This window comes from Heloderma suspectum, chromosome 2 (assembly GCF_057233095.1).
Source record: "Heloderma suspectum isolate Gila_16-S chromosome 2, 16-S_ref, whole genome shotgun sequence".
NCBI classification, from domain to species: Eukaryota; Metazoa; Chordata; class Lepidosauria; order Squamata; family Helodermatidae; genus Heloderma; species Heloderma suspectum.
The window spans coordinates 403596467-403731356 of NC_139459.1; the positions used below are offsets into that span (position 1 = coordinate 403596467).

A 134890-nucleotide genomic window follows, 5' to 3' on the forward strand; every position below is an offset into this window, starting at 1 on the left:
CCATAAGCCTGAAGAGTGGCCAATGCAATGCCTTTTTTTAAGGGATCTAGGGAGAATCCAAGAAATGACCTGCCAGTTTAGCTTAATGTGGGTTCTTGGTGGAAAGTTTGAAGGAATCCAGGGAGAATCCAGGAAATGGCGAGCCGGTTAGCTTAATGTGCGTTGTGGGGAGATTGGTGGAAAGTTAAAGATAAAATTTTCAAGTCTATCAAATGACCAGCCCAGCAGCAAAAGAATCAAGGTGGCTTCTGCAGAGGTATGTTTTGTCCCATTGATCTTTGAGAGCGTCAAGACTCAGGTGAAGAGGGGGATCTGGTGGAGAGAGAAACAGAGTTCTGACAAAGTCCCTCCCTCACCAAAGGCTCCTAAGCAAATGTAGCAGTGCTGGAGTAAGAGGAGGCAAGTAACTGGTTAAAGAACAGAAAGCAAAGTGGAGGAATAAATGGTCCATTCCCCCAATGTAGGGATGCAAAGAGGGGCCTCCCGCAGGGATCTATATTCTTCAAAAATGATCTGCAATTCAGAGCGAGCATTGAGCTGGCCAAGTTTGTGGAGACAATCAAATTATGTAGAGTGGTCAAAAGAAAAAAAAAAGGATTGCAAGGAGCTCCAAACGGAGCTCTCCAAACTGGGAGTATGTGCATTAAAATGGCACATGCAATGTTAGTACAAAGTTGTGCGTATTGGGACAAAATCCTCACTTCACATATATGCTGATGGAGCAGAGATGGTGGCGCAGAGCTCAGTAAAATGTTGCTCTAAAGAATGGAGAGCAGAGAGTAGGAATAAATGAGGAAAAGGCAAAGTCCATGTTGGGGATCATGAGGAAATGAACCATCACAGTTCAGACTTGGAAGGGATCTTGGAGGCCATCTAGCTCAACAGCCTGCTCAATGCAGGATCTGCAAGGTAGGACACAAAAATAGTATCCCTGACAGGTGGCCGTCCAGCCCTGCTGAAATACCTCCAGGGAGGGAGACCCGCCACTTCCTGAGGCCACCCGTTCCACTTCCAAACAGCTTGTTCAATGAGGAAGCTTCTCCTAAGGCAGACTTCCCCAACCCAGTGCCCTCCAGCTGTTTTCGACTTCAATTCGCATCAGCCTCAACCAGCACAGAAAATGGTAGGAATGCTGAGAGTTGGAGTCCAAAGGACAGAGAGGGCCCCAGGTTGGTACGTTTCTCCTAATGTTTAGCCCAATTCTGCTTCCCTGCAACTTCCAACCATTGGTCCTGGTCCTCCCCTCAGGAGCAACAGAGACCAATCCTGCTCCATCTTCTGTAAGACAGCCTGTCAGATCTTTGAAGATGGCTCTCATGTCTCCTCTTTATCTGGCTACACATACCCAGCTCTTTCAACCCTTCTTCAGAGGATTTGGTTTCCAGACTAACATTTGCAGTCTTACTGGCAATCATAGGCGGGGGGTGGGGGGGAGAAGTGCTCTGCCCCCCTCGTCACAGCCTGGGCCTGATCACATGGGTTAAGAAAGAGAAGTGGATTTTCCTTCTGCACACCCACACGACAGCAGAGCAAATTGTCCTGTATCATGTTGCCACACTTCTCAAAATGAGCCAGCAGGCTGGGCGCTGAATGGAGTGATGATGCTCCCCTCCCCCCAAGGCAAAAGAGGGCAGGGTAGGGATGTACGAAATTGGCCTTACCTGGCTCCGCCGGGTTCCGCTGGGAGGGGGTGGCGCTCCGTCCCTCCCCCCGGAATCCTCGCCGGCCGGCTCCGCTCCGCGGGGATTCCACAGAGCCGCCGGCCGGCTCCACCAGCAGCGGGACATCCAGCCGCTGGCTAGCAGGGACGCAAATGGTGGCAGCCTTAGCCACCGCCGTTTGCGTCCGTGTAGTCAGCCGTGATAGGCTACGTAAATCTTTACGTAGCCTATCACGTCTGACTTTAAAAACAAAACGCGCGTATGCAAATGGTGGCGGCTACGGCCGCCGCCATTTGCATTCCTTATTTTGGCCCATCTTAGTCTACGTAAATATTTACGTAGACTAAGATGGGCCAGAATAAGGAACGCAAATGGTGGCGGCCGTAGCCACCGCCATTTGCGTACACACATTTTTGTTTTTGTTTTAAAGTCAGACGTGATTGGCTACGTAAAGATTTACGCAGCCTATCAAGTCGGTGGTTTTTTGTTTGTTTGTTTTAAACCTAGCCATGATAGGCTACGTAAATCTTTAAGACTGGAAATGGCGGCAGCGGCAGCCGGTCGAAAGACCAGCTGCCACAGCCACCGCTGCCAGAGCCGCCGCCGGAGCCGCCGCTGCCCGGAAGATCTGCCCCAGGCAAGTCTCATCCCAGGGGGGATCCACGGGGGGCGCGGGGGGGCAGGCCGTTCCGCCACGGAGTTCGGGGAGCCGAATGCACTGGCATTCGGCCTCACCAAGCTCCGTGGCGGAATTATCTGCCACCCCTAGGGCAGGGATTTCCCAGTTCCCAGCTCAGAGGGACAGTCCTGGGCCATTTGGGATGAGCGGAGCTCATGAAATTCGTAGAGAATGGAGCAACAGCAACTCTCCTCCAGCTCACAGGCAGAATGACTTACCCTTGAAGCCTGGTAGATGGAGGCTTGTCAAAAGGGGATGGTAGAAAGGTAACTCCTGTGGCATAGATGACCCCGGCAATGAGGAGGTCCCCCGGCCTGTAGTGGTTCAGTGGGGCCGATTCATCCCTTTCCAGAGTCAAGGGGCATCTGGCCTGGAGCATCCCATAGGCTGCCTGGGGCAGCAGCAGCAGCCAAAGCAGAATCATTCTGGGAACGCCTGGATGTAGAATGCGAGGAAGGCAAAGTCCTCGTGCAAGACGGAGGCCTCTCTGGCTTCCCCAGTACAGATGGAGCCCAGGCAGGCAGGGCTGAGCACACGCGTCCCACGCCGTCCTCCTCCCCTGCCCTAGACCCCACCCCAGCTCTCCAGGCATTTCTGTGCCAGTCCTTTTGTGCCTGGATGCAAGACCTCATCCGATGCTTATGTCAGAGGACCCAAAGGCGAGCTTTGGAGAAATCTCTAGAGGTCTGGCAGAGAAGAATAAATCACTATGATCTTGATAATTATATGTGGGAGAAGTGGCGTGAACTCTGAAACTTCCCGGACTCTCCGGTCAGCTGGAGAAAAACATGTTTGCGACAACTCACAGATGCAGCAGCACCACACTCTTGACATGGGCGGGGTGGTGGTGGTGGACAGGGGAGCTTGGCCTGACCTTTACCCACGAAACACCTTCAGATGAGCCAGGATCAAGACAGCCATTCAGGATCCAGGCTTTGCCATGTGCCGCCCTCCCCTTCCCAGAGGGACCTTCCTGGGCTGGCGCCCTCTCACCACGCCCAAACCCAGCACGCAGCTCCCGTCCTTGTCTGTGGCCAGGCAGGAGCAGCGGCCCCAGGCACAGGTGGGGAGGGGCCCAGGGAAGCCCTGCTGCTACCCTGGATCTGTCCAGGCCAGACGTGGGACATGCAGCACAGTGGGGATCGGAGGCCAGAAGGGGACTCTGGGGGCAGCGGGGCGAGAGGGGCCCGATGTAGCCCAGTTTGGGCCCCAAAGGGTCTGCTGGGGGTGTCTCTGGCATGCCGGAGGCAAGCTCAGCCAATGGGGAAAGGCGCTAGCGATGACCAGGCTGTTGCTGGGTGAAAGAGCCCCACAGAACCCAGGGGGGAAGAAAAAACGGGAACTCCCAGCCGGGGACTCCCAGGGGAGCCAAAGGCCTTTCGTCCGATCCCACCCAAAGCTGAGCAGGGGAGACTCCTCTCGCTTTTGAAGGCTACCAGACGGACACCCACCCACCCCACTGCTCCCTCTCTTGCCCATGTGTTGCACTCTGCGGAGGGGCTGCCCCACTCTGTGTTCTCGGCAGCACCTCGCACTGCAAAAACTAAAGGAGTGTAAACCACGGGAGAGCAATGAGCCCCTGCCCCGTGAATGCTCCTCTGCCCCCCCCCCCAAGGCACACGTGAGGCTTATGTGAGCCACCATTATCTGGGTTCCCAACTTGGGCTGTTTGGTGACTTTGTGAGGCTGCTTCCCAGCAGACCCACACAGAGAGACTCCCTCCCACAAGGCTCTATGCTTGGGCTACGGGTGTGGGGGGTCTTCCAGGGGGCTCCTTCCCCTGCTGACTCTTGTGGAGCCCTTGGCTATAGTCAGCATCGAGCCTTCTTGGTGCAATGGAGTCTGAATCCATCCGAAGTTAGCCAGAGGAAGGAGCCTGGAAGTGAACAGGATGAAGAGCCAAGTCTTGGGCATGGGGTGGGGGGTGGGGAGGGACCCTGCCTGCCAACCCCCTCATGGGGCCAAGAGAAGTGCAACCTAGTCATTGAGAGGGGTCCTTCTCCGCCCCCTGCCCCCGTCCCAGGCCATGTGGCCTGCTGGGCATCTCCTGGCTGCTCTTTCCAAAGATCCTCAGACTAAGAGGCCAACTGACTGGCTTCTCTCTGCTTAAAATGTGGCTTCCTCCCTGGAGCCCCACTCAGCTCAGCTGCAGCCCACCTAGCCTGGCAGGAGGAGGAATTGGGTGGGGGTCTTTAATCCCCCCCAACACAGAGAGAGAGAGCGAGAGAGAGAGCAAGAGCTTCCTCTGCCTTCCTTTGCAGCCAAAACCTCTCCTCTCAATCTGGACAAGCTGGGGGATCTTCTGCCTGGAGACTAATGCTGCTGCTGAATTCTGAATTCTCACTAATGCATCTCTGTGCCTGGGCAGAGCTGCATCTCCAGGACTTTGGAGAAATAACTGTTTACCCCGTCCCCCCTCCCATAAACAGACCAACACGTTTCCCTTCTGGAGTTGGAAGCAGATTTCCCTTCCCCCGTCCCCCTCCTTGTGGGGCAGCATCCATGGGGCCAGCTTTGGCTCTCCCAGTGATGATGGGACTGGAGGAAGGAAGGAGCCCCCAGGTAAGGGGAGGAGATGGGTGGAGGGAGGAGGAGTGTATCTAGGTCCTTAAAAGTTCTGGAGCACAGGCCCATAACCCAAATTTGCATGTAATTTTGAGAGAGAGAGAGAGAGAGAGAGAGAGAGAGAGAGAGAGTTAAAAAGCAGCACAGCAGAAAGCAAGAAGAAGCTCTGAATCCACTAAGGATGCAGTCAGTCTTAAGGTCAAATATTTCAGACAGACAGATAGACTAACAAGAGAGCATACACACACACACACACACAGTCACACACACACACACACACACTTGTTGTTTATTTGCTCAGTTGCTTCCAACTCTTCGTGACTGCATGGACCAGCCCATGCCAGAGCTTCCTGTCGGCCGTCGCCACCCCCAGCTCCCCCAAGGTCGAGTCCGTCACTTCCAGAATATCATCCCTCCATCTTGCCCTTGGTTGGCCCCTCTTCCTTTTGCCTTCCACTTTCCCTAGCATCAGCATCTTCTCCAGGGTGTCCTGTCTTCTCATGATGTGGCCAAAGGACTTCAGTTTTGCCTTTCATATCCTTCCCTCAAGTGAGCAGTCTGGCTTGATTTCCTGGAGGATGGACTGGTTTGATCTTCTGGCAGTCCAAGGCACTCTCAGAATTTTCCTCCAGCACCACAGTTCAAAAGCATCTATCTTCCTTCACTCAGCCTTCCTTATGGTCCAGCTCTCGCAGCCATAGGTTATTATGGGGAATACATACATACACACACACACACACACACACACACACCAAAACATTTCAGCTTCTGCCCTCATCAGTAGCTGTACTGTTAAATAGATACAGTGCATGGACTGCCCTAGTATCCACTCTGCTTCAGATGCCGCTTTGGATCATCCAAAGCAACCCTGATCTGCCTTGGACCGATTCGGGCCCCCTCCACTTCGACTCGGATCCGAATCCGAGCCGAGATTCGGATATCCGGATTGCCCGGTTTTGGTGTTTTCGCATTGACTTGCATGGGAAAACACAAATGGCCATAACATTTCCAGTTTTTAGGATACAGGCATGAAATCTGGAGACCTTTCCACACCCCTGGAGAGGGGGCCACCTGCAAAATGTCAGACTGTTTGGCCCAGCGGTTTTTGTGCTAGGTGGGAGTTAAAATCTGAGGTTTTCCACAGAAACTCTCAAAGCAAAGAGCTGTAACTTCTCCCTGATTCCACCCATGCATGCAACACCTCGGCCTCTTCCAGCCCCCCTTGAGGACATTGCACACCCCGAGCCCAGGCACACTGGCTTGTGTGTTGGGCGCAGGAGAAATTTGAGTTTTTCCAGGAAAACTCCCAAAGCAAGGAGCTGTAACTTCTCCCCACCTCAGCCCCCACCAACACCCCAACGATGCCTCAAATTGGGCTGGATTGCTTTGCCGTACAGTGGAGGGTTACTGGAATAATTAAGATAAATACTGTGTGTCATGCTTTTTCGACAATGCCTTGAAATTGGAACATATCGTGTTGGTGGAACAACAACCTAGCATGCACACACACATGGACACAGACACACAAGAGCTAGGGATGGCGGAGAATTCCGCCATGGACTCCAATGAGGCCAGATCCTTTAGAATCTGGCCCCCCAGAGTCCGTGGCGGAACAGACCCCCCACCTCCACCACCTGGCAAAGTTCACCGCGGACAGACCCTACCTGCTGCTGGCGGGGTCCGGGTCCGTCCGCTGAGTCTGCAGCTGCGTCCGCTGCCTGTCTGTGGACGCAAATGGTGTCCAGTGTAGGCTTTGCCGTGATAGGCTATGTAAATATTTACGTAGCCTATCACGAACACAGCAGGGACGCAAATGGCGTCCACTACGCCAGACGCCATTTGCGGACGCAGACTGGCAGCAGACGGAAGTCCAGCTGTGGATGGGCCTGGCCGGCAGCTCCGCAGACTTGCCGCAGAGTGGAGCCGGCCGGGGAGGATTCCAGAGGGCGGGATGCATCACCTCCCCCCCGCCACGGACACCCAGGCAGAATGGTGAGTGGGCTTTGTACACCCCTAACAAGAGCTAAAGAAAAGCAGAACTACCTAAGCAAATGACGGGTGTCTTTAATTTATTGTTTTATATTACATGTTCTTTTATGGAAGTCAGGATAACTTCAAGAAATACAGGGCGACAGCACAGGTGATTAGACAACAGCCAAATCACCCCCCCCCCTTTAACTCCTTCTTTAATTTCTGTTTTGGGAGGACAAACACAGAGAAGACATACGGTTCACTTCAGCCCCGGGGGGGGGGACAAACACTACACACATAAGCGGCTATCATATGCCTTTCTTTAAGAATTTAGAAAGAAAGAAAGAAAGAAAGAAAGAAAGAAAGAAAGAAAGAAAGAAAGAAAGAAAGAAAGAAAGAACTAAATGCTTGAACATGACTTAAAGCAGGCGGGGGGGACATGCCCAGAAGTCAATGTTTGCTTTTAAAAATTGAATTAAGACTGGGTTTGTAAAAATCTAAAAGAGGCAGATTTGACTAACCAAAATGACAAGGAAATAGAACGGAGAAAGCAGAAGGAGAGGTCGACTTTACACAACAAACACAGCCTTTTCCAGAGTCCAAAATCGAGAAAAACAAACAAACACAGGAATGGCAGGGGAGGGGGAGCGTTTGAAAAAATATGGAAAGGAGAGATGAATCTATTCAAATACAAATAACAAACGAGTCAGAGGCAGAAAGAAATAGGAGAAGGCGGCTGGAAGAGGTACTGAAAAGACACCATCCCCATGGGGACAGATGAACAAGGAGTGAGGGAAGGGAACACTCCCAGTACAACCAAGCGGTTCCCTTTTAATTTAAATTTTGAGGAAAGCCTAATAGTGATCGAAATGGAATAAATTGAAGGAGCAACTCCAGCAATCATCTACCCACACCAGTCCTCTCTCTCTCCCAAAGACACAGCTAGTGCAATGACCGAACGCAGCCTTTCGCCAATGTATATATACTCCCTTCCTCCACCGCTGTCTCTGATTGGAGACTGCTAGTGTCAGTTCTGGCTGAGGGTTCCTATTCGCCAAAGCACACTCCCTCCTCCTCCTCCTGCGCTCGCCTCCCCGCCTCCCCCAGGCTTCCCGCATCCGCTCGCCTTCCCCCCCCTCCCTCCCTCCCTCCTCCTCCTCGTCCTCTTCCTCATATTCCTCCATGTGAGCATTGAGAAGTTGATACATTTTGGAGACAGCCTGTCTGGGCTGCTCAGGTATTCAGTAGAGCCCCGAATATCTGAGGTGGAGGAGGCACTTCATGGGGCGGGGGGGGGGGCTTCACCCCAGGGCACCTCGGTACCGCTCTGACCTTCCTCGTATCGCGAGGCTTTTGCTCCGAAGCAGCCCATTTTGCCTTGTTATTCAGGCTTCGTAATGAGGCAGTGCACAGCCCTAATGGATACCACGAGTGGTAGTTTGGGATGTTTGGAGATTAAAGTTCCTTAGGAGAAAAAACAGAGGTAGGAGTAGGGATGGCGGAGAATTCCGCCACGTACTCCAATGAAAGTTTGCGTAGTCTATCGTGTGAATGAAAGCATGGACGGAAATGGCATCCAGGACGCCATTTGCAGCCCTAAAGACCTTAGTTTAAGGTAAATGCAGGCATGGCGGCTGTATCGCTGGCGCTTTGGAGCCGGCCGGTGGCTCCATGGAATCGTCGCAGAGCGGAGCTGGCCAGCGAGGATTCCAGGGGGAGGAACAGATTGCCTCCCTCCCGCCTGCGGACCCCCCCAGACTGGCAGGTGGGGGATTCGTATGTCCCTAGGTAGGAGTGGTATAATGCTTATGAATTATTAAGGCCATTGGGACTAAGACTTCTGAGTTTGTAGATCCAGAATTTTTCCCTTTTGTCAAGCATGTCAGTGTCTTTTGTGTAGGGATGTACGAAAGGCACTTACCTGGTCCCGCAACTTGCTTCACGGTGGGGGGGAGGCGCTTCGGTTCTCCCCCCGAAGTTCAGGCCGGCTCCCTGAAATTCAGGCCGGGGAGAAGCACCCCATCTCCCCGGCCGCGAAATAAAAAAGTGGGGGGGAAAAAAACACCGTGATAGGCTACGTAACGATTTATGTGGCCTATCACGGCTAGATTTCCAAAGTCAGCCGTGATAGGCTACGTAAATCGGTACGTAGCCTATCACGGGTGACTTTGAAAAAAAAAAGCGCGTACGCAAATGGCGGCGCCCATGGGCTCCGCCATTTGCGTTCCTTATTTGGTCCCGGTAGTCTACGTAAAGATTAACGTAGACTACGGCGAAAATAAGGGCAACGCTATTTGCATTGCCCTTATTTTCATCGTAGTCTATGTAAATCTTTACGTAAACTACCAGGACCAAATAAGGAACACAAATGTGCATACGTGCTTTTTTTTTTTTTTTTTCAAAGTCACCCGTGATAGGCTACGTACCGATTTACGTAGCCTATCACGGCTGACTTTGGAAATCTAGCCGTGATAGGCTACATAAATCATTATGTAAATCATTACTGCCACCAAGAGGGACATTCGAGGGAGGGAGGTCCCATCCCGGGGGGGGTGGGGGGGACGGAGAATTTCACCAACAATTTCGGGGGACCGAATGCATTGGCATTCGGCCTCCCGAGATTCGTGGAGAAATTCTCCGCCATCCTTACTTTTGTGTGCTCTGTTGGAAACAACAGTAAATCTGAGAGACGGTGTGCAGGTGAGTTGACATGTCTTACAAGAGGAGCAGCTGAAAGTGCTGGAGTGGCACAACTGCTGATGAGGATGGAAGCTGAAATGTTCAGTGATATAGATATAGATATATTCTCTTATTAGTCTTTCTTAAATATTTTACAAGACTGACTGCTTTCTATTCTGCTGCTTTACACACATCTCTCTCTCTCTCTCTCTCTCTCTCTCTCTCAACCGCATGCAATTTCGTGTTATGGGCCTGTACTCTGGAACTTTTAAGAACTTTTAAGCCCTTCCTCCCTCCAATCAGCTCCTCTCCTTACCTGCAGGTTCTTTCTTCCCCCACTTCCAGGGACAAAGGATGGACCCTCCAGCATTACAATCATCAAAGGAGGCCCCATGCCTGCTGCCCCACAAGGACAGGGGGCCTGTTTCCATGAGTGATTTACTCCGAACTGGCTGTGTGTAGAGGCTGTTAGGGATACATGACATCATGGCCATTTGCAGCCGCAGCAGCCCGGCCACGTCCGGAACTCCGGCTGCGGCTGGCCCTGGCCGGCGGCTCTGCGGAGCCACCGCGGAGCGGAGCCGGCCGGGGAGGATTCCAGGGGGAGGGACGGAGCGCCTCCCCCCCACTGTGGATTGCCTGGCATGGTGCCAGGTAAGACTTTCGTACATCCCTGGTCTTGTCTGCACTTCTGTTGTGGTGTACACCAACCCTCTGCATTTACTCCAGTATGTTAGCCCTGCCAGAAGTGTGCCTTTCACTGTGACCCTGGTCAAGGGGTGTTTCCTCAGTGTTTTCCCCATCTGTGTTTCCCTGATGTTTCTGCCATTTCCTGGCTGTCAACCAGAATTTTTTTTTAAAAAAAGTAAAGGATTAAACCTTTACTTTAAAAAAGTAAAGGATTAAACCTTTACACTTTTCCCCAGGAATACGCATAACCCCTTTGTCAGGATCTCACTTTCAATGTATAACTCTATCCCAAAATAACACTATCATGCATTTGCACTATTGCACGATAGCGCATTTCTTCAGGGGTTCTTGCTAACTCCTGTTGTAGTCAATGAGGCTTGTTCCTGAAAGTGCGCTATCATGCGTTTGTGCTACCGCATGTTTGTGCTATTGCACAATCGCACATTTATTCAGGGGTGCCTGCTAATGCAGAAGCCCAGTTTTTAGAGGGAAAGGAAAAAAAATTGGGTGGAATCGGGCATAGGTCCGGGAAGTCTATTCAGAACTAACTTTCATTGCTGTCAGTGAGGATTGTTCCCAAATTTACTGAGATTGCCATTAAGCCAAAAACACTAAATAGACCCAGGGTACATAATGTATTCATCTGGTGAAAGGCGTAGTAGATCCCGTAAAGGCTGTGAAGAGCTGTTTCCAAAGCTGCATGTCTCTGCTGTTTGGTTCAATGATTTTGGGGAGTAATTAATGCCAGCTTCAGTGCTTTGCATCATCGCCTAACCAGGGGGGCAAGATAAAGGGGAGTAGAGCCTGGAGGGGGGAGCCTCTCTTTTTGGTCAAGCAGCCCCTACCAGTCTGACGATGCTCACCTCCAATCCCCCCACCTCACCCAGAAGTATGTTTCTGTCTGAGACTTATAATGGTGCGGTGCAGTCCTTCATGGAGCCCTATGCGGAGCCATGCCGATTCCATGAAAAATCCGGGATTCCTCCATTTCCTTCACCCTTCCGTTGTCATGGAAACATGGCCCTGGAGAGAAAAAACTGCTTCCAGACCCAGAAGGGGGGGGAATGGTTTGTTAAAGGGGAGGGCACTCTATTTCTCCAAAGTCGTAGAATCATAGAATAGTACGGTTGGAAGGGGCCTATAATAGGGATGTATGAAACTCACTTATCTTTGCTCCGTTCCTCCCCGTGGAATCCTTCCTCGACAGGGGGGGAGGCGATCCAGTCCTCCCTCCCGGAATCCTTGACGGCCATTTCCACTCCGCGGCCAGGCCGCGGAGCAGCAGGCCAGGGCCATCCGCAGCCGGATTTCTGGCCGCGGACGGCCTGGTGTGGACGCAAATGGCAGCCACCATAGCGGCTGCCATTTGCATCCAGCTAGACAACCGTGATAGGCTACGTAAGAATTTATGTAACCTATCATGGCTAACGTCAACAAAAAACAAACAAACCAGCATACGCAAATGGTGGCGGCTACGGTGGCTGCCATTTGCGTTCCCTATTTTTCGCCGATTTATCTTACGTCAATATTTACATAAGATAAAACAGCGAAAAAAAGGGGGACGCAAATAGCATAGGGCGTGCAAAAGGAGGCAGAAGAAGCTCTGTGTGTGGGGGGGATGAATGAAAGAGCCCCCCAGTTCCTCCTCCTGCCAGGCTATGTGGACTGCAGCTGAGTGGGGCTCCAGGAGGAAGCCACATTTTAAGCAGGGAGTGGCCAGTCAGTTGGCCTCTTAGTCTGAGGATCTTTGGGAAAGAGCAGCCAGGAGATGCCCAGCAGGCCACATGGCCCGGGATGGGTGCAGAGGGAAGAGAGGGACCTCTCTCAATGACTAGTGTTGCAGAATTTTACCCTTCTGCCAGGCTTGGGCAGAGAACAGACACCGACATTTGTCTGAGCGGATGCTTATTACCAGAACACTGGCAGAGTTGCCAGTGTGGCCCCTCAGGACTGGACCCAGAATAACGGGCCACTTTGATTTTTATACAAACAAGTAAACAAGGCACATGACATAAGCTTGATGGATCTAGGAGTACCCCCAGACTACAGACCTGATCTTTCAGAGGGAGTGCAACCCCATCCATAACAGGCAATGAGCCTATCTCCCGGACCCGGGAACCACCCACCCACAGGGCTTCCGTCTTGCCAGGAGGCCCTCATCCAACCCATCACTGAGATTAGGCACTGATTCAGGACTTGCACAGCCTCTCCGGATTCAGATGTCACAGGGAGATAGAGCTGTGTGTCATCAGCATACTGATGGCATTTAGCTCCAAATCCCCTAATGACCGCTCCCAGTGGCTTCATATAGATGTTAAACAACATTGGGGACAGGATGGTACCCTGCGGCACCCCATAGCTCAATTGCCAAGGGGACAAGGAAAAGACACCCAATGTTACTTTCTGAAATCGGCCCCGTAGGTAGGACTGGGACCACTGTAGCACAGTGCCTGCAATACCCATCCCACAGAGTCTGTCCAGGAGGATATCATGGTCAATGTTATAAAAAGCCGATGAGAGATCGAGCAGAATTAACAGGGTTGCACTCCCCCTGTCCCTCTCTTGATGAAGGTCATCCATCAGGGCGACCAAGGCAGATTCAGTCCCATAACCAGAATGAAACCCAGACTGAAATGGGTCTAGATAATCAGCATCCTCCAAGAGAGCCTGCAATTGGTTCACCACAACAACCCTCTCAAATACCTTCCTTAGAAAAGAGGTACTTGCGACTGGGCGGTAGTTGTCTAATACCGTTGGGTCCAGGGTGGGCTTCTTCAGGAGTGGCTGCACTACAGCCTCCTTAAGGACAGCAGGAACCACCCCTTCCCATAGGGAAGCATTTATCACTTCCTGGACCCACCCAGTCATACCCTTTCAGCTAGCTGGAGGCTAGCCATTCTGTGTGTGAGCTGGAGGGGAGTTGCTGATGCTCCACTCGCTACCAGTTTCATGAGCACCACTCATCCCGAATGGTCCAGGACTGTCCCTCTTAGCTGGGCACTGGGAAATTGCCATCCTTTTTTTGCCATGGGGGGGGGTGGGGTGCATCATCCCTCCATTCAGCACCCAGCCTTCCGGTTCATTTTTAAAAGTGCAGTAACGTTGTTGTTGTTCAGTTGTTCAGTCGTATCCGACTCTTCGTGACCCCATGGACCATAGCACGCCAGGCCTTCCTGAACTGCGCTCTCTCCCGGAGCGTGCTCAAGTTCATATTCATTGCATCGGTGATGCTATCTAGCCATCTCATCCTCTGCCGTCCCCTTCTCCTTTTGCCTTCAATCTTTCCCAGCATCAGGGTCTTTTCCAGGGAGTTTTCTCTTCGCATTAGGTGGCCAAAATATTTGAGCTTCAGCTTCAGGATCTGTCCTTCCAATGAGCGGTCAGAGTTGATTTCCTTTAGCATTGACTGATTTGACCTCCTTGCAGTCCAGGGGACTCGTAAGAGTCTTCTCTAGCACCACTGTTCGAAAGCATCAATTCTTCTGCACTCAGCCTTCCTTATAGTCCAGTTCTCACAGCCATACATTACTACTGGGAAAACCATAGCTTTGATTATGCGGACCTTTGTCGGCAAGGTGACGTCTCTGCTTCTTACTATGCTGTCTAGGTTTGCCATTGCTTTCCTCCCAAGGAGAAAGCGTCTTTTAATTTCATGGCTACAGTCACCGTCTGCAGTGATCTTGGAGCCCAAGAAAATAAAATCTGTCATTGCTTCCATTTCTCCCCCTTCCATATGCCAGGAAGTGATGGGGCCAGATGCCATGATCTTCATTTTTTTAATGTTGAGTTTCAAACCAGCTTTTACACTCTCCACTTTCACCCTCAACAAGAGGCTCTTGAGATCCTCTTTGCTTTCTGCCATTAGGGTGGTATCATCTGCATATCTGAGGTTATTGATAATTCTCCCAGCAATCTTAATTCCGACCTCTGATTCATCCAACCCAGCATTTCTCATGATGTACTCTGCATATAAGTTAAATAAGCAGGGTGACAATATGCAGCCTTGTCGTTCTCCTTTCCCAATTTTGAACCAATCAGTTGTTCCATGTGTGGTTCTTACTGTTGCTTCTTGACCCTCATACAGGTTTCTCAGGGGACAGGTAAGGCGGTCTGGTACTCCCATCTCTTTCAGAATTTGCCACAGTTTGTTGTGATCCACACAATCAAAGGCTTTAGCGTAGTCAATGAAGCAGAGATAGATGTCATTTGTCATTTTAATGCATATTCTTCCAGTTTGGAGAGCTCCTTTTGGAGCTCTTCATAATCTATTTTTTTCTTTTAACCTCGCTACATAATTTCATGGTCTCTGCAAACCTGGCCAGCTCAATGCTCACTCTGAATTGCAGATCATTTATGAAGATTTTGAAAAGCAGTGGTCCCAATACAGATCTCTGGTTGGAGCCCCCTGCTTACATCCCTCCCTGGGAGAATTTACCATTTCTTCCCACTCTCTGCTTTCTGTTCTTTAACCAGTGAGAGACTTTGTCAAAACTCTATTTCTCTATCCACCAGATCACCCCTCTTCACCTGAGTCTTGACACTGTCAAAGAACTCTCAAAGATCAATGGGTGAAAACACACCCTTGCAGAAGCCACCTTGATTCTTCTTCTGCAGGGCTGGTCATTTGATAGGCTTGAAAATTTTACCTTTAACTTTCCACCAATCTACCCACAACTCACATTAAGCTTACTCGCTTGCCATTTCCTGGATTCTCCCTGGATTCCTTAAAACAAACAAACAAACAAAACTGCCATTACATTGGCCACTTTTCAGCCCTTCGGCCATTCTTAGGGCATGCTACATCTTTGTGTTGGAATATGTAGATATAACAATTTTCAACAATAAAAAATGGGAGTATTTGGGATTTTTAGCTTCTGCCTGTAGATGCTTCTGCTGCTGCATGTGTTTGCGAGAGGCGGTGGAGGGACTTCCCTTGATATGCAGTTTGAGATAACAACAGTGGACTACATTCCAGGGTTGTTGTGAGTGACACCACCTCAGCTTTTAACAGCACACAATACATTTTATGCCCAGTAACTATGAAGATGATAATTAAAACAGGGATAACATGAGGCTAAGGATAAAAAAAGCCTTGCAGATATTATGTGCTTTCAGTACCTTAAAGCACAAGATAAAAGCTAAGAATTGCAGAGCTGCAGTAAAATTAACCTCCCTGTGGGGCAATGTAGATGAATACTAATTCTTCTTCTTCTTCTTCTTCTTCTTCTTCTTCTTCTTCTTCTTCTTCTTCTTCTTCTTCTTCTTGATGTTGTTGTGTTGTTATCATAACACAGTGACTTCAGTATGTAGCCCACCACAGACATCTCAGGACAGAAATCTCAGAAGAGATGCAGAAGAGATGCAGATGCATTTGGAGGCCTCCCTGATTTCATTTTCCATCTCAAGATCACCCTGAGCATTCTGGCCTGGGGGATGATAGCATGTTCCTAGCACTAAATTAGTTTTGAAGCCCGGTACTGTCCCCAACAGCACTTCTGTGGATCCCTTTTAGGTTTTCTAATCTGCTTGATATTATGCCCTCTTTGATGTACAGAGCAACACCTCCCCCAATACACCCTTCCCTGTCCTTCCTGTAGAGTTTACATCCAGAGATGACCGTATCCCACTGGCTCTCTCCATTCTACCAGGTTTCCATAATGCCCACTATATCTGGGTTCTCCTTTACAACCAAGCACTCCAGCTCACCTGTTTTGGCTTGGAGGCTCCTAGCATTTGACCAGAAACACCTATGCATAGTGTCCCTGTCCAGATGCCTCTGGCGTGTGCATCTTCTGGCTGTGGCACTTCAGCCTCTTTCATCAGCTACCATGTTCCACCATATAGTCAGGGCCTCTCCCCGACTCCCTACATTTGGCCAATCAAAACATTTTCATCTTCAACCCCTTGGGATGATTTAACCTGAACTGGATGATTCCCAGCTCCTGTCGGCTTTCCCGCAGGATTTAGTTCAAAAGCTGCTCTGCCCCCCTTTTTATCTTTAGTTCCAGCCATCTGGTTCCCTTTTGGTTTGAGTCCATCCCTCTTGTACAAGCCCAGCTTCTCCCAAAAGATTCCCCAGGGCCTAACAAACCTGCACCCCTCCTCCCGGCACCACCGTCTCATCCATGTATTGAGACTCCTCAGCTTCGCCTGTCTAGCTGTGTGTGGAACAGGTAGCATTCCCGAGAAAGCCACCTTGATTGTTCTGGATTTCAACCTCCTACCTAGCAAAGTAAATTTGACTTCCAGGACCTCATAACTACATTTCCCCACATCGTTTGTACCAGCATGGAGCACAGCCACAACCCAGGCACTATCTACTATGATCTCTAGATGGCGCATGATGTCTAGATGTCTGCAACTTTCACACCAGGCAGGCAATATTATTATTATCATTATTATTATCAACATTATTATTATTATTAACATTTCTATGCTACCCCACAGCCAAAGCTCTCAGGGTGGTTTACAAAGTTTTAAACATTAAAAGTACAATATGCACAATTTGAAAATTTACTATGTGTTCTTCATGCCCATCACAGACCCAGCTGTCTATGTGTCTAATGATCGGATCTCCCCTCAAGCAGCCCTCCCCTCAGAGGTACATCCTTGGCATTAGAGGATGTCATTTGAGGAGTGGGTCCCTTATAAGGGATCATTTCCCTCTCCCTCAGAATGACATCCTCCTACCCCAAGACCTCCATTCTCCATGACAGCGGAGGAGTTGTAACCCAGGGATTTGGACACCACTATCGGGTCCCTGAAGCCCTCGTCCACCAGCCTCTCTGCCCCTCTTAGCTTCTCCAGGTCAGCAAACTTGTCTTCAAGGAGCTCCTTGAAGATAAGGTCAGCAACCTTGTCTTCAAGGAGCCCCCATTTGCAACCCTACGCCAGCCCATGATAGGCTACATATATATTTACGTAGCCTATCACAGCTAAAGCAGGGATGCAAATGGCAGCCACTACGTCATTTGCCTTCCCGCTTTAGCCGTGATAGGCTACGTAAATATTTACATAGCCTATCATGGACCAGCATAGGGACGCAAATGGCATCCCCTACACAGGACGCCATTTGCATCTGCAGCAGCCCAGCAGCGGCTGGCGTCCTGCTGTGGGTTGGCCCAGCCAGCAGCTTCACGGCCTGGCCATGGAGCAGAGCCAGTTGGGCAGGATTCCAGGGGGAATCATACACCCCTACTTTCGTACACCTCTACTTCCAACTCTAGTAAAAATCCAAGGTGGAGCATTGTAACTAGGGATGTCAGAGAATTCTGCCACGGATCTCGGGGAGGCCTAATGCCAGTGCATTCGGCCCCCTGAAATCGGTGGCGGAATGGCCTGCCACCCCCCCCGCCACCCCCCCGGGACGAGACTTACCTGGGGCGGATCTTCCGGGTGGCTCTGGCGGCAGCTCTGGCAGCAGCTCCAGCGGCGGTTCAGCGGTGGCGGCAGCTGCAGTGGCCGGTCTTCCGACCGGCTGCCGCCACCGCCATTTCCAGTTTAAAAAAAAAAAAAAAGACGTGATAGGCTAGGTAAATGTTTACATAGCCTATCACGTCTGACTTTAAAAAAAAAAGTGCGTACACAAATGGCGGCGGCTACAGCCGCCGCCATTTGCGTACGACGTTGTTGTTGTTTTTTAAGTCAGACGTGATAGGCTACGTAAACATTTATGTAGCCTATCACGGCTGACTGCAGAGACACAAACGGCGGCGGCTACAGCCGCCATTTGCGTCCCTGCTAGCCAGTGTCCAGATGTCCAGCTGCTGGCGGAGCCGGCCGACGGCTCTGCGGAATCCCTGCGGAGCGGAGCTGGCCGGCCAGGATTCCAGGGGGAGGGATGGAACGCCTCCCCCCACCATCAACATAATCCGTGAACAGGTAAGTGACTTTTGTACATCCCTAATTGTAACTAATTAATTTACTTACCGCACAGGGAAACCCTGGATGAGCAAGTGTGTTTTCAGGAGGCGTTTGAAAGATGCCACATTTTCTGCTTTCTGAACTTCTCGAGGGAGGGTTTTCCAGATGGTGGGTGCTGCTACATACATGCGGCACTCCATGCAACACATGGGACATCCCTAGCACCTCTGCTGGCTTTCTACTCTCATAACTTTTTAAAAAATTGCTATGATTGGGTTTGTTTACCTGGAAAACTAACTTGTTAATAGGAGAAGGTGTGGAATTTATGTATAGTTATTTCTTTGCAACTACTTGCTATGAGCAGGGAGGGAAGAGTCAACTGCCCTGGTCTCCTCACCCTGTTGCTAAACCCGCACAGGGGCTTAACTTGTGCTGATGCTTCGTCACATGTCTGTGATGCCTCATCCCTGGGGCGGCAACTCAGGTGAGGTCATGATAACAAGCACTTTCCCCATTCTCACTTTCTCACACACAGAGAAAAGGTTTGTTCAGTTATTTTCTTCCAGATTTAGAGGCTGCTTGGATACCACTCCCCTTAGAGCAGCCATCACCAACCTGGGGACTTCAATTGCCTTCAGCCGCAGCCAGCATGGCCAATGGTCAGGCATGCTGGGAGTTGTAATTCAAAACAACTGGAAGGCACCAGGGTGGGGGAGGCTGGCTAAGAGAAATGCCCCATCATTTAAGAAATCTTCCAAATCCATTGTCCTGTCGCAATTTCTTTCTTGGTTTCAAGGGTTGCACACTTGCCTAATTCCAGCACTGGGGTGGACATGTGTTCTGGGGTTTTGTTTTAAAATGGATCCTGGTTCTTGACCCTGGGAAAAGTTCTTCCCCCTTTCCCGGCTACCTCTACGCAAACTAAGCACTAAGTGGGGATTCGGTGTTGTGCTTCTGGTTTGGCTGTGGATCTGTGTTAGTATTTATTATTTTTATTTTATTTATTACATTTCTTAATCACCCATCTGGCCGGTCACCCAGTCACTCTGGGCAATGTACAATGGTACAATTTAAAACAGTAAAATTATACATTAAAACATTATTTAAAAATACCCTAACCCACCCCAAATGCCTGCCTGAATAACCAAGTTTTCAGTGCGTGGTGGAAGCTCATTAAAGAGGGGGCATGGTGGTATTCCCTAGGGAGGGAGTTCCACAGAGTGGGGCCAACACAGAGAAGGCTCTCTCCCTCATCCTCACCAGCCTAGCTGTCCTGGCTGATGGGACAGAGAGAAGTCCATCCAAGGCTGATCTTGTTGAGCGGCCTGTCTGGTGTTGCTGGAGGCGCTCCATAAGATATGGAGGACCTTTAAATATGGAGGACCTTTTGACCTTTAGAACTATGTAGGGTTTTAAAGGTCAAAACCAAAACCTTGAATTTCACCTGGAAAACAACTGGTAACCAGTGCAACTCCTTCAGCACCAGAGTGATGTGATCACACCAGTGGCTGCCTTAATCAGGCGAGCAGCCGCATTCTGCACCAGCTGCAGCTTCCGAACTGTCTTCAAGGGTAACCCCACGTAGAGTGCATTGCAGTAGTCTAGACAAGAGGAGACCAGGGTGTGTACTACTGATGGGAGCAGATGGTCAGGAAGGTAGTGGTGCAGCCGCCGTATCAGATGGAGGTGGTACAATGCTGTCCAGCTCAAAGCTGACACCTGAGCCTCCATGGACAGCTGGGAGTCTAAAATGACCCCCAGGCTGCGGACCTGGTCTTTCAAGGATAGCCATACCCCAGTCAATACCAGGTCAACATCCCCCAACCTCCTCTTGTCTCCCACCAAAAGTAGGGATGGCAGAGAATTTCTCCCCGAATCTTCGGGGGGCTGAGTGCCAACGCATTCGGCCCCCCGAAATCGGCGGTGAAATTCTCCGCCGCCACCCCGGCCCCCCTGGGATGGGACTTACCTTCGGCGAATGTCCCTCTGGGCGGCGGGTCCCGGCGGCGGTTCGGCAGTGGTTCGTCACAGGCGGGGGCGGCGGCCGGTATCTCGACTGGCTGCCGCCGCCGCCTAGGGGTGCACGAAAGTCACTTACCTGGTCTCGCAACTTGCTTCGCGGTGGGGGGGAGGCGCTTCGCTGCTCCCCCCGAAGCTCAGGCCGGGGGGGGAGGCTTCCCTCCTCGCCCGGCCGAAATTCAGGCCAGGGGGGAGGCTTCCCGCCTCGCCGGGCCGAAATTCAGAATAGCGTTGCCCTTATTTTCGCTGTAGTCTACGTAAATCTTTACATAGACTACAGCGACCAAATAAAGAATGCGAATGGCGGCTCCCTATGGAGGCCGCCATTAGCCGTACCCGCTTTTTTTTTTTAAGTCACCCGTGATAGGCTACGTGACGATTTACGTAGCCTATCACGGCTGACTTTGCAAATCTAGCCGTGATAGGCTACATTAATCGTCATGTAGCCTATCACGGGGGCGTTTATTTTTTTTTTACTTTTCTTGGAATGGCGGCGGCGGCAGCTGGTCGAAAGACCGGCTGCCGCCCCCACCCCTGTCGAAGCCCTGCTGAACCGCCGCTGCGACCCGCCACCGGGAGCGACATTCGGGAAAGGTAAGTCCCATCCCGGGGGGGTGCGGGGGGCAGGGGGGGTGTGGAGAATTTCTCCCCGAAACTACTTCGGGGGGCCGAATACGTTGGCACTCAGCCCCCCAAAGTTTCGGCGAGAAATTCTCTGACACCCCTACTTTTTTTTTTTCTAAAGTCACCCCTGATAGGCTACATGACGATTTACGTAGCCTATCATGGCTGACTTTGGAAATCTAGCCGTGATAGGCTACGTAAATTGTCACGTAGCCTATCACGGGGTCTTTTTCTTTTTTACTTTTTGTTTCGTGGCTGGGGAGACAGGGCGCTTCTCCCCGGCCTGAATTTCGGCCGGGCGAGGTGGGAAGCCTCCCCCCCTTGCCTGAACTGAGGGGGGAAAAGCGAAGCGCCTCCCCCCCACCGCGAAGCCAAGCTGCGAAAAGGTAAGTGACTTTCGTACATCCCTAGTAGCCTATCACGGGTTTTTTTGTTTTTGTTTTTTTTTACTTTTGTCTTTCGCGGCTGGGGAGACGGGGCACTTCTCCCCGGCCTGAATTTCGGCCGGGCGAGGCGAGGCGCCTCCCCCCCCCGGCCTGAATTTCGGGGGGAGAAGCAAAGCACCTCCCCCCCACCGCGAAGCAAACTGCGGGACCAGGTAAGTGACTTTCGTACATCCCTAACCAAAAGTACCTCAGTCTTGTCAGGGTTTAGTTTCATCTTATTCCTCCCCATCCAGCCACTCAGTGTCTCCAGACATTTGGACAGGGATTCCATGGCCAACCCTGGTGAAGATTTGAATGAGAGGTAGAGCTGTGTGTCATCCGCATATTGATGACACTGCACCCCAAACCTCATGATGATAGCCCCCAGCGGCCTCGCATAGATATTAAATAGCATCGGGGACAGGATGGAACCCTGTGGCACCCCACACGTGAGCGGCCACGGGTCCGACACCTCCTCTCCCAGTGCTACCCTCTGGTACCTGCTGGAGAGGAAGGACAGGAACCAGCACAATATGGTGTCTCCAATGCCCAACCCCTCCAGGCGGTCCAGGATACCATGGTCATTGGTATGAAAAGCCGCTGAGAGGTCGAGGAGAACAAGGAAGGAGCATTCACCCCTATCCAAAGCCCTCCTCATATCATCCACCAAGTCGACCAAGGCCATATCTGCCCCATGCCCAGGCCTGAAGCCCGATTGAAATGGATCTAGTATGAGGAAAGTTCTGGAAAAGTAACACAGAAACATTTGCCTCCAACAGGCTGTCAAGTAAATAAGCAACAACTGAATATTTTTGTTTCATTGCATACAGGATGACAATGTGACACTTTTTTATCAGGAAAGGAGACACAGAGTACTGGAAGATCCTGTCCTTCTTCTTGGCCACCCAGGAGATCAACCAGAATCCGAGGCTCTTAGCCAACATCACCCTGGGCTACGACATCCATGACAACTATTTCAATGCCAGACTGACTTCGGATGCCTGGCTAGACCTGCTCTCTCCTGGGCAGGGAAATGTTCCCACCTACAGCTGTGGAAGGCAGAATCACCCATTGGCTGTTCTCAAAGAGTCTGCCTCTGACATCTCCATCCAGATTTCAACCATGCTGGGCATCTACAAAATCCTGCAGGTGCAGTGGGGGGAGTTGTTTACAGGCTAACTCTACTTGGGCTTCTCTCCAAAGAAATCAAAATGTTCTCCAGAGAACATGAATGGGAGCTTACCCTGGCCATGGAAAGAGGTGAACTGGATCTACTGCAGGGTGCAAAGTGATAGGGCTCCCCTCCCCTCTTGGGCCTGAATGTGTATTGGGGGTACACTAGCAATATGTGAAATAAAAAACCCACACTCAAGGGAAAATCATGTAATTATGTGTGGTTTGTTCCTCATTCACGTTTGTAACTCAGAAAATAAGGGGGCAGTCATAGACACCAGTGGGGGGGGGGCAAACTACTTTGCAGCTGCCGGTCACCCCTTAAAGTCAAGTGTATTCTTACTCCGGGTTCTGTTTCTTGGCCACGTTCAATACTGCTGTGAAAGTGGGATGAACTGCTGGGAACTTGCTTCCCTTATGGACACTCAGGAGATGCTCGTTAGTTTAGGGCATCTTCATTTTTCACTGTTCTGTCATCATGCAGCCTGAATATTTTTTTCATCATAAAATTCTGACTATTCGTTCTACTGGTATGAAAAATGGCACAGATATTTCCAGTCAGTAAGTGTCATCTGAAGAAATGAAAAGTGGTTGTGAAGCAAAACAAACCACCCGTCTCTTCCTTTCTTTGCCAGGTCAGTTATGCGTTTCTTTCTCATGTTCTGAGTGATAAAGCTCACTTCCCTTTCTTCTACCGGATGGTCCCCAAAGAAGGAAGCCAGTACCCAGGGATTGCCAAACTGCTCCTGCATTTCAGATGGACATCGATTGGTCTTGTTGCTCCGGACACCGATAACGGAGAGAGATGCATGAGGGCCTTGAAACCAGAGCTCACCAGGAACGGTGTTTGTGTTGCTTTCACACAAAGCATCTCAGGACTGAATCCAATGAAGTGGGCTTCCCTCATCCTTCATTCCACAACTGGAGACAAGTCAACGTCTTTGTTTATTGTGCAGACACTAGATACTTCTTAATTGGACTAAATGTTATGCAACAGTATGTTCATTTCTTGGTGAAACCCATTGTAGGGAAAGTCTGGGTCACAACTGCTTTATGGGACTTCAGCTTGGCATTGAAATATAATCATCCTCCTCTCCAACATATCCTTGGTATATTTTCCTTCACTCTCCAGCAAACTAAAAGGTCAAAATATGATGGTTTTACACACTTTTTCTTTACTATCAAGCAGTTTATGGAGAATGGCTTTAGTTGTGCCTATTCAAAGTATGCATTGTCTGTGAAAGGCTGGAAAAGATGCAGAGAGAATGAGAAACTGGAGGCCCTGCCCCAAGAGGATGTGGCGAGAATCCTGGCTGCAGACAACCACATCATTTACAACTCTGTCCTGGCTGTAGCCCATGTCTTGGATGCTGCTTAGTTGTCCAGATCCAAGAGAATGGTGGTGGATGGTGGAGACAGGCTGGATGTTCAAAGGCTGCAGCCATGGCAGGTATTCCCTTTCCCATGTTCCACCATTGGAGTCAGCCATCTTGCTGTCCTTCCAGCCTCCTTGACTGGAATGCTATTTTGACACTTACCTGGCTCCACTGTTGCCCCTCCCTCCTTTTGTCCATGTGAGTGTCATGGGTGCAGTGCTGGATATATATCTGAAATGGTGTCTGGATATTAATGAATGGTTCATGTACTGATGGCATTTAACGGAAACGTACATTTCTGATTTTTCTGGTGACTTTTACAATAGCACCAAGCTTTCCCCAATTACGTTGTATTAAACATATCTTTTTCCACAATGGAAAATCTAGATTCTTTCCCAAACATATGGTGTAGTGGCAAAAGTGTTGGACTAGGAGCCGGGAGATCCGGGTTCTAGCCCTCACTCGGCCATAGAAGCTCACTGGGTGACTTTGGGCCAGTCACAGACTCTCAGCCCAACCCACCTCACAGGGTTGTTGTTGTGAGGATAAAATGGAGAGGAGGAGGATAATGTAAGCCGCCTTGCAAGAGGGAAAAAGGTGGGATATAAATGCAATAAATAAATAAATAAACCGATAATATTTCCAGCTCAATCCTGTGGGTGCCTACTCAAACCCAGGTCCTATTGAGTTCAATTGAAATTACTACCAGTTTTGTGCACATAGGATCTCAGCCTTAACTACCTAACAGAGGTCAGCCTCCCTTTGCCAATGGTAATACCAGGCCCAGATTGCTGAACTAATTTTTAAGTCTATAACTTTTTTAGCATTATTTACTACGTGTGTATACTGCCCAATAGCCAAAGCTGTCTGGGCAGTCTACAAAAGATTAAAACCTTAAAATAAAATAGAAAACATAATATACAAACCATTTACATAAAAAACAATAGGAAAACAATCAACAATAGAAATCTCAGGCCTGGTTTCTTATCATATGCTGTCAAATGCCTGGGAGTAGAGGAAAGTCTTAACCTGGCGCCAAAAGGATGACATTGTGGGCACTGGATAAACCTTACGGGGAAGTATGTTCCATAATGGAGGGGCCACCACTGAAAAGGCCCTCTCCCTCATTGCCATCCTCCAAACGCCCTCAGAGGAGGCACCTGGAGGAGGACCTCAGATGGCTATCAGAGTGTATGAGTAGGCTTCAGCTCTGCAAAGTGCTAAGCACAAATATAACATTCTGGGATGAAACTGGGTCCCTTGCAAATGTTAAGCAACACACCCAGTCACGAGTCTGGAACCAGCCCTGACCCATAGATGCTTCAAGCATGAAATGCTCAGAACTAAAAAAAAATCAAGTGTGGTTTCTTGTTTCTGCCATGCTGGAGATTTCTCTGCCATTCTAGCTTCACCCTTTCCTGAGAAGTTCCCAGTTTTACAATAATTCCATGGACAGAGTGTATTTGGACGAGAACGGGGAGCTGGCAGCCGCCTTTGACATCGTGAACTGGGTGAAGTTCCCCAATAAGTCTGTCGTTAAAGTGAAATTTGGGAGTATGGAAAGACGGGGATCCCCAGCAGGCCTCCAGTTCACCATTGATCAGGACGCCATTGTGTGGCCCCAGTGGTTCCACAAGGTGAGAAAAAAATTCCTTTAACTCCATGGTATTTACCTACTGTCTCTTAACCTCTGCTAAATGTAACAGCTTCCAGGTCAGCGTGGAAGTTTTAACTAGCAGCAGTTCTTCCAGATCTCAGAGGGTGTGTTATCATCTTATCATTGATGTAGACTGGGGCACTGTGCTGTCTCCACTCTCCACTGAGCTCTAATCGAATTATTTTCTCGATGGCTGGGTGAAGTCTGAGTGGAGTCTGGGTTGGGTCTGGGGAGAACACAAAGAGGGAAAGTAGCCCCCATTTTAACCCAGAGGACCTCATTGACCACAAGGGGAGTGACTTCTGAGGAGACAGTAGTGGGCTTGTTGTTGGAAAGAGAGCAAAACCCCCACCCCATTTTAATGCACAAGATCTCTATATGGAAGCTGTGAAGGAGTTACGTCCTAAGGCAATGGACTGAAGCCTCGAGATCGCGCTTAATCGCATTTCAAGAATCGAGGGCTTTGATATGTGACATGTCAACTGAGGGGCTTCTCTGTCATTTCTGTGGTCACTGAGAGGACAAGCCTCATTCAGCACAATGGGAGAAAACACCCCTTGCCTGGGGTCCTGGGCTGTGTTCTTGTGTTTATTTTGTATGATGTTTTAAAAGTTGGTCCCTCGACATTCTGCTCCAAAACATCGATGAAACGTCCGGAAAAGAGGGAGGGAAACGGTTGGGTCACTGAGGTCAGAGCGACACACCCACAAAGGCCGGGCTACACACCCCATGGGCAGGACTATCATACTGGACCCAGTGTGATTGTGGAAACAGGTCAGTAATGGAGCTGCAGTAAGCTGGAAAAGTCGGACTGCAAGCTGGAAAAGTCAGACTATAAGCAGTCTCAGAAGAAGCATTTTTTTCAGCGATAAAATGCAGGGCTGGTGCTGAATGGCCACGATGTCATGGAAACACAGAGACCTCACTGCACAGCCAGGTTGGCGTAAATCGCTGGTGGAAACACAGCCAGAGAGAGGGGAGCCTTTTCCCAGCTCTGCTTCCCAGCTGTGTGCCAGAAGGATTTCCTTCAAACTCAGGCTGCGGGTGACTTGAGACTTCTCTGTCCATTTGTATAACACCACCAGTCTGTATGGTGCTTTACGGACCACAAGCAGACATGTACCTTAAGATCTGAGACAAGAGTAAGAAGAGAGGAAGGGGAGGAGAAGGCCCGGGGGGAGGGGACTGGGAAGCTGCATGTGCTCAGGCTTAGATATGGGCTTCACATTCAATCCTGGAGACCCTGTTGGGCCCTTTCAACTGTGTCTGCCATTTCTGTAGCTAAATTGGCCCCAACACATTTTCCTTGATGGTCCTTGTTCTGTGCGTAGCCCCTGCCTCAGTCCAGGTGCGTGGAAAGCTGCCGCCCAGGATCCGTCAAGGTGGTTCAGGAAGGAAGGCCGGTTTGCTGCTATGACTGTGCTCCCTGCGTGGAAGGGACCATCTCCATCCAGGAAGGTGGGTGACTCCAGAGGAAAGTGCAGCCCCTGTGAAGGAGGGTAAAGATCCACCCAGACATGTTCTCTAATGCTTTTATTAAAGTCATTTCTAAACTTTGATCCTTTATTGCAATAGCCACAATGTATTTCATAAAGCGACTAATGAAAAATGACCTGGGAGGATGGACTGAGTGCTGGAGGGTGGGGAGGCAGAGGATGGGGCAGGGATCAGCACCCCCAGCCTGCATGTGTCTCCTGCACTTTACATCACATGCAAGTCTTCCATGGTTAATATTGTTATGTTCACCCCACCTCTCTGAGTGGGGAGTAATTGCAGGGATGGAGTGTTCTCCAAGGTTTGGTTTCCTTTGGAAGGAGGTCAGGGGAGGCTTAGTGGCATTTTGTAACATTTTCAGTCTGTTCACAAATGAACATCAGAATATAGGAAGAGCCATGCTGGGTCAGATCAAAGGCCCATCTAGTCCTGCACTCTATTCAGACAATGGCCAACAAAATACATCAATGAGAAACCAAGAAATACCCAGTACAATTACACCCTCCCACTCATGTTCCCCACAAATGATGTACATAGGCCCACTGCCTCTGGTACTGGAGGTAGCAGATAGCCATCGGGACTAGTAGCGATTGGTAGCCTTTTGCTCCAGGAATTTGTCTAACCTCCTTTTAAAGCCAGCCAAATTGGTGGCCATCACTACATCTTGCGAAAGTAAATTCCCATGTTTAACTCTTCGTTGTGTGAAGGAGCCCTTCCTTTTATCTGTCCTGAAACTCCCACCAATCAGCTTCACCGGATGATCCTGGTTGAGCTTAGGCTGAGCACAGGTGGAGGCTGGATGTGGGTGATGGGAACTGCAGTCCACTTTTTCCACATCAGATCTTGAGAGAGAGAGAGAGAGAGAGAGAGACATCCAGCACCACAAGATGCTTGCAGAGCCAAAGTTCAGCTCTCTGTGACACCATTCACATGACCCAACAATCTACGGTGGGTTGTCAGCATTGTTTGTCTCATGGTGGATTATCGTGATGTGCAAACCGGCCCTGTGTCCCCTCCTCTGTCTCAATCAAGCTCAGCTCTATTCTTTGCCTAAGCTGTGGGAGGGGGCGGAGAAGACAGGCAAGCTCTTTCCCACAAAATGGCTCTCCCGGGGGGGTCTCCCCTTCCAGAGGAATCACCAGAATCTTTGTTATTGTGGGCCACTGGCCTGTAATTTTTTTAGCAAAGGAGGGGATCCTTGGTAACTTTCTCAGGACTAAAAGGCATTGTCTCAGAATACTCCTGGATAGGGATGGCGGAGAATTTCTCCCCGAAACTTCGGGGGGCCGAGCTCCAACGTGTTCGGCCCCCCGAACAAGTTTCGGGGAGAAATTCTCCGCCCCCCCACCCCCCCCCCGGGACGGGACTTACCTTTGCCGAATGTCCCTCCCGGCGGCGGGTCCGGCCGGCGGTTTGGCGGGTGTTCGTCCAGGGCGGGAGCGGCAGCCGGTCTTTTGACCGGCTGCCGCCGCCGCCATTCCAATCAAAGAAAAAAAACAAAAACGCCCCCGTGATAGGCTACGTGACGATTAACGTAGCCTATCACAGCTGACTTTGCAGATCTAGCCGTGATAGCCTACGTTAATCGTCACATAGCCTATCACGGGGGCGTATATTTTTTTTAAAAAAAAACTTTTGAGTTCGCAGCTGGGTGAGGCGAGGCGCCTCCTCCCCGGCCTGAATTTTGGCCGGGCGAGGCAGGAAGCCTCCCCCTGGCCTGAATTTCGGCTGGGCAAGGCGGGAAGCCTCCCCCCCCGGCCTGAACTTCACGGGGGGAGCAGCGAAGCGCCTCCCCCCCACCGCAAAAAGCTTCAAGGACAGGTAAGTGAGTTTCGTCCACCCCTACTCCTGGATCCTCTCAAAAATGATTGTTACAGCAGAAGTGGGGAACTAAATTTTGTTGGGGGCTTCCCAGCCTGCCCTCCATGGCCTGAATGACATCAGGGAGAGGGCCAGGCCTCTGACATCACGTCATTTCCAGCCAACTTACCACATGGATGATCCACAAAGCACACAAAACACACTCGGTCAGGCCACACACCCCACAGTTATCTCCAATCACAGGTTTGAGGTAAAAGCAAGGAATCTTTCAGGTATCCAGTCCTCCCCCTGGAGGGAATCATGAAGGTTTCATGGGATGAATATGGAACATTTGCAAGCCAAATTAGGCCCACAGAAGGTCACGTTTAAATGAAACGTGCTTGAAACACCAAATGTCGGTTGTTAACATGGGAGAATGATGAGGCTCAGCAGGCCTGATGGTGCCCTGCATGACATTAATATCTCTTGCCAATCACACCAGAAAAATATATTTGATGGAATGTAAAAGAACAGAGATTGCTAAGGGTGTAAGGGAGATGTTTCTCTTTTTTTTCCAGATGCAGACCATTGCACCAAGTGTCCGGATGATCAGCATCCGAACAAGGACCGAGATGAATGTATCCCCAAGGATATCACCTTCCTGTCCTACGAAGAATATTTGGGTATTACCTTGGCTTCCTTTGCCCTATTCTTGTCCTTAACCACAGGCTTTGTGTTAGGAATCTTCATCAAATACCTGGACACTCCAGTAGTCAAAGCCAACAACCGGGACCTCTCCTACATTCTCCTCGTCTCCCTTCTGCTTTCCTTCTTGTCCTCCTTCCTCTTCATGGGTCGGCCAAGGAAAGCGACCTGCCTCCTTCGACATACAACCTTTAGCATCATCTTCTCAGTTGCCGTCTCTTCTCTCTTGGCGAAAACAGTCACTGTGGTGCTGGCATTCCTGGCCACAAAGCCAGGGAACAGGGTGAGGGGATGGCTGGGGAAGAGTTTGGCCAACTCCATTGTCCTTTCCTGTTCTGTTGTGCAAGTTGTCATCTGCTCCATCTGGCTTGGCATCTCTCCGCCATTCCCTGACACTGACATGCACTCCCAGCCTGGACAGATCATCCTGCAATGCAACGAAGGGTCTGTCGGCATGTTTTATGCTGCCCTTGGCTACATGGGCTTCCTGGCTGCCATCTGCTTCATGGTGGCTTTTCTAGCCAGAAAGCTGCCTGGGGCCTTCAATGAAGCCAAGCTGATCACCATCAGCATGCTGATCTTTTGCAGTGTTTGGATGTCCTTTGTGCCCACCTACCTGAGCACCAAGGGGAAATACATGGTGGCCGTGCAGGTCTTCTCCATCTCGGCCTCCAGTGCTGGGTTACTGGGCTGCATCTTTCTCCCCAAGTGCTACATTATTGTCTTAACGCCTGATTTGAATACAAAGGAGCATCTCATGCTGAAAACAAAAGAATAAATCTGATTCATATTGTTTCCAAATACACGAATAGTCTGTCATTTTTATAGCAGTGTGCAAGCTTCAGATTCAGATTTCTGAAGCATGGTGCCCATTTTGTGACCTCCACCATTTTCTGCAACCGCTAACACCACAGGGTTGATATTGCAGCCTTATGACGAGTCATCCTTTTGAAACTGAAACTAGGGGTGCACGAAAGCCACTTACCTGGTCTCGCAGCTTTTCGCGGTGGGGGGGAGGCGCTTCACTGCTCTCCCCCCGAAGTTCAGGCCGGGGGGGAGGCTTCCCACCTCGCCCGGCCGAAATTCAGGCCAGGGAGGAGGCGCCTCACCTCGCCCGGCCACAAAATAAAAAGTTAAAAAAAAAACGCCCCCGTGATAGGCTACGTGATGATTAACGTAGCCTATCACGGCTAGATCTGCAAAGTCAGCCGTGATAGGCTACGTAAATCGCCACGTAGCCTATCACGGGTGACTTTAAAAAAAAAAAAAGCGCGTACGCAAATGGCGGCCCCCATAGGGAGCCGCCATTCACGTTCCTTATTTGGTCACTGTAGTCTACATAAATGTTTACGTAGACTACGGCGAAAATAAGGGCAACGCAAATAGCGACCAAATAAGCGACCAAATAAGGAACGTGAATGGCGGCTCCCTATGGGGGCCGCCATTAGCCGTACGCGCTTTTTTTTTTTTTCAAAGTCACTCGTGATAGGCTACGTGACGATTTACGTAGCCTATAGCCTATCACGGCTGACTTTGCAAATCTAGCCGTGATAGGCTACATTAATCGTCACGTAGCCTATCACGGCGGTGTTTTTTTTTTTTTAGTTTTATTGGTATGGCGGCGGCGGCAGCCGGTCGAAAGATCGGCTGCCGCCCCCGCCCCTGACGAAGACCCGACGAACCGCCGCCGGGACCCGCCGCCGGGAGGGACATTCGGGAAAGGTAAGTCCCGTCCCGGGGGGGGTGGGGGGCAGAGAATTTCTCCCTGAAACTTCTTCGGGGGGCCGAACACGTTGGCACTCAGCCCCCCAATGTTTTGGGGAGAAATTCTCTGCCAACCCTAACTGAAACTTGCTAGCTTTACACAATCATCACTTTGAATTCCACTGCCCCAGACACATCCCACTTCATGCAAATGACCCCCAGGCCCTTCCCCTTTGTGCAAAAGATTCAAAAACGAAAATTGCAAAAGCACATGGCTTAGTCGCAGTTGTCCCGACACTGCCAAAAGACAGTTCTTTCCCTCCTTTTCCATTTCCCACTTCCTCTCCCCACTTCTCAGGGCAGGCAAGGGGGAGGGGGGATAGGAATGGAGGAGGCCCATTAGGGCTGTAGCCCAACTGTCTCTCCTTCAATCCCCCTCCCCCTTGTTCCCTTGGAGGAATAGTCCCCTCCCACCTTTGTTCCTCAGCATACTGCCTCTGAAATTGGAGGTAGCAAATAGCCATCGTGTTGTTGTTCAATCATTAAGTCGTATCTGACTCTTTGTGACCCCATGGACCATAGCACGCCAGGCCTTCCTGACCTCCGCTCTCTCCCGGAGCATGCTCAAGTTCATATTCATTGCATCGGTGATGTTATCTAGCCATCTCATCCTCTGCCGTCCCCTTCTCCTTTTGCCTTCAGTCTTTCCCAGCATCAGGGTCTTTTCCAGGGAGTTTTCTCTTTGCATTAGGTGGCCAAAATATTTGAGCTTCAGCTTCAGTATCTGTCCTTCCAATGAGTAGTCAGGGTTGATTTCCTTTAGGATGGACTGATTTGACCTCCTTGCAGTCCAGGGCATTCGTAAGAGTCTTCTCCAGCACCACAGTTCAAAAGCATCAATTCTTCGGTGCTCAGCCTTCCTTATAGTCCAGCTCTCACAGCCATACATTACTACTGGGAAAACCATAGCTTTGATTAGATGGACCTTTGTCGGCAAGGTGATGTCTCTGCTTCTTACTATGCTGTCTAGGTTTGCCATAGCTTTTCTCCCAAGGAGACAGGTAAGGTGGTCTGGTACCCCCATCTCTTTCAGAATTTGCCACAGTTTGTTGTGTTCCACACAATCAAAGGCTTTAGCATCATCAATGAAGCAGAAATAGACGTTTTTCTGGAATTCTCTTGCTTTCTCCATGATGCAACGAATGTTGGCGATTTGATCTCTAGTTCCTCTGCCTCTTCGGAACCCAGCTTGTACTTAGTTCTCAGTTCACATATGCAAGCCCCTTCACCGCAACAAGGCCGTGATCCATGAAGGGGAGCCATCGTGACTTGTAGTCATTGATAGCCTTCTCATCCATGATTAATCTAACCCCTTTTCACACTATATATTCCCATATTTTAGTGTATTTATTTAAAAGTTGTGTAAGTAGCCTTTTAGGGAAAACCTTCATCTCTAACTCTTTCTGTGTGTGTGTGTGTGTGTGTGTGTGTGTGTGTATGTATATATATATACACACACACACACATACATACACAGTATATGCATAATAAATAACCCCACACAATATAAGCAGCATAAAGCAGCAGCAGAAAAGCCCAACACCGCCAGGAGACATTACAGACCTTCGTCTACCCCAGCCTCGCAGCATCCCTGACTATTGGCCATGCTGGCTGGGGCTCATGGGAGTTGAAGTCCAAGTCATCTGGATGGCTGCAGTTGGGGAAGTCTGCTCTTCCCCAAAACAGATATGAAACTAGTAGAGAGACACAATGCCATCACTACATCCTGTGGTATTGAATTCCATAGTTTAACTCTGTGCTGTGTTAAGAAGTCCTTCCATTTATCTGTCCTGAATCAGCTTCATGGGATGACCCCAGTGGGTTCTAGTATTTTGAGGGAGGGATAAAAATGTCTCCCTATCCACATTCTCCACACCATGCATAATTTTGCACACCTCTATCATGTCTCCCCTGACCCTCCTTTTTTCCAAGCTAAACAATCCCAGCTGCTGTAACCTTCCCTCATAGGGAGATGCTCAGCGTCCCTGATGTTACGAAGTATGCTTTAATTTACATGGAGGTGCATCTCACATTGTTGTTGTTCAGTCGTTCAGTCGTGTCCGACTCTTCGTGACCCCATGGACCATAGCACACCAGGCCTTCCTGTCCTCCGCTCTCTCCCGGAGCATGCTCAAGTCCATATTCATTGCATCGGTGATGCTATCTAGCCATCTCATCCTCTGCCGTCCCCTTCTCCTTTGGCCTTCAGTCTTTCCCAGCATCAGGGTCTTTTCCAGGGAGTTTTCTCTTCGCATTAGGTGGCCAAAATATTGGAGCTTCAGCTTCATTATCTGTCCTTCCAATGAGCACTCAGGGTTGATTTCCTTGAGGATGGACTGATTTGACCTCCTTGCAGTCCAGGGGACTCGTAAGAGTCTTCTCCAGCACCACAGTTCGAAAGCATCAATTCTTCGGCGCTCAGCCTTCCTTATAGTCCAGCTCTCACAGCCATACATTACTACTGGGAAAACCATAGCTTTGATTAGACGGACCTTTGTCGGCAAGGTGATGTCTCTGCTTCTTACTATGCTGTCTAGGTTGGCCATAGCTTTCCTCCCAAGGAGCAAGCGTCTTTTAATTTCATGGCTACAGTCACCATCTGCGGTGATCTTGGAGCCCAAGAAAGTAAAATCTGTCACTGCTTCCATTTCTTCCCCTTCTATATGCCAGGAAGTGATAGGGCCAGATGCCATGATCTTCGTTTTTTTAATGTTGAGTTTCAAACCAGCTTTTGCACTCTCCTCTTTCACCCTCAACAAGAGGCTCTTGAGATCCTCTTCGCTTTCTGCCATTAGGGTGGTATCGTCTGCATATCGGAGGTTGTTGATAATTCTTCCAGCAATCTTAATTCCGACCTCTGATTCATCCAACCCGGCATTTCTCATGATGTACTCTGCATATAAGTTAAATAAGCAGGGTGACAATATGCAGCCTTGTCGTACTCCTTTCCCAATTTTGAACCAATCGGTTGTTCCATGTCTGGTTCTTACTGTTGCTTCTTGACCCTTGTACAGGTTTCTCAGGAGACAGGTAAGGTGGTCTGGTACTCCCATCACTTTAAGAATTTGCCAGAGTTTGTTGTGATCCACACAATCCAAGGCTTTAGCATAGTCAATGAAGCAGAAATAGACGTTTTTCTGGAATTCTCTTGCTTTCTCCATGATGCAGCGAATGTTGGCGATTTGATCTCTAGTTCCTCTGCCTCTTCGAAACCCGGCTTGTACTGCCGGTAGTTCTCGGTTCGCATACTGCTGAAGCCTAGCTTGTAGGATTTTGAGCATCACCTTGCTGGCATGTGAAATGAGCGCAATTGTGTGGTAGTCTGAACACTCTTTGGCGTTGCCCTTCTTTGGAATTGGAATGTAAACTGACCTTTTCCAGTCTTGTGGCCACTGTTGAGTGTTCCAGATTTGTTGGCATATTGAATGCAGCACTTTAACAGCATCATCTTTTAGGCTTTTAAATAGGTCAGCTGGAAGACTGTCATCTCCGCTAGCTTTGTTGTTACTAATGCTTCCTAAGGCCCACTTGACTTCACTCTCGAGGATGTTCGGCTCAAGTTCAGTGAGCGCACTATCATGGCTATCAGGGACATTCAGATCTTTCCTGTATAGTTCTACTGTGTATTCTTGCCACCTCTTCTGAATCTCATCTGCTTCTGTTAGGTCCCTGCCTTCTTTGTCCTTTATCATGCCCGTCTTTGCACAAAACGTTCCCTTGAGATCTCCGATTTTCTTGAAGAGATCTCTAGTCTTTCCCATTCTGTAGTTTTCCTCGATTTCTTTGCATTGTTCATTTAAGAAGGCCTTCTTGTCTCTCCTTGCCATTCTCTGGAACTCTGCATTCAGTTGGGTATATCTTCCCCTTTCTCCCTTGCTTTTTGCTTCCCTTCTTTCCTCAGCTACTTGTAAAGCCTCATCAGACAGCCACTTTGCTTTCTTGCATTTCTTTTTCTTTGGGATGGATTTCGTTGCTGCCTCCTGAACAATGTTACGGACCTCCACATACATATAAACTAAACACATACCAGAGGGATCTTTTTACGTTGAACTCTCGGTGCTTAGGAAAACCCGATACCCCTAAAAGCTGAGGGAGTCAGAGACCACAACAAGGTCTTTGAAAGCAATTCTTTGATTTATTAAAGAAGAATTTAAAATGAATTAAAATCACACATCAGTGGAATTCTGTATTAAGAATTCTGTAGTGTTAAATCTGTATTTTAAACTCCTGCACTGCTGCTAGGTTTTATTGTGGTTGTATTATTATATTGTGGTTTTAATGTTCTGTATATTTTAAATTGTTTTATTGTGTGTTGCTTGGATTTAATTTTTGTGAACCGCCCAGAGAGTTTTGGCTATTGGGCGGTATGGAAATGAAATAAATAAATAAATAAATTATTTATTTTATTAATTAGAGCTATACATACATTTCCCCTTCATGGATCACTGCCTTGTTGTGGCGAAGGGGCTTGCGTAACTCAGTGAAGCCATAAGCTATGCCGTGCAGTGCCATCCAAGATGGACAGGTCATGGCAGAGAGTTCTGACAAAATGTGGTCCACTCGAGAAGGAAATGGCAACCCACTCCAGGATTCTTGCCAAGAAAACCCCATGGCCCGTATCACAAGGCTAAAAGAGATGACGCCAGAAGATGAGCCCCTCAGGTCAGAAGGTGTCCAATATACTACTGGGGAAGAGCAGAGGGAATTTCCAAGTAGCGCCAGAAAGAGTGAAGCGGCTGGGCCAAAGCCGAAAGGACACTCAGCTGTGGATGTGTCTGGTGGTGAAAAGAAAGTCCGATGCTGTAAAGAACAATCTTGTTTAGGAACCTGGAATGTCAGATCAATGAATCAAAGTAAGCTGGAGGTGGTCAAACATGAGATAGAAAGATTGAATTAGGGATGTACGAAAGGGACTTACCTGGTCCCGCAGCCTTGCTTCTCCCCCTGAAGTTCAGGCCGGGGGGGAGGCGCCCCGCCTCACCTGGCCGAAATTCAGGCCGGGGAGAAGTGCCCCGTCTCCCCGGCCGCAAAAGACAAAGTGCGGGGGGGACCCGTGATAGGCTACATAACAATTAACAGATTTCCAAAGTCAGCCATGATAGGCTACGTTAATCGTTATGTAGCCTATCACGGGTGACTTTGGGGGGGGGGGAAGCGCATAAGCATAAGTGTTCCTTATTTGGTCCCGGGTAGTCTACGTAAATATTTAAGCTATTTGCATTGCCCTTATTTTCGCCGTGGTCTACGTAAGTCTTTACGTAGACTACCGGGAGCAAATAAGGAATGCAAATGGCGGCGCCCATGGGGCGCCACCATTTGCGTACGCGCTTTTATTTTATTTTTTTCAAATTCACCCGTGATAGGCTACGTAACGATTAACATAGCCTATCACGACTGACTTTGGAAATCTAGCCGTGATAGGCTACGTTAATCGTTACGTAGCCTATCACGGGGTTTGTTTTTTTACTGTATTTTGTAATGGCGGTGGCGGCAGCCGGTCAGAAGACCAGCGGCCGCCCCCGCCCCAACCCCTGCCGAAACGCCGCCAAAACGCCGTCGGGACCCGCCGCCGGGAGGGACATTCACCAAAGGTAAGTCCCATCGCGGGGGGGGGGGGGCGGAGAATTTCACCGCCACTTTCGGGGGGCCGAATGCGTTGGCATTCCCAGAGATTTGGGGAGAAATTCTCTGCCATCCCTAGATTGAACATCGACATCTTGGGAATCAGCGAACTGAAATGGACAGGCATGGGCGAATTTAATTCAGGTGACTATCATATCTACTACTGTGGGCAACAATCCGTTAGAAGAAATGGAGTTAAACTCATAGTCAACAAAAGGGTGGGAAAAGCAGTACTGGGGTATAATCTTAAAAATGATAGAATGATCTCAGTACGAATCCAAGGCAAACCATTCAACATCACAGTAATTCAAGTCTATGCCCCAACCACTGAGGCCGAAGAAGCTGAGGTTGATCGGTTCTATGAAGACCTACAACACCTTCTAGAACTAACACCAAAAAAAGATGTCCTCTTCATCATAGGGGATTGGAATGCTAAAGTAGGAAGTCAAGAAATCACCGGGATAACAGGCAGGCATGGCCTTGGTGTACAAAATGAAGCAGGACAAAAGCTAATAGAGTTTTGCCAAGAGAACACGCTGATCATAGCAAACACACTTTTCCAACAGCACAAGAGACGACTCTACACATGGACATCACCAGATGGACAATATCTATTTCAGATTGATTATGTCCTTTGCAGCCAAAGATGGAGAAGCTCTATACAGTCAGTCAAAACAAGACCTGGAGCTGACTGGGGCTCAGATCATGAGCTTCTTGTTGCAAAATTTTGGCTTAAATTGAAGAACGTAGGGAAAACCACTAAACCATTCAGGTATGACCTAAATCATATCCCTTATGAATATACAGTGGAGGTGAGGAATAGATTTCAGGGATTAGACCTGATAGACAGAGTGCCTGAGGAATTATGGATGGAGGTCCGTAACATTGTTCAGGAGGCAGCAACGAAATCCATCCCAAAGAGAACGAAATGCAAGAAAGCCAAGTGGCTATCTGATGAGGCTTGACAAGTAGCTGAGGAAAGAAGGGAAGCAAAAAGCAAGGGAGAAAGGGGAAGATCTATCCAACTGAATTCAGAGTTCCAGAGAATAGGAAGGAAAGACAAGAAGGCCTTCTTAAATGAACAATGCCAAGAAATCGAGGAAAACAACAGAATGGGAAAGACTAGAGATCGCTTCAAGAAAACTGGAGATCTCAAGGGAACGTTTTGTGCAAAGACAGGCATGATAAAGGAAAAAGAAGGCAGGGACCTAACAGAAGCAGATGAGATTAAGAAGAGGTGGCAAGAATACACAGAAGAACTATACAGGAAAGATCTGAATGTCCCTGATAGCCATGATAGTGCGGTCACTGAACTTGAGCTGGACAGCCTCGAGAGTGAAGTCAAGTGGGCCTTAGGAAGCATTAGTAACAAGAAAGCTAGTGGAGATGACAGTATTCCAGCTGAGCTATTTAAAATCCTAAAAGATGATGCTGTTAAAGTGCTGCATCCAATATGCCAACAAATTTGGAACACTCAGCAGTGGCCACAAGATTGGAAAAGGTCAGTTTACATTCCAATTCCAAAGAAGGGCAACGCCAAAGAGTGTTCAAACTACCGCACAATTGCGCTCATTTCACATGCCAGCAAGGTGATGCTCCAAATCCTACAAGCTAGGCTTCAGCAGTATGTGAACCGAGAACTACCGGCAGTACAAGCCGGGTTTCGAAGAGGCAGAGGTACTAGAGATCAAATCGCCAACTTTCGCTGGATCATGGAGAAAGCAAGAGAATTGCAGAAAAAGGTCTATTTCTGCTTCATTGACTACGCTAAAGCCTTGGATTGTGTGGATCACAACAAACTCTGGCAAATTCTTAAAGTGATGGGAGTACCAGACCACCTTACCTGTCTCCTGAGAAACCTGTATGAGGGTCAAGAAGCAACAGTAAGAACCAGACATGGAACAACCGAGTGGTTCAAAATTGGAAAAGAAGTACGACAAGGCTGCATATTGTCACCCTGCTTATTCAACTTATATGCAGAGTACATCATGAGAAATGCCGGGTTGGATGAATCACAGGTCAGAATTAAGATTGCTCGGAGAATTATCAACAACCTCCGATATGCAGACAAAACCACCCTAATGGCAGAAAGCGAAGAGGATCTCAAGAGCCTCTTGTTGAGGGTGAAAGAGGAGAGTGCAAAAGCTGGTTTGGAACTCAACATTAAAAAAACTAAGATCATGGCATTTGGCCCCATCACTTCCTGGCATATAGAAGGGGAAGAAATGGAAGCAGTGACAGATTTTACTTTCTTGGGCTCCAAGATCACCGCAGATGGTGACTGTAGCCATGAAATTAAAAGACGCTTGCTCCTTGGGAGGAAAGCTATGGCAAACCTGGACAACATAGTGAGAAGCAGAGACATCACCTTGCCGACAAAGGTCCGCATAATCGAAGCTATGGTTTTCCCAGTAGTAATGTATGGCTGTGAGAGCTGGACTATAAGGAAGGCTGAGCGCCGAAGAATTGATGCTTTTGAACTGTGGTGCTGGAGAAGACTCTTACGAGTCCCCTGGACTGCAAGGAGGTCAAATCAGTCCATCCTAAAGGAAATCAACCCTGAGTGCTCATTGGAAGGACAGATACTGAAGCTGAAGCTCAAATATTTTGGCCACCTAATGCGAAGAGAAAAATGTCTGGAAAAGACCCTGATGCTGGGAAAGACTGAAGGCAAAAGGAGAAGGGGACGGCAGAGGATGAGATGGCTAGATAGCATCACCGATGCAATGAATATGGACTTGAGCACGCTCCGGGAGAGAGCGCAGGACAGGAAGGCCTGGCGTGCTATGGTCCATGGGGTCACGAAGAGTCGGACACGACTGAACGACTGAACAACAACATACATACATTTGGGGAATCAGAATTATACTAACATTCAGATGGTTAAAGATAAACATATAAAGTCAATAGTGAAGTACACTGGGTTGCATAGAAAATTGTGTGTGGGGGGGTGTAGCTGATCATGGAGGGAGAAAGTGGGGGGAGAAGGAACTTTCAGCTGGGGATTATTTGAATGGGGGAGAAACCGACTCTTTTAGGGAGTTGTAAAAGTTTGGAGGAGGGGTGAGCAAAGGCGGGGGTTTGGGGAGAAAGTGAATGGAGGAACAGCTAAAGCCTAGGAGTTTTCTAGTTTGGTATTGGGTGGAATATTAGGAAAAGGGAGGAAAGGGGAGAAGGAGAATAGAAGATGATGCAAAGATTTACCTGTCCTTATTTGCTCACTTATGAGGTGATGGGAAGCTCTGTTGAGTTCCTTCTTGGGAAAGAAGGGGAGAAACAGGAGGAAAGGGGAGATTATTCTTCTGAGCAGAAAGGATGGAAGGAGACCTCTTTCCTTCTCTCCCTTTTTGCGTGTTCTATGAATTTGGGTTGCTTTATCCTTTTTCTCTCAGGATGTAATAATCAGAATAAAACAAAACAAGTCTTCCTTTCAAGATCACTCTTGGATGTTGGAAAATGGATTTTTAGGTGTCGGACATTAAGGGAAGAAAGCAGACAATGGAATTCGCTTTCTTTCCTGATGTGAGGAAAATATGATAGTTGATGGGCACATATTTCTGGCTTTCACAGGTCCAGGTGAGCAAGCTAGCCAGGGGGATTTTGGTGATGGTCTTAAACAAAGGTGACCAAGGCATGCTTGCTTATGCAATATTGGGTGTTCAGGGTCTTACAGCTTTAAAAGGCATTGAATTCTTTACTTTCTTTTTGGCTTAAACAAGAAGATTAGATATCAGCATAAAATATTTTCATGGTGGGGCTTCTGTAGTTGCTGTCCTGAGGCAAGATCTGAAATTTGCAAGTGTTAACACAGAGGAATTAAGGCAATCAGAGCACAGTGGCTGGCCAGAAAGTTTCTGCAAGAATTCTGCATCTCCTCTTGGGTTGTGCAAGGCCTCAATATCCTATGGGACCTGCTTTTCTGCCAAGACCAAAAAACCCTAGTCCCCATCAAGATACAGGCCACATCTTCCCAGATCAGAAGAATTTGGGGGTACTTCATGACACTGACCATTGGGAATGCTGGCTGGGGCTGACGGGAGCTGAAGCCCAACTCATCTGGACAGCCACAGTTGGGAACGTCTGTTCTTCCCCCAAAGGCCTCTGCAACACAAGAGTCTGGCCAGGAGGGAACAGACAGACCTTTGGGGTGGGGACTGGAGCCCTGCTGCAATGGCTGAAGAGACCCCTGTTGCCCCCTTAACCACCAACAGCTGGGGGAGGGGGAACTCAAGGAATTCCCAGAGACACAAGGGGGACTAAAGCAGCCAACCCAAGATCAACCATAGATGATCCCAAGTCAGAAAACCCATATTTTGTACAGAAAACAAGGCCTGAGTTGGAAAGAGCAGGAGGCCCTGTCTGTGCTGCTCCCTTTTCCCTGGGGAGGGCGGAAGACATGCCACTGCCCAGTCACAGCTGTGCCAAAGCCTGGGTTCCATCTCCATTGGCTTCGATGGGCAGCTCCGACTTCTGCCCCCAGGGAGTCTTAAGAGGCAAAGGTCTGCGGAACCTGGCAGTTCGCCCTGAGCGTGAGTCTGCCCTTGCAGTCCATGATCTCACCCCTGTAACTCGTGGCTGTGAACTGCCCACAGAGCTTCCGCTGTTGGGCGGTATATAGAAATGCAATAAGAAAGAAAGAAAGAAAGAAAGAAAGAAAGAAAGATATTAAACCTGTGGAGAGAGACATCCCTCCCACTGCCAGTTTGAGTAGACCTAATTTCATGTTGTTGTGATGATAATGGTGATGATGATATTGTATTTTTCCTCACACCATTTGGGTATAATGTGCCTTTAGGAAATAAGGGTGTAGAGATGTGAATGGCCTGACCTTTGTCCTCCTCTTGGAACTATGACCTCATTGATGTGAACATCTTATTCAAAAATTCATAAAAGCCGATTTACATTCTCTTAACTGAGGTGAAGGGAAAGGGGGCTATCACGACTGCATCACCCTTAACTCCGTCTTGGTGCTTCTCCCAACCGTTCTGCCACACCAGCAGCCAGAGCCAGCTAGGACCCCCTCCGGTCCCGCTCCCACAATCCCAGGGCAGGAAAGGAGAACAGGGCCACAGCAACACACCAGCTTCTTTCAGCAAATGTGTTTAGGATTGGGGCCTTTTCGTGCTTTAGAGTGCGGGGATGGTGGAGGAAAAAAATTTATAGTAAAGTTTCTTTCACTTCTTGATGATCATGAAAAAGATGGCAGCATCTGGGTGGTGCAAAGGAGAGGCAAGATGATGCCATGTTCAGCTACTGAAGCATTAATAGCAATGGTAAGAGTTGGTTTGTGCCAGGTTTTAGGATTGATCATACAATCCTATCCATGTTTACTCAGAAGTCAGTCCCACTACGTTCAATTGCCAACTGGGTTTCCTCACAGGTAATTCCAGCCTTAGCTGCCTTCCCATGGTCTCTGTAAATTTAATCTCAAAGAGAGGTATGTTAATTAAATAATTAATTATTTAGATTTATATCCACCCAACTGACAAATGCCACCAGGGCAATTTACAGTCATTTGGTGCATCTTATCTTTGTTCATGTATGTCCAGGGGTGCACAAGAAACCATACAATGCACTGATGGTCATTTTGCATGTTGGGTGGCCGGTTTTGAACTCCCAACTAAAGTCCTGCACCAGCAGCCAGAGGCAGCAAGAAGACCCCCTTATCCCACTCCCACAATTCCAGGGCAGGAAAGGAGAACAGGGCCACAGCAACACATCAGCTCCCTCAGCAAGGGTGTTTAGGGTTGGGGCCTTTTCATGCTTTACAATACAGGGGGTGGGGGGTGGAGGAATTGTATAGCAAAGTTTCTTTAACACCTTGGTGATCATGAAAAAGATGGAGGCAGATGGGTGGTGCCAACGAGAAGCAAGACCATGTCTTGTTCAGCTACTGAAGCATTAACGACCCTTGTAAGAGTCAGTTTGTGCCAGTCTGGGGGATTTCTCACATAATCCTATGCATGTTCACTCAGAAGTCAGTCCCACCCTGTTCAGTTGCCAACTGGGCTTTCTCCCTGGTAAGTGCTCATTGGACTGCAGCCTTAGCTGCCTTCCCAAGGTCTCTGTAAATTTAATATCAAAACCAGGTGTTTCAGTTGAATAATTTATTCCTTAGATTTATATCCACCCAACTGAGAAATGCCAACAGGGCCATTTACAGTCGTTTGGTGCATCTTATCTTTGGTCATGCGTGCACGTTGTGAACACCCACACAATGCACAGATGGTCATTTTGCACATTAGGGTGGCTTGTTCTGAACTATTTATAGCACATTTTAAAAATCATGCTTTTCCAACTATAACTACTCTTACCTGTAGCTGATTTATTATTCCACCTTTTCTCCAGGAGCTGAAGGTGGTGTACAAGATCCTTCCCCCACCCCATTTTTATCCTCACAATGATCCTGTGAGGTAGGTCAGGCTGGGATGCTGTGACTGGGCCAAGGTGACCCCGTGAGCTTCACAGGGAAGCTGGAATTTGGACCCGATATTGGAGTAGGACGTGATAGTGTGTGAATTGGGATGCGGGGGCACACAGAGCACAGGCCGGGGGGGGGCACAATTTTCTGGTTCGCCTCAGGCAGCAAAATGTCTTGACCCAGCCCTGCTTACAGGCTCCAGAAAGGGAGTTCTGGGCTGGACAGGGGAGAATGTTAGTCTCATCCATGGGGGTGGGCGGGACAAGGGTCTGGGGTTTGTCATACCAATGTGGAAAGACCCACTACTTCTCTTAGACTGGCAAGGAAATGAGGGCAGGGGAAAGGGAGCAGAGGAGGGGGCTCTGGGGAGTTCTGGGAACTGCAGAATCACTTTAACATAAGAACAGCCCTGCTGGATCAGACCATGGTCCCTCTAGCCCAGCATTCTCTTCACACAGTGCCGGATCAGCTGCCCCGGGAAACTCATAATCACGACCAAGTGCAAGAGCACCCTCCCGCCCATCTTCCCCAGCGACTGGTGTACATAGGCTCATTGCCTCTGATTTCTGGAGGTAGCACAGAGCCATCAAGACTAGTAGCCACTGATAGCCTTCTCCTCCAGGAGTTTGTCTAACCCCTTTAAAGGCCATCCAAATTAGTGGCCATCACTACATCCTGTGGTAGCCAATTCCATAGTTCAACTCTGTGCTGTGTCAAAGAGTCCTGCCTTTATCTGTCCGGAATCTCCCACCCATCAGCTTCATGGGGTGACCCCATTGGATTCTAGTAATAAGTGAGAGGGAGAAAAATATCTTTTGCCTTTGGGGGTCTGTGGGGGGTCTCAGGTTCTCCCCCCCCCACCAGCCTCAGGGAAGACTTGTTGGCAACCCCACTGGGATGGTGAGCGGCAAAATGGAGGGGCTCCTCTTCCAGCCCCTCTCGTTCCCCCCATTGGCTTCTTCCTTCCTCCAGTTCCAGTGACCAGGGCCATGTCTACACAAGGCATTTGTGTACTGGCCACTCACGGAAGTTTGCGGGTCCATTACATGATGCCATCAGCATCCAGGGCCCCTCCGGCGCTATCCTTGGCATAAGGTGGCACAATTTAAACCTCTTTTAAATAGTCTTTGAATAAACCATGGGGTGTACTGCTGTCCTTCAGCCCCTAGATGACACTGTTTTTCATCCAATGATATGGGGGCTGCTGAGAAAGGATGTTGGGTTATGTCTAATGAGACAATCATCAGCACCTCGTGGAAAGGGAAGTAAAATGCTCTGCAGGGCTCCCAGTTTTTCTTTAATGTAGAGGAGCCCCCAGGATGGCCCCATCGGAAGCACCACTAGAAGAACCAAAGCAGCCCCCACAGCTGCTGACCTACATGGACTGGGAGAGCGAACCACCTCTGTCCAGCCCCACCAGAGAAAATGTGGGGTCTATTTAGGGGGGGGGTGAGACGGGGGGGAGGGACAGTAGTATTTCCCTTAACTTCTAGAGTCCTGGGAGTGCCTGGGCCAGCAGAGGCACCAATGAGAATGCGTTGTTCAGCAGCGTCATCAGTCTCCAGGCAGGAGGGCCCCTGGCTTGTCCCTTTCGAGAAGGTCCTTTTTGTGCAGAAAACGAAGGTGGAAGAGAAAGGGGGGATGGGGGGTCCTTACAGGCTCTGGAGAGGGGGATCAGGGCGGGGTGGGGGGGGGAGTTGTCACCCTGTTAGTCTCAACCATTGTAGGGGGAGGGTCCTGCTCTGGGCTTTGTCAGAGCCCCTTGGAAAGCATCCTGACTCTGGACCCACCACTTTCCTTGGACTGGCAAGCCAATGAGGAAAGGGGCTGGGCTGAGGGGTTCTGGGGTCTGCAGCATCACTTTCCCACCTCCCTCCATTCCACCCTGAGCTCTTGAGCTACCCTGGATCCCTCTTGCCCTCTTTCTCTCCACAGGGACCACATTCCCAGTTGCACAGAGTAGACCTCCCCACCCAGCTCCATGGGATGGGCAGTCTAACCCTGAGACCTCCCCACTTTTTAGTCACACATGCAGCTCTCCGCAAAAAGTATTCTGTTTTTATTAGAATGTTTGTCTCAGTCCTAGGCCCATCGCTCTTCAACAGTACCAGAGGCAATAATCATAGCATCATAGAATAGTAGAGTTGGAAGGGGCCTACAAGACCATCAAGTCCAACCCTCTGCTCCATGCAGGAACCCAAGTCAGAGCATCCCCAACAGATGGCTGTCCAGCCTCATCTTGAATGCCTCCAGTGTGGGAGAGCCCACTACCTCCCTAGGTAATTGGTTCCATTTTATCCAATGGAAAAAATATATAATCCAATTTATCCTTTTGCTTTCATCATGAGATGCTCCTTTGCATTCAGATCTGGTCTCAAAATAATAATGTAGCACTTGGGGAGAAAGATGCAGCCCAGCAGCCCAGCACTGGAGGCCAAGATGGAGAAGACCTGCACGGCCACCATGTATTTCCCCTTGGTGCTCAGGTAGGTGGGTACAAAGGACATCCAAACGCTGCAGAAGACCAGCATGCTGAAGGTGATCAGCTTGGCTTCATTGAAGGCCCCAGGCAGCTTCCTGGCTAGGAAAGCCACCGTGAAGCAGATGGCAGCCAGGAAGCCCATGTAGCCAAGAGCACTATAGAACATGGTGACAGAACCTTCGTTGCATTGTAGGGTGATCTGTCCAGATTGGGAGTGCATGTCAGAATCTGGGAATGGGGGAGCGATTCCCAGCCAGATGGTGCAGATGACAACTTGGACACCGGAACAGGAAAGGACAATGGAGTTGGCCAAACTCTTCCCGAGACACCCCCTCACTCTGTTCCCTGGCTTTGTGGCCAGGAAGGCCAGCACCACAGTGATTGTTTTGGCCAAAAGAGAAGAGACAGCAACTGAGAAGATGATGCTGAAGGCCATTTGTTGCAGGAGGCAGGTCGCTTTCCTTGGCCGGCCAATGAAGAGGAAGGATGACAAGAAGGAAAGCAGGAGAGAGATGAGGAGAATGTAGGAGAGGTCGCGGTTGTTGGCTTTGACTACTGGAGTTTCTAGGAATATAATGAAGATTCCTAAAACAATGCCTGTGGTTATGGATAAAAATAGGGCAAAGAAAACCAGGATGATTCCCAAATATTCTTGATAGGACAGGAAGGTTGTAGCCTTGGGGATACATTGATCCCGGTCCTTGTTTGGATGCTGATCATCCGGACACTGGGTGCAATGGCCTGCATCTGGAAGAAAACAAAAGAAATATCTCCCTTGCACCCTTAGCAATCTCTGTTCCATCTTTTTTTTTTTTTCTTTTTCTGGTGTGATTGGCAGCACACATTAATGTCATGCAGGTGTGGCAAAATAGGCAGATCCTTCATATTTGCACCACCTTACTCCTGCTACGTGCTACCCAATTACAAAACTCAATAATTAGATTCCACCAAGAGAACCCTGGATTAAACTATGGGATCCCAAAGCCCAATGCAACTCAGTCTATTAGTACAAGAGTAATTAAAATGTTCTTATCTTTCAGGCTTCCCAAATGGGGAACAAAGTGCCAGACTATTAGTAAATGATGTTTGGTTCATTGGTACCCTTTACTGTTAAGAAAGGAATCCATAGAAGAGGTGCCAGATTTTGTACTTGGGGCACCAATCTCATACTAGATTGAGGATCTTCTCAGATCATAAATGGAAGAGATCTGTTGTGAGAATACATAATCATAAGACAGGATGGAGTCAAAGAAATAATTCTTGTGTCACAAACACACTTGTAACATGTCATGGAATTCTGGAATGTTCATATGTGTTGTTAGATTTATTTAACTTCATAAGTACTTTGAAATTCAAGATTATTATTCAACAAAAGGGATGTAAAGAATAGAAATGTACCCACTGGAATGTGCCTTAATGGAGCGTGCATTAACCAAGTAAAAACAACATGTTTTCATAGCCGCTAAGGAGGATATTCCCCTTCATGGATCACTGCCTTGTTGTGGCGAAGGGGCTTGCGTAACTCAGTGAAGCCATAAGCTATGCCATGCAGGGCCACCCAAGACGGACAGGTCATGGCAGAGAGTTCTGACAAAATGTGGTCCACTGGAGAAGGAAATGGCAACCCACTCCAGTATTCTTGCCAAGAAAACCCCATGGAACGTATCACAAGGCTAAAAGAGATGACGCCAGAAGATGAGCCCCTCAGGTTGGAAGGTATCCAGTATACTACTGGGGAAGAGCAGAGGGTATTTCCAAGTAGCGCCAGAAAGAGTGAAGCGGCTGGGCCAAAGCCGAAAGGACACTCAGCTGTGGATGTGTCTGGTGGTGAAAAGAAAATCCGATGCTGTAAAGAACAATCTTGTTTAGGAACCTGGAATGTAAGATCAATGAATCAAAGTAAGCTGGAGGTGGTCAAACATGAGATGGCAAGATTGAACATCGACATCTTGGGAATCAGCGAACTAAAATGGACAGGCATGGGTGAATTTAATTCAGGTGACCATCATATCTACTACTGTGGGCAAGAATCCCTTAGAAGAAATGGAGTAGCACTCATAGTCAACAAAAGGGTGGGAAAAGCAGTACTGGGGTACAATCTTAAAAACGATAGGATGATCTCAGTATGAATACAAGGCAAACCATTCAACATCACAGTAATTCAAGTCTATGCCCCAACCACTGAGGCCGAAGAAGCTGAGGTTGATCGGTTCTATGAAGACCTACAACACCTTTTAGAACTAACACCAAAAAAAGATGTCCTCTTCATCATAGGGGATTGGAATGCTAAAGTAGGAAGTCAAGAAATCACCGGGATAACAGGCAGGCATGGCCTTGGTGTACAAAATGAAGCAGGACAAAAGCTAATAGAGTTTTGCCAAGAGAACACGCTGATCATAGCAAACACTCTTTTCCAACAGCACAAGAGGCGACTCTACACATGGACATCACCAGATGGTCAATATCGAAATCAGATTGATTATGTCCTTTGCAGCCCAAGATGGAGAAGCTCCATACAGTCAGTAAAAACAAGACCTGGAGCTGATTGTGGCTCAGATCATGAGCTTCTTGTTGCAAAATTTCAGCTTAAGTTGAAGAACGTAGGGAAAAACACTAAACCATTCAGGTATGACCTAAATCATCTCCCTTATGAATATACAGTGGAGGTGAGGAATAGATTTCAGGGATTAGACCTGATAGACAGAGTGACTGAGGAACTATGGACGGAGGTCCATCACATTGTTCAGGAGGTAGCAACGAAATCCATCCCAAAAAAAAAGAAGTGCAAGAAAGCCAAGTGGCTGTCTGATGAAGCTTTACAAGTAGCTGAGGAAAGAAGGGAAGTGAAAAGCAAGGGAGAAAGGGGAAGATATATCCAACTGAATGCAGAGTTCCAGAGAATAGCAAGGATACACAAGAAGGCCTTCTTAAATGAACAATGCAAAGAAATTGAGGAAAACAACAGAATGGGAAAGACTAGAGATCTCTTCAAGAAAATTGGAGATCTCAAGGGAACATTTTGTGCAAAGACGGGCATCATCAAGTACAAAGAAGGCAGGGACCTCACAGAAGCAGATGAGATTAAGAAGAGTTGGCAAGAATACACAGAAGAACTATACAGGAAAGATCTGAATGTCCCTGATAGCCATGATAGTGCGGTCACTGAACTTGAGCCGGACATCCTATTGAGTGAAGTCAAGTGGGCCTTAGGAAGCATTACTAACAACAAAGCTAGCGGAGATGATAGTATTCCAGCTGAGCTATTTAAAATCCTAAAAGATGATGCTGTTAAAGTGCTGCATTCAATATGCCAACAAATTTGGAACACTCAACAATGGCCGCAAGACTGGAAAAGGTCAGTTTATATTCCAATTCCAAAGAAGGGCAACGCCAAAGAGTGTTCAAACTACCACACAATTGCGCTCATTTCACATGCCAGCAAGGTGATGCTCAAAATCCTACAAGCTAGGCTTCAGCAGTATGCGAACCGAGAACTACCAGAAGTACAAGAGGGGTTTTGAAGAGGCAGAAGAACTAGAGATCAAATCGCCAACATTCGCTGCATCATGGAGAAAGCAAGAGAATTCCTGAAAAACGTCTATTTCTGCTTCATTGACTTCACTAAAGCCTTTGATTGTGTGTATCACAACAAACTGTAGCAAATTATTAAAGTGATGGGAGTACCAAACCACCTAACCTGTCTCCTGAGAAACCTGTACGAGGGTCAAGAAGCAACAGTAAGAACCAGACATGGAACAATCGAGTGGTTCAAAATTGGGAAAGGAGTACGACAAGGCTGCATATTGTCACCCTGCTTATTTGACTTATATACAGAGTACATCATGAGAAACGCCGGGTTGGATGAATCACAGGTCGGAATTAAGATTGCTGGGAGAATTATCAACAACCTCCGATATGCAGATGATACCACCCTAATGGCAGAAAGCAAAGAGGATCTAAAGAGCCTCTTGTTGAGGGTGAAAGAGGAGAGTGCCAAAGCGGGTTTGAAACTCAACATTAAAAAAATGAAGATCATGGCATCTGGCCCCATCACTTCCTGGCATATAGAAGGGGAAGAAATGGAAGCAGTGACAGATTTTATTTTCTTGGGCTCCAAGATCACCGCAGATGGTGACTGTAGCCATGAAATTAAAAGACGCTTGCTCCTTGGGAGGAAAGCTATGGCAAACCTAGACAGCATAGTAAGAAGCAGAGACATCACCTTGCCGACAAAGGTCCATCTAATCAAAGCTATGGTTTTCCCAGTAGTAATGTATGGCTGTGAGAGCTGGACTATAAGGAAGGCTGAGCGCCGAAGAATTGATGCTTTCGAACTGTGGTGCTGGAGAAGACTCTTACGAGTGCCCTGGACTGCAAGGAGGTCAAATCAGTCCATCCTAAAGGAAATCAACCCTGAGTGCTCATTGGAAGGACAGATACTGAAGCTGAAGCTCAAATATTTTGACCACCTGATGCGAAGAGAAAACTCTCTGGAAAAGACCCTGATGCTGGGAAAGACTGAAGGCAAAAGGAGAAGGAGACGGCAGAGGATGAGATGGCTAGATAGTATCACCAATGCAATGAATATGAACTTGAGCACACTCCGGGAGAGAACGCAGGACAGTAAGGCCTGGCGTGCTTTGGTCCATGGGGTCACAAAGAGTCAGACACGACTGAACGACTGAACAACAACAACAAAGGAGTATATAACAAAGATTTTGGACATGCAACAGTTGGAGAGATCCTTTTGGATCAGCTACCCCCAACGTGTTGCCTGTAAAGCATCTTGGTATGCTTTAAACTAACTGTTGTTTCTGCTCTACTTAACTTAACTTGACTTGACTTAAGATGCTCTTGAATGTATCAAGTGTTTACATCTATGCATGTATAAGCTTTGTATTTAATATTGATATGCTGATAATTTTATAGTAAAGGGAAAAAAGACATTTTTTTTTTCTGAGAGAATGATTTCTGGAAATAGAAAACTCTGTACGACCTAAAGTTAAGATGAAGAATTTAATCTTACTCTAAAATTGCATCTGGTTATGTGAAGAATCCAAATATAATAAGTAAACCTGTAGCCTGCGGTTGCCTCTGTAATGATAGCTCTTTTGAGAGAACCTCTGAACTAGGACATATCTCTTACAGGGCAGAGTTAGCCCTGCTCAATCTCATTATTCCCCAGTATGAACAACCCACCGTTGGTGTTTCATGTGTTTAAACGTGACTTAACCAAGGGATGGGGATTGGTGGAAGATTCAAGAAAGATTAAAGGAAGTACGTTGAGGTAAAACATCTCAACTTCAAGTATAACCTGGTGGGATCTGAGCTAGCCAAGGACGAGGTATTGGGGCTGTGGTGGGCAGCTCAATGAAAATGTCCATCCAATGTACAGCTGCTGTGAAAAAGGCAAACTCCATGTTAGACATAATTAGAAAAGGAATTGAGAATAAAACTGCCAACATCATACTGCCCCTATACAAATCTATGGTGCAACCACACTGGAAATATTGTGTACAGTTCTGGTCACCATGCCTAAAAAAAGTGTTGTAGAGCTGGAAAAAGCGCAGCAAAGGGCAACTAAAATGATCAAGTGGCTGGAGTATCTCCCCTATGAGAGAAGGTTACAGCGGCTAGGATTGTTTAGCTTGGAAAAAAGGAGGGTAAGGGGAGACATGATGGAGGTCTACATGATTATGCATGGTGTGGAGAATGTGGATAGGGAGACATTTTTCTCCCTCCCTCAAAATCCTAGAAGCCAGGGTCACCCTATGAAGCTGATTGGTGGGAGTTTCAGGACAGATAAATAGAAGGACTTCTTCACACAGCACGGTGTAACTATGGAATTCACTACCACAGGATGTAGCGATGGCCACCGATTTGGATGGCTTTAAAAGAGGGTTAGACAAATTCATGGAGGAGAAGGCTATAGCTGGCTACTAGTCCTGAGGGCTATGTGCTACCTCCAGTACCGGAGGCATTTGCACCAGCTGTCAATAAACATGTAGACATGGGTGATCCTGTGCTACCTCCAGTATCAGATGCAGTATGCCTATGTACACCAGTTGCTGGGGAAGACAAGCGGGAGGGTGTTCCTGCACTGGTGTTATGCTTGTGAGTTCCCAGTCAACAGCTGATTGGCCACTGTGTGAACAGAATGCTGGACTGGATGGACTCTTGGTCTGATCTGGCATGGCTCGTCTTATCTCCTCCTCCTCCTCCTCCTCCTTTCTATACTGCCCAATAGCCAAAGCTCTCTGGGCAGTTTACAAGGATTATATTCATTTGCAATAAAGGATCCAAGTTTAGACATGTGTTTAAGGAAACCTGCAGAGAACATGTCTGGGTGGATCTTTCCCTTCCTCCCCATGGGATGCATTTTCTGCCATAATCACCCACCTTCCTGGGGGGAGATGGTCCCTTCTGTGCAGGGAGGACAGGCATAGCAGCAAACCAGCTTTCCTTCCTGAACCGCCTTGACGAATCCAGGGCGACAGCTTTCCACACACCTGGAATGAGGCAGGGACTGAGCACAGAAACAAGGGCAAACAAGAGAAACGTGTTAGGCCAGTTTAGCTACAACAATGAGAAAGCGTTGAGATGACCCAACAGGGCCTCTGGACTGAACATGAAGCCTGTAACTAAGCCTGAGCACATGCCTTCTCCTCCCCTTTCTCTCTTTTCCCCTTGTTTCAGAGTTTAAGGAATCTGTCCTCTTGTTGTCCATCAAATGACAAATAGACTGCGAGGGCTATAAAAATGGTCAAATACTTTAAGTAGCCAGTAATCTGTAGCCTGTGTGAAGGCAATATCATTGGCCCACACCTGGGTAGCAGAACTGGGAAAAGACCCACCACTCTCCAAGATCTGCTAGCTGGAATGGACAGCCCCACCTGAGCAGCCTCCCCCAGCCTGCTTCCCTCCAGATGTGTTAGACTACAACTCCCATCTTGCTCAGCTAATGCCCACGGAGGCTTGTACAAATGGAAACTGCATTCCAACGTATCTGGAGGTCAGCAGGGTAAAGAAGGTTGACAAGAGTCTATTACATTTATTAGAGGTTGAGAGATGGTAAAGAAATACCGTGAAATGAAAGGAATTATTTGGGGTGGTTAAAACAAAAAAGGGACTGTGAGGGGCTCCAAAAGGATCTCTCCGAACTGGGAGAATGGGCATCTAATTGGCAAATGCGGTTCAACGTAAGCAAGTGTAAAGTGATGCATGTTGGGGCAAAAATCCCGACTTCAAGTATAGCCTGATGGGATCTGAGCTAGCAGTGACCGACCAGGAAAGAGATCTGGGGGTTGTGGTGGACAGCTCAGTGAAGATGTCAACCCCATGTGCGGCCGCTGTAAAAAACATAAACCCCATGATAGGCATAATTAGAAAAGGATTTGAGAATATCATCCTGCCCTTACACAAATCTATGGTGCGGCCACACTTGGAATGCTGTGTACAGTTCTGGTCACCACACCTCAAAAAAGTTATTGTAGACCTGGAAAAAGTGCAGAAAAGGGCAACTAACATGATCAAGGGGCTGGAGCATCTCCCCTGTGAAAGAAGGTTACAGCAGGGATTGTTTAGCTTGGAAAAAAGGCAGGTAAGGGGAGATATGATAGAGGTGTACAAAACTGTGCCTGGTGTGGAGAATGTGGATAGGGAGACATTTTTCTCCCTCTCTCAAAATACTAGAACCTGGGGTCATCCTTTGAAGCTGATTGGTGGGAGATTCAGGATAGATAAAAGGAAGGACTTTTTCACACAGCGCAGAGTTAAGCTACAGAATTCGCTACTACAAGACATAGTGATGGCCACCCATTTTTATGGCTTTAACAGGGGATTCAACAAATTCCTGGAGGAAAAGGCTATCAATGCCTACTAATCCTGATGGGACTAGTACCTCTACCAGAGGCAGTGAGCCTATGTAAACCAGTCACTGGGGAACATTGATGGGAGGGTGCTATTGCACTCCTACACTGCTTGTGGGTTTCCTGTTGACAGCAGGTTCGCCACTGTGTGAATAGAATGCTGGACTAGATGGACCCTTGGTCTGATCCAGCAAGGTTCTGCTTATGTTCTTATATTCTTATTTTCCTTATGTGGTTGAGCCATTTGGGCCACACAATGGCATCCTGGTTGATGGTGAACCTGAACCCTGGGGATCCCCGACTTTTCATACTCCCAAATTTCACTCTACAGACAGACTTATTGGAGAACTTCACCCAGTTCACGATGTCAAAGTCAGCTGCCAGGTCTCCGCTCTCGTCCAAATACACTCCATCCATAGAATTATTGTAAAACTGGGAGTGTCTCAGGAAAGGGTGAAACTAGGGTGGTAGAGAAAACACTACCATCACTGAGGAAATATGAAACCACATTCTCCCTATGTCATGCTTGAACCTCCTAACGTTCAGGGCTGGTTCCAGACTCAAGTGGCTGGTGGTGTCTCTTAGCATGTGCAAAGGGCCTCCTCTCATCCCTGAATGCCCTGAACTGCTTCAGCGGTTTGGGAAGCTGAGGCCATTACACAGGTAGCCTTATTTTTGCACCCCAAGGAGAATACTCCAATCTGGGCCTGGTCTTACCCTCAGACAAAGGGAGGGCGGCCACTTCATGGGGCATATTTGGGCACCATGAAATGGTTGCAAATTGTCAGTTATGTCATTAAGGCTGCAATATTATAAACGTCTACTCAGAAATGAGCTCTATTGAATTCAATGGGACTTATTCCAAGTTAGTTGGTAGACAAACTTACCTGGGAGAAAGTACGATTGAACATAATGGGACATCTGAGTAGACGTGAATAGGATTGTGCTGTAAATATTATTGCTCTGTCTTCATGAAAATTTATGACCAAGCTTGAAATGCTGTGTATCCTGCCCATCGAAAAGGATATTGGAGGGTTGTAAAAGGTATAGAAAAAGGCCACCAAGGTGATCAAGGGCTGTAGATGCTCCCCTACAGGGGAAGGTTACAGCATCTGGGACTGTTTAGCATAGGGAAAAGGTGAGTAAGGGGGGATTATGCTATAATTATTATATCTTAAATATGAGCTTGGGAAATAATCTGCCTTTCTTGTTTCAGACATCAAACTGTAAATGTTGATATAAAACAATTCCTCCCACCAGAAAATAATTCTCTACTTGCTATAAAACCAGATGCAAGAAACACTTCTGGTCATAGTGGAGAAAGGGAGGTTTAATACAAAAGGATGAGGGAAAATGCAGCAGTGACTGTAGCCATGAAATTAAATGACGCTTGCTCCTTGGGAGGAAAGCTATGGCAAACCTAGACAGCATAGTGAGAAGCAGAGACATCACCTTGCCGACAAAGGTTCGTATCATCAAAGCTATGGTTTTCCCAGTAGCAACGTTAACATATGGCTGTGAGAGCTGGACTCTAAGGAAGGCTGAGCGCTGAAGAATTGATGCTTTCGAACTGTGGTGCTGGAGAAGACTCTTACGAGTGCCCTGGACTGCAAGGAGGTCAAATCGGTCAGTCCTAAAGGAAATCAACCCTGAGTGCTCATTGGAAGGACAGATCCTGAAGCTGAAGCTCAAATATTTTGGCCACCTAATGCGAAGAGAAAAGTCACTGGAAAAGACCCTGATGCTGGGAAAGACTGAAGGCAAAAGGAGAAGGGGACGGCAGAGGATGAGATGGCTAGACAGCATCACCGATGCAATAAATATGAACTTGAGCATGCCCCGGGAGAGAGCGGAGGATAGGAAGGCCTGGCGTGCTATGGTCCATGGGGTCACGAAGAGTCGGACACAACTTAACGACTGAACAACACAATAGCAAAAGCCACCCCCCAAAATAAATAAAAAATATACATACAAATCAAACAGTATCAGCACAAGAGCCATATATACATATCCAGACACTGGAACAAGATATAAGCTTAATACAAAATGATGGGCACAATAGGAAAAGTCACCAGAACAAAATAAAAGAATCGAACAGTGTCAGCACATGAGCCATCCAAATATCCAGACACTAGTTCACATGCCAGCACTACACACACTGACACTCCTGCAGAAAAAGGGAGGGAGGGGGTGCCTCAGCGGAGCCAGGGGGATGCCAAAAGAGCAGCCCAGTCAGGAGGCAGGAAGGACTAGCCACCAAGATGGCTGACTCCAGTGGGGGAGCATAGGGCATGGGCCAGGGCAGAGACAGATGAGTTGCACCAATGATGGGGGCTCTGAGCACATGGGCTGAGTCCTCTGTGTCCAGTTTAGCTTTTTAGCTTTCTAAATTTTTATCTTTGCTGTTTTAAATCTGTATTTTAAACTCCTGTACTGCTGCTAGGTTTTATTGTGGTTGTATGGTTATATTGTGGTTTTAATGTTCTATGTATTTTAAATTGTTTTATTGTGTGTTGTTTGGTTTTAATTTTTGTGAACCGCCCAGAGAGCTTCAGCTATTAGGCGGTATAGAAATGAAATAATAATAATAATAATAATAATAATAATAATAATAATAATAATAATAATGGGGCCAAAAGACGGAGAAGCACAGGAAGTTTTGCAGCTGATTTTGCTCCACAAATATCCAACAGTTCATCTCATGTTCTTATATTCTCAGCTTCTAAATCCAAGGAGATCATGTTGGAATTGTACAATTGATCATCATGTTCAACACAGGTATCTGTGATGGGAAAGGGAATACCTGCCATGGCTGCAGCCCTTGAACGTCCAGCCTGCCTCCACCCTCCACCACCCTCCTCTTGGATCTGGAGGAATAAGCAGCATCCAAGGCACGGGCCACAGCCTGGACAGTGTTGTAAATGATGTGGCTGTTGAGAGACAGGATTCTCTCCACGTCCTCTTGGGGCAAGGCCTCCTGTTTCTCGTTCTCCCTGCATCTTGTCCAGCCTTTCACAGACAATGCATGCTTTGAGTATGAACATCTAAAGGCCTTCTCCACAAACTGCTTGATAGTAAAAGAAAAGGGTGAAAAATCATCATATTTTGTCCTTTTATTTGGCTGGAGGCTGAAGGAAAATATACCAAGGATATATTGGAGAGGAAGATGATTAGATTTCAACTCCAAGCTGAAGTCCCAGAAAGCTGTTGTGACCCAGACTTTCCCTACAATGGGTTTCATCAATATTTCAACGTACTGTTGCATTACATGTATTCCAATTAAGAAGTATCTCGTCTCTGCACAATAAACAAAGATGTTGACTTGTCTCCAATTCTGGAATGAAGCCTGAGGGAAGTCCGCTTCATTTGTGCTCAGTCCTGAGATCCGTTGTGAGAAAGCAACACAAACACCGTTCCTGATGAGCTCGGGGGTCAAGGCCCTCATGCATCTCTCTCCATTGTCGGTATCCGGAGCAACGAGACCGATCAACGTCCATCTAAAATGCAGGAGCAGCTTGGCAATCCCCGGGTACTGGGCTCCTTCTTTGGGGACCATCCGGTAGAAAAAGGGTAACTGAGTTTTATCACTCAGAACATGAGAAACAAAAGCATAACTGACCTGGCAAAAAAGGAACACATTCATGGTTTGTTTTGCTTCAAAACCAAATTTCAATTCTTCATCGGATATTTCTGGAAAGCTGGCCAGATGAGAGCTATTAACTGGAAATTATCTGTGCCTATCCATACTTTATAACAATGGAAAAAATAGTCTGAATGTCATGACAATTAAGATGTTCAGGCTTCATACTGAGAGATCACTGAAAAACAAACATGCCTGAAATTACCAAGCATCTCATGTGCGTATCAAGTTCGAAAGAGTTTGTCCCACTTTCCCAGCAGTATTTAAGGTGGCCAAGAAACAGAACCCAGAATAAGAGCAAGCTTGATTCTTAGGAGTGACCAGGAGCTGCAAAGTAGTTTCCCTCCCCCACCACTGGTGTCCCTGAGCCCCCCTTACTTTCTGAGCTATAAGCATATGAATGAGGAGCAACCTACAAATGATGTTAATTGCATTGAGTGCAAGATATAAATGGCTTTCACAAATATCTAGTGAGCCCCCCACACACACACACACACACACACAGATTGGGACCATGGTATGGTGGTTGGAAGACCTTAACACTTTGCAGCCCACTGTGGATCAGGACCACCTATATTCATGGGGAGGGGAAGTGCCTTTTGAAGTTCTTCACAGAACTTTTTTGTTTCCTTGGAGACAACCTGAAAGAGTTGGGTTCAGCCTGGAACACACACACCCTCTGCACCTGTGGAATTTTGTAGATGCCTAACATGGTTGAAATCTGGATGGAGATGTCTGTCCCTTCCAGAACAGCCAATGGGTGATTCTGTCCCCCACACTTGTAGTTGGGAATGTTTGCCTGCCCAGGAGAGAGCAGGTCTAGCAGGGCATCCGAAGTCATTCTGGCATCGAAATAGTTGTCATGGGTGTTGTAGCCCAGGGTGATGTTGGGTAAGAGCCTTGGATTCTGGTTGATCTCCTGGGTGGCAAACAAGAAGGACAGGATCTTCCAGTACTCTGTGTGTCCTTTCCTGAAAGAAAGAAAGAAAGAAAGAAAGAAAGAAAGAAAGAAAGAAAGGGAGAGAGAGAGAGAGAGAGAGAGAGAGAGAGAGAGAAGTGTCACATTCGCATCCTGTCTGCAATGAAACAATTGTATTCAGTTGTTGCTTCTTTAGGTCCACGAGCTTCTTTGCTTCTTTGACCCCATGAGCCTTCCGAGGCAATATAAATATCTGCATTACATTTCTAGGACATTCCTCATGCTAGGCCTGATCCTGACCCAAAGCCAGAAGCACAAGAGCCAATCCCCACTTAATGCTCTGCTTGTGTAGACTCAGCTGGGGAATGTGTGTCCAGGGCCGGATCCATTTCAAAACAAAACCAGAGCAGATGTGCGCCCCGGTGCTGGAATCAGGCACATTCAACCCTTGAATTGAGGGAGAAATAGCGGCAGGACAACAGATGAGGATTAAGGTTCATTAAATGATGGGCCTTGCTCCAAGGCCACCTTCCCAGCCTGGTGCCCTCCAGTGGTTTTGGACTACAATTCCTCCAACATCCCTGACCATTGGCCATGCTGACTGGGGCTTGTGGGGGTCCAAAACATCTGAAAGGCACCAGGTTGGCGAAGGTGCTGTTAAGAGGAGTAGTAACAACTCAAATGAAGGTGTGTGTCAGAGTGCCTGGATCCACTTATGGCAAAACAGAACAACCAGCCTCTAAATTAGAAAGTGAGTGTGTGTGTGTGTGTGTGTGTGCACGCGTGCGAGAGAGAGAGAGAGAGAGAGAGGGAGGGAGAGAGAGAGAGAGAGAGAGAAGGCAGAAAGGGGGAGTTGTCATGTCCTCACTTGAGCTGGAGTCTCTTGCAACTCATCTAGTAATTTGCTCTGCATTTCTTTTGAAATTTCCGCTAGAGTCCGAGAATATCTGTGTTATATTAACAACACAATAACAACAACTAGTCTGTTAAATGAGCTCTCTTGTACAGGGGAAGTTAAGTTCATTGCAGCTCTATAATTCTTAGCTTTTATATTGTGCTTTATGGTTCTAAAAGCAAGTCCTATCTACAACACCATTTTTATTCTTAGCCCCATTTTATTCCTGTTTGTATCATCTTCTTCATAGTTTGTCCAACAGTTTCAAGACAATTACTGGGTGTACAATGTCGCCTACTTTTGTGAGGAGTTAAAAGCTGACACAGTATCATGCACAACAACCCTGGAACGTAGTCCGCCATTACCTCAAACAGCAAATCAAGCGAAATCATAGCTGCTGTCCCTCCACCCCCTCTCACAAACACACACAGCAGCAGAAGTCCTTTACGTGCATCACATGCACCAGTTAAAATCATACATCCTTCCATTTTTAATAGTTTAAATTATTACATATTTGAAGATAAATGTGTAACATGCCCCTAAGATCAGCCTCTGATCCAGAGGACTCGAGAGAGGCAAATATAAGCCATTTTTTTAAAAGGATAATCCAGGAAGTGACAGGCTGGTTGGCTTATTGTCTGTTCAGGGTAAACTGGTAGGAAGTATTATTAAAGATAAACTTGGGAAGCATATTGAAGGACAAGCCCTGCAGGAAAAGAATCAACATAGCTTCTGCAAAAGTAAGTCTTGTCTGATTAATCGTCTAGAGTTCTTGGAGGAGGAGGAGGAGGAGTGATGATGATGTGAATAAACACATGAATAGGAGTGGTCCAGTATACATAGAAATATGCTTTTGATGAAGTCCCCCACCAAAGCCTCCTGAGCAAACTGAGCAGTCATGGAATAAGAGGAGAGATCATCTTATGGATCAGAAACTGGTTGAACAGCAGAGAGCAGGAACGTATGGGAAATTTCCCCAATGGAGGAATGCAAACGTTGGGGTCTCACAGGGGTCTGTATTGGGACCAATGCATTTCAACTGATTCCTAAATGATCTGGAATTCAGAGTGAGCAGTGAGGTTTGCTGACATCACCAAAATATTTAGGCTGGTTACAACAAAACAGGATTGCAAAGGCCTCCAAAAGGATCTCTCCAAACTGGGAGAATGGGCATCAGAATGGCAGATGCAATTCAAGGTAACCAAGTACAAAGTCCTGCACACTGGGTCAAAAAATCCTAACTTCACATCTATGCTGATGGCATCCAAGCGGGTGGTGCTATCTAAGTGAAAATGTTAATCTCGTGTACCGCAGCTATGAAAAAGAGCAATTCCATGTTGTGAGTCACTAGGAAAGAAAGGGTCACCTTTTAGGCTTGGAATGGATCTTGGAGCCATCGAGATCAACCCCCTGCTCAATGCAGGATCTGCAGAGTAGGAAGCAACCACAGCAGCCCTGACAGATGGATGGACGTCCGGCTCCTGCTGAAATCCCTCCAGTCCCTCCACCTCCTGAGCCAACCTGCTCCATGGCTGAACAGGTCAGTCCATGAGGAAGCTTCTCCTTCTCCAACCTGGTCCTCTCCAGGTGTTTTGGGGTTCAACTCCCACCAGCCCAGCCAGGACAGACAATGGTCAGGAATGCTGGGAGTTGTAGTCCAAAACATCTGGAAGGTGCCCAGTTGGGGTAGTTTCTCTTAATGTTTAGCCCAGATCTGCCTCCCTGCCACTTCTACCTGTTGGTTCTGGTCCGGCCCTCAGGAGCAACAGAGAGCAAAGCTGCTCCATCTTCTGCAGGGCAGCCATTCTGATCTTTGAAGACCGGTGTCATGTCTCCCCTTCCTCTCCTCTTCCCCATGCAAATGACACCCAGCTCTTTCCACCATCCTCCTTGAACCTGGATTCCAGGCTAGCATGTGCAATCTTAATAGGCAGTTGTGTCTGGGGCTGGGGGGAAGTGCTCTGCCCCCTTAGCCCCAGCCTGTTTCTGCTCACATGGTTTAAAAGAAAAGTGGACGTTTGTTCCGCATGTTAACAAGAGGGCAGAAAGTTCACCTCGTCCTGCCATGTACTTCCCAGTTCACAAGGAGCCTGGCCAATGGCAGTTTCCGCTTTGGGAAGGGTAACTGTGCTCTGGTCAAATGGTCCTGCTTGCCCTCCATTGAATTGTCTGAGAATATGTTCCCACGCCTGAGCACCCTTTGCCATGCCTCAAGTGCCGTGTTGTTAAAAGATGGGATACAAATAAAATGAACCAACAGGCTGTGCACTGAATGAAGCCTTCGTGTCGTTGCACACACACACCCCGGGCAAAATAGGACAGCGATTTGCCAGGTACCAGATGAGAGGACGGTGCCTGTTCATTGAATGGATGAATGGAGCTCATGAACTCAGGGATGAATGGAGCTCATGAACTCAGTAGCGAGTGGAGCAGAAGCAACTTCATCACATTCGTAGGGACCTACCAGTGAAGTGTGATAGAAGGCGGCTTGTGGAAAGAGGATGGCAGAAACATCGCTCCCGTGGCATAGGTGACCCCGCCGACAAGGAGGTCCCCTGGCCTGTAGTGGTTCAGCGGGGCCAATTCATCCCTTTCCAAAGTCAAGGGGCATCTGGCCCACAGCATCCCGCAGGTGGCCTGGGGCAGCAGCAGAAGCGAGAGCAGCAGCGTTCTCGTTCTCGGTACGCCTGGCACAGTCTCCATCCTCCTGCCTGCTCCTCTGAACAATGTAGAATGCGAGGAAGGCAAAGTCCTTTTGCAAGACGGAGGCATCAGTGGCTTCCCCAGTAGAGATGGAGCCCAGCCAGGCACAGCTGCACATCTAAAGGGGATGCCAGGACGTAAACTCCCCACCCACACAGCCTCCTTGCCTGCCCTAAGCTCTGCGTGGCACAGCAGGCATTGATGTGCCAGTCCATTCACACTGGGATTCAAGACATCACCCTGCGTTGCTTTGTATCCTGATGTTTACGTCAGCGGACTCAGAGGTGACCCTTGGCAAGATCTCTGGAGGTTTAGCAGAAAGAGGAATTAATCACTGTGATTTTGATAATTACACGTGGAAGAAGTTGCATCTCCTCTGCAACTTCCTGACCTCTGCATTTGACTGGAGAAAAACATGTTTGCGAGAACTCACTGGCACGGCTCCACACTCTTGACTTGGACTGGGGTGGGTGGGTGAGAGGGGTGAGCTTGGCCTGGCCTCTACCTGCAGGCCGCGAAACACCTTCACGTGGACCAGGATCAGGGTAGTCTTTGGGGATACCGGCTTCAGCCATGTGCCGCCCTGCGCTCGTCTCGGGGGACCCGCCTGGGCTGGTGCCCTCTTGCCACAGCAGAAGTCAGCACCCAGCAGGAGCAGCCACCCCAGACCCCGGGGGGTGCACAGGAGAGCCTCTTCCATCTCGTTGGGTGGCCATTTTGTCTCCTTCACGGTCACACGTGGGACCCACACCGGGGAGATATGGAGCCAGGAGGAGACTCTGGAGGCAGCGGGGGGGGGGGGGAGGTGCACAATTTAGCCCAGTTCTGCTCCCCAAAGGTATTTCCCTCTCTCATAATATTAGGATGCAATGGGGCCATCCCATGAAGCTGAGGGGTGGGAGGTCCAGGACAGAAAAAGGGAAGCTGGGTGACTTGTATGCAGTAAAACTGCATGACTGACTGTTATGCAATTCGACAGTGGAACCAGTTAGCCAGGGAAGTGATGGGCTCTCCCATGCCAGAGGCATTCAAGATGAGGCTGGACAGCCATCGGTCAGGGATGCTCTGACTTGGATTCCTGCCTTGAGCAGGGGGTTGGACTAGATGGTCTTGTAGGCCCCTTCCAACCCTACTCTCCTATGATTCTATGAGCCAGTGCAGAGCTAACGCTGCCACTCTCTCAACCACACTTACAAGATCGAAAGGGGAGGCCGGATTGATGCCCTCCCTCTCCCTGGCTGTTCCCATCCCTCCCTCACAATTTTACCCCCTGCCCCATCAGCATTGAGCCCAGTTTCATGTTACAACAGGACTAACCCATTCCTGACTGGCCTGCATTTGCTGGACACCCCTTCCCTCACTCCCAGTGTGGGGCTGCAGTTTGCACGTGGAAACCCAGGAAGGGTCCTGTGGATTATGCCATTCCTGCTCCCCTGGGAGGTCTTTCTGGGAAGGCAGCCATGCAGACCTCACAGCCCAAGCTGGCATCTGTGAGCCCTGTCAGCCAGGGGGACTGGGAAATACCCTGATTCCGTGTAAGGCATCCTCCTTTTGAAATGGGGAGGCTGAGAGGTCTGCCCCTGATCCTTCTGCTCATGTGAGGTTCCTCCTCCTCCTTCCACAGAGCCACAGAGGTCGGACTCTGCCAGGAGGAAACTATGGATGGGGGCCGTGGGGGCCGTGCTCGGCCTGCTCTTTGTGGCCATCAGACTCTCCCTCTACCTGAAGAGCAAGAAAGGTAGCAGAAACTCGCTCTCCCAGTCTCTTGGAGCAGAAACAAGCAAGCGTCCTGTGGCACTTCGAAGGCTTGCAGATTCATTCTGGCAGCACCTTGTATGGGCAGAGCCCACTTCCTCAGATGCAAGAAGGGTCATCCCCAGTTTGTTTCTTGATTGATTGACTTTTAATACTTTGTATCGCTTAACGTAATTCTCTAAGCAGTTTACATATGAGACTATTAAAATCACAGCTTAAAAGACACTATTAGAAACACTTGCAAGTACAACAACAAGTGTAATACAAAAAACAGTGAAATGGAGCAGCATCACGATTGAGTACGAGTATTATAAACCAGATTGATTGCCAGCCTGTTGACAAATATATATGGACCCTGGGGGGCGGGGGGTCCTGTCCGAGAAGCCCAAAGGCATTGAAATGCGGGGCGGGGGGCAGCTTTGAGCAAAACTCTCGTCTATGCAGGATAAGCACAGTGACAATTCATAAGTGCAAGCCGTTGAGATAATGCAGCCTTCCTAGTTTTGCCGTGTTAATTTAGGACTTCCAAAGGGGGAGATACAGCCTTCATCCCTTCGTGAGAGCCAGCGTGGTGTAGTGGGAAGAGCGTTGGCCTGGGAGCTGGGGGATCCGGGTTCTAGTCCCCACTCGGCCAGGGAAGCTCACTGGGTGACTCTGGGCCAGTCACAGACTCTCAGCCCAACCCACCTCACAGGGCTGTTGTTGTGAGGATAAAGTGGAGAGGAAGAGGAGAATGTAAGCCGCCTCGGGTTCCTCGCAAGAGGAAAAAAGGCGGGGTATAAATGCAATACATACATAAATAAATAATCCCAATTAAGCTCTACATGAATAGAATCAAACTTGATGGTAAATCTGAGTCAGGCATGTCATCCTGCAGCCTCTCTTTACGGTCAGTCTGTCAAGATATGCTGACCTTTGGGTCAGCAGCAGAGTCTCCAAGGAGGCTGACCGGGTGGGGTCCCCCTCTCTTGGCTGCGGCCCCCTGGACAGCCTGCCCTTCTGGAAGGTCCATCAGCCACTCTGGGTCAGTTGGAGGCGGCGGCGTGAGGGGCTGGAGTGGGGAAGCCCCTGGGCGGGTCAGTGTTCCGGACAGACTTCTCTTCTCGCACACCATCTAGGTATGTAATTCCCTTGTTCTTTGTGTATTGTACTCTACATTTTCGTGTTCTTCTCTCCTACTTTTCCCTCCCAGCACTCATCAGCTAGTCCTTCCAGCAGGGAAAGCGTCTCTCTTTTCATAGCTAGTGGAGCTCTTTCTTGTACTTCTTTCCTGGGAAAATGCAAAACTGGAGCGAGTGAAAAAGAGAATCTGCAGCCTGGAGCTCCTCCTGCTACAGCCTCCCGGGACTGGCTTCTATTAGCTGTTTCTGTTAATTTGGAGGAGGGGAAGGGGGGGATGTTTCATTCCGCGAGGCTCTGAGAGGATCCTTATCCTTCCCTGGAATTCTCATCCAGAGCGGAAGAACGGCCGGAGCCTGTCTTCTCCTGGCAGGACTGTGCAGACCTCCTTTCGAAGTGGGAATGAGATTCATTCACCCCATGCTCAGCTGTCTGCATTCACCCACGGCTACCGGGCATCCTGAGCAGCATCCCTGAGACACGCCAGCGGGTCCGCCCTAAGCTGAGCGACTGCTGATTTAAACCGCTGCTGCCTGTTGATGGAGCTGCAGGAAATCACAAGGTTTCATGGAGTGACATTGAGAAAAACCATCAGAATTCACTTGCTGGGGAGGGGCTGTAGCTGAGTGGTAGAGGCCCTGCTGAGCCTGCAGAACATCACAGGTTGACTGTCCTGCAGCATTTCCAGGCAGGGCCGGGACAGGCCTCCCCCTCTCCCCCTCTCTCCCTCCCTGCCTGAATCCTCTGAGAGCAGCTGCCAGTCAGTCTAGTAGACCAGGAGTTGGTAATCGGGTGCGCTCCAGATATTTTTGATTCTGATGCCCACCCTCCCTGAGCACGTCACTGCTTTCACGTGATAGACTACGCACATATTTGCATAGCCTATCACGTTAATGAAAACCACGAACACAAATGGCATCCAGGGTGCCATTTGCATCCGTAAAGGCCTTGTTGATGTTCAGTCGTTCAGTCGTGTCCGACTCTTCGTGACCCCATGGACCATAGCACGCCAGGCTTTCCTGTCCTGCACTCTCTCCCGGAGTGTGCTCAAGTCCATATTCATTGCATCGGTGATGCTATCTAGCCATCTCATCCTCTGCCGTTCTTTTGCCTTCAAATTTTCCCAGCATCAGGGTCTTTTCCAGGGAGATTTCTCTTTGAAATAGGTGGCCAAAATATTTGAGCTTCAGCTTCAGTATCTGTCCTTCCAATGAGCACTCAGGGTTGATTTCCTTTAGGATGGACTGATTTGACCTCCTTGCAGTCCAGGGGACTCGTAAGAGTCTTCTCCAGCACCACAGTTCAAAAGCATCAACTCTTTGGTGCTCAGCCTTCCTTATAGTCCAGCTCTCACAGCCATACGTTGCTACTGGGAAAACCATAGCTTTGATTATACGAACTTTGTCAGCAAGGTGATGTCTCTAGGGATGTACAAAAGTGACTTACCTTTCACAGATTATGTTGATGTGGGGGGGGAGGCATTCCATACCTCCCCCCGGAATCCTGGCCGGGGGGGGAGGAACGGAGTGCCTCCCCCCGGAATCCTCGAACAGCTGGCTGTGCTCCATGGCAGCTCCGCAGAACAGCCGGCCAGGCCCGCCCCGGCCAGGCCAGAGACGTCCGCAGCTGGATTTCCGGCCACGGAGGGCTCTGGGTAAAATAACTTTTTTAAAAAAACAACCGCGTACGGAAATGGCGGTGGCTACAGCCGCCGCCATTTGCGTTCCTTCTTTTTGGCCATCTTAATCTACGTAAATATTTATGTAGACTATGATGGCGAAAAGAAAGGGGAACGCAAATAGCGTAGCTGGCACTATTTGCATCCCTTTTTCATTCACCGTTTTAGCTATGTAAAACTTTACGTAGGCTAAAACGGTGAATCAAAGTGCCCGCTACAGTATTTGCGTTCCCCTTGATTTTCCCTGTCATAGTCTACGTAAAGATTTACGTAGATTAAGAGGGTAAAAAGAAGGAATGCAAATGGCAGCGGCCGTAGCCGCCATTTGCGTATGCGTGGTCATTTTTTTAAAACCTAGCCATGATAGGCTACGTAAATCTTTATGTAGCCTATCACGTCTTTTTTTCTTTTTCCCCCACAAGCCTCGAAATGGTGGCGGTGGCAGCCGGTCAGAAGACCGCCCACCGCCGCCGCCACTGGAGCCTCCGCCGGAGCCGCCGCCGCCAGGAAGATCCGCCCCAGGTAAGTCTTATACCGGGGGGGATCCGCAGGGGGGGAGGGGGGTGGCAGGCAGTTCCGTCACAGATTTCGGGGGGCCAAATGCACTGGCATTCAGCCTCACCGAGATCCATGGCGGAATTATCTGACATCCCTAGATGTCTCTGCTTCTTACTATGCTGTCTAGGTTTGCCATAGCTTTCCTCCCAAGGAGCAAGCGTCTTGTACTTCCATGGCTACAGTCACCGTCTGCGGTGATCTTGGAGCCCAAGAAAATAACATCTGTCACTGCTTCCATTTCTTCCACTTCCATATGCCAGGAAGTGATGGGGCCAGATGCCATGATCTTCGTTTTTTTAATGTTGAGTTTCAAACCCGCTTTTGCACTCTCCACTTTCACCCTCAACAAGAGGCTCTTTAGATCCTCTTTGCTTTCTGCCATTAGGGTGGTATCGTCTGCGAATCTGAGGTTGTTGATAATTCTCCCGGCAATCTTATTTCCGACCTGTGATTCATCCAACCCGGCATTTCTCATGATGTACTCTGCATATAAGTTAAATAAGCAGGGTGACAATATGCAGCCTTGTCGTACTCCTTTCCCAATTTTGAACCAATCAGTTGTTCCATGTCCAGTTCTTACTGTTGCTTCTTGACCCTCGTACAGGTTTCTCAGGAGACAGCTAAGGTGGTCTGGTACTCCCATCTCTTTAAGAATTTGCCACAGTTTGTTGTGATCCACACAATCAAAGGCTTTAGTGTAGTCAATGAAGCAGAAATAGACATTTTTCTGGAATTCTCTTGCTTTCTCCATGATGCAGCGAATGTTGGCGATTTGATCTCTAGTTCCTCTGCCTCTTCGAAACCCAGCTTGGACTTCCAGTAGTTCTCAGTTCGCATACTGCTGAAGCCTAGCTTGTAGGATTTTGAGCATCACCTTGCTGCCATGTAAAATGAGAGCAATTGTGCGGTAGTTTGAACACTCTTTGGCGTTGCCCTTCTTTGGAACTGGAATGTAAACTGACCTTTTCCAGTCTTGTGGCCACTGTTGAGTGTTCCAAATTTGCTGGCAAATTGAGTGCAGCACTTTAACAGCATCATCTTTTAGGATTTTAAATAGCTCAGCTGGAATACTATCATCTCCGCTAGCTTTGTTGTTAGTAATGCTTCCTAAGGCCCACTTGACTTCACTCTCGAGGATGTCCGGCTCAAGTTCAGTGACCGCACTATCATGGCTATCAGGGACATTAAGATCTTTAATGTATAGTTCTTCTGTGTATTCTTGCTACCTCTTCTGAATCTCATCTGCTTCTGTTAGGTCCCTGCCTTCTTTGTCCTTTATCATGCCTGTCTTTGCACAAAACGTTCCCTTGAGATCTCCGATTTTCTTGAAGAGATCTCTAGTCTTTCCCATTCTGTTGTTTTCCTTGATTTCTTTGCATGGTTCATTTAAGAAGGCCTTCTTGTCTCTCCTTGCTATTCTCTGGAACTCTGCATTCAGTTGGATAGATCTTCCCCTTTCTCCCTTGCTTTTTGCTTCCCTTCTTTCCTCAGCTACTTGTCAAGCCTCATCAGACAGCCACTTTGCTTTCTTGCATTTCTTTTTCTTTGGGATGGATTCAGTTGCTGGCTCCTGAACAATGTTACGGACCTCCGTCCATAGTTCCTCAGGCACTCTGTCTATCAGGTCTAATCCCTGAAATCTATTCCTCACCTCCACTGTATATTCATAAGGGATATGATTTAGGTCATACCTGAATGGTTTAGTGGTTTTCCCTACGTTCTTCAATTTAAGCCGAAATTTTGCAACAAGAAGCTCATGATCTGAGCCCCAGTCAGCTCCAGGTCTTGTTTTTACTGACTGTATAGAGCTTCTCCATCTTGGGCTGCAAAGGACATAATCAATCTGATTTCGATATTGACCATCTGGTGATGTCCATGTGTAGAGTCGCCTCTTGTGCTGTTGGAAAAGAGTGTTTGCTATGATCAGCGTGTTCTCTTGGCAAAACTCTATTAGCCTTTGTCCTGCTTCATTTTGTACACCAAGGCCATGCCTGCCTGTTATCCCGGTGATTTCTTGACTTCCTACTTTAGCATTCCAATCCCCTATGATGAAGAGGACATCTTTGTTTGGTGTTAGTTCTAGAAGGTGTTGTAGGTCTTCATAGAACCAATCAACCTCAGCTTCTTCGGCATCAGTGGTTGGGGCATAGACTTGAATTACTGTGATGTTGAATGGTTTGCCTTGGATTCGTACTGAGATCATTCTATCGTTTTTAAGATTGTACCCCAGTACTGCTTTTCCCACCCTTTTGTTGACTATGAGTGCTACTCCATTTCTTCTAAGGGATTCTTGCCCACAGTAGTAGATATGATGGTCACCTGAATTAAATTCGCCCATGCCTGTCCATTTTAGTTCGCTGATTCCCAAGAAGTCGATGTTCAATCTTGCCATCTCATGTTTGACCACCTCCAGCTTACCTTGATTCATTGATCTGACATTCCAGGTTCCTAAACAAGATTGTTCTTTACAGCATCGGATTTTCTTTTCACCACCAGACATCCACAGCTGAGTGTCCTTTTGGCTTTGGCCCAGCCGCTTCACTCTTTCTGGTGCTACTTGGAAATTCCCTCTGCTCTTCTCCAGTAGTATATTGGACACCTTCAGACCTGAGGGGCTCATCTTCCGGCGTCATATCTTTTAGCCTTGTGATATGTTCCATGCGGTTTTCTTGGCAAGAATACTGGAGTGGGTTGCCATTTATGGCTGCATTTACCGTAAACTAAGGCCTTTACAGCCACAAATGGCATCCCGGATGCCATTTGTGTCCGGAGACTCACCCTGCCTACCCCAGCGATACAGCCATGGCGGCCGTATCGCTGGTGCTTCGGAGCCGGCCAGCGGCTCCACGGGACTGCTGCGGAGCGGAGCCGGCCGAAGAGGATTCTGGGGAGGAGGAATGGATTGCCTCCCCCCTCCACGATTCCCCCCCTCCCCGGAATGGCAGGTAAGCGTTCCGGCCATCCCTATGGGGAACATGGGCAGGAGGGGGTTATTCCTCCAAGAGAACATGGGGGAGGGGGGATTGGAGAAGAGTAGTTGGGCTTCAGCCCTAATGTGCCTCCTCTACCTCCTCCCTGCCTGTCCCACCTCTCCCTTGCCCCTCCTTGAGGAGTGGGGAGCGGGAAAGGGGAGGGGGAAGGAGTTGTCTTTTGACAGTGTCATGACAACAAGGACTAAACCATGTGCTTTTGCGATTGTCCTTTTTGAATCTTTGATGCCAAGGAGGATGGGCGTGGGGCTCATTTGCATGAAATGGGATTTGTCTAGGGCAGTGGAATTCAGACTGATGATTGTGTAAAGCTGGCAAGTTTCAGTTTCAAAAGGATGAGTCATCATAGTATCAATTCTGTACCAGTAGGGGGTGCTGTGATGTTGGGGGCTGGACAAAATGGCAGATGTTACAAAATGGCCACCATGCTTCAGAAATCCAAATCCAAAGGTTGCACACCCCTATAAAAATTGCAAACTACTGGTGTATTTGGAAACAATATGAATCTGATTTATTCCTTTGTTTTCAGCATGAGATGTTCCTTTGTATTCAGATCAGGCCTCAGGATGATAATGTAGCACTTGGGGAGAAAGATGCAGCCCAGTAACCCAGCACTGGAGGCCAAAATGGAGAAGACCTGCACGGCTACCATGTATTTCCCCTTGGTGCTCAGGTAGGTGGGCACAAAGGACACCCAAACGCTGCAGAAGACCAGCATGCTGAAGGTGATCAGCTTGGCTTCATTGAAGGCCCCAGGCAGCTTCCTGGCTAGGAAAGCTACCGTGAAGCAGATGGCAGCCAGGAAGCCCATGTAGCCAAGAGCAATGTAAAACATGGAGACAGACCCTTCGTTGCATTGCAGGACAATCTGTCCAGGCTGGGAATGCATGTCGGAGTCCGGGAACGGGGGAGAGATGCCAAGCCAGATGGAGCAGATGACAATTTGCACACCAGAACAGGAAAGGACGATGGAGTTGGCCAAACTCTTCCCCAGCCATCCCCTCACCCTGTTCCCTGGCTTTGTGGCCAGGAAGGCCAGAATCACAGTGATGGTTTTGGCCAACAGAGAAGAGACAGCGACCGAGAAGATGATGCTGAAGGCTGTTTGCCGGAGTAGGCAGACTGCTTTCCTTGGCCGGCCAATGAAGAGGAAGGAGGACGAGAAGGAAAGCAGGAGGGAGATGAGGAGAATGTAGGAGAGATCCCGGTTATTGGCTTTAACTACTGGTGTTTCAAAGTATTTTATGAAGATTCTTAACACAAAGCCTGCAGTTAATGACAAGAATAGGGCAAAGGAAGCAAGGATGATACCCAAATATTCTTCGTAGGACAGGAAGGTGATATCCTTGGGGATACATTCATCTTGGTCCTTGTTTGGATATTGATCATCTGGACACTTGGTGCAATGGTCTGCATCTGGAAAAGCAACACAAACATCTCCCTGACATCCTTAGCCATCTCTGTTCTTTTATATTCCATCAGAAATATTCTTCTGGTGTGATGGGCAGCACACATTCATTTCATGCAGGGCATGATCAGGCCTCTTGGGCCTCATCACAACCCACATGCAGTGTTTCAAGTGTTTAAACATGACCTTAACCGGGGGCTCAAAAAACTCCCTTCTGTGGCCCTAATCTGGCCTGCATATGTTCCCTGTTCATTCCTTGAAACCTTCATGAATCCCTCCAGGGGAAGGACTGGATCCCTGAAAGAATCCCCGCTGTTATCTCTGAACTGTGATTGGAGATAACTGCAGGAGATGCGGGCTGGCTGAATGTGTTTTCTGCGTTTTGTGGATCATCCATCTGGCATGTTGGCTGGGAATGATAGGATGTCAGGGGCCTGGCCCTCTCCCTGATGTCATTCAGGCCATGGAGGGCAGGGTGGGAAGCCTGCCCCCCAACAACATTTAGTCCCCACTTCTGCTATAACAATCATTTTGTTTGAAGAGGACAGGTGAGAGGATCCAGAAGTATTCTGAGAGAATGCCTTTTAGTCTTGAGAACGTTACCAAGGATCTCCTCCTTGGCTAGGAAAATTCCAGGTCAGTGCCCCACAGTGGCTAGAATCCTGGTGATTCCTCTGAAAGGGGACAGTCATTTGTGGAATGAACTTGCCTTCCTTCCCCACCCCCTCCCACAGCTTAGACAATGAATAGAGAGCCAAGCTTGATTGAGACAGAGGAGGAGACACAGGGCCAGTTTGCACATCACGATAAGCCAACATGAGACAAACAATGCTGACAACCCACTGTAGATTGTTGGGTCACAGAGAGCTGAACGTGGGCTCTGCAAGCATCTTGCCTTGCTGGATCTCTCTCTCTCTCTCTCTCTCTCTCTCAAGATCTGATGTGGGAAAGGTGGACTACAATTCCCATCCCCCACATCCAGCATCCACCTGTGTTCAGCCTATGCTCAACCAGGATCATCCCATGAAGCTGATTGGTGAGAGATTCAGGACAGAGAAAAGGAAGAACTCCTTCACACAGCACAGAGCTAAACTATGGAATTCACTTCCACAGGATGTAGTGATGGCCACCAATTTGGCTGGCTTGAAAAGGAGGTTAGACAAATTCCTGGAGGAGAAGGCGGTCCATGGCTACTAGTCCTGATGGCTATGTGCTATCTCCAGTACCAGAGGCAGTGAGCCTATTTACAGCATGGATAGGGAACATGAGTGGGAGAATGTTGTTGCCCTTGTGTCCTACTTGTGGGTTTCCCACTGATGTATTTTGTTGGCCATTGTCTGAATGGGGTGCAGGACTAGACGGCCTTTGACCTGAGCCAGCATGGCTCTTCTAATATTCCTATGTTCATCTGTGAACAAACTGAAATGTTAGGAAATGCCACTGAGCCTCCCCTGACCTCCTTCCAAAGGAAACCAAACCTTGGTAAACACTCCATCCCTGCAATTTCTGAAGTCCGAATCAGCCCCCTGTTGTTGCAACAGAGGGCTCTGACTCTGATTTCTGCAACACTGTCAGTAGGGATGTCAGAGAATTCCACCATGGATCTTGGTGAGGCCAAATGCCAGTGCATTTTGGGGGGCATTCAGCCCCCCAAAATCCATGGCGGAACGAAGCCCCCGCCCCCCCATCCCCAAAAGGCGCGCGAAACAGAGCACTTACCTGCTGCTGTCCGCACTGACTTGCTAATGGCGGCCGACCTGCAGCCGACATTCGCTTCCTGGTTGATCATAGCCATGATAGGCTACGTAAATACTTACGTAGCCTACCACGGCTAATGCAGGGATGCCTTTTACGTTCCCTCTTTTTCGCCATTTTAGCTTACGTAAATATTTACATAAGCTATTACAGCGAAAAAAAGGGGGAACGCAAATAGTGTAGTGGGCGCTATTTGCGTTCCTTTTTTTCCAGCGTAATAGCTTACATAAATATTTATGTAAGCTAAAATGGCGAAAAAAAAGGGAACGCAAATGGTGGCCACCATAGCCGCCGCCATTTGCGTACGCGGGGGGGGGGTTGGACTGCCATGATAGGCTACGTAAATATTTACTTAGCCTATGATGGCCTACCAGAGGAACACAAATGGCATCCCCTACTCAGGATGCCATTTGTGTCTGCACCAGCCCGGCAGTGGAAGGAGGCCCCGCTGTGGGTTGGCCCGGCTGGTGGCTCTGCGGCCTGGCTGCGGAGCGGAGCCGGCGGGGCAGGATTCCGGGCAGGGGAGAATGGATTGCCACCCCCCCCCCGTCGAGGATTCCGGGGGGAGGGACGGAGCGCCTCCCCCCCACCATGAAAAATTCCGCAAAAAGGTAAGTGAGTTTCATACATCCCTACCTGTCAGTAGGCACAGATGTAGACAAAACACACTCAAGTGATGGGTTAGGAACAGACTTTACTGGAGATATAGGAAACACACACCTCAAGGTAAGTTGGCTGATTTCAGCCCCATCATGGTCAACATCACTTACAGAAGGAAGAAGGAAGAAGAAAAGAAAGTTGAGGGAGGAGACAAGGAAAGGCAGAAGGACCTCCCAGAGATCCCCTCCCACCTCACTTAAGTACATATCAACCCTTCAACTTCAGGTTTAGTGACTCATGGCCCGAGTGCCTCCAACAATTTCTCACCGCTCAGCGAACTGAGGTGAACATAACAGTATTAGCCATGGAGGACTTGCACATGAGAGAAAGTGCAGGAGACACATACAGGCTGGTGATGCGGATCCCTGACCCATCTACCCCCCTTCCCAGCCCTCAGTCCCTCCTCCCAGGTCACGTTTCATGAGTTGCTTCATGAAATAAATTCTGGCTCTTGCAATAAAGGATCCAAGTATAGAAATGCCTTTAAGAAAAGCTTCAGTGAACATGTCTGGGTGGATCTTTACCCTCCTCTGCATGGGCTAGATTTTCCTCTGGAGTCACCCACCTTCCTGGGTGGAGATGGTCCCTTCCGCGCAGGAAGCACAGTCATAGCAGCAAACCGGCCTTCCTTCCTGAACCACCTTGACAGATCCTGGGCGGCAGCTTTCCACACACCTGGAATGAGGCAGGGGCTACGCACAAGGACCATCAAGAAAATGTGTTGGGGACTTGGGGTAACTTTAGCTACAAAAATGACAGACATAGGGTCTCCAGGACTGAACATAGGGATGGACGAAAGTCACTTACCTGATCCCGAAGCTTGCTTCGCAGTGGGGGGGAGGCACTCCGTCCCTCCCCCCGAAATTCTGAGTGGGGAGGAGGCGCCCCGTCCCTCCCCGCTGAAATTCTGGCCGGGGGGGAGGCGCTCCATCCTTCCCCGCTGAAATTCTGGCCGGGGGGGAGCGCCCCGTCTCTCCAGCCGCAAAACCTCTTCTCCTGCCAGGACGCAAATGGCGGCGGCCGTAGCCGCCGCCGTTTGCATCTCTGGCCTGCAGTCAGCCGTGATAGCCTACCTAAATGTTTATGTAGCCTATCACAGCTGACTTTGGGGGGGGGGGAGTGCATATGCAAATGGCGACGCCCATGGGCGCCACCATTTGCATTCCTTATTTTGGCTCTGGTAGTCTACATAAATATTTACGTAGACTACGGCGAAAATAAGGGCAACGCAAATAGCGTTGCCCTTATTTTCGCCATAGTCTACGTAAATATTTACGTAGACTACCCGTGCCAAAATAAGGAATGCAAATGGCAGCACCCATGGGCGCCGCCATTTGCGTACGCTTTTTTTTTTTTCAAAGTCAGCCCTGATAGGCTAAGTAAACATTTACGTAGCCTATCACGGTGTTTTTTGAAAATCTAGCTGTGATAGGCTACGTAAATCTTTACGTAGCCTATCACGTTTGTTGTTGTTGTTTTTACTTGGAAATGGCAGTGGCGGCAGGCGGTCGGAAGACTAGCCGCCGCCGCTGCCGAACCGCTGCCGGGAGCCGCCGCCGCCAGGGACATTCGCTCAAGGTAAGTCCCATCCTAGGGAGGGGCGGGAGGAGGACCGTTTCTCCACCAATTTCAGGGGGCTGAATGCGTTGGTATTCGGCCTCCCGGAGATTCGTGGAGAAATTCTCTGACATCTCTAAGTCTGAACGTGAACCCCGTAACTAAGCCGGAGCACACGTAGCTTCCCAGTTTCCTCCCCTGGGGCTTCTCCTCCCCTTCCTCTCTTGTTTCCTTTGTCTTGAATCTTAAGGGACATGTCCACTTGTAGTCCCTAAAATGCCATATAGACTGGTGGTGCTAAAATTGGACTGATAAGTTCCAAAGAACCTGCAGCCTGTGTCTGAAGGGAACCCTTCTGGCACACAGCTGGGAAACAGAGCTGGGGAAAGGATCCCCTCTCTCCGAGATCTTAAAAAACTGCTGCCAGTTGGAACTTCCAGGCTGACTTGGAACCTGTTACATTTAGCAGTGGTGAAGAGGTGGTAAGTAAATACCATGAAATGAAAGGAATCGCTTTCCTCACCTTGTTGAACCATTTGGGCCACACAATGGCGTCCTGATCAATGGCGAACTTGAGGCCTGCTGGGGATCCCCGTCTTTCCATACTCCCAAACTTCACTTTAACCACAGACTTGTTGGGGAACTTCACCCAGTTCACGATGTCAAAGGCAGCTGCCAGGTCTGCGTTCTCGTCCAAATACACTCTGCCCATGGAATCATTGTAAAACTTGGAGTTTCTCAGGAAAGGGTGAAGCTAGAATGGCAGAGAAAAGTTAAGTTCAATACAATATAATGGGGGAATGTTCAGCTTGGCACTATTGTAAAAGTCATCAGAAAAATTAGAAATGTATGTTTCTGTTAAACACTATCAGTACAGGGACCATTCCTTTATATCCAGACCCATTTCAGATGGCAGCACTACACCCATGACATTCACACAGACAAAGGGAAGGAGCGGGGGCAACGGTGGACCCAGTAGGTGTCAAACTGGCAGCCCGGTCAAGGAGGCAGGAAGGACCAGCAGCACAGCTGACTCCAGTGGTGGAGCACGGGGAACGGGCCAGGCAGAGACAGAGGGGCTGCGCCCATGTTGGGACTGTGGCCAGATGGGTTGAGTCCCCAGGGGCCAGTGTCAGGAGGCCAAAAGAGGGAGCAGCACAGGGGGTTTTGCAGCTGGTTTTGCTCCACAGATATCCAGCTTTTCACCTCATTTTCTTATCTTCTCAGCTTCTAAATCCAGGGCAATCATGCTTGAATTGTACCATTGATTCGGCAGGGCTATCTCTATCTGTGATGGTTAAGCGAATACCTGCCATGGCTGCAGCCTTTGAGTGTCCAGCCTGCCTCCACCCTCCAGCACCCTCCTCTTGGATCTGGACAAATAAGCCGCATCCAAGACATGGGCTACAGCCAGGACAGAGTTGTAAATGATGCGGTTGTCTGCAGCCAGGATTCTCTCCACATCCTCTTGGGGCAGGACCGCCAATTTCTCGTCCTCTCTGCATCTTGTCCAGCTTTTCACAGACAATGTATGCTTTGAATAGGCACAATTAAATGCTTTCTCCACAAACTGCTTGATAGTAAAGGAAAAATCTATAAAGCCATCATATTTTGAGCTTTTATTTTGCTGGAGAGTGAAGGAAAATATACCAAGGGTAAGTTGGAGAGAAGGACGATTATACATCAACTCCAAGGCAATGTCCCACAAAGCCGTGGTGACCCAGACTTTCCCTACAATGGGTTTCATCAATATTTCAACATACAGTTGCATAAGATTTAGTCCAAGCAAGAAGTATCTAGTCTCTGCACAATAAACAAAGACATTGACTTGTCTCCACTGGTGGAATGAAGTCTGAGGGAAGTCCGCTTCATTTGTACTCAGTCCTGAGATGCTTTGTGAGAAAGCAACACAAACACCGTCCCTGATAAGCTCGGGGGTCAAGGCCCTCATGCATCTCTCTCCGTTGTCGGTGTCCGGAGCAACGAGACCAATCAACGTCCATCTGAAATGCAGGAGCAGTTTGGCAATCCCCGGGTACTGGGCTCCTTCTTTGGGGACCATCCGGTAGAAAAACGGGAAGTGAGTTTTATCGCTCAAAACATGGGAAACAAAAGCATAACTGACCTGGCAAAGAAAGGAAGAGATGGGTGGTTGGTTTTGCTTCACAACGAAATTTCAATTCTTCATCGAATATTTCTGAAACCTTCTCAGATTAGACCTTTTAACTGGAAATATCTGTGCCATATTTCATACCAGTGGAACAAATAGTCAGAATTTCATGATGAATAAATTATTCAAGCTGCAGGATGACAGAACAGTGCAAAACGAATATGCCCTAAACTATGGAGCTTCTCCTGAGTGTCCAGAAGGGAAGCAAGTTCCCAAGAGTTCATCTCACATTCCCAATAGTATTGAATGTGGCCAAGAAACAGAGCCCAGAATAGGAACACAGTTGTTTCTTAGTGGTGACTGGCAGCTGCGAAGTAGTTTGCCCACCCCCTCACCTGTGCCTCTGACTGTCCCCGTCTTTTCTGAGTTATGAGCATGAATGAGGAGCAAACCACACATCATGTTAATTATCCGATTTGCCCTTGAGTGCATGATTTTTCTTTCACATTTGAACTGGGGGGGAGCCTTATCACCTTGCACCCCACTGTGGACCCAGGTCACCTCTTTCATGGCTGGGGGAAGCTCCCACTGAATTTCCCTGGAGAACGTTCTGATGCCTTTGGAGAGAACCCCAAGTAGAGCTAGACTCAGCCTGTAAACCCCCCCCCCCACTGCACCTGAGGGATTTTGTAGATGCCCAGCATGGTTGAAATCTGGATGGAGATGTCAGAGTCAGTCCCTTCCAGAACAGCCAATGGGAGATTCCTTCTTCCGCAGCTGTAGTTGGGAACATTTCCCTGCCCAAGAGACAGCAAGTCTAGCAAGGCATCCGAAGTCATTCTTGCATCAAAATAGTTGTCATGGATGTCGTAGCCCAGGGTGACATTGGGTAAGAGCCTTGGATTCTGGTTGATCTCCTGGGTGGCAAAGAAGAAGGACAGGATCTTCCAGTATTCGGTATTTCCTTTCCTGATTTCAAAAAGAAGTGTCACATTGTCATCCTGTCTGCACTTAGGGAAAATATTCAGTTGTTGCTTCTTTTACTTGACAGGCTGTTCAAGGCAAATATCTCTGTGTTACATTTCCAGAACTTCCTTCAGAGGAGGGCAACAAAGATGATCAGGGGACTGGAAACAAAGCCCTATGAGGAGAGACTGAAAGAACTGGGCATGTTCAGCCTTGAGAAGGGAAGACTGAGGGGAGATAGGATAGCGCTCTTCAAGTACTTGAAAGGTTGTCCCAGAGAGGAAGGCCAGGATCTCTTCTCGATCATCCCAGAGTACAGGACACGGAATAATGGGCTTGAGTGACAGGAAGCCCGATTCCGGCTGAACATCAGGAGAAACTTCCTGACTGTTAGAGGAATACTACGACAATGGCACCAATTCCCTAGAGAGTTGTGGGCTCTCCCACATTGGAGGCATTAAGGACGAGGCTGGACAGCCATTTGTCTGGGATGCTCTGACTTGGATTCCTGCATTGAGCAGGGGGTTGGACTCGATGGCCTTGTAGGCCCCTTCCAACCCTATATTCTATGATTCTATGCTTCTATGATCCAGGGCCTGAACCAGAAGCACAACACACCGTCCCCACATTGTGCTTTGCTTGTTTAGAGGCAGCCGGGAAAGGGGGGAAGAGCCTTTGCTGTGGGTCAAGAGCTAGGATCCATTTTAAAGCAAAACCCCAGAGCAGATGTGCAGCCCAGTGCTGGGATTAGGCAACCCTTGAAACTGAGAAATTGTGACAGGACAAAGGATTGGGAAGATTTCTTAAATGATGGGATGTTGCTCTTAGGTGCCCTCCCCCAGCCCTCGAGTTGTTTTGGACTACCACTCCCAGCATCCCTGATCATTGGCCCCATGGTGGCTGCGTCTGATGGGAGTTGAACTGCAAGGCATCTAAGAGTCAGCAGGTTGGGGAAGGTTCGTTTAAGGGGAGTGGTACCCAGTTAAATTAAGGTGGAGGGTTTGCCTTGGTGCACTTTTGGTAAAATACAACATGCAGCCTCTAAATCTGGAAGGAAATAACTGAACAAATCTTTTCTGTGTGTGTGACAGAGTGAGAATGGGGAAAGGGCTTGTCAGCAGGACCTCACCTGAGTTGCCACCTAGCTGATGAGGCATCGCAGCCCTAGTGACGAAGTGTTGGCACACAGAGCTAAGCCCGCGTGCGAGTTTAGCAACAGGTAGGGATGGGGTAGAATTTCTCCCCGAAACTTCGGGGGGCCGAGTGCCAATGCATTCGGCCCCCCCGAAATTGGTGGGGAAATTCTCCACCGGCCCCCCGCCCCCCCCGGGATGGGACTTACCGTGGCCAAATATCCCTCTCGGCGGCGGGTCCCGGCGGCGGTTCGGCGGCGGTTCGTGGGGGGTGGGGGGGCGGCCGGTCTCCCGAACGGCTGCCGCCGCCGCCATTACCAAAAAAAAAAGTAAAGTAAAAAAAAAAAACACCCCCGTGATAGGCTATGTAACGATTAACGTAGCCTATCACGGCTAGATTTCCAAAGTCAGCCGTGATAGGCTACGTAAATCGTCATGTAGCCTATCACGAGAGACTTTGAAAAAAAAAAAAAAGCGCGTACGCAAATGGCGGCAGCCCATGGGTGCCGCCATTTGCGTTCCTTATTTGGTCCCGGTAGTCTACGTAAAGATTTACGTAGACTACGGCGAAAATAAGGGAACGCTATTTGCGTTGCCCTTATTTTCGCCGTAGTCTACATAAATCTTTACGTAGACTAGACGTGTCAAAATAAGGAACGCAAATGGCGGCGCCCATGGGCCGCCGCCATTTGCGTATGCACTTTTTTTTTTTTCCCAAAGTCACCCGTGATAGGCTACGTGACGATTTACGTAGCCTATCACGGCTGACTTTGGAAATCTAGCCGTGATAGGCTACGTTAATCGTTACATAGCCTATCACGGGGGTGTGTGTGTGTGTGTTTACTTTTTTTTTCGCGGCCGGGTAGACGGGGCGCTTCTACCCGGCCTGAATTTCGCTGGCGAGGGATGGGGCGCCTCCCCCCCGTCGCCTGAACTTCGGGGGGAGAAGTGAAGCGCCTCCCCCCCACCGTGAAGCAAGCTTCGAGAACAGGTAAGGGACTCTCGTCCATCCCTAGCAGGGCATGGAGACCAGGGCAGTTGACTCTTCCCTCCCTTCTCATAGTAAGTAATTGTAAAGAAATAACTATACATAAATTCCACACCTTCTCCTAGTAACAAGTTAGTTTTCCAGGTAAACAAGCCTAATCATAGCAATTTTTTTTACGTTATGAAGGCAGAAAGCCAGCAGAGGTGTTAGGGATGTCCCATGTATTGTGTGTATGTAACAGCACCCGCCACCTGAAAAAGCCTCCCCTGTGTAGTTCAGGAGGCAGAAAACGTGACATCTTTCAAACACCTCCTGAAAACACACTTGTTCAAACAGGCTTTCCCTGGGCTGTGAGTAAATTAATTACACTGCTCCATTTTACTGGTCCTTGATTTTAACTGTGGTTGGAAGTGTTTTCAATGCTGTGTATAAATAAATAAATACATACATACATACATACATGTTGTTGTTCAGTCGTTCAGTCGTGTCCGACTTTTCGTGACCCCACATACATACATACATACATACATACATACATACATAAAGGCTGCCTGCTGGACAGAACTCTTGTGGGAGCTCCTGCCTCTCTGGGAACAAGGGCGCTCCTTCAAGGCCAAGGTTGCTGACCTGGAAATGCTGAGAGAGGCAGAGAGGTTGGTAGATGGGACCTTCAGGGACCTATTAGCTGTGACCCACTCCCAGGGTGACCGCTCCTCTGCTGTCACGGAGAATGCGGGTCTTGGGGAAGGAGGGTGTCATTCTGAGGAAGCGGGAAATGATCCCTTGGAAGGGACACATTCCTCAAAGGACAAATACCCTGTTGTGCTGAGGATGTGCCTCCGGGGGGAGGGGGCTTGTGGTAGTGGGAGATTCGATCATTAGACACATAGACAGCTGGGTTTATGATGGGTGTGTAGACCGCAGGGTGAATTACCTGGCTGGTGCAAAGCTTGTGCATATCACACACCATCTAGATAGCCTAGCAGATACTGCTGGGGTGGAGTCAGTGGTCATGGCCCATGTTGCTAGCAACGATGTGGGTAAATGTTTTCGTGAGGTCCTGGAAGCCAAATTTAGGCTAGGTAGGAGGTTGAAATCCAGGACCGCCAAGGTCGCTTTCTCAGAAATGCTACCTGTTCCACATGCAGGGCCAGCTAGACAGGCAAAGCTGAGGAGTCTCAATGTGTGGATGAGACAGAGGTGCAGAGAGGAGGGCTTCAGATTTGTTAGGCCCTGGGGAACGTTTTAGGACAAGCCGGGCCTGTACAAGAGGGACAGGCTGCACTTGAACCAAAATGGAACCAGACTGCAGGAGCTAAACATAAAAAGGGTGGCAGAGCAGCTCTTCAACCAAACCTGGGGGAAAGCTGACAGGAGCTGGTTAGCATCCTTTTTGAGTTAAATCATCCCAAAGGGATGAAGATGAAAATGTGTTTGATTCCCCAAATGTAGAAGGGGAGGATTTGGAATCCTGTTTGCAATTCTGGTCACCCTACATAAAAAAGATACTGCAGAGCTGGAAAAAATGCAGAAAAGGGCAACTAAAATGACCAAGAGGCCGGAAGAATTGCTCGATGAGGAAAGGTTACAACAGTTGAGATTTTTTAGCTTGGGAAAGAGGCAGGACGTGACAGAGGTGTACAAAATTATGCGTGGTGTGGAGAACATGAATAGGGAGACATTTAACAGCCTCCCTCATAATACTAGAACCCAGTGGGGTCCCCTGTGAAGCTGACTGGTGGGAGATTCAGGACAGATAAAAGGAAGGACTCCTTCACACAGCACAGAGCTGAACTATGGAACTCGCTACCACAGGATATAGTGATGGCCACCAACTTGGGAAGCTTTGAAAGGGGGTTGGACAAATCCCTGGAGGAGAAGGCTACCCATGTGGCCACTTCTCCTGATGGCTATGTACTACCTCCAGTTTCTTTCTTTCTTTCTTTGTTTCTACACCGCCCAACAGCTGAAGCTCTCTGGGCGGTTCACAACAGCAGCAAGAAGAAGGAGAAGAAGAAGAGGAGGAGGAAGAGGAGGAGGAGGAGGAGGAGGAGAAGAAGAAGAAGAAGAAGAAGAAGAATTCAATTACATTGCCCGCCCCACCCGAGCCCCTTGGATGGGGGAGGTAAATTTTACTGCAGCTCTACAATTTGTAGGTTTTTTACTGTGCTTTAATGTAGTGAAAGCACATGATATCTACAAGGCTATTTCTATTCTTAGATTCATGGTATCCCTGTTTTTATTGTCGTCGTCACAGTTCAATAATTCCAAGACAGTTACTGGGCATACAATGTACTGTGTGCTCCTAAAAGCCAAGATAGTGTTACAACAACCCTGGAATGTAGTCCACTGTTGTTAACCCAAAGTGCAAATCAAGGAAAGTCCCTCCACCACCTCTCACAAACACATACAGCAGCAGAAGCATCTCACCTGCAACAACATGCGGAAGCTAAAAATCCCACATGTTCCCATTGTTCGTTGTTGAAAATTATTATAACATGCCCTAAAATTGGTCTCTGTACCAGAGGACTGAAGAGAGGCCAATGCAATGCTTTTTTCTTTTTAAGGAATCCAGGGAGCATCCAGGAAATGGCAAGCCAGGTAGCTTAATGTGTGTTCTGGGTAGATTTCTGAAAAGTTAAAGGTTTTTTTTCCAAGCCTATCAAATGACCACCCCTGCAGGAAAAGAATCAAGGTGGCTTCTGCAAAGGTATGTTTTGTCCCATTAATCTTGGAGAGTTTTCTGAGAGTTTCAAAACACATCAATAGGGGTGATCTGCTGGATACAGAAATAGAGTTTTGACAAGGTCCCTCACCAAAGACTCCTGAGCAAATGTCCCAGTAGTGGAGTAAGAGGAGACAAGTAACTGGTTAAAGAACAGAAAGCAAAGAGTGGGGAGAAATATATGCCGAGAGGATCCAAGATGCGGCTGCAGAGCTCAATGAAAATATTGCTCTAAAGAACAGAAAGCAGCAAGTAGGAATAAGTGTGGGAAAACGCCAAGTCCATGTTGGGGATCACTAGGAAACAAACCCTAGCCGTTCACACTTGGAAGGGACCTTGGAGGCCATCTAGCTCAGCCCCCTGCTCAGTGCAGGATCTGCAGCGTAGGACGCAACAACAGCATCCCTGACAGGCAGCCGTCCAGCCCTGCTGAAACCCCTCCGGGGAGAGAGACCCGCCACTTCCCGAGGCCACCTGTTCCACTCCTGAGCAGCTGGCTTCACAAGGAAACTTCTCCCAAGGCAGATGTCCCCCACCCAGTGTCCCCGCTGTTTTGGACTTCATCTCCCACCATCCCCAGCCAGCACGGAAAATGGTAGGAATGCTGAGAGCTGTAGTCCAAAGGACTGAGAGGGCAGCAGGTTGGTGAATTTTTCCTACTGTTTAGCCCAAATCCGCTTCCCTGGTCCTCCTCTCGGGAGCAACAGAGCCCAGTCCTGCTCCATCTTTGGCACGACAGCCTGTCAGATATTTGAGGACAGGTCTCATGTCTGCCCTTCGTCTGGTTAAACATACCCGGCTCTTTCGATGCTTCCTCAGAGGAGCTGGTGTCCAGACAAACTTTTGCAGTCTTACTGGGCAGTCATAGGGCGGGGGGTGGGGGTGGGGGGGAGAAATGCTCTGCCCCCCTCATCACAGCCTGGGTCTGCTCGCATGGGTTAAGAGAGAGAAGTGGATTTTCCTTCTGCACACCCACACGACAGCAGAGCAAATTGTCCTGTATCATGTTGCCACACTTCTCAAAATGAGCCAGCAGGCTGGGCACTGAATGGAGTGATGATGCCCCCCCCCAGGCAAAACAGGGTGGGGATTCCCCAGTTCTCAGCTCAGAGGGACAGTCCTGGGCCATTCGGGATGAATGGCGCTCATTAACTTGGTAGAGAATGGAGCATCAGCAACTCCCCTCCAGCTCACACACAGAATGACATACGTGTAAAGCCTGGTAGATGGAGGCTTGTTGAAAGGGGATGGTAGAAACATAACTCCCGTGGCATAGATGACCCCGCCAACGAGGAGGTCCCCAGGCCTGTAGTGGTTCAGTGGGGCTGATTCATCCCTTTCCAAAGTCAAGGGGCATCTGGCCCACAACATCCCGCAGGTGGCCTGGGGGAGGAGGAGAAGAAGAAGAAGCAGTGTTCTGGATGCGCCTGGCACAGCCTCCATCCTCCTGCCTGCTCCTCTGAACTGACTGGATGTAGAATGCGAGGAATGGAAAGTCCTCTTGCAAGACGGAGGCATCAGTGGCTTCCCCAGTAGAGACGGAGCCCAGCCAGACACAGCTGCACATCTGAAGGGGATGCCAGGATGTAAACTCCCCACCCACACTGCCTCCTCGCCTGCCCTAAGCTCTGCGTGGCACAACAGGCATTGATGTGCCAGTCCGTTCACACTCGGATGCAAGACATCACCCTGCGTTGCTCTGTATTCTGATGTTTACATCAGCGGACTCAGAGGTGACCCTTGGCAAGATCTCTGGAGGTTTGGCAGAAAGAGGAATCAATCACTGTGATTTTGATAATTACACGTGGGAGAAGTTGCATCTCCTCTGCAACTTCCTGAACTCTGCGTTTGGCTGGAGAAAAACATGTTTGCGAGAACTCACTGGCACGGCTCCACACTCTTGACTTGGACAGGGGTGGGTGGGTGAGAGGGGTGAGCTTGGCCTGGCCTCTACCTGCAGGCCGCGAAACACCTTCACGTGGACCAGGATCAGGGTAGTCTTTGGGGATGCCGGCTTCAGCCATGAGTCGCCCCCAACCCCATCCTGGGGGACCCGCCTGGGCCGGCACCCTCTTGCCACAGCAGAAGTCAGCACCCAGCAGGAGCAGCCACCCCAGACCCCGGGGGGTGCCCAGGAGAGCCCCTTCCATCTCGTTGGGTGGCCATTTTGTCTCCTTCATGGTCGGTCACACATGAGACCCACACTGGGGAGATGTGGAGCCAGGAGGAGACTCTGGAGGCAGCGGGGGGGGAGGTGCCCAATTTAGCCCAGTTCTGCTCCCCAAAGGTGTTGCTGGGGGGCAGCTCTGGAGCGTCCCAGGCAAGTTCAGCCAATAGGACAATGCCCCTGTGCTGACCAGGCTGCTGCCGGGTGAAAGAGTCCCAGAGAACTGCCTGAGGATAGAGAGAGCTCCAACTCCCAGCCACGTTACTGGATCACAACAAACTGTGGCAAATTCTTAAAGGGATGGGAGTACCAGACCACCTTAGCTGTCTCCTGAGAAACTTGTACGAGGCTCAAGAAGCTACAGTAAGAACCGCACATGGAACAACCGATTGGTTCAAAATTGGGAAAGGAGTACGACAAGGCTGCATATTGTCACCCTGCTTATTTAACTTATATGCACGGTACATCATGAGAAACGCCGGGTTGGATGAATCACAGGACGGAATTAAGATTGCCGGGAGAATTATCAACAACCTCCGATATGCAGACGATACCACCCTAATGGCAGAAAGCGAAGAGGATCGAAAGAGCCTCTTGTTGAGGGTGAAAGTGGAGAGCGCAAAAGCTGGTTTGAAACTCAACATCAAAAAAACTAAGATCATGGCATCTGGCCCCATCACTTCCTGGCATATGGAAGGGGAAGAAATGGTTGCAGTGACAGACTTTACTTTCTTGGGCTCCGAGATCACCGCAGACAGTGACTGTAGCCATGAAATTAAAAGACGCTTGCTCCTTGGGAGGAAAGCTATGGCAAACCTAGACAGCATAGTAAGAAGCAGAGACATCACTTTGCCAACAAAGGTCTGTCTAATCAAAGCTATGGTTTTCCCAGTAGCAACATATGGCTGTGAGAGCTGGACTGTAAGGAAGGCTGAGCGCTGAAGAATTGATGCCTTCGAACTGTGGTGCTGGAGAAGACTCTTACGAGTCCCCTGGACTGCAAGGAGCTCCAATCAGTCAATCCTAAAGGAAATCAACCCTGAGTGCTCACTGGAAGGACAGATACTGAAGCTGAAGCTGAAATATTTTGGCCACCTAATGCGAAGAGAAAATCCAGTGGAAAAGACCCTGATGCTGGGAAAGACTGAAGGCAAAAGGAGAAGGGGACAGCAGAGGATGAGATGGCTAGATAGCATCACTGATGCAATGAATATGGACTTGAGCACGCTCCGGGAGAGAGCAGAGGACAGGAAGGCCTGGTGTGCTCTGGTCCAGGGGGTCATGAAGAGTCGGACACGACTTAACGACTGAACAACAAAGTATGATATTGGCAGTTTCATTCTCAGTTCCTTCTCGGCCGCACAATGGGTTGCCATTTCCATCAAGCTGTCCACCACAACCCCAAGATCTCTTTCTTGGTCTGTCACTGCTAGCTCAGATCCCATGAGCATGTTGGTGAAGTTGGGATGTTTTGCCTCAGTGTGCATCATTTTAGACTGTAGTCTAAAGGGGGGGGCTCTTCTCTGCAGCCCCCTCCTACTGAGCCAACATCCTAACCCACCTCCCTCCCCACCTCTTCCCCAGTCCACCTTCAGCCTCAGCCCCTCCCTTGGAGACCCCCCTCCTCCATGGGTTGACATAGCTACTGGGACCAAATCTCACCTCCCCCCACCCCACCCCCCATTTCCCGGGGGAGCGGGGGCAGCAGCAGCCGCATCACCCCCTATTGCGGGCAGCACACTCTTTTTCCTTCAATGTAGGGTTTGATTTGGGGCTAAAGGGATGGAATAACAGCTCCAAAACATTGCTCAATTGCTGTGATAAATGCAAAATACAATTGATGATGATGATGATATTCCTGATCCCTTTTCACTTTGGAGAGGAATAGTTTTCCATTGGAATATTAGAGACAAGCATTCCAATAAAAAAGAATACTTCTTTGCAGAGATTTGCCAGTGTGGCTTGAAGCAGAACAAGGCTTGTGTTTGGCCACAGTGGGGAGGTCTCAGGGTCTGAGTGCCCGTCCCGTGGCGGTGGATGGGGAGGTCTACTCTGTGGAACTGGAGCGTGGCTGAAGTAAGAGGCCTTTCCTGACAGTTCTGCAATGTTTTAGGAGGCGACGTCCTGTGGCCATTTTGGGAGGCAAACATCCCAGGGAGAGCTCACACTGAACCCTCTGCTCTAACCCATGAGACACACTCCCCCCTTCCAGAATAGGTCCAAGCATCCTGCTGGCTCCCGGCCCCTTTCTCTGGACCCAGGCGCCCTCCCTCCTCAACCAGCCCACCTATGTCTGCAGAGTGGCCCTGGCACTTCTCGTGACCTGCAAGAGGAGTTGGTCTTTGGAAGTGTGAACTCCATCCCCATCATCATACACGTCTGTGGAGAAGGTGTTGCAGTACTGGGCAGCTTCAGTTACCGTCACACAGACTGACTTTGACACACTCGAACCCACAGCGTATAAAACTGCACAAGGCAGCCCCCACCTCAAACCAAAAAGGGAAATAATATATGGGATTGTGCTGCTGACTGCTGCTTTGAGGTGGATTCCTGACAATTCATCCCCTGGTTCCTTTCCCTCCATCTCTTTGTTTTGGAGAGAGCCTGTTTCAGTTCTGCACATTGCACTGGAGTGATCTATCCCCCTACTTTTAGTTTTGATTCCTCACCAGCGTCATCCAGGCAACCTCGTCAAGGATTCCTCCAGCTTGGGTGCTGAAGTACCAGCTGCTAAGCAGCCCCAAAGCTGTTCTCACCTCCGTGTTCACCACAAATGAGCACAGAGGGAGAGATCAATGGAGCAGCCCATCTCTGACAGGCACTAGGAACACTGGACTACACTGCAGGGCTGGGGTGAGCCACACACTCTCAGCCACAGCCTCCCCCTTCTGCAAAACCACCCGCCTTCCAGGCTGCACCCACGTCTGCTGCCCCCTCCCCTTCTCAGGGGGTCCCTCGTGTGCCATCTTTACACCTCACACCCAAAGCCAGCACCCAGGAGGAGCAGCAGCCCCAGACACAGGTGCCCCCCACCCCCCGCGGAAAGCCCCTTCTGCTGCTGCTGTTCCAGCTCCTTCCAGGCCAGATGTGCACAGTGGAGTGGGGCTGGAGGAAACGCTGGGACAAGAGGTGCCCAGTCCAGCCCAGTCTTGGCCCCAAAGGGGCGGCTGGGGGGCGGCTCTGGAGCAGCCCAGGAGAGCTCAGCCAATGGGGAAAGGCCCTGGTGAAAGCGCCCCAGAAGGCTTTCCAAGGAGGAGGCCAAGTTCCACCTCCCAGCCAAGGTCTCTAGGCAAAGCGAAGCCGGAGGGACGCCCCACTGCTGCCCTGAAAGGGGTCCTGGGAATATGGAAACAAACATCAATCGATACTTTTGACAGCTGCCACCTGGACCCTCCCTCCTCCTCCGCCCCATCCCCCTTGGACATCTAATGCACTCTGGGGACGGGCTGCATCTCCAGGCACACTGCTGGCAATGAGCAAATGCCTGATCCTGGGAGAGCAATGAGCCCCCTCCCGTGCCCCCCTCCGGCCCCTGGCACCAGCGAGTTCTCCCTGCCTGGGCCTCAGAAACAGCCGCCCTAAAGATTCTCAGCCCTTTCCGTGGCCCACAAGTCTTGGGCTGTTGGGGACTGGTGAGGCGGGGTTGCTCCCCGCGGACCCCCACACGGAGAACCCCCCACAAGGCTTACCTGAGTGGGGCCTTAGGGTATGACTGCGGGGGGGGGGTCCAGATGGCTCCTTCCACTGGGGACAATTGTGCCAAAGAGAAGCCCCTCCGGAAAGGGCTCACTTCTGCTCCCCCACCCGGCGCCCCACATGAAGCTGGAAAGGAGGCACCGTCTGCTCACTGGGCCCGTCCCAGACGTCTAGGCCGGGCCGCTCGCCTGACCCCCAATGCAGCCACCACAGTTCCCCGGGGATTAACAGCTCCTGGGGTCTTGGGCTGTTGGGTGACTTGGCCAGGCTGTTTCCCATCAGACCCCCACACAGAGACCCCCTCCTGCAAGGCTTTAGGATAGGCCTGGGGGGGTCTTCCAAGGGCTCCTCCTGCTGCAGACCCTTGCAGAGCCCTCCGCCCTCGCCAGCGTCTGGGCTTGCAGGTGCCATGGAGTCCGGATCTGTCCCACCAAGGAGTCCCATCCCAGGATGGTCACCAGCTGGAGCGGCCAGAGGGAGCAGCCCCACAGCGGAAGGTCGACCGGTGGGGGGATGCTGAGCCTGCCTGTCTGTCCCCTCAGGGCCGAGGGAAGCCCAGTGTGGTCAGTGAGCAGAGCCCCTCTCCTCCCCATGCTGGCCCCAAAGATCATCAGACTAACTGCTTTTCTACATGGGGCATCGCCTGTGCGCTCGGGATTCCTAAATCACTGCAGGCCCCTTACACGATGCTGTCACCCCCAGGGCCAGACGTTTAGGCCTTGGCGTTTGCCAGAGCTCTGGGGTAGCAGCAGCAGCACCGTCCCCCAGGGGATTCTGGGTAGCATTTGCACTGCGATGATGCCAGGCCCTCATCTCTCTTTGTCTGTTGCCCTCAAAGCCCCCCAGGCCCTCCTCTTCCTCCTCACGTCACGGCAGAGGATACCCACGCCCAGTGCCCTCGTGTAGCCTCAGTCTAGCCCCAAGGGGATGGTGGAGTCTGGATCTGGCCCAAAGGGGTCCTGTTGCTGGGGAACATGGGTGGGAGGGTGCTGCTACGCTCCTGTCCTGCTTGTGGGTTTCCCAGGGGGGCAGCTGGTCGGCCCCTGTGGGAAGAGAATGCTGGACTAGATGGACTGTGGTCTGATCCAGCCTCAGGGGTCTCCCGATGCTCTTGTGCTCAGGAGGGTCCAAAGCTGGAGGAGGCCAAGCCCTGGCAAGGGCAGTAGAATGGACTCTTCTGGGGGTAGCATGAGGCTGCAACCCCGAGGGGCCGAGGGAGGCTTAGCCCCATCAATGGGGCGGGTCCCTGCCTGTCCCCTCCCCTGGCCCCCTCCCTTACTGCCCCCAGTCTCAAGCCACAAGGCCTGCCGAGCATCTGAGGGCCGCCATCCCACGCTTGTAAGGATCCCCCCGCCCCAGCTGCCCCATAGAGCTTCCGCTGCCTTTTTCTGCAAAAAGTCCAAAAACGATCTCGAACGGTACAAGCCAGAGGTGCTTCTACCTGGAGACTGGTGACACACCCGAACATCGAATTCTCATTGGCGCCTCTGTTGGCCAGGCACTCCCTGGACTCCAAAATGTAAGAAAGCGAGGTTTCTGCCTTTGGGGTGGAATCAAATTCCCCCCTCCCCATCTCTATGGCAGCCATGGGGGTGGCTTTGGTTCCCCTACTGATGATGGCGCTGCTGATGGGTCCATCCTTGGTCCCCAGAACTGGAGGAAGGAAGGAGCCCCCAGGTAAGGCAAGGAGATGGGAGGAGGGGGGTGGCTTGGAGAGAGCCCCTTCCCCTTATGCCCCTCACCATCTCAACTGGGTAACACAGACAGACAGGGCATTTCTACCCCAGCCTACAATCCTGCATTTAAAAAGGGGCTGTCTGCTTCTGTTTTAAATGCAGGATCACAGTGGACTCCCTTTACACACGCTCACTACCCCCCCCCCGGCCCCCACTTTCGGGATTAGCCACATGGTTTGAATAGAGGACGCACCTTCCGTCTTGCGGCCCCAGTCCTGGGCACTTACTTACTTGGGAGTAAGCCTCACTGAACTCAATGGGACTTACTTTTGAGTAGACATAAGATCACCCCACAAGTCTGCAACCCTCGGGTAAGCCCCACTGAACTTAATAGGGCGCTCTGAAACAACAGAGGACGTTGCTTCTGAGCTTGGTGGGGTGGGGGATCAGATGTGTCTCCCTTCGTTGCAGGGAGGCCTTTTACCCTCTTCTCCCTCCGACTGAGAAATGCAGAGGCAGCGGACGCAATCAGCGGCGATTCTTGCCCTCGCGCCTGTCGAATCTGCTCCTGCGTGCCCGGCTCCCATCCTCAATGCCTTCCTCATCCTGACCGCCCCCCAACAACCGAACACAAGCGCCCCCAGCAGGCAGGCAGAGCGGTTTCTTCCGCAGTGGGAGAATTTCACGGGGAGATCATGGCTCTCCTGTTCCGTGGGCTGGGGAAAATACCCTGTTTTTTCCATTTGAGGAAAACACGGGATAGGTGGGAGGAAATAGTGGGATAATGACTGGACAACAATGATGTGTAATGGACCCGCACAATTCAGCGAGTGAACAACCATGAACGCGCAATACACTTGAGGTGTAGAGATCCCCACCATCTATCTGGAGAGAAAGGGGACAAGAAAGATCCAAGGGGGTGGGTGGAAAAGAGGAGTGGGAGCCCCTAGAAGCTCCCCCCCCCATTGCCTGTTCTGGAAAGTTTGCCCTTGCCCCAAGGAGGACCCTTTGAAAGAGAGGGGAAGAGGGAGCGGGTGGAAGGGAAAGGAAGGCCTGGGCAGGGAAGGACTCTGGGGAAGAGGTGTGTGTGTGTGTGGGGGGGGTGAAATGCCCCCCTTACAGACTGCCCGTGCTGGATCAGGCCAAAAAGGTCCTTCTAGTTCCACCCTCTTTCGACAAGTGTGGTGGCCCAGTTGCCTCCTGGAAGCTCACAAGACTTTCCCCCTCCCCACTGGCAGCAGGGGTGGCATTGCCTTCAAGAGCTGCGCGGCAGGCAGAGGTTCAACAGAGGAAGCAGCTCTCATCTCTGCAGTAGTGTGCTACAACAGCTGCAGCTGCCAAAGGTGGAGAAAGGAGACTTCTCCGGTGGGGCCGGGGGACACACAAAGGGGACAAAAATACCACACACACACACACACACACAGATCCCGCAGGTCTTTGGCCCTGCAGGCTCTCCCCTTGGCAGCCTCCTCTTGAGAAAAGATCACCAGAAGTGGGGGGGATGCTCTTCCGTCCACACTCACCACCGGCCCTGGCATCAGCCAAGAGTCCTTTCAAAGGCCAAGGGGACGGGCAGAAGTCCAACCTGGACCTAACATTCCCAGCAGGGAGGTGCAGTGATGAGGGACATCACCACCTGTTGGATCTCTGCCTGGCACACAGCTGTTAAGGGCAGACATGCCCTGCTAGGGAGGCAGGGGGGGGCCCCAATCCCCTCCCTTTCAGAGCTTTTCCCAATCACCCCCCCCCTCTCCACCCCATTTCCCGATGGGAGTGGACTTCAGAGTGGGACTTCTGCCCGAGGGAACCCCCCTGCTGGGATGAAGACCATACGAAGAGCCCTGGTGCTGGATCAGACCAAGGGGTGCCCGTGCTGGTTGCAGGAAGGCACTGTTTGGACTCCTCCCCACTGAATCCCCATCCCCCCGTCCCACTCACACACACACACAGAAACAAGGGAGTTCCACGACTGAGTGGGGATTTGAATTTCTTGGCTTCCTCTGGAGGTGGGCTTCTTTGCTGCATCACTGGCAGACAATCCTGTATTTTAGGCAGAGATCTTGTTCCCGGGCCCTCTCTCCCTTTCTCCCTCCCCTTCCCCATTCAGGGCTTCCCCAAATCCTTACTTGACCCTCTGTAAGCCCCGGGGGGGGGGCTCCATCCCCTCTCACCCCCACCTTCCAGGATTCCTGTCCTTGTAACAGCCAAGGGGTGGGGGTGGGCAGAAGTCCGGTGTGGGCTCAACATTCCCAGCCTGGAAGCACAGTAATGACAGATGTCAACACCTGTTGAATGCCTGACTGCCATGCAATGTTGAAAGGCAGAAAAGCCTTGCCAGGAAAGAGATGATGGCCCCAAACCCCTCCTTCCACTGCCCTTCTGAACTCCCACCCCCATTCCCAATGTGGGTAGCATTCAGAGCAGGGGAGTCGTGGGTTGGAAGAGGGGACCCCCCCGGCAAGGCTTTCCGGTGGTGGTCCTGGGAAGGCACTGCTGAAACCCACTCCACGGCCCCCTCCCTTGAGTTGGATGGGATGGTATCAGGGCTGGCCCAAGACATTTTCTTGAGATGCTATGTTTTATGTCCTGATTGCCGGTTGTGGGTTTGGCTGAGGGAGTCACTAACAACAACCTTGCTGGGTGGTCCAATGCTGTTTTCCTTACATTGCAGGTTGGAGATCAGGCTGAGAGAATAGTGTAGGACAACCCTGCAGTGCAGATTGGTGTTACTATGCATCTTCCAGAATGGAGGGGTCTTTGGCTATGAGAGAAGGGCTTGAGGCAGCCCTGCAGTGTAGTCCACTGCTGGGACGGAGGCTGGTTGGGACCATCAGCCAAAGCTCCTCCTACAAAACACCCCTCAGCTTGCAGCGAAGTTCCCCCTGCTTCACTGGCAGCCCCTTCAGTCCCCTTCCAAGTCTCAATCAGGCCCTGAACTGTAGGCAGAAGCTTCTTCCTCCATGGACTTTTCAATGTTCAAAAGCAAAACAAGAATGTTTTTTTTTGTCACATAAAAAGGGACCTGAGAGGGGGGGGGAGGGAACTCCTCCCTTTGCTGCTGCATTATTTTTTTGTGGGGGGAGGGAGCACACCCTGCTGCCCGGCCATGGCTACCTTCCGGGCATCTTTCCCTTCTGCCCTCCAGGACAAGGAAACCTGAAACAAGGTCTACTCAAACTGTTATTTGGAGGGAGGTGTCCAGGGCCGGCTGGAGGCAAGTCAGAAAATTGTGCCCCCCCCGCCCCACCTATGCTCGGTGCCCCCACCTCCCAATGCACACATTATCACACACTTCTCAGATGTCAGGTCCAAATTCCAGCTTCCATCCACAAGGTGGAATAGAAACATAATCAAAGGAAGCTAAGAGCAGATATAGCTGAAAACACATGATGGTCTTACAATACGCTGTGAATAGTTCAAAACCAGCCACCCACGCATGCAAAATGACCATCTGTGCATTGCATGATTTCTGATAATGTGCACGCATGGACATACATGAACAAAGATTGTTGTTGTTGTTGTTGTTGTTGTTGTTCAGTCGTGTCCGACTCTTCGTGAGCCCATGGACCATAGCACACCAGGCCTTCCGGTCCTCCACTCTCTCCCGGAGTATGCTCAAGTCCATATTCATTGCATCGGTGATGCCATCTAGCTTTACAGCATCAGACTTTCTTTTCACCACCAGACACATCCACAGCTGAGTGTCCTTTCGGGTTTGGCCCAGCCGCTTCACTCTTTCTGGCACTACTTGGAAATTCCCTCTGGTCTTCCCCAGTAGTATATTGGACACCTTCCGACCTGAGGGGCTCATCTTCCGGCGTCATCTCTTTTAGCCTTGTGATACGTTCCATGGGGTTTTCTTGGCAAGAATACTGGAGTGGGTTGCCATTTCCTTCTCCAGTGGACCACATTTTGTCAGGACTCTCCGCCATGACCTGTCCGTCTTGGGTGGCCCTGAAAGGCATAGCTTATGGCTTCACTGAGTTACGCAAGCCCCTTCGCCACAACAAGGCAGTGATCCATGAAGGGGATGAACAAAGATAAGATGCATCGAATGATTCTCAATGCCCTGATGCCATTTGTCAGTTGGGTGGGATATAAATCTAAGGAATTAATTATTTAATTAAAATGCCTGGCTTTGAGATTAATTTGCCGACACCTTGGGAAGGCAGCTAAGGCTGCAGTCCTATGCGCACTTACCTGGGAGAAAGCCCAGTTGGCAATTGAACATAGTGGGACTGAATTCTGGGTAAAGATATATAGGATTGTATTATCAATCCTAAAAACTGGCACAATTATGATAGCGCAATTGCGTGATAGAGCAAATGCATGATAGAGGCATAGAGACATGAAAGAAATCACCCTTCCGGAAAGGAGGGTTTTTAAAAATCACACCTACAGAGGGTTTTTTTAATGTCACTAGGTCACTATTATACATTTGTCTAGTAATAGCTATGCCCCCAAATAGTAGCATAGTGAGGTAGTGAGATACGGGATATAGGTATTGCTGGGCAAATACGCTATAGTGACATACCAAGATAGCGAGATGGGGGGGGGGGTGTAGGTACTGCCGACAAGAGCGCTATTTCGATTTAACACTTAATTTTTTAAAAAGAAGTTAGAGGCTGCCCAGAGCACACCTATACTTTGCGGGGAGGGCCACCAGAGTGTAGTGGTAGGCAAGGTGAACTAAATGCCATGAGGTAGCACAGAATGATGACCAGCCCTGAAATGGCAGAAACAGAGGGGAAACACAGGCGGGGAAAACAGTGGGGAAACACCCCTTGACTGGGGTCAGTGAGGCGAAAGACACACCCCTGGGCAGGGCTGTCATGCTGGAGTAAAGGCGGTGGGTGGGGCACACCAAAACAGAAATGCAGACCAGCCGAATTAAGGAAAACAACTGGATTAAAAGTAGTCTCGGAAGAGCCAGTTTTTCGGCACAAAACTCTGGAGTGGCTGCGAGATGGCCAGGATGTCATGTATCCCTAACGACATCCAAACGCAGCCAGCTCAGAATAAGTTGCTCGTAGAGACACCCCCGATTACAGCGAATGTTGCATTTTCCTTCCTCTCCTCTTCCCTGCAGCCCCCCCCCATAGTTGCCCCCCATCTAACTCAGAGATGCCCCAATCTTATGGAGAGTCACAGATGATGTTCTGTCATGAGGAGGGAGACAGTAGTTGGATACCCCTCCCTCCTTGTAGATATCTTGCATTCGCAGTGTGCCTCAGATTTTACAGAGCACAAGAAGGGAGGTCCCTGCCCCAGGGAGCTTCCAATCCAAAACTGGGCACTGTGGAAGCAGCAGAGAAAAGGGAAGGCAAGGCCAGGCCAAATGGGGAGAGATGTGCTTTCATTTGATCACAGGCTTACTGAAAGCAAGCAGAGGAGTGTCCAGGGTTGTCCTGCCCTCGTCTCTGCCTTGGGAAGGGGATCTGCTAATGCCTTGTCACAGCAGCAGTAAAATCCTGAAGCTTCTGGTGTTGTTTTCTATCTGGAGCAATTAGTTTTCCACCAGGGAAGGCAAAAAAGGGTATGTGTCATAATGAACCAGGAACTCCCTTGTCTGGACAAGGTGCGTGTCTGTCTACCCTTTTAAAATCTCTACAGCTGACGGTCCTAGCTGTGACTTCCCTCATTGGCTAAAGGTGCTGAAAGTTGGGGGCAGGCTCCTTTCTCCCAAGATGATTGGATAGGAGGGTGCCTGCCTGAGCATCTCGCCCTTTCCTCTCTGGTTCCATGAGGGCTAGAGCCTTGACTTTAAAAAAAGGGAAGGAAGGAAGCCGGGACTTTGTTCTGTGGTTCAACAAGGGCTAGAGGCTTGAGTTTCCCTTGAAATGAAAGCTGGCCATCTGGTCCAGGGGATAGTGCTAGAGTGGCTTGAAGCTGGGTAAGTCACAGGCAACATGGCAACCGAATTCGGGGCTCTCCTCATTATGCAGTGGAGCCTGAGCTCTGCATGAGCCTCCCTCTACCCCCCACTTTTCCTGACGGACCCCCCCATCCTCCTCCCCCTGCAGCCCCCCATTTCCTGCTCCAGAATAAGTATGAGTGCCACTACAGCAATGAGACGCCGCGGATGCAATTTTCCTACAAGCAAATCTATGGCAGGCAGAACTACGCCCACTACGACAGCAACCAGGGCGAGTTCAGCGCCGACGCGGAGTGGGCGAAGCACAACGTCCGGATATGGAACAGCGACAAGGCCCTGATGCAGGCCTTCGCGCTCAACGTGGCGGTGGGCTGCCCACAGAACTACGCGGAGGCTGCGACAGCGCGTGTGCTCGGCAGGAAAAGTGAGTCTGTCCAGGGGGGAGGGGGGACCCCCTCTTCTCTGCAGCCCCCTCCCACTGAGCCAGCGTCCTTGCCCTTCCCCATGCCCACCTCTTCCGCGGGTCCTCCTTCGCCCCCAGCCCCTCCCTCAGAGCCCCCCCCATGGGTTCCCATAGCAGCTGCGACCAGATCTTGCCCCCCCCACACACACACACACACTCCATCCCCAATTTCCAGGGGGAGCAGGGCAGAAGCAGCCGTGTCACCCCTTATTGTGGGCAGCACCCTCTTTCTCCTTTAATGTAGGGTTTAATTTGGGGCCAAAGGGATGGAATAACAGCACCGAACCCTTACTCAATGGCTGTGATAAATGCAAAGTACAATTGTTGTTGTTGTTGTTGTTGTTGTTGTTGTTGTTATAATGGAGGAGTGCACTCTACTTTCTCCTGTAACTTCTAAAAAATCATATTTAAAAAGAGCTTTATAAAGAGATTTCCCTGCAGTGCATGGAAGATCACCTGACAGATACTAAATAAACTAGTTAGAAAACAACCTTGCCCTCAAGGAAAACAACAGCAACACATGCCATTCCAGCAGTTGTTGTTAGCATTATTTTTTTATTACTGAGAAACCCTGTATGAAAAGATGCGCCCTCCATTAGATGTGAACAACTCCACGAGTGTGCAGACCAGCCATCCGTGTGCACACGTAACCCACAACATCGCTGCGTTAGGTAGGAGAGGTGGGCGGGTTCCGTCTCTTCTGACAGTGTGATTCCCACCCATATTTGCAATAACAAAGGAAAGAGACAACAACAGACATCAGATTTAAATGCATATTGAAATAAAAGAAATAATTCTCATTGAAACACACAACGGTAATACACAGTCAGATGATAGTAATACTCTTGATAGTGTTGATGGTCTGGTTGCTATTGCTCCGTAGCAGCAAGGAAGTCACAGTTTCCTTTAGCTATTAATAGGGTGCACAGCAGAAGAAGCAGAAGCAGAAGAAGGGAGGAGGAGGAGGAGAGGGGGAGGGAGAGTAGGGAGGGGAGGAGAAGAGGGGGAGGGTAGGAGGACAAAATGAGGAGGTGGAGAGGAGGAGGAGGGGAGGAAGAAGAGAGAAGGAGGAGGAGGAGGAGAGGAGGAGGAAGAGAAGGGGAAGAGAAGAGAAGAGAAGAGAAGAGAAGAGAAGAGAAGGAGGAGGAGAGGAGGAGGAGGAGGAGGAGAGAGGAGGAGGAGAGGAGGAGGAAGAGTAGGGAGGGGAGGAGAAGAGGAGGGGAGGGGAGGAGGGGGACAAAATGAGGAGGTGGAGAGGAGGAGGAGGGGAGGAGAAGAGAAGAAAAGAGAAGGAGGAGGAGAGGAGGAGGAGGAAGAGTAGGGGAGGGGAGGAGAAGAGGGGGAGGAGGGGAGGGCAGGGGAGGAGGTGGACAAAATGAGGAGGTGGAGAGGAGGAGGGGAGGAGGAGGGGAGGAAGAAGAAGAGAGGGGGAGGAGGAGAGGAGGAGGAGGAGGAGGAGAAGACAATGAGCTCACAGCCCTTTCATATTTGTTGCAGAGTTCCTGTGCAGGAATCGAAATCTTCCTGGTTAGTTGCTTGTATCCTAACAACAGGCCAAGCAGGCTGTGAATAACACCGAGCCTGAGGGCCTTCCCTCTGGAGCAGCTTTCTCCTCTTGGGCAAGGCTGGACTGCTGGAGTCACAGAAGAGTAGGGTTGGAAGGGGCCTGCAAGACCACCAGGTCCAAGAGGAGGACTGACTGAGCCTCTCCAGCAGCTGGATCTAGAAAGAGAGGGTGGAAGGGTGATAAACCCACCCAGTGCCAGCAAGCACAGGCGTGCTAGACTTACTGTTCTTCTAACGACGCTGGGAGCAATAACTGAAGCATGGGCTACGCACAGATTGTACACACCTTGAACATTACGTGTGAATAACTGAACAGGTGTAGAGATTGACTGTATGTTTACGGCTGCCAGTCCATTTCTGGGCCTGATTCAAAGTGCTGGTTTTAACATTCAAAGCCCTTAACGGCTTGGAGCCCTGCCAAAGGAAGTCAGGCGGGTGGCGACCGGGAAGAGGGCCTTTTTTGCTGTGGCACCCCAGCTGTGGAATGAGCTCCCTAGAGAGGTGCACCTGGCACCGATGTTGTACTCCTTCCGATGCCAGGTGAAGACCTTTTTATTTTCACAGTATTTAGCATTTTAGCTACCTGGTATTTTAGCTTTGATATTAAATCTGTATTTTAAATCTCTGCATTGCTGCTAGGCCTTATTCTGGCTGTTATATTGTGATTTAATGCTTTCATATTTTACATTGTTCTATCCTGTGTTTTTTCGCTTTAATTTTTGTGAACCGCCCAGAGAGCTTTGGCTATTATTTGGCGGTATAGAAATGAATTTAAAACAAACAAACATACATACACTGAACATGCATTGAATATAACATGTGAACATCCCATCAAGTTATCCAGCCAAGAAACCAATCCAGGCAATCTTCATAATAAGAAACCTTTACATTAGATACATTCATGTTGCAATCCTATGCATGTTTAGACTTAAAGAAAGTCCTACAGCATGGCTGGCCAGGGAACACTGGAAGTCGTAGGACTTTTTCTGCCTAAACATGCTAGGATTGCACCCCACCTTTTCATCTTCCATCCTACAATATTATCTACTTTATCCTTGGAGGTTTCATTTTTTCCTTATTCCAAATAAATTGGGATAATATTCTCTGCTATTCTTTCACCTATTTATCTTCAAGTTTTATCGGTAACCTCTGGAAGGGAAAGCTTGATTGTGGTGTTACTGACATTTAGGCAGCAATTCTGTACCCACTTTCCTGGGATCAATCCCCATTGTACACAGTGGGACTTACCTCTGAGAAGACGTGCACAGGATTGTACCGTAAATGGCTGAAATACAGCCAAAGAAGACAGGTTTATTTATTCACTAGTTTAAAAAAAATATTTTTGCAAATGCAGAAGTAATAATAACAGTAAATGTGATTTTTTAAAAGTAGTCAAACCGCAATAGTCACTCCAAACAAGGACACCAAATGGCATCTCACAACAGCAGTGAAAGACCTTTATAAGAATTAATATCCATTCTGGAATGGTGGTTCATAAATAAGACCAAAAGTGTCTAACATCATCATTGTTGTTGTTATACCCCACCTTTTCCCCAGTACTGGGACACAAGGCAGCTTATAGACATTAAAACATATACAGTTAAAACATATGAAAATATACAAATGTTAAAATATAATTTTAATTTATCTCAAGAAGCACCTCCAGCAACACCAGACAGGCTGCTCAACAAGATCAGCCTTGGATGGCCTTCTCTCTGTCCCATCAGCCAGGACAGCTAGGCTGGTGAGGATGAGGGAGGGGGTCTTCTCTGTGGTGGCCCCCACTCTGTGGAACTCCCTCCCTAGGGAACTCCGCCATGCCCCCTCTTTAATGAGCTTCCACCATGCACTGAAAACTTGGTTATTCAGGCAGGCATTTGGGGTGGGTTAGGGTATTTTTAAATAATGTTTAATGTGTAATTGTACTGTTTTAAATTGTACTGTTGTACATCGCCCAGAGTGGTTGGGTGACCGGCCAGATGGGCGATTAAGAAATTTAATAAATAAATAAAACCACAATACAATTAAAATTATATATTAAAACTGCATTTTAATTAAAACTGCATTTTAGCAGCTCACCCCCAGGTTCCAACTATGTCCCAAAAGCCTGCTGGAACAAGAATGTTTTTAGCCTGCCTCTGGGAACACATCAAGGAGGGAGCCATCCTAGCTTCCCTGGGAAGGGTGTTCCACAGCCATGGGGCAGCCACTGAGAAGGCCCTCTCCCGGGTTCCCACCAAACGTGCCTGTGACAGAGGTGGGACTGAGAGAAGGGCCTCCCCAGAGGATCTCAGGACACGGGCAGGTTCATAAGGGAGGATACGGTCTTTCAGATAACCTGGACCGGAGCCATATAGGGCTTAATAGGTCATAGCCTGCACTTTGAATTGTGCCCGGAAACAGATGGGAAGCCAGTGAAGCTGTCTCAAAGGGCTCCCAATGTTGTGTGCAACTATGGAAATGGGGGGAAAAGGCACATAGTTCTGCCTTGAGTGCAAAATCTTGCATCGTCTAAAGCCATTCCTTGACTCTTTTTTCAAAAAAATTATTTTCATTTTCAAGGTTAAAGAAAAAGCAGATATCACCTAAAGAAAAACACCTATAGCTAAAGATAACAGTAAGGGCGTGAAAAATCCTAGATGCGAATGTCAATCCTGTGCCCACTTACCTGCAAGTAAGTCCCTATGGAGTCAGTGGGGCTTACCTCTGACTCTGAGTAGAAATGTGTAAGATTTCAGCATAGGACAAATATTTTAGATCATGGGAATATATTTATATATGAAGGTCATATATTTATGTATAAGAAGATGAGACACACAAGGATAAAGGGATGAGGAGGGAACAGGAAAAAAATCTGCAGACTTCCTTGCATGTCACACTTGTTTTAGCTCCCCTGGCCACTCAGTAGACTTCCAAAAAACAGTAACTGGGGGGAAATCACAAAAGGCACTGGGGCTGCCCCCCAACTTTACCCCCTCTTTCTAATCTGAGCAACGCAAATCAACTAGCAGCATGATAACATGTTCCTTTCTTATTCTGTCTCAGCTTCTCTGTGTCTCTCACAAACATCCTGCTTCTTTCCTTCCAGCTAAGCCCACAGTCAACATCTCCCCCACCAAGGAAGACCCCATCTCCCCCCACACCCTGCTGCTTTGCACCGTGACAGGATTTTACCCCTTGGAGATTGAGATCAAGTGGCTGAAGAACGGGCAGGAGGAGAAGGAAGGGGTGCTGTATGGAGAAGAGCTCCACAACGGAGACTGGACGTACCAGACCCGGGTGATGCTGGAGACGACACCCCAGCACGGAGACGTCTACACCTGCCAGGTGGATCAGAACAGCCTGGAGACGCCCATCACCATGCACTGGGGTACGAGCCTCCCTCCCTCCCCCTTTCCCCTAGAGACATAAATCTGCAGATGGGGTGGGAATTCCACATTCCTGTGTCTCTCCTGGTCAGGAGGCAGGAAGGCCCCCACATTCTCCAAGGGTGTCCTGTTCTCAGGGATGTTCATAATGAGAACCAACGTCTTGAGCTGTGCCACCTTCATGATAATGCATAGTCACTGTGGCTGCATATTCCCCTAAGTATCAGAGGCAGCAAGACTCTGAATACCAATTCCTGGGGAAGTGGATTGGATTGGGAGGATGCCATTGCACTCTTGTGCTGTTCGTTGACTTCCCATCCGGGCATCTGGTTGGCCACTGTGAGAACTGAATGCTGGACTAGAGAGTCCCTTGGTCTGATCCAGCCTCAGGGCTCTTCTTATGGGGGGGGCATGGAGTCAGGACTAGTGATATGTGGTTATTTCAGGGAACGAGAAAGCAAGACGTGGTTGTCCCAGCAGCACGTGCTTTAGCTTAGTTACAGGGCCTGGGAATGAGGGTGCTGTGCAAAGGTCTTCAGGGAGAATGTGGGTTCTGAGGAGGGGTGTGGAGGGAGTCGGCGAGGTGGTGTCAGGCAGGTGTCCTGCTGCAAGGCAGTTCGGAGCACCCAGGGCAGCAAGGGAGAACGGGCGGCGTCTTTGGGGGGAGTAGCGGGAGACCTTTGGATGGCCGAGGGTCTCCAACACACATGGATGGGGTTTCGAATTTGCCCAGAATAGGAATTCACAAACTCCATAAATCCCCCTGGAATGAGAGGCACTGCAGGCTGTTGTGTGTTGAACTCCCATTTCATCCATAATCAGCCTGTACAAAGATCCCACATCTGTCAGTAAGTTATAGCTTTATTTCAGTGTCTTACGGGCAGTTTCTCGTCCCTCGGCTGAAGCCTTTTTGTTCCTCGTTGGCCCCCATTTGCTCCCGACACCTTCCCTCACTCCCAGGTTACTGCTTCAGAAAGGATCTTGGAAATCATATGACTTCCCCTCCCCTGGGGGATCTTTATGGGAAGGCAGCCATGCAGAGCTCACAGCCTGGGCTGGCATCTGTGAGCCCTTGAGGGGGCAGCCAGGGGGACTGAAAAATACCCTGCGTGCCTTTAACGCATCCTCCTTGTGAAACTGGGAGGCTGAGAGGCCTGGCCTGATCCTTCTCCTCCTTCCACAGAGCCACGGAGGTCGGACTCTGCCAGGAGCAAAGTGTGGACCGGGGTCATGGGGGCCGTGCTGGGTGTGGTCTTTGTGGCCGTGGGACTCTCCCTCTACATGAAGAGCAAGGAAGGTAATGGAGTGTGTGTGTATGTGAGAGAGACACACACACACACACACACAGACAAACAGAGAAATGGGTGGCCCCCGAGAAACATTGTGGGGAGTGGATAAAAGAATTTTCGATAAGGGCTCTCTGCTCTCCTCCCACTCCTCATCTCCCAGCAGAAGCTACCCAGGAATCTCCCAGCTTCTGCTCCCCCAGGATCCACCTGGATACGGCCCTTCTAAAAGGTCCATGGGGCCTGATCCAAGGAGAGAGCGCACCATCCTCCTAGCATAGTAGCTAAGTGACTGAGCTGAGAAGCAGGAAGTCCCCAGTTTGAATCTTGCCTCTGCCATAAACTCACCAGGTGGCCTTAGGCAAGCTGCTCTCTCTCAGCCTCATTCCTCCCACTTGTAATATGGGGGATAGTAACACTGGCTTACCTATCAAGGTTGTTGTTGTTGTTGTTGTCAGTTTTAGATCACTTGAAAGTGCTGTGGAAATGGGAGGTATTATTGCTGCCTGCCCTGACTGGCCATGGTTCTCCAGGCTCTTGGGCAGAAAGAGAAGGATCTCTCCCATCACCTCCTCCCTGGCGTTCTCTCTTAACTGGAGATGCCAGGATTGAACCTGGGTGGACCTTCTATATGGAAAGGAGCGCTGAGCTGCAGCCCCTTCCCTACCCAAAATGTTTGTGCTGAAAGTTGCACAGATTCTGCACAGGGTCTTCGGGGAGCTTCTGACCCCAGGAAGGGGGTCCTTGTGCTTCAGTGCCATCCCATCCGCCAGGACAACAGGAGGCCTCTGAGGAGGGTTTGCTTGGAAAGATCCCCCTCAGGTAGAGGTCAGTTCATCTGCTGAGAAGGGAAGGCAGGCTGTGTTCTGCAACAGTACCGGATTTTGGCTTGGCAGAGAAAAGAAGGATGAGACTCTTATGCTTTTAGGGGCAGCAGTTCAACAACCCTCCATGGATTTAACAGGATCTCCGTCTCTCTTTCTCTCTCTTTAGCTACTCCCATCCAACAGCCTGCAGGTAAGGTCTCTCCGCACCTCCCTCCCCAACCTGAATTGCTTATGTTTATTTTTATCCTGTCTTTCCAAAAACACTTTTCTGAAGCAGCTTACAAATGTTTTAAAATGACCACAGAAAACCAGTCTCCGCGGTGCAGTTCTACTGAAGCTGCCCTGTTAGCCTGTTGCAACAGAAACTACCAAGTGTCTTGGGGGAGTCTGAAGGCTTGCAGATTTACTGGAGCAGAACCTTTTATGGGGAGGGCCCATTTCCTCAGGTGCATGCTGGATCAGACCAAGGGTCCGTCTAGTCCAGCATTCTGTTCACATAGTGGCCAACCAGCTGTAGACCAGGAACCCACAAGCAGGGCATGAGCGTAACAGCACCTTCCCGCCCATTTTCCCCAGCAACTGGTGAACATAGGCTCACTGCCTCTGGTACTGGAGGTAGCACATACAGTCAGGGCCAGAAATACTGTTTTGGCAGTTGGCCTCTGTACACCACCACATTGAAGTTGAAAGGAAACACACCCAGATGGGAGCGCAGTCAGGACTTTCAGCTGTAATTCAAGGGGTTTGACAAAAGTGGGGCACTAACCATTCAGGAAGGACAGCCAGTGGCATACACACACACACCCATCGTTGGGGGCCCATAAGTAATGGAACAAATGGCTGACAAGCAGCTGCATGGCCAGGTGTGACCTGTTTCCTGGGTACCCCATGACCAATCAAGCAGATAAAAGGCCTGGAGGTAGGGATGTTAGAGAATTCTGCCACAGATCCCAGGGAGGCCGAATTCCAGTGAATTCGGCCCCCCAGAATCTGGGGTGGAATGGAGCAACCCACCCCACCACCCCACGAAATGGAGCCTACCTGGCTGTGGCTCCAGCAGCTCCGGCGGTGGCTCCAGCAGCGGTGGCTACGGTGGCAGCAGCGGCTCCAGCGGCTTCAGAGGCTGCCAGGCTGTGGCCGCAAATGGCGGCCGGTATGCCGGCCGCCAATTGCATCCCTGGCAAGCTGTGATAGGCTACGTAAGTATCTACGTAGCCTATCATGGCTCAGAGCAGGGACGCAAATGGCCACCATTTGCATCCCTTTACTGAGCCATGATAGGCTACGTAAATATTTACGTAGCCTATCACGGCAAAAGCAGGGATGCAAACGGTGGCCGCTATGGCATTTGCGCCCCTTCGCTGAGCCGTGATAGGCTACATAAATATTTACGTAGCCTATCATGGCATAAGCGGGGACGCAAATGGCGTAGCAGCTGCCATTTCCGTCCCCACTTTTGCCGTGATAGGCTATGCAAATATTTACGTAGCCTATCACGGCTCAGCAAAGGGACACAATTGGCGGCCGCTATGCCGGCTACCATTTGCGTCCACAGACCTGCCGTGCGGATGCACCCAGAGCGGAGCCAGCCAGGGTAGGATATCGGGGGGAGGTATGGAGCACGTCCCCCCCACCACGAATGTCACCCTTCAAAAAGGTAAGTGACTTTCGTACATCCTTACCTGGAGGTGGTTCTGAGTGTTACATTTGCATTTGGTAGCTCTTCACTGGAACCCCCAACATGAGGTCCAAAGAGGTGTCCATGTGAGTGAAGGAGGCCATCAGTAGGCTGGGGAAACAAAATAAACCCATCAGAGAGAAAGCAAAAACAGTGGGAGTGTCCAACACAACAGTTTGGAACATCCTGAAAAAGAAGGAATTAACTGGCAAGCTCAGCAACAGCAAAAGGCCTGGCAGACCACGGAAGACAACTAAAGTGGATGACCACAGAATTCCGCTCATGGTGAAGAGGAACCCTTTCACAACATCTAGCCAGGTCAAGAATGCTCTTGCGGAGGTAGGCATGTCATTGTCAACATCTACAGTCAAGAGATAACTTTATGAATGTAAATACAGAGGCTTCACAACAAAGTGCAAACCACGGGTAACGCTCAAGAACAGACAGGCCAGATTAGCCTTTGCCAGCAAACACCTAAGAAAGCCTGCCCAGTTCTGGAATAAGATTCTTTGGACTGATGAGACCAAGATTAACTTGTGCCAGAATGATGGGAAGAGAAAAGTATGGCGAAGGAAAGGAACAGCTCATGATTCAAAGCATACCACATCATCTGTCAAACATGGTGGAGGCAGTGTTATGGCATGGGCATGTATGGCTGCCAATGGAACCAGGTCACTGGTGTTTATGGATGACCTGACTGCTGATAAAAGCAGCAGGATGAATTCTGAAGTGTATAGGGCTATACTTTCTGCTCAGATTCAGCCGGATGCTGCCAAACTGATAGGACGCCACTTCATATTGCAGACGGATAATGACCCCAAACATACAGCAAAAGCTACCCAAGAGTTTCTCAAGGCAAAGAAGTGGGATGTTCTTCAATGGCCAAGTCAGTCACCTGATCTCCACCCAACAGAGCATGCTTTTCACTTACTGAAGACAAGACTGAAGGCAGAAAGACCCACAAACAAGCGGCAGCTGAAGGCAGCTGCAGGAAGGCCTGGCAAAGCATCTCGAGGGAGGAAACTCAGCATTGGGACATGTCCATGGGTTCCAGACTTCAGGCAGTCATTGACTGCAAAGGATTTTCATCCAGGTATTAAAGGTGACCCTTAAGTTTGAAATGATGTTGGCTTGTTCCATTACTTATGAGCCACCAACAACGTGTGTGCGTATGCCACTGGCTGTCCTTCCTGAATGGTTTGTGCCCCACTTTTGTCAAACCCCTTGAATTACAGCTGGAAGTCCTGACTTCGCTCCCATCTGGGTGTGTTCCCTTTCAACTTCAGTGTGGTGGTGTACAGAGGCCACCTGCCAAAACAGTTATCCTTGTTTCCAATATTTCTTGCCCTGACGGTAGCCATCAGGACTAGTAGCCATGGATAGCCTTCTCCTCCAGGAATTTGTCCAACCCCCTTTTAAAGCCATTCAAACTGGTGCCCATCACTACATTGAATTCCATATTTTCACTCTGCACTGTGTGGAGAAGTCCTTCCTTTCATCCGTCCTGAAACTCTCACCAATCAGCTTCACAGGATGACCCCGGGTTCTAGTATTTTGAGAGAGGGAGAAAAATGGAGCCTCCCTTTGCAGGTGGTCTGTAATAGTATCATGACTTTGGGGTCAGCAGCAGAGTATCCAAGCAGACTGAGGTGGTGGGAGTCTCCCTCATTTGGCTGCAACCCCCTGCCTGCATAGAATGATATTCTGCACCATCCATCATTCATTCTGACTCATTGGTGATGGGGTGGGAGGGGCTGCAGTGAGAAGGGGGTGAAAGGGAAAGCCACAGGGCAAGTCAGTATTTCCTACCATCTTCACTTCTTGCACAACATCCAAATATGTGTTTTCCTATTTATTCATGTATTTTCCTATACATTTTCATTTTCTTCTCTCCTACCTTTTCCCTCCCAGCATTCATCAGCTAGACCTTCCATCTCTGAGTCCCAACATGGAAAACAGCTCTTTGGATAGCTACTGAAGCTTTTTCCTTTAATTCTTTCCTTGGAAGATGCAGAACGGAAGGGGGTGAAAACGAGAAAAGAGAACCTGCAGCCTGGAGCTCCTCCTGCTATGACCTCCCTGCAGTGGCTTCCTTTCCCTGTTCCTGTTAATTTGTTTCTTGTGTGGGGTGGAGAGATGGGAGGGGGATTCATCCTGCCAAGTGCTGAAATGATCCTTATCCTTCCTTGGGGCAGAAAACTGGTCAGATTCTCTGCCTCCCCTGGCAGGACCATACAGACGACCCCCTTCCCAAATGGGGGTGAGATGCACTCCAGGGTCAGCTGTCTGCATTCACCTGGAGCAGGCTGTCCTTGAACAGCATCCCTGAGACACGCAAGCAGATTCCACTCTCAGTTGGTTGACTGCTAATTACTGTAAAACTGCTGTTACTTGTTGCGGGATTAGCAGGAAGTCACAAGATGTAGTTGAATGGCATTGAAAAATTAACCATTTACTGTTAGGGGAGAGGCTGCAGCTCAGTGGTACAGCCCTCGCTTTGCATGCAGAAGGTCCCAGCTGGGAAAGCCCCCCTGCCCCCGACTGACACCCTGGAGAGCGGAGTGTTGCTGCAGGATCCTCCACAAATTAAAACAAATCAAAATACTTACAACCACCTTTATAGTGGAAGAACACACTGAAAATGATTCTAAAGTCACTATCTTCATAATTTTTGCAAGCTTCATGTATCATAATGCTCAAAATTTTCACTCAGAAATGTTTTAAGTGCCTCATTTTGGCACCTAAAGTTTTTAACAAGCATGGATTTTTTTTTCCAGATCACTTTTTAATTTGAATCATGTCTACTTATATAATAATAGTATTTGAAAATCTGCTGCCATTAGCCAATGATTGCTGTTGTTGTTTTTAATGAAAAGATCCAGTTTTATCCTTACAGGTCCACCCCTTTACTCCTCTGATTGGTGATACATTGTTGTCCAACAAGAAAATAGAAGTTTTAAAATAGCTTTATTCTGCTCTCAGATCCATGGGGGAAAGTAAGCTATGGGCTGCTGGGCCTGAATCACTGAATAAAGCATACTGAAATTCACAGTGATTTGCCTAAATAAATAACAGTCTGAAATGCAAGATGTGATAATAAAGAAATGTATTAGTGGTTACAAGGTAATTTTCAAGAAAAATACACTTGTCGGAAAGTCACTGAGTACCTGGCAAAAGAAGAAACACACACTGGTAGATGACAAGTTTGCCAGTGAGTGACACCAAATTATTTAGGGTGGTTAAAACAAAAAGAGACTGTGAAGAGTTCCAACAGGATCTCTCCAAATGGGAGAAGAGGAATCCAAATGGCAAATGTGGTTCAATGTAAGCAAGTGTAAAGTGATGCACGTTGGGGCAAGAAAAATGTTCACGAATACCCGATGGGATCTGAACTAGCAGTGACTGACGAAGTAAGAGATCTTGGGGTTGTGGTGGACAGCTCAGCGAAGATGGGCAACCCAGTGTGCGGCTGCTGTGAAAAAAGGCAAACTCCAGGTTAGGCATAATTAGAAAAGGAATTGAGAATGAAACTGCCAATATCATATTTATTTATTTATTTATTTATTTATTGAATTTATTAATCGCCCATCTGGCTGGTCACCCAGCCACTCTGGGCGATGTACAACACACCATAAAACAATTTAAAACAATAAAATTCTACCATAATTTTTTTTTTAAATACCCTAACCCACCCCAAATGCCTGCCTGAACAACCACGTTTTTAATGCACGATGGAAGCTCATTAAAGAGGGGGCATGACGGAGTTCCCTAGGGAGGGAGTTCCACAGAGTGGGGGCCACCACAGAAAAGGCCCTCTCCCTCGTCCCCACCAGTCTAGCTGTCCTGGCTGATGGGACAGACAGAAGGCCATCCAAGGCTGATCTTGTTAAGTGGCCTGTCTGGTGTTGCTGGAGGCACTCCTTAAGATAGGCCGGGCCGGAACCATATAGGGTTTTAAAGGTCAAAAGCAACACCTTGAATTTGGCCCGGAAAATAACTGGTAACCAGTGCAACTCCTTCAGCACTGGAGTGATGTGATCTCGCCAGCGGCTGCCTTTAATCAGGCGAGCCGCCACGTTCTGTACCAGCTGCAGCTTCCGAACCGTCTTCAAGGGTAACCCCACGTAGAGCGCATTACAGTAGTCTAAACGAGAGGAGACCAGGGCATGTACTACCGATGGGAGCAGATGGTCGGGAAGGAAGGGGCGCAGCCGCCGTATCAGATAGAGTTGATACAGCGCTGTCCGGCTCACAGCTGACACCTGAGCCTCCATGGACAGCTGGGAGTCCAAAATGACCCCCAGGCTGCGGACCTGGTCTTTCAAGGGTAGCCGTACCCCATTCAACACCAGGTCAACATCCCCCAGCCTCCTCTTGTCTCCCACCAAAAGTACCTCGGTCTTGTCAGGGTTCAGCTTCAGCTTATTCCTCCCCATCCAGCCACTCACCGTCTCCAGACATTTGGACAGGGATTCTACGGCCAACCTTGGTGAAGATTTAAATGAGAGGTAGAGCTGCGTGTCATCCGCATATTGATGACACCACACCCCAAACCTCCTGATGATAGCCCCCAGCAGCTTCACATAGATGTTAAATAGCATCGGGGAGAGGATGGAACCCTGTGGCACCCCACAAGTGAGTGGCCACGGGTCCGAAACCTCCTCTCCCAGTGCTACCCTCTGGTACCTGCCGGAGAGGAAGGACCGGAACCACCACAATACAGTGTCTCCAATGCCCAACCCCTCCAGGCGGTCCAGGAGGATACCGTGGTCAATGGTATCAAAAGCTGCTGAGAGGTCGAGGAGAACAAGGAAGGAGCATTCACCCCTATCCAGAGCCCTCCTCATATCATCCACCAAGGCGACCAAGGCCGTTTCTGTCCCATGCCCAGGCCTGAAGCCCGACTGAAATGGGTCTAGATCATACTGCCCCTATACAAATCTATGGTCCAACCACACGTAATTAAACTATGGAATTCTCTACCACAAGATATAGTGATGGCCACCAACTTGGATGGCTGTGTGAGCAGAATGCTGGACTAGATGGACCCTTGGTCTGATCCAGCATGGCTATTCTTATGTTCTTATGCACCTGTTGGCATTCTGCCTGGCAGGGCAGTTCTGAAGGGCAACAAGTTGGCCCCCGTCCAGCCCCTCCTGCCAGCCTTGTGCGTGCCATCCCGTGTCCAGCCCCTCAGAGGGACCCAAGGGTGCCACCTTCTCACCTCGCCCAAGCTAAGCACACACCTGGAGCAGCAGGTCCAGACAAAGGTGGGGGCCCCAGGGAAGCCCCTTTGGCCTCCTCCTGCTGCCATTCTGGGTCCTCTGCCAAGGCTGGGTATGGGACACGCACAGTGGAGACAGCCAGGAGATGGAGGAGCAGGCGACTGAGGCGAGAGACGCCCAGTTTAATCCAGTCCTGGCCCCAAAAGGGTTGGTTGGGCAGTCTGGGGCAAGCTTGGGCAATGGGAAAAAGCCCCTGAGGCTGACAAGGCTGTTGCTGGGGGAAAGAGCTCCAGGTTGCAGCCCAAGGAGGAGAGGAAAAGAATTCCAATTCCCATTTCAGGTTCCCTGGCAGGAGCTCCTCTGACCCTGTCTAAAGCGGACCCTTTTGTTAACCCCTGATGTCTCCCTGACCCCCATTCCAACCCCCCTCTCTTGTGCAGTCTTGGCAGGGATGGCTTCACCTCTGTCTTTTGCACACTGGGGGCCTTAAAGAAATCATAGAATCATAGAATAGTAGGGTTGGAAGGGGCCTACAAGGCCATCGAGTCCAACCTCCTGCTCAATGCAGGAATCCAAGTCAGAGCATCCCTGACAAATGGCTGTCCCTGACAAATGTTTGAACATGGGAGAGCAACGAGGCCCCCATGACGGGAGGCTCCTCTGTTCCCCATCCCGAAGAAAGAGTCCTTTGTAGAGTTCCTGGCCTGAGCCAGAGTCGAGCCCTGTCGGTGCAATGGCTTCAGGATCCATCCCAAAGGGGTCCCATCCCAGGATGGTCACCAGCTGGAGGCAACCAGAGGGAGCAGCCTCATAATGGAAGGATGGGAGAGCCCACTCTGTGGGGACCATGGTTTCTTTTTGGGTTAACTCTGGGTTCTATAACCCATAAACGATCCAGAGATTCCGGGCTCACATGTCACAAAGCAACCCAGGAACGGGGCATTCCTGGGGAGTTGATGAAAAGCAGTAACAATGACTGGGTGGCTTGTGTGCTTAACTCCAGGGTTAATCAATTACACAATTCCTGGGTTAATCAACCCAGGACTTTCTGCTGCAATGTGCAAAAAAAGTCACAGGCCTCTTTGAGTCGCAAGAGTCCTAAATATTGGGCTGTTGGGATGCTGAATATATGTCCAAAATCTGAACCTCACCTTTAAAAACACAACTGCCAAAAATCCTGTCACTGCTGGCTTATAAGAACTAAGATGGACTGCTGAATGGCTAAAGGGTGTAAATCTGGGAGTAAACAGGACTAAGAATTCTTCTCCCTTCCAATTTAAGCAGGAAGGCAAAAATTAACCGGCTGCTGAAAAACTATTTACTTAGTGATTCTTTTAGGGCTGGTGTCTTGAGCCACAGAGGAGTGATGACCCTATGTCCCATATACAGTTCTGCCTTATTTACTTATATATCTATTCATAGAAAAAAAAATTATAAAACCTTCTGGCCTGAAAAGGAGCCCAGTGTTTTAAAATGGAAAACCTCAAAATGGTTAAAAACTGAGAGCATTAAAAGCCAGAAAATAACAGTTAAAAAAAAAACAAAGTGAGCAGAATTAAAATGGCAAAAGGTTTTCTCCAGTGCTTTTCTGAAGTTGAAATGAAGCTTCTTTTGCCAGGCACAGACTACCACACAGAAATAGCAGAACAGCACTGTATTTGGAAACTATATCAATCGAATTTATGCTTCAGTTTTCATCATGAGATGCTCCTTTGTATTCAGATCAGGCCTCAGTACAATCATGTAGCACTTGGGGAGAAAGATGCAGCCCAGTAAGCCAGCACTGGAGGCCAAGATGGAGAAGACCTGCACGGCCACCATGTATTTCCCCTTCGTGCTCAGGTAGGTGGGCACAAAGGACACCCACACGCTGCAGAAGACCAGCATGCTGAAGGTGATCAGCTTGGCTTCATTGAAGGCCCCAGGCAGCTTCCTGGCTAGGAAAGCCACTGTGAAGCAGACGGCAGCCAGGAAGCCCATGTAGCCAAGGGCAGCATAAAACATGGCGACAGACCCTTCGTTGCATTGCAGGATGATCTGTCCAGGCTGGGAGTGCATGTCAGAGTCTGGGAATGGGGGAGAGATTCCCAGCCAGATGGTGCAGATGATAACTTGGACACTGGAACAGGAAAGGACAATGGAGTTGGCCAAACTCTTCCCCAGCCATCCCCTCACCCTGTTCCCTGGCTTTGTGGCTAGGAAGGCCAGCACCACAGTGACCGTTTTGGCCAAGAGAGAAGAGATGGCAACTGAGAAGATGATGCTAAAGACTGTTTGTCGCAGGCAGCAGGTCGCTTTCCTTGGCTGGCCAATGAAGAGGAAGGAGGACAGGAAGGAAAGCAGAAGGGAGACGAGGAGAATGTAGGAGAGGTCCCGGTTGTTGGCTTTGACTACTGGAGTGTCCAGGTATTTTATGAAGATTCCTAACACAAAGCCTGCAGTTAAGGACAAGAATAGGGCAAAGGAAGCCAGGATGATCCCCAAATATTCTCTATAGGACAGGAAAGTTATAACCTTAGGGATGCATTGATCTCGCTTCTTGTTTGGATGCTGATCATCCGGACACTTGGTGCAATGGTCTGCATCTGGAAAGAAGAAGAGAAACATCTCCCTGACCTCCTTAGCAATTCCTGTTCTTTTACATTCCATCAAATATATTTTTTCCTGTGTGATGGGCAGGACACATTAATGTCATGCAGGGCATGGTCAGGCCTGCTGGGCCTCAATATTCCCCATTCCTCCCATGAACCTTTCATGAATTCCTCCGGCGGGCAGGACAAAATCCATGGAAGAAACGATATTGTTATCTGTGAGTGGAGATAACAGCAGGCAATGTGGGCTAGCCCTCCTCCTCAGGGGCTGCATTCTCCTCCGGCGTCACCCACCTTCCCGAGTGGAGATGGTCCCTTCTGCGCAGGGAGCACAGGCATAGCAGCAAACTGGCTTTCCTTCCTGAACTACCTTGACAAATCCAGGGCAACAGCTTTCCACACACCTAGAATGAGGCAGGGGCTAAGCACAGAAACCAGGGCCATTGAGTAAAATGTGGTTAGGCACAATTTATCAACAGAAATGAAAGACAGGGTTGGACAGGACCCAACAGGGCCTCTAGGACTGAACACAAAGCCCGTAACTTACCCTGAGCACATGCAACTGAAAGAACGGCCTGTGGGTTCCCAGTTCCTCCCCTTGAGGCTTCTCCTCCCCTTCGTATCTTATTTCCCTTGTGTCCAATTTTGTGGGACCTGCCCTCTTGTAGTCCATCAAGTGCCAGATTGACTAGTGGTGCTATGTCAAAGGACACCAAGTAGACCACTCCCCACATTTGAAGAACTGAGGAAGAATCCTGGTGCCCAGCTGGGAAGCAGACCTGGGAAAAGGCTCTCCTCTCTCTGGGATTTGGAGGAACATCTGCCAGGTGGACCTGACAGGGACTCAAGGGCAGCCCCACCTGCAGCGCCTTCCCCAGCCTGGTGCCTCACAGTGGTGGTGAGAAGGAGCAGCAGGAGATGCCACTGCCCACTTGCTCGCTGCCTCTCTGCCTGTCAAGGAAGGAAGTGGTAAAGAAGGAGAGAGAAGCAAGAGCGGCTGGCGACAATGGCGGTGAGACAGTAGACTCACTGAGGGAGGAGCCCATGGAGGAAGGTGGTGGCCCAAGGGCCCAGTCAGAACCCTGGAGCCGGCACTGGTTGCAGTCCAACATATTTGGAGAGCACCAGGTCACAGAAGGCTGACCTAGAACCTGATACATACAGTACTGTGCAAAAGTCTTAGGCCACCACCAGCTTTGTTGTTTTAGCCAAGTTTTAATGACCATCCATAATTATTTTTCTGTCTCTGTATTAAGATACAAATAGAAAATACAGGAAATGTGTGCAGGCAAAAGTCAGTATTTAGTGTGACCTCCCTTGGCTCTTAGCACATCTTGAACTCTTTGGGGGATATTATCCTGAAGTTTTCTGAAGTAATCTTCTGGTATATTATACCAGGCTTCTTTCAGCACTTCCCAGAGTTCTTCTTTAGATGTAGGTTGTCTTTTATTTCTTTCTCTGTCCAGGTGATCCCATACTGCCTCTATAGTATTCAGGTCTGGACTCTGTGGAGGCCAGTCCATGACTGTCAGTGTTTTATCAGCTGTTTTCCTCGCTAAATATGATTTCACTGCATTAGCAGGGTGCTTGGGATCGTTATCATGCTGAAAAATGAAACCATTCCCAATCAGGCGCTTTCCAGAAGGAATGGCATGATGAATTAAAACCTGTTTGTACTTTTCAGCATTCATGATCCCATCAGTATGGACAAGATCGCCAACACCACTGGCAGAAATGCAACCCCAAACCAGGACAGACCCTCCACCATGTTTTACTGAAGGCCGCAAGCACTCATTCGTCCATCTCTCTCCAACTCTTCTTCTCACATATTGTTGATGATTGGACCCCAACATTTCAAACTTGGATTCATCACTCCATAATTCTCTTTTCCACTGATCCCCATTCCAATCTTTGTGATCTTTAGCATACCTTAGCCTTTTCACCCTGCTCCCCTTCCGCAAAAGTGGTTTCTTGGCTGCTACCCTTCCACGAAGACCATTCCTGGCCAGGTGCCTGCTGTTACTCTAGTGTAAGGGGAGGTCACACTAAATACTTGCCACTTTAGCCTATGGAAGCTGTTTTTTCTTCCATAGAAAGAAGAAGTTTTCTGATTTTTTTTCTATTGTTGAATACTGCATACAAATTTCCTGTATTTTCTGGTTGTATTCTAATGAAGAGACTGAGAAATAATCATATATGGTCATTATACCATTGCTAAAACAACAAATCTAATGGTGGCCTAAGACTTTTGCACAGTACTGTATATTAGAGGTTAAGAGAGGGTAAATACATTCCGTGAAATGAAAGGAATTATCTTCCTCACCTGGTTGAGCCATTTGGGCCACACAACGGCATCCTGCTCAAGGGTGAACTTGAGCTCTGGGGATGCCCGTCTTTCCATTCTCCCAAATTTCACTCTAATTACAGACGTATTGGGAAACATCACCCAGTTTATGATGTCAAAGTTGGCTGCCAGGTCTCCATTCTCATCCAAATATATTCCGTCCATAGAATTGTTATAAAACTCAGGGTTTCTCAGAAAAGGGTGAAGCTACAAACGTAGAGAAAACACCAACACTGAGGAAACAGAAAGCACACTTGATTTCTCAGTTCTGCCCATTTCATGCTTGAATCTCCCATGCCTCAGGGCTGGATCCAACTCAGATGTCTGCGTGGGTCTCTTAACATTCTCAAGAGGCCTCATGTCATTGTGCCCTGCACCAGGGCTGACTGGCTATGGAGTACGGCTGTTACTGCTGTTGGGTTAGTAACCAAAGAAGCATAAGTTTATTATACCTGTGTGTTCCTTTCCTTGTCTTTTTCTGCTGTTCACATGTTGTTTCTCCCTCTAAATAGAATCTGGGAATGGAACCCACCTGGTGTGATGGTTGCCTTGTCAAAGAACCTCAGTTCCTGACAGAACAGGGCCAGTGCAGACACAGCGGAGTTGCACCAACGATGGGGCTATGACCACATGGGCTGGGTCCTCCAAGGGGGCCAATAGAGGGAGCGTCAGGGGGAGTTTCACAGCTGGTTTTATTCCATAAACATCTAACATTTCACTTCATTTTCTTATTTTCCCAGATTCTAAATCGAAGGCAAGTATTCTGGAATTGTACAACTGACTGTCATGTTCATCAGGGATATCGGCGATGGGAAAGGGGATACCTGCCATGGCTGTAGCCATTGAGCGTCCAGCCTGCCTCCACCCTCCACCGCCCTCCTCTTGGATCTGGATGAATAAGCAGCATCCAAGGCACGGGCCACAGCCCGGATGGTGTTGTAAATGATGTGGCTGTCAAGAGACAGGATTCTCTCCATGTCCTCTTGGGGCAGGGCCTCCAGTTTCTCGTTCTGCCTACATCTTGTCCAGCCTTTCACAGACAATGCATGCTTTGAGTATGAACAACTACATGCTTTCTCCACAAAGAGCTTCATAGCAAAGAGAAAGGGTAGAAAATTATCATATTTAGGCCTTTTATTTGTCTGGATAATGAAGGAAAATATACCATCGATATGTCGTAACGACATATGCTGCCTGTACATCAAATCCAAGGTGACGTCCCACAAAACGGTTGTGACCCAGACTTTCCCTACCATCGGTTTCATCACCATTTCTACTGCTTGTTGCATAACATATATTCCGGGTAAGAAGTATCTAGTCTCTGCACAATAAACAAAGACGTTGACTTGTCTCCACTTGTGGAATGAAGGATTACGGACCTTCACTTTGTTTGTATTCAGTCCTGAGATCCTTTGTGAGAAAGCCACACAAACACTGTTCCTGATGAGCTCAGGGGTCAAGGCCCTCACGCATCTCTCTCCGTTGTTGGTGTCCGGAGCAACGAGACCGATCAACGTCCATCTGAAATGCAGGAGCAGCTTGACAATCCCTGGGTACTGGGCTCCTTCTTCGGGGATCACTTGGTACAAAAACGGGAACTGAGTTTTATCGCTTAGAGCATGCGAAACAAAAGCATAACTGACCTGGCAAAGTAAGGAAGAGACGGGCGGTTTGTTTTCCTTCAGAACTAAATGTGTCAGTTCTTCATCAGTCATTTCTGAAACCTGTCCAGATTACACCTGTGAAATGGACATGATCTGTGCCATACTTCATTTCAATGGAATAGGTTTGATTTCATGGCAAATAAATGTTTGGGCTTCATAATGATAGAAAATTGAAAACTGAAGATGCCCAAAATTACAGACCATCTACCGAATCTCTGTAAAGGAAGCAAGTTCCCAACAGTTCATCCCACTTTAACAGCAGTATTGAATGTGGCCAACAAACAGAACCTGGAATAGGAACATGTTTGATTTTTAGGGGTGGGTCCTGATCACCTGTTTTCATGGCCAGAAGCTCCCACTGAAGTTCTGTAGAGAACTTAAAATCATAGAATAGTAGGGTTGGAAGGGATCTACAAGACCATCGAGTCCAACTCCTGTCCCTGCTCAATGCAGGAATCCAATTCAAAGCATCCCTGACAGGTGGCTGTCCAGCCTCATCTTGAATGCCTCCAGTGTGGGAGAGCCCACCACCTCCCAAGGTAACTGGTTCCATTGTTGTATTGCTCTAACAGTCAGGACATTTTTCCTGATGTTCAGCTGGAATCTGGCTTCCTGTCACTTGAGCCCATTATTCCGTGTCCTGCACTCTGGGATGGTTGTCTCCAGAGAAACTTTTTGGTTTCTTTGGAGAAAACCCCAAGGAGAATAAGATTCAGCTTGCAAACACCTCTCCCACCCACTCCCTCCCCACCTGTGGGATTTTGTAGATGCCCAACATGGTTGAAATCTGGATGGAGATGTCAGATTCCATCCCTTCCAGAACAGCCAAGAGGTGATTCCGCCTTCCGCACTTGTAGTTGGGGACATTTGCCTGCCCAGGAGAGAGCAGGTCTAGCAAGGCATCCGAAGTCAGTCTGGCATTGAAATAGTTGTCATGGATGTTGTAGCCCAGGGTGATGTTGGTCAAGAACCTGGGATTCTGGTTGATGTCCTGGCTGGCAAACAAGAAGGACAGGATCATCCAGTAATATGTGTCACCTCTGAAAAAGAAAGTGTCACATTGGCATCCTGTTGGCAAGAAAGCTTAGCTTGTGTTGAGGCAGCCAGGCAAGCAGGGAAGAGCCTTTGTTGCAGGTCAAGACAAGAGCCATTACCCTTTTTAAAACATCATATGTACATCCCAGTGCTGGAATTAGGCATTAGGATGAGGCACTACAACTCTTCCAGCATCCCTGACCATTGGCCACGCTGACTGGGGCTCGTGGGATACCAAGGCACATTGACTTTAAACAGCTTCAGCTTGGCCCTGATGAACACGTTTGATTTGTAGGTGAGGTTCCTTGGAGGATTCCAGTTTGAATGCTCACACTCACTCAAATCCACTTTAAGTCTACAAATAAGGACTAAAACAGCAACACACGCTAAATGCGTTTATTAAAGAAAAGGAAAGTTGAACATGCCTGCACATCTTCCACTCAGCCAAGCAAAGAGTAAGACATACTTTGGAATCTAGCAACTGCATGCCTCTCATTCACACCAGACGTTACCAGTAAAGGAAGGATCTCCTACCACTGGCAAAGGGAGCCTTCTCACAATACAGAACCCGGAACTGGGAGGAGGACACACCCAGTCCCATTACACTTAGGCTTAAAACCCTTTTCAAATTTGGTGACCTCCTTTTTAAGGCATCTTCTGAGATCTTCAGATCTATTGGTCCACGTAATCTTTTAGGTCATCCTGTTCCCAGAAAGTCCAACCCTTTGCCCCCAAAGTCACCTTCCCTCCTTGACGTAAGGTGTTGACTTCAAAATGGGCGTACGTTCTTCTTTTCTGCAGTTAATGGATCCTTTTATACCTTGGCCCTGTCTAGACACAAGGAGATCTAAACTACGATATCAGCGATTCTGGACAAGGAGAACAAGGATCTGCAGCATTTGCATTCCATTTTATAACCTTTGTCTGCTTACATACATACAAGGCCTCACACAATTCAAAGAGCAATAAAAATTTTCCTTCTCAACATATGTATTGCTTCTAATAAGCTTCTAAAACAATGGATATGTGCCTCTGTGATTCCCGACTTGCCCCTTTAAACCCTATAGCATTACCCCCACTTACAAGCACTATCCCTAAAGCCCCTTTAACATCCATGCTAATAGTCTCGCACACACCTTAAACTCCCCTGGACCGCATAACTTGTGCCCTCCCGCCACCATATATGCATATATATATATATATATATATATATATATATATATGCATATATGCCACCATATATGCATATATGCATACACCTCATAATATCTGTATTGTTGTTGTTGTTGTTCAGTCGTTCAGTCGTGTCCGACTCTTCGTGACCCCATGGACCATAGCACGCCAGGCCTTCCTGTCCTGCGCTCTCTCCCGGAGCGTGCTCAAGTTCATATTCATTGCATCCGTGATGCTAACTAGCCATCTCATCCTCTGCCATACCATCCTCCTTTTGCTTTCAGCCTTTCCCAGCATCAGGGTCTTTTCCAGGGAGTTTTCTCTTCACATTAGGTGGCCAAAATATTGGAGCTTCAGCTTCATTATCTGTCCTTCCAATGAGCACTCAGGGTTGATTTCCTTTAGGATGGACTGATTTGACCTCCTTGCAGTCCAGAGGACTCGTAAGAGTCTTCTCCAGCACCACAGTTCGAAAGCATCAATTCTTCGGCGCTCAGCCTTCCTTATAGTCCAGCTCTCACAGCCATACATTACTACTGGGAAAACCATAGCTTTGATTAGACGGACCTTTGTCGGCAAGGTGATGTCTCTGCTTCTTACTATGTTGTCTAGGTTGGCCATAGCTTTCCTCCCAAGGAGCAAGCGTCTTTTAATTTCATGGCTACAGTCACCGTCTGCGGTGATCTTGGAGCACAAGAAAGTAAAATCTGTCACTGCTTCCATTTCTTCCCCTTCTATATGCCAGGAAGTGATGGGGCCAGATGCCATGATCTTCGTTTTTTTAATGTTGAGTTTCAAACCAGCTTTTTTGCACTCTCCTCTTTCACCCTCAACAAGAGGCTCTTGTGATCCTCTTCGCTTTCTGCCATTAGGGTGGTATCGTCTGCATATCGGAGGTTGTTGATAATTCTCCCAGCAATCTTAATTCCGACCTCTGATTCATCCAACCCGGCATTTCTCATGATGTACTCTGCATATAAGTTAAATAAGCAGGGTGACAATATGCAGCCTTGTCGTACTCCTTTCCCAATTTTGAACCAATCGGTTGTTCCATGTCCGGTTCTTACTGTTGCTTCTTGACCCTCGTACAGGTTTCTCAGGAGACAGGTAAGGTGGTCTGGTACTCCCATCACTTTAAGAATTTGCCACAGTTTGTTGTGATCCACACAATCAAAGGCTTTAGCGTAGTCAATGAAGCAGAAATAGACGTTTTTCTGGAATTCTCTTGCTTTCTCCATGATGCAGCGAATGTTGGCAATTTGGTCTCTAGTTCCTCTGCCTCTTCTAAACCCAGCTTGTACTTCCAGTAGTTCTCGGTTCGCATACTGCTGAAGCCTAGCTTGTAGGATTTTGAGCATCACCTTGCTGGCATGTGAAATGAGCGCAATTGTGCGATAGTTTGAACACTCTTTGGCGTTGCCCTTCTTTGGAATTGGAATGTAAACTGATCTTTTCCAGTCTTGCAGCCATTGTTGAGTGTTCCAAATTTGTTGGCATATTGAATGCAGCACTTTAACAGCATCATCTTTTAGGATTTTAAATAGCTCGGCTGGAATACTGTCATCTCCACTAGCTTTGTTGTTACTCATGCTTCCTAAGGCCCACTTGACTTCACTCTCTAGGATGTCCGGCTCAAGTTCAGTGACCGCACTATCATGGCTATCAGGGACATTCAGATCTTTCCTGTATAGTTCTTCTGTGTATTCTCTCCACCTCTTCTTAATCTCATGTGCTTCTGTTAGGTCCCTGCCTTCTTTGTCCTTTATCATGCCCGTCTTTGCACAAAACGTTCCCTTGAGATCTCCAATTTTCTTGAAGAGATCTCTAGTCTTTCCCATTCTGTTGTTTTCCTCGATTTCTTTGCATTGTTCATTTAAGAAGGCCTTCTTGTCTCTCCTTGCTGTTCTCTGGAACTCTGCATTCAGTTGGGTATATCTTCCCCTTTCTCCCTTGCTTTTCGCTTCCCTTCTTTCGTGAGCTACTTGTAAAGCCTCATCAGACAGCCACTTTGCTTTCTTGCATTTCTTTTTCTTTGGGATGGATTTCGTTGCTGCCTCCTGAACAATGTTACGGACCTCCGTCCATAGTTCCTCAGGCACTCTGTCTATCAGGTCTAATCCCTGAAATCTATTCCTCACCTCCACTGTATATTCATCAGGGATATGATTTAGGTCATACCTGAACGGTTTAGTGGTTTTCCCGACGTTCTTCAATTTAAGCCGAAATTTTGCAAGAAGCAGCTCATGATCTGAGCCACAGTCAGATCCAGGTCTTGTTTTGACTGACTGTATGGAGCTTCTCCATCTTTGGCTGCAAAGGACATAATCAATCTGATTTCGATATTGACCATCTGGTGACGTCCATGTGTAGAGTCGCCTCTTGTGCTGTTGGAAAAGAGTGTTTGCTATGATCAGCATGTTCTCTTGGCAAAACTCTATTAGCTTTTGTCCTGCTTCATTTTGTACACCAAGACCATGCCTGCCTGTTATCCCGGTGATTTCTTGACTTCCTACTTTAGCATTCCAATCCCCTATGATGAAGAGGACATCTTATTTTGGTGTTAGTTCTAGAAGGTGTTGTAGGTCTTCACAGAACCGATCAACCTCAGCTTCTTCGGCCTCAGTGGTTGGGGCATAGACTTGAATTACTGTGATGTTGAATGGTTTGCCTTGGAGTCATACTGAGATCATTCTATCATTTTTAAGATTGTACCCCAGTACTGCTTTTCCCACCCTTTTGTTGACTATGAGTGCTACTCCATTTCTTCTAAGGGATTCTTGCCCACAATAGTAGATATGATGGTCACCTAAATTAAATTCGCCCATGCCTGTCCATTTTAGTTCGCTGATTCCCAAGATGTCGATGTTCAATCTTGCCATCTCATGTTTGACCACCTCCAGCTTACCTTGATTCATTGATCTGACATTCCAGGTTCCTAAACAATATTGTTCTTTACAGCATCGGATTTTCTTTTCACCACCAGACACATCCACAGCTGAGTGTCCTTTCGGCTTTGGCCCAGCCGCTTCACTCTTTCTGGCGCTACTTGGAAATACCCTCTGCTCTTCCCCAGTAGACCTGAGGGGCTCATCTTCCGGCATCATCTCTTTTAGCCTTGTGATACGTTCCATGGGGTTTTCTTGGCAAGAATACTGGAGTGGGTTGCCATTTCCTTCTCCAGTGGACCACATTTTGTCAGAACTCTCTGCCATGACCTGTCCGTCTTGGGTGGCCCTGCACGGCATAGCTTATGGCTTCACTGAGTTACGCAAGCCCCTTCGCCACAACAAGGCAGTGATCCATGAAGGGGAAATTTTTTTGTTTAGTATAATATCTGTATACTAAACAAAAAAACCAAAGGGGAAAAAAAGCCTTACAGGTCCTGCAAGGATCTGTATTGGGACCTGTGCTTCTGAATTTGTTCATAAATGGTCTGGAATTTGGGGTGAGCAGGGAGGTGGCCAACTTTGCTGACCACACCAAATTATTGAGGCTGGTTAAAGCAAAACAGGATTGCAAAGGCCTCCAAAAGGATCTCTCCAAAATGGGAGGATGGGCAAAAAAATAGTGAAGTCTATTCAATGGAAGTAAGTATAAAGTTCTGCACATTAGACAAAAAAATCCTAACTTCACATCTATGGTGATGGAATCTGAACTGGTGGAATGCAGCTCTGTGAAATGGTTGAGCTGCTACTGTGAAAAAGATAAATTGTAGGTCAGGGATCACTGAGAAAGGCATTGTAGCATTTTAAGAACATAAGAAGAGCCAGGTGGGATCAGACCCAGGGTCCATCTTGTCCAGCATTCCGTCCACACAGCGGCCAACCAGCTGTCAACCAGGGACCCACAAGCAGGACATGAGCGCAACAGCACCCTCATGCCCATGTTCCCCAGCAGCCGGTGTACATAGGCTCACTGCCTCTGGTACTGGAGGTAGCACATAGCCATCAGACCTGGTAGCCATTGATAGCCTTTTCCTCCAGGAATTTGACCAATCCCCATTTCAAAGCCATCCAAATTGGTGGCCATCACTACATCCTGTGGAGGGGAATTCCATAGTTTAACTCTGCGCTGGGTGGGCTTGGAAGGAATCTTGGAAGTCATGTAGCTCAACCCCTTGATCACTGCAGGATCTGCCGAGTTGGAGACAACAACAGCATCCCTGAAAGGTGGCCATCCAGCCTCTGCTGAAATTCCTCCAGGGAGACAGAGCCCATCACTTCCTAGGACAGGCCTGTTCCACTGCTGAACATCATGTTCCATGGGGAAGTTTCTACTAATGCAGACTTCCTGGTGCTTTCCAGATGTTTTGGACTCTAACTCCCACCAGCCCTAGCCAGTACAGAAAATGGTCAGGAATGCTGGGAGTTGTATGCCAAAACATCTGGTGGGCACCAGGTTGCGGAAGGCTGTCCCAATGTTTAGTTTAGCCCAAATCTGTTTCCCTAATATTTTCCACTGGTTGGGTCTCTTCCTACCCACCGGAGTGCCAGAGACCACGTCTGCTCCATCTTTTGAAGACTGCTATCCCGCCTCCCCTTCATCTCCTTGTGTCGCACGATCTCGTCTGATCTCGGAAACTAAGCAGGGTCAGCCCTGGTTAGTACTTGGATGGGGGACCGCCTGGGAATCTGGCTTCCTGCACTGAGCAGGGGTTGGACCCGTGGGCCTTGTAGGGCCTTTCCCACCCTACGATTCTATGAGATTCTGTGAGATCTATGAGATTCTCCATGCTAACTGTTCCCAGTTCTTTCGACTGCTCCTCAGAGGACTTGGTCTCCAGACTAGCATTTACCAGCTTAATATGCAGTTATGGGGGGGGGAATGCAGAGGGAGGGGGAGATGTCCCCTTCGCCGTCCCCCACAGCCTGCGTCTGTTCACGCCGTGGATCTCCATCGCTCACAGAATGACTTACACAACGGCTCTTGCGGAGGGAGGCTCGCTGAAAGTGCAGGGCAGAAATCTAGCAAACGTCGCAGAAATGGCTCCGCTAATGAGGTGGTCTCCCGGCCTGTAATGATTCCACTGGCCTAGTTCGTCCCTCCCCAGAGTCAAGGGGCACTTGGCCTCGAGCCCCCCACAGGCTGCCTGGGGCAGCAGCAACAAGAGCAGAGTCATGCCGGGAACGCCGTGCACAGCTTCCACCCCGCTCCTCTCCACCAGCGGGAGGAATGATGAGAGGAAGCCCAAGCCCCCTTGGAAGACCGAGGCTTCAGGGGCTGTCCTAGCACAGACGGAGCCCAGCCACAGCCAGCCAAGGCACCACATCTGATGGGGATGAGAGTAGACCTCACGCCCACACGGCCCTCCTCCCCTGCCCTGAACCTCCCCCCAAGTTCTCGGTGGCACAGGAGGCATTTATGCTCCAGCCCTTCTCGGTTCGGCAAGAAATCACCCGATGTCGCTCTTGAGTGTGGTGTTCGCGCCAGTGCACGCAAAGGTGAGGTCTGGGAAAAGTCCCTTGAGGTTTGGAAGAAAATGAGCAAATCACGATCATTTTAATAATTATCAAGGGAAGAAGTTGGGTCACCTCTGCTCCTTCCTGAACTTTCCATTGAGCTGGAGAAAAAACATGTTTGTGAGAATTCACCGATGCGCCGTCTCCACAGTCTGGGCAGGGGCCAGTGGTGGGGTGGGCGAGGGCCGGGTCACATAGGTGAGCTTGGCCTGATGTTTATCCCTGAAAGACTTTCTTCCGAAGCAGGACCAAGATAGGCTTTTAGGATTCAGGCTTCACCTATGTGCCACTCTCCCCTTTTTAGCGGGACCCTCCTAAGCTGGTGCCCTCTTACTATGCCCAGACACAGCACCCGTCAGCAGAAACAGCGGGAGGGGCACGGGGAGAGAGAGAGAGAGAAACCTGTCCCCTGATCCTCCAGTTCCCATTTCAGCTCCTTTAAGGCCAGATCAGGGACCAGCACAGGGGAAACCTTTAAGGACAGGGGGAGACGCTGGAGGCAGAGGGTTGAGAGGTGCCCAATTTAGCCCAGTTCTGGTTACTGGGGGTGGCTCTGGAACATCCCAGGCAAGCCCAGCCAATGGGAAAAGGCCCCTGTAGTGACCATGCTGCTCCTGGGGGAAAGAGACCCAGAGAACATCCCGAGCAGGGCACAGAGAGAGTTCCAACTCCCAGCCAAGCTCCCCTTGTGGGACAGCGGGGGGGGGGGGGGAGCAGAAGACTCTGGGCATCTCTACACCAGCCTAAAATCCTGCATTTGAGAGAGGGCTTTCTGCTTCCGTTCCAAATGCAGGATGACCACTGACTCCCTTTTCACGAGCTTCCTTTCCCCCCTCCCCTTCCCCCCCTTCTCCCCGTGTCTGAGTCTTCCTCTATACTCTCATTGACCTCGCTCCTCTTCTTGCCGCTTTAACTCTTTTCATGGAGGGAACTGAAGCGGAACACAGCGGGGTAATGTGTGACAGCTCATTATCTGCAGTCTATTTAAAAACGGAAGAAAGGGTATTGAGTGCAGGAGGGTCACGGCGTCATGTAAAGAGCCCGCAAACTTCCGTGAGGGAGCAATCTCAATCGCAGGATAAAAGCTCCATGTGAAGGAGCCCATAATCCTCAAAGGACGCCTCCATGGACGCTGTCTCCATGGGGCTTGTGGGGATCCGCCTCACTTTCGCGGCAGCCCACACAGGGTGGCAGGAGGAACTGGGGAGGGGCTCCTTAACTCAGCCCCCACCCGACAACCGAGACAAGCCAGGGGTGCCTCTGCCTGGAGACTGATGGCACTGCTGCTGTCCAGGAAATTCTCACCGGTGGTTCTAGATGCCTGGGCAGAGTCTTGTCTCTGGGACTTTAGGGAAATAGGAGTGCCCCCCTGCCCCGCCCTGCCCCATTAACAGACCCAAAGGCTCCCCTTCTGGGGCTGGACACAAACTTTTCTCTCCCTGCCCTCGTGGGTCTCTCCCATCCCATCCTCCCTGGAGTTCTTTCTTAACTGGAGATGCCAGGATGGAACCTGGGGGGGCTTTCTACGTGCAAACAAGCACTGAGCTGCAGCCCCTCCCCTCCCCTCCCCCAAATCCATATTCTGGTAGTTCCACAGATCCTGCAGATATTCTCAGGGGAGTTTTTGAATCCAGGAAGGGGGGTCCGTGTGCATCAGTGCCACCCCATCTGCCAGGACAACTGGAGGCCTCTGAGGAGGGTTTGCTTAGAAAGATCCCCCTCGGGTAGAGTTCAGTTCTGCTGCTGGTTTGGGAAGGCTGGTTGTGTTTGACAACAATCCTAGATTTTGGCTGGGCAGAGAAGAGAGATAGGAAGGGGAGGTTTGTGCTTCGAGGGGCCGTTCAGGGCCTAGGAGAGGAGGAGTGTAATTTTGATGTAACTGTGTCTCCATGGATGTAACTGTGTCTCCATCTCTCTCCCTTTTCAGCTACTTCCATCCAACAACCTGCAGGTAAGGGCTCTCCGCAGCTCCTCCCCCAGTTCCTTGTCTTCATTTGTATCCCGTCTTTCCAAAAACATTTGGCCAGAGTGCCTGACAAATATTTCAAGATGACACCGCAAAGCCAGAGCGCAGCTCCTCTCCAACGTCCAGAAGCAGCTGCCTTGCAAGTCTCTTACACTCGAGACAACCAGGAGTCCTGTGCTACTCTGAAGACCTGCAGATTTCTTGTGGCAGAACCATTTAGGGACTGAGACCACTTCCTCAGAGGCATGAAGGGTTCTCCTCAGTTTGTTTGTTTGCTTATTTACTTATTTATTACTATAATTTACACACCGCTTAATATAATAAAATCTCTAACATATAACAATATTAGTATCACAGCTTAAAAATAAAATACAGTATTAAAGACAATTGCAACTGGAACAATACAGAAGCAGTAAAATGGAGCAGCATCGTGATTTAACTATGATTCTTACCAGCCAGATTAATAACAAGGCCACTGATAGATGTATATGGATACAGAGGGGGGAAATCCAATTGGGGAGGCACAAAGGCACTGAAATGCAAGGGTTGTGTCGAACAAAATTCTCATGTATATATGATATGAAGAAGCGACAATTCACATCCATAAGAGCTTGAGATAATACAGCTTTCCTAGTGTTTCTATGTTAATGTAACACTTCCAAAGGGGGAGGTACATCCTTCATCTCTATTAAGCCCAAAATGAATGCAATCAAACTTGCTGATGATTCTCACTCAGCAATTCCATTCTGAAGCCTCCCTTTACACTTGGACTTCCAAGATATCATGACCTTCGGGTCAGCAGGGTAGCATCCAAGGAGGCTGATGTAGTGGGGGTCCCTCTCACTTGGCTGCAGCCCCCTGCCCTGCATAGCATGCCATTCTGGAAGGCCCATCAGACATTCTGGGGGGCTTGGATGTGGGGCCTGAGGGACTGCAAGAAGAAGGTGGGGGTTGACTAGTGAAGTGCCCAAAGGCAAGTCAATATCACCCACCCTTTTTCCTTCCTCCACTGCTTCCAAACATTTCCTATTTATTTATGCATTGTACTATGCATTTACAGTTTTTCCCTCCCATTTCTTTCCTGACTGCACTCATCAGCTAGTCCTGGCTGCAGGTGGAGAAGAATTAAAAAAAAAATAATTACCAACGAAGCTTGGCTTGGCTTGGCTTCTTTCCTTGGAAGATGCAAAACTGAAGGGATTGCAAAACTGTGGATTGAAAAGAGAAAGAGAATTGCAGTGGCATCTTCTCCTGCTAAGACCTGCTGGCTTTTCCCTTGATCCGTTAGTTTGTTTGGGGGCTGGGGGGGGCAGGGTGAGGGGTCGTTGGGATGTCCTGCTCAGAGCTGAGAAGGAGTAAGACTCTCTCCTTTGCTTGGCAGGACAATAAAGATGGTCACCTTGCTAAAAAGGCGGTGAGATTCACTCCGGGGTCAGCTGTCTGCTTTCACCCAGAGCTGCTGCATCTCTCTTGCAAGGCGTTCTGAACAGCATCACCAAATGATGCAAGCGGATTCCCTTACGTTGACAGAGAAATGATGAATACCGCTGTTGCCTGTTGCTCTAAGAGCAAGAAATCACAAGCTTTAGATGAAAGTGATTAAAAAAAAAAACACTTCCTGTTAGGAGAGGGGCTGTAGCTGCAGTGGTACAGCCCCTGCTTGGGATGCAATGCAAACGATCTCAGGTTCAGTCCCTGGAGGTATCTCCAGGTCACGCTGGGAAAGCCTGAATCCCTGGAGAGCCGCTGCCAGTCAGTGCAGTCACTTCCTGTGTCCTATTGCAGCCTTCCCCAACTGGGCTCCCTCCTGACCCGTTGGACTACAATGCCTATCATCCCCAGGTAAACCAGGTTGGGGAAGGGTGTGCCGTTGTTCCCGAAATTCATGGCATGGATCCCTCTTTGCATGGATTGTAGAGGGAACGGTTTCCGTTTCCATATGAGAGGAAAACGTTCAAATAAAAAGGGACACTTTTCGTGGACAGCTGTGTGCATGTGACTTTGAGCAAAACAGGATCCGTCTTTGGAGAAACGGAGGGTGTCTGAGCATTCAAGTGCCAGTCTGGGGGAGATGGGTGAAGGGGCAGGGCGGAGGCAGAAGGGGCCAACCCCTATTCCTTTCAGCAGCCAGGCTGGGAGACGGGAGCCTCCTTTGGGAGCCTGTCGGAGGGACCCAAGGGTGTCACTCTCTGACTTTGCCCAGGCTCAGCACTCACCTGGAGCCCAAGGCACAGTTGTGTCTGGACAGGGTCCCAGGGACATGCCTTTGGCTCCTGCTGCAGCAGTCCTGGCTCCTCTGCCAAGACCGGACATGGGACCCCAACAGTGGAGAAGGCCAGGAGACAATGGGAGGCACAGGCGAGGGACGCCCAGTTCAACTCGGTCCTGGCCCCAAAGGGATGGGGGGCACCGGGGGTGGGGGGCAATCATTGCAGGGGAAGGGGGGTGGGAGGGTGCTGTTGCACTCATGTTCAACTTGTGGGTTTCCTGTGGGCAGCTGCTTGGCCACTGTGTGAACAGAAGGCTGGACTAGATGGACCTTTGGTCTGATCCAGCAGGGCTCTTCTCATGTTCTTATGTTCTGCAGTGCAGCACATGGGCATGCAGCTTCTGATACTGGAGGTGGCATGTAGCCATCAGGACTAGGAGCCATTGATTGCCTTCTCCTCCTCCATGAGTTTGTCCAATCCCCCTTTAAAGCCATCCAAATTGGTGGCCATCACTACATCTTGTGGCAGGGCATGCCATTGGTGGCCATCACTACAACTTGTGGCAGGGCATGCCATTGGTGGCCATCACTACATCTTGTGGCAGGGCATGCCATTGGTGGCCATCACTACATCTTGTGGCAGGGCATGCCATTGGTGGCCATCACTACATCTTGTGGCAGGGCATGCCATTGGTGGCCATCACTACATCTTGTGGCAGGGCATGCCATAGTTTAACTTTGTGCTGTGTGAAGAAGTATTTCCTTTTTTCTGCCCTGACTCTCCCACCACACAGCTTCTTGGGATGACCCATTGAGTTCTAGTATTATTAGAGAGGGGGAAAATGTCTCCCTCTCCACTTTCCCCACACGAGGCATAATTTTGTACACTTCTATCATGTCTCCCCTCCCTCGCCTTTTCACTAAACTAAACAGTCCCAGACATCATAATCTTTCCTCATACCAGCGTTTGCTCCAGTCTTTGATTTCTTTTGTTGCCCTTTTCTGCTCCTTTCCCAATGCTATGATATCCTTTTAAGGCACGATGACCAGAACTGTACACAGTATTCCAAGTGTGGTCCACAGTGGGGAGGGTGCTGTTGCACTCATGTCCTGCTTGTGGGTTCCTGGTCGACAGCCGGCTGGCCACTGTGTGAACAGAATGCTGGACTAGATGGACCCTTGGTCTGATCCAGCAGGGCTCTTCTGATATTCTTATGTCTGGTGGAGATAGATGGAGAGGTCTACTCTTTTTATTATTATATTTATTTATATCCCACCTTTTCCCCAATACTGGGACTCAAGGCAGCTTCACAACATTAAAAATTTGTACAGTTAAAACATATAAATAGAAATATACAAAAGTTAAAAATATAATTAAATCATTAATAATATCAAAATGGTATGAAATCTCAAAATTCTGAAAGACAGCAAACAATAGTACCGCTCCATCATATTCTCACAGGTCCAGACTCACTATCCCCAAAGGCCTGCCAGAACAAGAAATGTTCCTGCCTGCCTGCGGAAACATACCAAGGAGGGTGCCACTCTCGCCTCCCTGGGAAGGGAGTTCCAGAGCCTCGGGGCAGCCACCGAGAAGGCCCTCTCCTGCCTTTCCCCCAGGCGAGCCCGTGATGGTGGCGAGAAGGGCCTCCCCTGAAGGTCTCAGAACTTGAGCAGGCTCATGGGGGCGAATACGGACTTTCAGATAACGATTTTGTACATTGTATTTTAATGTTTTAACTTTGGTAAACTGCCCAGAGAGCTTCGGCTATGGGGAGGTATCGAAATGTTCATCATCATCATCTTACATTTTTAAAACTGTAATGTGTGACATTTTTGCACATGGAAGACAACAAGACCCCTGAGTGGAGGCACTTCTTTCCCCTCCCCCAACAAAAAGCAAAGGGGAGGGAGGGGGCTTCTAGGGGCCCCCTTCCACTGCTGACTACCAGAGTCTAGCATTTTGGGTGTTAAGGTGTCTGGATCCATGCCAAAGTGGCCTCATCCCTGAATGATCTCCAGGAGGGGGAAGCCAGAGGGAATAGCCTGAGAGTGGAAAGAGGGGGGAACGAACAGTGGGGGGCCCATGGTCTGTTGTTGGCTTAACCCAGAGTTTCAGGGTTCGTACATTATGAAACAACCCAGGGACGGGGCATTCCTCAATGCTTGATTAAAAGCAGAAGTGATGGCACAGGGCTCCGGCACTCTGACTCTGCTCATCCCAGCAATTCCTGGGTCAAACAAGCCAGGAATTGCTGCTGTCACGTGCAAACCAAGTTACACGCTTCTTTGAGACAAGAGAGTCACAACTTTTGGGCTATGAGGATGCTGCAGATATACCCCAGATTTCACCCTCGGTGTTAAACGATGGCCAGAAATCCTGTCTCTTCTGGCTCCTTGAAATTAAGATGAGCTGTTGAATGGCTTAAAAGGTGTTACTTTGCAAATACACTGGACTGCAAATTCTTCTTCCTTCCAATTTAAATAGCAAGGTAAAAATTAACAGGCTCCTCAAACCATTTACCTGGTGACTCTTCCAGGGCTGGTGTCTGGAGTTCTTGTAACATATACAGTTCTGTATATGTATATGTATACATATACATATACAGAGATTTTTATTTCTTACCATTCAGGCCTGAAAAGACACCTCGAGGTGTTTCACAATAGTAAAACCTCAAAGCAGTTAAGAACAGAGAGCATTTAAAGCAAGAATAAAGCATTTTTTTCAAAAAAATGTTGTTTATTCAGTCAGTCGCTTCCGACTTTTTGTGACTTCATGGACCAGCCCACGCCAGAGCTTCCTGTTGGCCGTCGCCACCCCCAGCTCCCCCAAGGTCGAGTCCGTCACCTCCAGAATATCATCCATTCCAAAAAAAAAACAGGATTAAACGGCAAAAAAGATTTTCTCTGATGGTTTTCCAAAGTAGGAATGAAGGCTTCTTTTTTTTTGCCCAGTGCAGAATATAGCACAGAATAATGGTAGAATGTGTGGGGGGTGTAACAATAAAAATCAGATTTATTCTGTTTTCATCATGAGATGCTCCTTTGTATTTAGTTCAGGACTCAGAACAATGATGTAGCACTTGGGGAGAAAGATGCAGCCCAGTAACCCAGCGCTGGAGGCCAAGATGGAGAAGACCTGCACAGCTACCATATATTTCCCCTTGGTGCTCAGGTAGGTGGGCACAAAGGACACCCAAACGCTGCAAAAGCTGGAGAGGGTTCAAAGGAGGGCAACAAAGATGATCAGGGGACTGGAAACAAAGCCCTATGAAGAGAGACTGAAAGAACTGGGCATGTTTAGCCTTGAGAAGAGAAGACTGAGGGGAGATATGATAGCACTCTTCAAGTACTTGAAAGGTTGTCACAGAGAAGAAGGCCAGGATCTCTTCTTGATCATCCCAGAGTGCAGGACACGGAATAATGGGCTCAAGTTACAGGAAGCCAGATTCCGGCTGAACATCAGGAAAAACTTCCTGAGTGTCAGAGCAATACGGCAATGGAACCAATTACCTGGGGAGGTGGTGGGCTCTCCCACACTGGAGGCCTTTAAGACGAGGCTGGACAGCCATTTGTCAGGGATGCTCTGACTTGGATTCCTGCATTGAGCAGGGGGTTGGACTCGATGGCCTTGTAGGCCCCTTCCAACCCTACTATTCTATGATTCTATGATTCTATAAAAGACCAGCATGCTGAAGGTGATCAGCTTGGCTTCATTGAAGGCCCCAGGCAGCTTTCTGGCTCGGAAAGCCACTGTAAAGCACACAGCAGCCAGGAAGCCCATGTAGCCAAGGGCAATATACAACATGGTGACAGATCCTTCGTTGCATTGCAGGATGATATGTCCTGGCTGTGAGTGCTTGTCAGAATCTGGGAAGGGTGGAGAGGTGGCCAGCCAGATGGTAGAAATGACAACTTGGACACTGGAACAGGAAATGACAATCGAGTTGGCCAAACTCTTTCCCAGCAAGTTCCTCATCCTGTTCCCTGGTTTTGTGGCCAAGAAGGCCAGCACCACAGTGATTGTTTTGGCCAAAAGAGAAGAGACGGCAACTGAGAAGATGATGCTGAAGGCCATTTGTCGCAGGAGGCAGGTCGCTTTCTTTGGCCGGCCAATGAAGAGGAAGGACGACAGGAAGGAAAGCAGGAGGGAGACGAGGAGAATGTAGGAGAGGTCCCGGTTGTTGGCTTTGACTACCGGAGTGTCCAGGTATTTGATGAAGATTCCTAACACAAAGCCTGTGATTAAGGACAAGAATAGGGCAAAGGAAGCCAGGATGATCCCCAAATGTTCTTCATAGGACAGGAAAGTTATAACCTTAGGGATGCATTGATCTCGCTCCTTGTTTGGATGCTGATCATCCGGACACTTGGTGCAATGCTCTGCATCTGGAAAGAACAAGAGAAACATCTCCCTGACGTCCTTAACAATTCCTGTTGTTTTACATTTCATCAAATATATTTTTTCTTGTGTGATTGGCAGCACATATGAATTTCATGCAGGTGTGACAACTCAGGCAAACTTTAATCTTTGTACCACCTTATTTCTGCTGCCCAATGAGGAAATGCAATAATTAGATTCCACCAAGAGAATTGAGTATTAAAATATGGGATTCCAAAGGCCAATGCAACTCAGCTCAGTCTCTTGGTACAAGAGTAACTAAAATTCCCATATCTTTGAAGCTTCCCAGATAGGAAACAAAAGTGCTAGACTATTAGTAATTGGTGCTTGGCTCATTGGTACCCTTTACTGATACGAAAGGAACCCAGACAAGAGGGGCCAGGTCTTGCACTTGGGCCACCTTAGGGTTAATGGTCATACTAGTTTGATAGTGACATCACCCTTACGGAATGGTAAAATGACTCATAAAACCAGGAATGTGATTAAAGAAGCAAACAAGGAGGATCTTCTGAGATCATCTGTGCAAGGGATATGAGAACTCAGGGGGTCGGGGAGGGGCCACCATAACTGTGGTCACGGGCAGGGGAGGTATGGCGTTGGGGGATTAACAGGCCAGCTGAGGAGAAGAGGGGCTAGACACCTTACAGCTGTCCCCTCTTCTGGTTCTTCCCCCAACCTGATGGTTCCTGGCAGCCTTACCAGTCTGCCCTCGGGCCTGGTGGTGCTGCTGCTGAATGCCAGGTCGGCCCAAAATAAAATCTCCCTCATCCATGATTTGATTGTGGATGAGGGGGCTGACCTGGCATGTATTACTGAGACCTGGGTGGGGGAACTGGGAGGGGTCACTCTCTGCCAGCTGTGCCCTCCTGGGTACTCGGTGCAGCACCAACACTGACTTGAGGGCCGGGGAGGGGGGGTTGCCGTGGTCTATAGGAATTCAATCTCCCTCTCCAGGCTTCCTGCTCATTCGAGTGCAGATCTTGAGTGTTTGTACCTTGTGTTGGGTACCTATGACAGATTAGGGATTCTGTTGGTGTACCGCCCACCCCGCTGCCCATCAGACTCCCTGCCTGAGCTGACGGAGGTGGTCTCGGACTTGGTGTTGAGGACCCCTAGGATGATG

At 49.1% G+C, this 134890-nt stretch overlaps 3 protein-coding genes and 2 long non-coding RNA genes across 6 annotated transcripts; 2 read left to right on the plus strand and 3 right to left on the minus strand.

The window, feature by feature from the left end:
* Positions 1-17823: 17823 nt before the first annotated feature.
* On the plus strand, positions 17824-24337 carry LOC146356688 (uncharacterized). Its single transcript, XR_014787471.1, has 3 exons — positions 17824-18126; positions 22007-22325; positions 22985-24337. It is a non-coding gene; the product is annotated as an uncharacterized LOC146356688 (long non-coding RNA).
* Positions 24338-70306: 45969 nt separating this feature from the next.
* On the minus strand, positions 70307-76491 carry LOC146356689 (vomeronasal type-2 receptor 26-like). Its single transcript, XM_084830262.1, has 3 exons — positions 76438-76491; positions 75699-75929; positions 70307-71164 (listed from the first exon to the last, which is right to left on the minus strand). Exons 1-3 carry the CDS (start codon positions 76489-76491, stop codon positions 70307-70309), a joined length of 1143 nt encoding a protein of 380 aa, XP_084686388.1.
* Positions 76492-76780: 289 nt separating this feature from the next.
* Positions 76781-91251, minus strand: LOC146356690 (uncharacterized). Its single transcript, XR_014788676.1, has 3 exons — positions 91121-91251; positions 77963-78254; positions 76781-77300 (listed from the first exon to the last, which is right to left on the minus strand). It is a non-coding gene; the product is annotated as an uncharacterized LOC146356690 (long non-coding RNA).
* On the plus strand, positions 90461-108831 carry LOC146356691 (HLA class II histocompatibility antigen, DR beta 4 chain-like). 2 transcript variants are annotated; one of them, XM_084841270.1, is made up of 6 exons: positions 90461-90637; positions 96660-96935; positions 101629-101910; positions 103092-103205; positions 104188-104211; positions 107611-108831. In XM_084841270.1, the coding sequence occupies exons 1-6, from the start codon at positions 90538-90540 to the stop codon at positions 107622-107624; spliced, it is 810 nt and encodes a 269-aa protein (XP_084697396.1). In that variant the 5' UTR covers positions 90461-90537; the 3' UTR covers positions 107625-108831. The 2 variants fall into 2 exon arrangements, with proteins under 2 accessions (XP_084697396.1, XP_084697398.1); XM_084841272.1 differs by lacking the exon at positions 90461-90637 and adding an exon at positions 96301-96529.
* Positions 108832-112604: 3773 nt separating this feature from the next.
* LOC146356692 (vomeronasal type-2 receptor 26-like) lies at positions 112605-116060 on the minus strand. Its single transcript, XM_084830263.1, has 3 exons — positions 115839-116060; positions 113810-113936; positions 112605-113509 (listed from the first exon to the last, which is right to left on the minus strand). Exons 1-3 carry the CDS (start codon positions 116022-116024, stop codon positions 112605-112607), a joined length of 1218 nt encoding a protein of 405 aa, XP_084686389.1. The 5' UTR covers positions 116025-116060.
* Between the last annotated feature and the right edge of the window lie 18830 nt (positions 116061-134890).

What these genes read in the sequence shown, in the direction of transcription:
- LOC146356689 (XM_084830262.1), bottom strand. Translation starts at nt 76,491, where the DNA reads ATGGCAGGTATTCGCTTAACCATCACAGATAGAGATAGCCCTGCCGAA. An exon ending in ATAGCCCTGCCGAATCAATG is followed by an intron (nt 75,930 to 76,437) that starts GTACAATTCAAG and finishes CTGCCATTCTAG; the next exon opens with CTTCACCCTTTCCTGAGAAA. An exon ending in GGCCCAAATGGTTCAACAAG is followed by an intron (nt 71,165 to 75,698) that starts GTGAGGAAAGCG and finishes TATCCAAACAAG; the next exon opens with GACCAAGATGAATGTATCCC.
- LOC146356692 (XM_084830263.1), bottom strand. Translation starts at nt 116,024, where the DNA reads ATGGACGGAATATATTTGGATGAGAATGGAGACCTGGCAGCCAACTTT. An exon ending in GGCCCAAATGGCTCAACCAG is followed by an intron (nt 113,937 to 115,838) that starts GTGAGGAAGATA and finishes TTCTGTGCTTAG; the next exon opens with CCCCTGCCTCATTCTAGGTG. An exon ending in GACCATCTCCACTCGGGAAG is followed by an intron (nt 113,510 to 113,809) that starts GTGGGTGACGCC and finishes TCTTCTTTCCAG; the next exon opens with ATGCAGACCATTGCACCAAG.
- LOC146356691 (XM_084841270.1), top strand. Translation starts at nt 90,538, where the DNA reads ATGGCAGCCATGGGGGTGGCTTTGGTTCCCCTACTGATGATGGCGCTG. An exon ending in GCGTGTGCTCGGCAGGAAAA is followed by an intron (nt 96,936 to 101,628) that starts GTGAGTCTGTCC and finishes CTTTCCTTCCAG; the next exon opens with CTAAGCCCACAGTCAACATC. An exon ending in GCCCATCACCATGCACTGGG is followed by an intron (nt 101,911 to 103,091) that starts GTACGAGCCTCC and finishes CTCCTTCCACAG; the next exon opens with AGCCACGGAGGTCGGACTCT.